Source organism: Mirounga angustirostris, unplaced genomic scaffold (assembly GCF_029215605.1).
Source record: "Mirounga angustirostris isolate CCGP_5_RB_7025 unplaced genomic scaffold, mMirAng1.0.hap1 SCAF_7, whole genome shotgun sequence".
Lineage (NCBI taxonomy): Eukaryota > Metazoa > Chordata > Mammalia > Carnivora > Phocidae > Mirounga > Mirounga angustirostris.
Window position 1 is genome coordinate 34,376,559 of NW_026991715.1, and position 106,687 is coordinate 34,483,245.

At 43.1% G+C, this 106,687-nt stretch overlaps 8 protein-coding genes and 1 long non-coding RNA gene across 16 annotated transcripts; 6 read left to right on the forward strand and 3 right to left on the reverse strand.

Annotated features, from left to right (window-relative positions):
* The first annotated feature begins 2,698 nt into the window (after positions 1-2,698).
* On the forward strand, positions 2,699-8,396 carry TMCO6 (transmembrane and coiled-coil domains 6). 6 transcript variants are annotated; one of them, XR_006793813.3, is made up of 12 exons: positions 2,699-2,867; positions 3,053-3,165; positions 5,095-5,210; positions 5,314-5,497; positions 5,750-5,854; positions 6,031-6,116; positions 6,343-6,459; positions 6,663-6,774; positions 6,889-7,075; positions 7,230-7,324; positions 7,714-8,044; positions 8,128-8,240. XR_006793813.3 is itself a non-coding variant. In XM_045893893.3 (12 exons), the coding sequence occupies exons 1-12, from the start codon at positions 2,783-2,785 to the stop codon at positions 8,239-8,241; spliced, it is 1,482 nt and encodes a 493-aa protein (XP_045749849.1). In that variant the 5' UTR covers positions 2,700-2,782; the 3' UTR covers positions 8,242-8,396. The 6 variants fall into 6 exon arrangements, 5 of the variants coding, with proteins under 5 accessions (XP_064452068.1, XP_045749849.1, XP_045749863.1 ...); XM_045893893.3 differs by having other exon boundaries at positions 2,700-2,867; positions 7,714-7,881; positions 8,128-8,396; XM_064595998.1 differs by lacking the exon at positions 7,714-8,044 and having other exon boundaries at positions 8,128-8,396.
* Positions 8,397-8,454: 58 nt separating this feature from the next.
* NDUFA2 (NADH:ubiquinone oxidoreductase subunit A2) lies at positions 8,455-10,629 on the reverse strand. Its single transcript, XM_045893927.3, has 3 exons — positions 10,472-10,629; positions 10,243-10,349; positions 8,455-8,665 (listed from the first exon to the last, which is right to left on the reverse strand). The coding sequence occupies exons 1-3, from the start codon at positions 10,570-10,572 to the stop codon at positions 8,574-8,576; spliced, it is 300 nt and encodes a 99-aa protein (XP_045749883.1). The 5' UTR covers positions 10,573-10,629; the 3' UTR covers positions 8,455-8,573.
* A 73-nt stretch (positions 10,630-10,702) lies between these two features.
* Positions 10,703-23,528, forward strand: IK (IK cytokine). Its single transcript, XM_045893880.1, has 20 exons — positions 10,703-10,903; positions 11,450-11,516; positions 13,606-13,698; positions 14,189-14,248; positions 15,527-15,694; positions 15,850-15,964; positions 16,409-16,479; positions 16,576-16,622; positions 17,452-17,615; positions 18,903-19,011; positions 19,364-19,403; positions 19,564-19,783; positions 20,037-20,055; positions 20,732-20,810; positions 21,310-21,390; positions 21,649-21,706; positions 22,652-22,740; positions 22,942-23,050; positions 23,223-23,257; positions 23,346-23,528. Exons 1-20 carry the CDS (start codon positions 10,888-10,890, stop codon positions 23,371-23,373), a joined length of 1,668 nt encoding a protein of 555 aa, XP_045749836.1. The 5' UTR covers positions 10,703-10,887; the 3' UTR covers positions 23,374-23,528.
* A 2,315-nt stretch (positions 23,529-25,843) lies between these two features.
* On the forward strand, positions 25,844-30,781 carry WDR55 (WD repeat domain 55). 2 transcript variants are annotated; one of them, XM_045893960.3, is made up of 7 exons: positions 25,853-26,134; positions 28,984-29,084; positions 29,170-29,257; positions 29,346-29,525; positions 29,622-29,721; positions 29,805-29,974; positions 30,059-30,781. In XM_045893960.3, the coding sequence occupies exons 1-7, from the start codon at positions 25,944-25,946 to the stop codon at positions 30,375-30,377; spliced, it is 1,149 nt and encodes a 382-aa protein (XP_045749916.1). In that variant the 5' UTR covers positions 25,853-25,943; the 3' UTR covers positions 30,378-30,781. The 2 variants fall into 2 exon arrangements, with proteins under 2 accessions (XP_045749926.1, XP_045749916.1); XM_045893970.3 differs by lacking the exon at positions 29,346-29,525 and having other exon boundaries at positions 25,844-26,134; positions 29,568-29,721.
* Positions 30,616-34,053, reverse strand: DND1 (DND microRNA-mediated repression inhibitor 1). Its single transcript, XM_045889439.1, has 4 exons — positions 33,999-34,053; positions 33,100-33,351; positions 32,248-32,709; positions 30,616-31,560 (listed from the first exon to the last, which is right to left on the reverse strand). The coding sequence occupies exons 1-4, from the start codon at positions 34,051-34,053 to the stop codon at positions 31,103-31,105; spliced, it is 1,227 nt and encodes a 408-aa protein (XP_045745395.1). The 3' UTR covers positions 30,616-31,102.
* On the reverse strand, positions 33,781-46,859 carry HARS1 (histidyl-tRNA synthetase 1). Its single transcript, XM_045893940.3, has 13 exons — positions 46,695-46,859; positions 46,326-46,415; positions 41,705-41,824; positions 39,381-39,476; positions 38,365-38,490; positions 37,389-37,496; positions 37,142-37,240; positions 36,803-36,896; positions 36,533-36,660; positions 36,201-36,443; positions 34,846-34,962; positions 34,521-34,667; positions 33,781-34,187 (listed from the first exon to the last, which is right to left on the reverse strand). The coding sequence occupies exons 1-13, from the start codon at positions 46,782-46,784 to the stop codon at positions 34,116-34,118; spliced, it is 1,530 nt and encodes a 509-aa protein (XP_045749896.1). The 5' UTR covers positions 46,785-46,859; the 3' UTR covers positions 33,781-34,115.
* Positions 46,860-46,922: 63 nt separating this feature from the next.
* Positions 46,923-56,827, forward strand: LOC123857270 (histidine--tRNA ligase, mitochondrial). 2 transcript variants are annotated; one of them, XM_045893982.3, is made up of 15 exons: positions 46,923-47,234; positions 48,434-48,508; positions 48,775-48,894; positions 49,020-49,115; positions 50,078-50,203; positions 50,308-50,415; positions 50,673-50,771; positions 51,061-51,154; positions 51,716-51,843; positions 51,937-52,176; positions 52,340-52,456; positions 52,662-52,808; positions 53,359-53,692; positions 55,395-55,488; positions 56,782-56,827. In XM_045893982.3, the coding sequence occupies exons 1-13, from the start codon at positions 47,127-47,129 to the stop codon at positions 53,416-53,418; spliced, it is 1,518 nt and encodes a 505-aa protein (XP_045749938.1). In that variant the 5' UTR covers positions 46,923-47,126; the 3' UTR covers positions 53,419-53,692; positions 55,395-55,488; positions 56,782-56,827. The 2 variants fall into 2 exon arrangements, with proteins under 2 accessions (XP_045749938.1, XP_064452070.1); XM_064596000.1 differs by having other exon boundaries at positions 53,359-53,619.
* Positions 54,881-62,380, forward strand: ZMAT2 (zinc finger matrin-type 2). The gene is made up of 6 exons (XM_045894002.2): positions 54,881-55,062; positions 55,395-55,488; positions 56,782-56,905; positions 58,337-58,410; positions 58,865-59,010; positions 59,729-62,380. The coding sequence occupies exons 1-6, from the start codon at positions 55,045-55,047 to the stop codon at positions 59,870-59,872; spliced, it is 600 nt and encodes a 199-aa protein (XP_045749958.1). The 5' UTR covers positions 54,881-55,044; the 3' UTR covers positions 59,873-62,380.
* A 12,400-nt stretch (positions 62,381-74,780) lies between these two features.
* On the forward strand, positions 74,781-89,953 carry LOC135365354 (uncharacterized). Its single transcript, XR_010413028.1, has 2 exons — positions 74,781-76,677; positions 87,709-89,953. It is a non-coding gene; the product is annotated as an uncharacterized LOC135365354 (long non-coding RNA).
* Positions 89,954-106,687: the final 16,734 nt, after the last annotated feature.

Below are 106,687 nucleotides of genomic sequence, written 5' to 3' on the forward strand. Positions count from 1 at the left end.
GGCTGTGCTTTTACAACCACCCTCACAGTTCTTCACCTGTAAATTCTGAGGCAAGAGCTATATTAAAGATGTTTGAATTCTCACTTCTCCTATTTTTTTTATAAATGGCTTCACATCTCATTCCAAACAAGGAGGTTTCATTAGACCTCACTGCTCCCTGTGTATCTTGTTGGGCATGCCCTGATATCCTGAGCCATGCCCCAAGGCCAGCCAAGCCAGGTCACTGGAAAATCCCCGAGGACCAAGAATGTGAGTATAGCTCAGTGTTAAATACACTGACTCTGTGGTCAGACAGCCAGGCTTGGAATCCCAGCTCTACCACTAAGGTTGTAATACTTGGGCAAGTTTCTGGGCCTCAGATTTCTGGGCTCCTGATTTGTAAAATGGATAAAATGGTAGTACTTGTCTATGACTACACAGCCACACCTATTAAGAGTAGTCCTGATTTTTATGTTCTTCATCAGTGCCTCTACATTCAGAAGACTCAGGCCACTGAAGCCTGCTCCTTAGCAAATCCCATTATTTTAAGGGAGGCACTCTGGATGACGACTGCAAGCAAAGAGGGGCAATAATGGTTCTGCAAGGATCCTCAACTCACACCTTGATTCAACAAATATCTATCATTTGTCTACCAAGTGTCAGGGCTGGTACAAAGCCCAGGGATGCAGACATGACCATCACACCATCCCTCGAGTACTCCAGGAGGTGGGGAAGGCAAACACAGATCCAGACTACAGTCCACAGGGAAGAGGACGCACAGAGGAAAGAAACTAAGCATTTGTGGGAGCAGTGGAGAAAGGAACAGCTAGCTCTGTATTAGAGAGGACATGGGGCTGTTTTTTACAGGGTTGACAGTGATGTTGGGCAGATAAATGCAAAACAAACAAACAAACAAACAAACAAAAAAAACAGGGTGAGCAGCTGTAACTGTCTGGCAGGCATTTTGCCTGGTGACTTGTCTTACCTTCCTCACCAGGGGAAACATGTAGGTGTTAGAAGCAGCCTGTCCCATGACAAAGGAGAGAAGATCCAGACTCTATTCCCAGCCAGAGCATCGTGCATAGCAGTTGCTCAGTAAATGGCTGTCCCAGAGATGGATGGATGCTAGGCCTGGAGAGATGTGGGGGCAGGATAATGGTCTGCAGATATTTAACTAGGTGGTTTGTGGAAGAGATTAAAGGCAATTGACTCCAAGAGGTGGAATTAAATTCTAGGGAAGGAAGTTGGTTTAAAAGTGCCAAATCCTAACCACTAGACTACCAGAGGAAGTTGACTTGAAGAACAGTTCCCTTTCTTGGATTTGTTCTTACTCGTACATTTCCCTAAATAATGGCTTTCTAAAAATTAGAGACCTCCAATAAAAATTATTTTTTAGATTTTATTTTATTTATTTGAGAGAGAGAGAGAGAGCACAAGCAGGGGGAGTGGGAGAGGGAGAAGCAGGCTCCCCACTGAGCAGGGAGCCCGATGTGGGGTTCGATCCCAGGATCCTGGGATCATGACCTGAGCCGAAGGGAGACGCTTAACCGACTGAGCCACACAGGCACCCCCTCCAATAAAAATTCTTAACTGCTACCAGGACTCCACTCTCTTGGAGCTGTGAAGGGGATTTAGGGAGGAGACAACATCAAACAATTACACTGTAACTTCATGACATTAAAAATGGTTATGAAGTATATGGTGCTATAGGCTCTCATGACAGGGACATAGGTCCAGTAGTTCTGAGTAGGGGACATTGGAATTGAGATCTCGATGGTGGTTTTAATTAAGGGAAGGGTGCTGGTTGGGTGGGGGGGGGGGGGGGTCAGTCAGAGACAGGGCTCTAGACAGGGCAACAGCCTGGCCAAAAGCCTGGAGGAGGAAAAAAGGAGGGCTTGTTTAGGGAACAAAGAGAAGATCCCAGGAGAGATGAATAAGGCGAGGTGCCCTTCCAGTGAAGACTGGAGAGTTATGCAGGGATTAGACCATGTAAAGCTTACTTTGCCACAATTCGGATTTCGAGGGTGAGGGACATGGTTTTTTAGTTCACCAGTGTTTCCCCAGTACGTAGTAGTTAGTGGTGCTCAAAATTTGGTTTAAGAATTACTTTATCCCCAAAATAATGCGATTCACTTTTATGCAGGACAGTGAAATAATTATATTTGTCTCATTTTCTTCATACGCGCATAATGGGGATAATTGTCGTTACGTAGAACATTCAATAAGGTAATGCAAATCCAGCGTTCATCAGTGGGAGCTGAGTTTTTGGTGAAATCTTCCTAGAACTCGGGGTAGTTTTGTTTTGTGTTTTTTTTTTTTTTAGAACTCGGGGTAGTTTTTTAATGTTCGTCTAGGGTGTGTTAGGTGTGGGGAGGTTGTATTTGTTGAACGGAAGGTGACGCACTGGCAGTCCGGATCGAGGTGGAGTTTCTTTCCTGGAATCGGGAAAGAAAAAGAATTGGAAAGGAGAAATACCAATCAGAAGCAAAGTGGGCGCTGCGACCCAGGCTCTCCGTTGCCCAGGTCCTACCCAGCCTCTAGCTTTCGCCCCGCCCCTCCCTGCCCTTGCCCGGCCCGCCAGTCCCTGCCCTTGCCCCGCCCCTCCGGCCCTTGCCCCACCCCATTCTACTCTCCCTTCGCCCCGCCCCTCCCTCGGTCCGCCCGCCTTCATTTTGCACTGTGCTCCGCCCACTCGCACCTCCTTTTCCGCCCTGCGCTGCGGCTGCGCGGTCCGTGCCGCCTTCTAGGCTCAGGGACCGGCTTCCTCGCTCTGGGCTCCTGGCGAGTTTTCTCCCGCTCCACCATGTGGAGCGGACGGCAGGGCCGCCTCAGGCCGGTGGGCTGCGTAGTGGAGGAGCTACGGTGCCGCCGGCGGGAGCGGGAGGCAGGTGCGGGAGGGCAAGGGAGACGGGAAGATGCCGGCGGGAGCACCGTAGCTCCTCCACTACCGTGGAGTGGGTGGTATGGCGGGTGGCATGGCGGTCGGGGATAGGATGAGGAGGCCCGCGGGTGGCAGACGGGATTCAAGGTGCTAGATGCCCCTCCTACGTTCAGCCGGCTCCTTTGCCCCCAGCACTGCGGAAGGCGCGGAGGGAGCAGCAGCTGGTCAGTAAGAGGCTGCTGAGAGACGACGTCCTGGAGGAAGTCGAAGGGGGATGTGTGGCCAAGATCCTCGGGGAAGCTGAGGTGAGGTGACCGGGTGCTCGGTGAGTTGTTCTACGCCGACTGGCGCCAAATTCCTTTTGAGCTCGGCGCCAAACCTGAACGCGGCCCCTTCAATACCTCCATCCATCCAGTGGGCGAAGCCAGAAACTGGGAAATCACCCTCGAGAACTCTGTCCCTCATCCCCACATCAATACATCAGGTCCTAGCCCTTTTTTCACCTCCTAAAGAGCTCTGGCGCCTTTACGATGGAGAACATCGCAGCTACCACTATCCTCTTCTCCGTGTACTCACAGTAGCCTTCTAACAGGTCATTTGCATCTTGCTTGCCGCCTTCAAGTTCATTCTCCATACATCAGTCAGATGTCTCTTAAAAATCCAAAATCTGGGGCGCCTGGGTGGCTTGGTTAAGGGTCTGATTCTTGGGTTTGGCTCAGGTCATGATCTCCGGGTGGTGAGATCCAGCCCCTCGTTGGGCTCCGTGGTCAGCATGGAGTCTCCTTGAGATTCTCTCCCTCTCCTTCTGTCCCTCTCCTCTGTGTGAACTCTCTCTCTTTCTCTCTAAAATAAATAAATCTTTGGGGCACCTGGGTGGCTCAGTCAGTTAGACGTCTGCCTTGGGCTGGGGTTGTGATCCCATGGTCCTGGGATCAGGTCCCATATCGGGCTCCCTGCTCAGCGGGGAGCCTGCTTCTCCCTATCCCTCTGCTACACCCCCTTCTTGTGCTATTTCTCTCTCTCTCAAATAAAATCTTAAAAATACATAAATCTTAAATAAAAATTCAAAATCCTTCCTTCCTAGATGAATGGTCTAACGTTTGCCTAGCTCCAACCTTGCCAGTTTACTCATCTTAGCCAAAATTCTCCCTTTTCAGTTCTTGAAAGAATATACTAGGCTCTTTCCTGTCTCAAGGCCTTTACATTTGCTACATCTAAAAGTGGGTCCCTTTTAGTATTGTCTTGACAGCCTGTTTGCAGAATATTAATCATACTGATTGTTTGCTTGTTTATCGTTTCTCCAACTAGACTTTAAATCCATGGGAATCTAGACCCTATCTTCTTTGTTGTCATTGAAAACTCAGATGCCCTATAGTATCTGACATATAGTAGATGGTCATTATTTATTGAATAAGTGAATGGCATGATTAGTTTTAGCTGATTTATTCATTCAGCAAGCATTGGGCATCCCCTTTGTTTATAATGTCTATGTTTACATATGTTGTTTACAGAAGCACTCATGCCTAGGTTATACCATTGGTTCATTGGTTCATTGTGTGCTTGCTTTATGCCAAGACACTGTGCTGGGGTCTGAGGTACACAAAGATGAGAGTCCCTTTCTGTGTGGTACTTGCAGCAGCCCAATGAAGAAGACAGGCATGCTTACCACCTGTCATGAAGGAAACATGAGGCACAATAGGAACCCCTAAGTCTGAAAGGAAGCCAGAAAGAACTTACTTCCCAAAGGCGGTAACAGGAACAGAAATCTGAAGGGAGCGGAGGACGTGGGGAGGGTATCCCAGGCAGAAGGAATAGATTGTGCAAAAGCTTGGAAGCATTAAAAGACAAGTCATGTTTTGCTGCGTGGTGTTGGGAGTATAGGTTGCATGGGGAGAATGGCTAGAGGAGTAGGTTGTGCCAGACTGAAAGATTTAAATGTTACCCTTGAAATAACTCTAAGAAGGCAGGAAATACGTTATTCCCATTTTTCAGGTGAAAAACTGAGGTTTAGGTTCCTTGTAAGTGGCAGGGCTGGTATTAAACCCAGTTCTGATTCCCTCTTCTGTCTACTCTACTGCAAGATTGATGCTTATTAGCCATATTAGCGTGAATGACAAGTTCTAGGGATGGTGGAACATTAGAGTGCTCACAGGTGAAGTGGGCAGAGTAGGACTCACACTTGCTTTCTGGCAACTTTGTGTTGCCATTGCTCCTCTCCCTGCCCTGCACTCCAGATCCAACAGTTCCTCCGGTTAGCGCAACGAGGGACAGAGGAAAAGGAGAGAGAGAGGGCTCTGGTCAGCCTTCGTCGAGGCTTGCAGCACCCTGAGACGCAGCAGACCTTCATCTGGTCAGTATGGGTGGTGAGTGGGGCCTGGGCCTCTGAGGGATGGACAGGAGTGTGGAGGGGATGGGCCAGAGGCTGAGCAGGGCTCTGGTACTCACTCATGTAGGCTGGAGGGCAGCATTCGGACCTTGGTCGGGCTTCTGACCAGCAGCCAAGCCCTGTTGCAGCTAGAGGCCGCTCGGTGCCTTCATGAGCTCTCTCATTCTGAGCAGTCTGCGGTGGCTGAGGCCTGCCTGCCAGCCACTTCATACCTTCTCACCTACCTCTCCGGTCACAGCTCAGACTTTATAGTAAGCCCTGCCCCTTCCTACCTTGTTTTTGGCTTGGATTTAAATATTGTGCTTTTGGGTCTAGTTTGAGCTGGCACATAGGGGGAAGAAGAAAATTTGTTTCCCCTGATGTCCATAGCCATACATATGCCCATCATCTTCCACTCCCTTTTGCCCAGAGCCTCAAGGGCAAGACTATTCATCCTCTGCACTCCCACCCCCACGCTAGCCTGAGACAGGCCATGCCCCGTGCTTTTGTTGTCCCACTCTCAGGAGCTCTGTCTGTATACACTGGGTAACCTGATTGTGGAGAGTGAGGCTGTGAGAAGGCAGCTCCTGCCACAGGGCATTGTTCCAGCTTTGGCTGCCTGCATCCAGGTGAGCACCCATCCATTTTCTCCCTCCTTGGGCAGCCCTCCCCTGTCTTCTCTCTACATGGCCCCCCTGCTTTGTTTAGGCAGCTCCAGCCTCTGCCCTGTGCTAAGGGGTTGAAAGTCACAGGAAATCTTATGACCCAGCTTCCAGAGTCAGATCTCTATCCTGTCTACTTCTAGTCTCCCCATCTGACTGTGCTGGAAGCCCTTGGATATGCCTTGTCCCAGCTCCTTCAGGCTAAGGAAGCTCCAGAGATGATCATCCCGTAAGTAAAACTGTCTGCAGATGTGGAGGCAGGTGTGACCTACTTGTTGATGTAGCCGCTGGACACCTGATTGAGTTTTGTTTCCAAAACTTGCACATTTTGGCTCGATGTGTCTGGCTGGGAAGAGCTTTGGATTTGGATACTTTCCCAGCTGCTGTTAGGGTTTGGGAAGAATGACTGACATCTTGCCTTCTGTGGTTCCAACTCACAACTCTCCTGTTGGCAGCTCTGTCTTGGGCTCCATTCTCCCCCAGCATATCCTGCGACTGTTGCAACCTGGCCCAAAGCTGAACCTTGGGGTCGCTGTGGAGTTTGCCTGGTGCCTGCACTACATCATCTGCAGGTAACACAGACCATTTGCAAAAGTGCCACAGACTTGCCCTGGGGCTCCCTTCTAGACATGGGTTTTTGAACTTCGGTTTCTAGAATTGCAGAGTTTTCTTCCTTCTTCTCTGCTTGGATCCCAGGAAACCCAGCAATCTAGGCCATTTGCCATCCTAAAGGTGGAGTTGACTGAGTAGTGACTACTTCCTTTTTATTGCCTAGCCAGGTCAACAATGCCCTGCTTATCCACCATGGGGGTCTGTCCACTCTGGGGCTGCTGCTGTTGGATGTGGCTGCGGCTGTCCAGAGAACTGAGGATGCAGGACTGGAGTTGGTAGGTGAAGAGGACAGGTCAAGATCTGGGCTACCTTTCTTCTTACTTTGCACCTCCTCCAGTACGTAGGTAACCCCTTCCTCCTTACACTGTACTCCCAACTTGTCTTTGCAGCTGGCATGCCCTGTGCTTCGGTGTCTAAGCAACTTGCTAACAGAAGCAGCAGTGGAGGTTGGGGGAGGGCCAAATCAGCTTGACGATGAGCGTGTTGTGGCGGCCTTATTTATCCTTCTGCAGTTCTTCCTTCAGAAACAGCCCAGCCTACTTCCTGAGGGCCTCTGGCTCCTTAACAACCTCACTGGTACGTACCATAATGTGCCTAGGCCTAGACCTTTAAATTCTGGGTATGCTTCCTCACTGCCTGGGCTGAGGTGGGTAGGATTGGGGCCGGGGTGGTGGGGGGGTGCAGGTTCAGGCCCGTTTGAGGGACTTCATCCTCACATTTTCCCTTCCAGCGAATAGTTCTAGTTTCTGTACCTCCTTGCTCTCCATGGATCTGATCGAGCCCCTCTTGCAGTTGCTGCCAGTTTCTAATGTGGTGAGCGTATTGGTAGGTATTGGGGTCACCTAAGTCCAGGATCTGATGGCCAAAGTAAAAACACTGGGAGCAGGCCTTTGCACTCAGAAGTACCCTTACCTGAGGAGTGGCAGGTGGTGTGGTATGGATGGCTTCAGGGCCAGACCAGTCTAGGTGTGAATCCCTAACTGTTTTACTAGTTACTAACCTTGGGCAGATCAGCTTATCACCTTGAACTTTAGTTTCCTCATGTATAATTTGAGAATAGCAGTGCTACCCGAGGGCAGCTGTGGAATTACAAAACATGCATTAAGTGTTTGGCACCGTACCTGACCATTTGATCAGCAGTCCATATATTTTAGCTCTATCATTAGTCTTCAGTTTTCATCCTTTGTGGGGACTGTATACATGTCTCTCTGCAGGTGCTCACAGTTCTGTGCAATGTGGCTGAGAAGGGTCCTGCTTACTGCCAACATCTGTGGCCAGGGCCCTTGCTCCCCTGCTTGATGGGCATGCTAGCCTCCTCTGATACTGAAGTAGTAGGCCAGAGTTTAGAGCTGCTGCAACTGCTGTTCCTCTATCGGCCAGAGGTGAGTTTTGGCCCTGGTACCCCTGTTCTGAGGCCTCTAGTCTCACCATGGCCCCTTTCCTTCCCATCCTATCTATAGTCACTTCTCTGGGCCTGGCAAGCCTATGTGGACTCCAGGTCAGAAATTCCTGCCTCTTGTTGGGAAGGCACTCTTCTGAATAGAGGTGGGCTAACCTGTAAGGCTGTGGGAATCAAGTGTTGGGTTACAGGGACCCAAGTGTTGAGTCCTTTTCTTTCCTGCCCTCAGGCTGTGGAGGCGTTTCTGCAGCAATCAGGGCTGCAGGTCCTAGAAAAGCATCAGGAGGCGGCACAGCTCCAGGATCGTGTGCATGCTCTCCAGAAGACAGCTCTTCACAGGTGACCTGGCTTCTCGATGCCACTCATTCAACTCATCACCTCCCCCCACCCCCTCAACTTCCTTGCTCCTGGATCCCCTTTTGAGGATTTAGAGCCATGACATTTCATGCTCTCTGCTCCTATGTTGGGGACAGAATAAAGTTTTATTTTTGTATTATACTGCTTTGCCTCAGTGGTTGCACGATGGGGTGGAGGGTAAAATGAGGACAAGAACATCCAGAGATGGCATTTTTCGGCACAAGCTTTATAAAGAACAGAAGAACACTTTTTTCACATTGTACTCAGTCCTACAGAGCCCAAGCTGTGGGGCTGTTGCTCGTAACAATAGTGGAGGCTTCAGGCTTTGCCACTTAGCACATTCTCCACAGCTCTGGTTACCTGATCAGCACTGAAGTTGTTCAAAGAGACATTCTTCTCTTGGCCAAATGCTGAGGAGAGAGAAAGGTGACTAAATATCTCGTATGTGGGGCTACCAAAATATTAATAAAAGGTCTTGTCTTCAAATTACAGTCTTGTTAGGATGAGAAAAGTAGTATAGAAATATGACCAAGGTGTATTTGGGATACCTAGAATTTATCCAGGGGTTCTCAAACACATCTAGGGAGCCCAGGTCCAACTAGAATTTTGGCTTATTCTGGGTGGTCACGATGGGAAGGAAGATGTTTCAGAGAGTTTTTAGGGGCCTGGTAAGGTATTTATTATTAGCCACTACGAACAGTGCTTTGCATGGGCCTAGCCTTGGCTGGGTGCCAATTCTGTGGCTTCTATAGTTCTAGTATAATACACTAAAGTAATTTGTGTCCATCTCCTCCTCTAGTCTACTGGCTTTTTTCCTCCTCCAAACAATTTTTAATGCATACTGCAGCTATCCACTGTTAGAACCAGTCTACCTTAGGTATGACTTTTTTTTTTTTTTTTTAAGATTTTATTTTATTTATTTATTTGAGAGAGAGCACAAGAAGGGGTAGGGTCAGAGGGAGAAGCAGACTCCCTGCCGAGCAGGGAGCCCAATGCGGGACTCGATCCTGGGATTCCGGGATCATGACCTGAGCGGAAGGCTGTGGCTTAACCAACTGAGCCACCCGGGCGCCCAGATATGACTTATTTTCTCCCTGCCCCGACATTTCTAGAGGAAGGTCTATGTGTCAAGCAACATGACCATAATTTTCAGATTGTGGTAAACTTAGAGAATATGATAAAATGGAGCTAAGCGCAATGTTACATAATTTGCCAGGGAATGCCTTATTAAGGAGGTGCTATATGATTTCAGACCTGAATAACAACAAGGTGAATTCTAACCAGCTAGCCATGAAAATCTGGTAGAAGTGCATCCTAGAAAGGGGAGACAGGTGTAAAGGCTAAACCCTGTTGTATCCTACTACATAATCTTAGGTATGTTCCATAAAAAAATTTTTTTTTGGTAAGCTCTATGCCCAACATGGGGCTTGAACTCATGACCGGGAGATCAAGAGTTGTATGCTCTACTGATTGAACTAGCCCGTGCCCCTGTTCCATAAAATTTTTGATTCACCTTTCTAACCTTTACTATGAGAAAACAAAGAATCCACCCCCTCATATAATTAATGAAGATTAAATGAGATGTAGGCAAGGAAGTACTCAACGCAGATCTTAGCATTAAGTGCTCAACAGTCATTATCATATGCTTGTATTATTGAAAATTCTCACACTACCTGAAATGGCACTACCCACATGTCATGTGTAAGGACCCACTTCGATGGGAATTGACGAGCATCTCTTTCCCATCTGAACCCTGTTCTGAATTATGAAACCGACAGCTCCTGGTCCCTACGCACATGGGTATTACTCGAGACACCAGCATTCTATAACCCCGCGAATGTAAGTTTATCCGAAACAACGTCCACAGCAAGGCCGAAGTCCGAGTTCCAGTCTCCCTACAGGTTTCTGTGTGACCCTGGATGGCCCTTTCTCTCCTCCAACCCTTGTTTTCCTACTGGGGTCCCAGACCGCCCGCTTCCCCGCTCACCGTAGCGGGCCCAGAGTTTGGGCTGCACATCAGAACACTCGCGGATTAGGATGGGCAGGCCAGGGTTCGCCTTCTTCAGCTCCACATAGTGTTTCTCGATGAATTCCCTATGGGGCGGGAGAGAAAGCCGTGCGTGCTGTCTACGCGCCGGCCTCCCCAAACACCCGGGAGGCAGAGGTCATGACCTGGGCACCCTGAAGCCTACCGGCCCTACCACCTTGCGCCTCACCTGACGCCCTGGCTGCCGGGCGAGCGCTGGCACAAGTGGACGCGAATCTCACGTAGGCCAAGTTTGGCCCCGATCCCGCGACTCACTGCGGCAGCCGCCATCTCCGCTGGTGTCTTACTCCCCGCCCCAGGACTTCCGGCCAAGTTCTCCAAGCCGACCAATCGCGGCCCCCCCTGTTCCCGCGATAGTTGGATGACGTGAAGGGGCGGGGTAAAGTTTAGCCAATGCCTTAAAAGCATTGCAGAGGGAGCGGTCCTTTTTTTTTCCTTTTCTCCGTGAGCGGGCGGTAGCCGACTGGCTACGGAGCGCAAAGCACTGTGGGCTTGTTCCTGAGGTGCATCGTGGGAAAAATCTTGTCTCGGCTGTGTTGTCTTTGGAGCGTCAGTCCCTGCGGGCGTTGAAACACCGCAGACAAAATGCCAGAGCGAGACAGTAAGGCCCGGGTCATTTGTCCTTTATTATCTGCAGGACTTGGGACACTTGGCGCGTTGTTTTTGCTTCAGAGTTTAAGCTCTGTGTGGGTGGTGTGATGCCTTAATCTGGCGAAGCCATTTGGTCTCGAATGAAGCCGGGCAGCTCCGGACCATTGTCTCTAAGCTTTGTTCTTGCCCCAAGTGACGCCGCGTGTGTTTTGTCTGTGAACTCCCCCTTACCGCCAGCACTTAATCTTGGGTTGCGCCAGTTTATCTTCCTCCCAGTATCTTGGATGTCATTTTCCGGAAGTATTTGCTGATCCTCCAGCGCCGGTTTAGGGGCCCCCTCTCTGCACCAACAGCTCCTTGTATTTTTTCACTTGGGCACTTATTACTTTGTACGGTCACTGTCGCTGTTTCTGCCTTGTCACTAGAATATGAGCAGTTTGACGTGAAAACGTCAGTATTGTTCGCTAATATAGTCCCAACTTTTGCACAGGAACTGACACGAAGAGATTGATTAAATTAATGCCAATTCTTTTTTTTCTTTTTTTTTTTTTTTAAGGCGAGCCTTTCTCCAACCCTTTGGCTCCAGATGGCCACGATGTGGATGATCCTCACTCCTTCCACCAGTGAGTATTTCAGTGTAGGACTACGGGCATGAACTGGGAGATGAATAGAGTGGTGTGGGAATGGTGAAGGAATTCTAAATGTCTTGTCAACAAGGATGGTGAAAAAAAATTGTACCCCTTGCACCTTTATCTCTAAACTTTAGCTGGATTAGGTCAACTGCATAAGAGTATTAGAGGGGAAGTTCTGGATGGGAGGGTGCTAGTTTTTTTTTTTTTTTTTTAAGATTTTTATTTATTTATTTGACAGAGAGAGAGATAGTGAGAGCAGGAACACAAGCAGGGGGAGTGGGAGAGGGAGAAGCAGGCTTCCCGCCGAGCAGGGAGCCCGATGTGGGACTCGATCCCAGGACCCTGGGATCATGACCTGAGCCGAAGGCAGACGCCCAACGACTGAGCCACCCAGGCGCCCGGGAGGGTGCTAGTTTTTAATGTTTAATTATACATGATACAGGAATTGATTCTTGTAGAAAATTAAAGTAGAAGTAAGGGTAATGTTCTTTTTTGATAACATCCCCAATTCCAGTCCCTTTCTTAGAGGTAACCACTGTTCCTTCTTTACATGTGTCTTTTTTCCCTACTTTTTAAAAAATCCATTTATATACATACACGTATGTCTGAGGAAGATATGTGATTATTTTGTAAGTTGAAGTATTAAAATTAAATGGCATTGTATTATATACTTATATCGTTTTGCCACTTGCTTATTTTCCCCACTCATTGTCTTGGAGATTATTTTCATGGTAGGGCAAGGACTCCCTCCTTTTTTTTTTTTTTTAATATTTATTTCAGAGAGAGAGAAAAGTTAAGAGTGCGTGAGCAGTGGGGAGGGGCAGAGAGAGAGGGGAAGTAGACTCCCCACTGAGAGGAGCCTGGTGCAGGCTTGATGTGCTGCACCTTGATCTCTGGACCTGGAGATCACCACCTGAGCCAAAACCAAGAGTCAGACACTCAACTGACTGAGTCACCCAGGTACCCCAAGGACCTCTTCCTTGATTAGACTTTCATCGGGCTTCTCTGGGGTCCATTTTTCACTAGGCCTGTTGGGTTCAGTTTTAGCAAAGAATGCTCCTAAGCCATTTTATGGAGAGTCCCCTTAAGTAATCAAGTAGATCAGTCAAGCTCCTTTTTCCCCACCCTTGATGGCTAACCAGGTTCCTCTTAGTAATTTTTTTATAAATCCCCAGTTGTCCCAGTTTGTTTTCAGAGTTGAGTTTCAATCCTTCTTCCCTTTTGCAGTAGTCTCTATTCCTATTACAGTAATCTTGAACAGTGTCTTCCTTGGAACACTTAGCAGGATTCTTTGCTAAAACTGGGCACAGCAGGCCAAGGAAGAGACTCAGTCAGAAGAGGGCTCAAAGGGGCCTGACTAAAGTTAGGTCAAAGAGTGAGTCTTTGTCACTGTATTGCTTAAAATTATCTCTTGTACCATCATTGCTGTCTGCCACACATTTGGGAAACACTGTCACAATCTAGTCTCTAGTTAATGGACATTTAGGTTGTTTCCAAATTTTTATTACTTTCAAAGCTGAAATTGAGGGGTGCCTGGGTGGCTCAGTCAGTTAGGCATCTGCCTTTGGCTCAGGTCATGATCCTAGGGTCCTGGGATCAAGCCCCACGTTGGGCTCTTTGCTCAGTGGAGAGCCTGCTTCTCCCTGTCCCTCTGCTGCTCTTCCTGCTTGTGCACTCTCTCTCTCTCTGTCAAATAAGTAAATAAAATCTTAAAAAAGATAAGCTGAAATTGAACTGTTTTTACATGCTTTTTATACACTTACAGTAATTAACAAAGCTAAATATAGATGAATGGAGTTGCTAGGTCATAGGATATATGCACTTAAATTTTGATATAGCCAAATTGCCTTCACATTGGCTATACTGACTTATGTTCCCTTAGGTGGAATATTCACTTTACAGATTCTCACACATACTTGATTTATCAGATTTTATAATAGTCAACACTTTGATGCATTAAAAGTGGCATGATTTGTTTTAATTTGTATTTTCCCGATTTCTGGTAAAGTTAACCATGTTTTTTACGTATTCCTTTTCCAATTCTTACTGGGTACTAATTTTTAAAATCTTTGCCTTCTAGATCAAAACTCACCAATGAAGACTTCAGGAAACTTCTCATGACCCCAAGGGCTGCACCCACCTCTGCACCGCCCTCTAAGTCACGTCACCATGAGTAAGTTCTGGGGTGTTCCGGCCTGTCTCCCATCTCCTTCAGAAAATTACTGAACTAGATGTCGTAGGAACTGGAAGGCTAGTTCTTTTTTGAAGCCTGTGATTCTGATTCTCTCTTGCTGGAGATTGAAGCTCCAGTGAAGACTAGGGCATGCTAAGATCTCAGAATATGTTCCACATACCCCTTGTACTACTAGAGTTGCTGCTAATGCTTAAATGGGCAGATTTCTTCAGGGTCCATTCCAGCTCTAGGGACTCAGATACTGAGGTAAATATTGGGGGATATAGAATTTTAATAGTGCTTTAGGTGGTTGTGGTGCTTTCTAAAGCTTAGAATCAGTCAACTACAAAGGGAGATCTGGATCTCTGCATGGTCAAAGCTTTTGCTTTGTTCCATATTCTAGGCTTTTCTTCAGTCCTCAAGGCCAGTTGTTGGGGGTTTCTGGGGCTGTGGCAGTATTTTGCTATCAGTGAATTTCTTTTTCTTCTAGGATGCCAAGGGAGTACAATGAGGATGAAGACCCAGCTGCACGAAGGAGAAAAAAGAAAAGGTGAAGGAAGGATGGAGGAGTGTTGGATTGTAAGATGGATAGTGTTCTTTTGAAAGGAGTAGGGGCCAGTAGTTATGAAGCTGGAGATTGAGGTTTTCCTTTATTATCTTGAGGTTCTCTGCTTTAGGGGAGAGGAGTGACAGGCAGAGTGGCAATTTAGGACTTCGGAGTCAGTGTGCAGTATTTTTAATCTCATCTGTACCAGTTCTTAGCTGGATAACTGTGGGCATATTGACTAACATTTCTAATCCCCAGTATTCTCATGGGTAGAACAGAGAGTGATTTCATAACTTTTATCAGGTTGTCATGAGGATCAACTGTGATAGTGCATGTAAACACTTAGCACCAGTGCCTGGCATACTGTAACCACCAAGTAAATCTTGTCTGCCGTTATCACCATCACCATCATCATGATTATTTATAAAATACTAAAATTTCGGGCGCCTGGGTGGCTCAGTCGGTTAAGCGACTGCCTTCGGCTCAGGTCATGATCCTGGAGTCCCGGGATCGAGTCCCGCGTTGGGCTCCCTGCTCAGCGGGGAGTCTGCTTCTCCCTCTGACCCTCCTCCCTCTTGTGCTCTCTGTCTCTCATTCTCTCTCTCGCAAATAAATAAATAAAATCTTAAAAAAAAAAAAATACTAAAATTTCTGGAGCTGGTATTTTGCTCTTCCTCTCTTCTGGGGGAATACCAACAGGAATGATTTTCTTTTTCTTTCTTTTTTTTTTAAAGATTTTATTTATTTTTGTGAGAGAGAGAGAGCAAGAGCGCGAGAACGTGCTCGAGCATGAGTTTGGGGGAGGGGCAGAGAGAGAAGCAGACTCCCTACCAAGCGGGGAGCCTAATTCAGGACTCGATCCCAGGATCCTGGAATCATGACCTGAGCTGAAGGCAGACTGAGCTTAACTGACTGAGCCACCCAGGGCCCCAGGAATGATTTTCAGTTGAAATATAGAAGGTGATAAAAATTTAGTTAACTTCTTGGTTGTCCTATAGAAAAGTCTCATACCTGTTAGAGACTCAGTGATACAGAGTTGGGTGGCATTAAAGAATTCTGAAGTGACAGATGGAATGTCCTGAGGTGGCACTGAAAGAGTATATCTGTGAGCTGGAAGATGCTATAATTCTGATTTTGAGGACTATCCGGAGGTGGCCAGCAGTTCTATGAGGATATATATGAGCTTTCACCAGACAGTTGGATGAAACAGGCAGGAACAATTCTGCTGACCTTGGGATAGCAGCTGGTGAGCCTTACGCATTTGTTTTTCTCTGGTCACAGTTATTATGCCAAGCTTCGTCAACAAGAAATTGAGAGAGAGAGAGAACTAGCAGAGAAGTACCGTGACCGTGCCAAGGAACGGCGAGATGGCGTCAACAAAGATTATGAGGAAACTGAGCTGATCAGTACCACAGCTAACTACAGGGCTGTGGGCCCCACTGCTGAAGCGTGAGTACCCAGGCAGCCAGGGCATGATTCCCTCAGCATCCCAGAGTCCTACAGTCACAGTGTGAATTCTTCCTAACACTTTCTCCACTTTGGAGCCCAAGCTGAACTTGGCACTCACAAAGGACTATTCCGATGTGGCTTCTTTCATTATACAGGGACAAATCAGCTGCAGAGAAGAGAAGACAATTGATCCAGGAGTCCAAATTCTTGGGTGGTGACATGGAACACACCCATTTGGTGAAAGGCTTGGATTTTGCTCTGCTTCAAAAGGTGAGCCGTGGTGGGTAGGTAGAGAGTAATCCTAGAATGCTGAATCCTCTTGTATGGGCCTTTCAAGGTGAAAGAGGGAGATTGCTGTCAGCCCAGACGACATAGAAGGGCTAATGGTAGCTCTTGTTTAGGACTAATTGCTACTCATCCTTTAAGTCTCAGCCTCAATTTTATTTTTGCGGGGAAACCTTCTCTGATGACACAGGTATGATTAAACCCCAGTAGTCACTTCCCACTTCTACCCTTGCATAGCTCTTTTATTTCACGTATCATAATTATCACATTTTGTTTGTTGTCTCTTCTGCTGTAAGCTCCATTAGGGCAAGGACTATATTGTCTTGTTCAGTATTGAGTTCTTAGTTCCTGGCACAATGTGGTGTATTGGTGTTAGGTAAACATATGTGAAACGAATAGATGTCTAAATCCTACGTGCTTTCCTGTTAGGTACGAGCTGAGATTGCCAGCAAAGAGAAAGAAGAGGAAGAACTTATGGAAAAGCCCCAGAAGGAAACCAAGTAAGTAAATACCGGGGAAAGCTTGAGAGTTCAGGAAAGTGGGACCTAAAGTAGGAACACATTTGGCAAAAAAGAAAATTTTTTTTGTCTTTTCAGGAAAGATGAGGATCCTGAGAACAAAATTGAATTTAAGACACGTTTGGGTGAGTACACAATTTCTACACTAGTGGTTGTGCATTTTAGGTGAATTGTAGGGAATTTAATGCTTTGAGCAGAATATGCTTTCCCTTTCCCTCAAACTGCTTTCCTCTCTTTCTTGCACCCAGATTAGCTAGTTCTCTTAGGATACTCTAGCAGAACTTAGATGTGAACTTAGTCACTTCCTGTATGTTATTAATGTCTCCTCAGTTAGGTTGGAAGCTGTTGCAGATTATGGCTTATGCATTAAGGAAGGTAGCTTATAGCTTATGTGTTAAAAAGAGGTAGGATGGTTGGTGATTAAAAGCTCAGAATTTGTAGTCAGAGACCTCGGTTTGAATCCTGGTGATGAAACCACACTAGGGATGTGGTATTAGGCAACTGACTTTGTCTATTTTCAAAAATAGTGTTAATTCACCTCATGGGATTATTGGAGCAACAAAAAATAGTATATGCAACATGCCTTTCATATTGAGCATGTAGCCGAGCTGGTTTTTCCATCATTGTCAATATCCCCTTAAACCTCATCCTTCTTCCCCACAGAGCCTAATTCAATGTGAGGCCCATAGCGCCCTTGAGAGGACAATGTAAAAGAGTGGATAGGAGCTCAGGCATTGGAGTCATACAGCAGTCATAGCTGTATGACTTCAGGTAATCACTTCACTCTCAGCTTTAGTATTCTGATCAGTTAAAAGGAGGTAATAATGTGCACCTTCCAGGGCTCTTGTGAAGATTGAGGCAGTAGTATTTGGTGTGGGAGTAAGCCCTTACTAAATGGAAGCCGTTACTGTAGAAGCTTCTCAGTGGCTGTGCTTGCTCCTCTTCTTTTTGTAGGCCGCAACGTTTACCGCACGCTCTTTAGGAGCAAGGCGTATGAACGGAATGAGCTGTTCCTGCCGGGCCGCATGGCCTATGTGGTAGACCTGGATGATGAGTATGCTGACACGGACATCCCCACCACACTTATCCGCAGCAAAGCGGATTGCCCCACCATGGAGGTAAGTGATCCAAGTCCCGAGAGCCTGTCATGTGGGCCTCAAACCTGGGAATCAGCCTCCATTCTGCCCTGGGCCTCATCCACCACATTTAGTCCATCACTAAGTCCTGTCCACTTTTTACTTTCTAAATTTCAGTTGAATCCACTCACTTTTCTCTTCCTCTGTCAATAACATTCCAATGGAAGCCATCATGTCTTGCTGGAACTATTAAGAGATGCTTCTGTTTTGTTTCCTCGCTTTCACTCTGGTTTCTTTCCAGTATTTTATTGTTTTATTGATTTAATTCATGTGCCATATAATCTGCCTTTTGAAAATGTACAATTCTGTGCCTTTCAGTATATTCATAGAATTATGCAGCCATCACACAATTTAAAAAAATTTTCATCCACCTCCCCCCACAAAAAACTCTGTACTCTTTAGTCATAACCCTCACAATCTTCCTGTCCTCCTTTCCATTGTGATTTTTACATATGGCCGGTGTGATCTTTTCAGCATGGGAATTTTTGTCTCACCACACCTGAGGAGCTTTCAATGATTTCTCATTATTAGGATAAAGAGTAAAATCTTTGTTGTGGCCTCTGAGCCCCTGCACCTTCTGGCCTTCTGAGCCACTTTTTCACCATGATTCCCTGTTTGTTCTCCAGTGAATCCCAGCTATCTGGAATGTGCTAGATTTACTTTCTTTCTTTTCCTCTTTTTTTTTTTTTTTTTTTTAAGAGAGAGGGAGAGAGCATGAGCAGGGGTGGGAGGGGCTGAGGGAGAGAGAGAGTCTGGAGCAGGCTCCATGCCTATTGTGGAGCCCAACGTGGGGCTCAATCTCATGATCTTTAGATCATGACCTCAGGGGCACCTGGGTGGCTCAGTCGGTTAAGCGTCTGCCTTCAGCATGGGTTGTGATCCCAGGACCCTGGGATCGAGTCCCACATTGGGCTCACTGCTCAGCAGGGAGTCTGCTTCTCCCTCTGCCCCTCCCTCTGCTCATGCTCTCTCTCTCAAATAAATAAATAAAATCTTTAAAAAAAAAAAAAGATCATGACCTGAGCTGAAATCAAGAGTCAGGTGCCCAACCGACTAAGCCACCCAGGTGCCCCTAGATTCACTTTTGATCCAGACCTTTGTATATATCATTCTGTGTGCCTGGAATGTCCTATGATACCTCCTTTCCCTGTTTTTTACCTAGTTGATTGTAATTTATCCTTCAGTTGGTTAAGTGAGTGAGTGAATGAATGAATGAATGAAGAGATTCTTGCTCTGTGGGATAATATCCTTGCTGCTTGGGGTTTTCAGGCCCAGACCACACTGACCACAAATGACATCGTAATCAGCAAGCTCACCCAGATCCTATCCTACCTGCGGCAGGGTACCCGCAATAAGAAGCTCAAGAAGAAGGATAAAGGTAACCTGGAGGATTAGGAAGAGAAACCTTAACCCTGGAGGGGCATCTGAGGGTGGAACCAAGGTTTTCTGGAGCCTTCTATGTCTAGAACATTGGGAGGCTCCTGGGGAGCAGAAAAAATGGGAGCAATGGAGCATTAATAAGGAGATGGTTACATCCAGGTTCTGTCTGCTTGACCTATCCAGGAAGCAGTGGGTCAGCTTTGAGGCTTGAGGAGGGAGAGTACGGGGAGCTTTTGTTATCCCACCTTCTAAACGGATGTTTAAATGGTCATTCAGAGCTGGAGAGCATGGTTAGGCTGAGAGGGAATCAACTCAGGAATGTTTTCTTCGCTGTTCTTTTTATATTTTAGGGAAGATGGAAGAGAAGAAACCCCCTGAGGCTGACATGAAGTATGTATCCTACCCCTGTCACCTGCTATGTGTGAGGAAAGGGCTCTGTGTTTCTTGTCTTTGGCATTTTGGGGAGGTCCTGATGTGAGAATCTGGACAAATGGCCAGGGAAAATGGAAGTGTGTATGACTTTGGCAGCTAGTGATCTCTGTTTTTCTAGTATATTTGAAGACATTGGGGATTATGTGCCATCCACAACCAAGACTCCTCGGGACAAGGAGCGGGAGAGATACCGGGAACGGGAACGTGATCGGGAGAGAGAGAGAGACCGTGACAGAGAACGGGAGCGAGAACGAGATCGGGAGAGGGAGCGGGACCGAGAGAGAGAGGAAGAGAAGAAGAGGCACAGCTACTTTGAGAAGCCGAAAGTGGATGATGAGGTAAGATACGGCCCTCGTACAAAGTGGTGAAGCTGCCCATCTCTGCCTGCTCCACCTGGTACAGGATTTGTTTGTTATATAGGTGCCTCAGGGCTCCATAGCAGCAACTGGGTCAACTAATCCAGGGTGGGAAACATCCTGGAAATGAGGCAAGAAGTGGGTAGGGAATTGATTCACAGATCAGTGAAGCAGGGGAGGGATGAGTGCAGATCCCTCATGGCCATACTCACTTCAGTTTCTGTTTTCTTTCCAGCCCATGGACGTCGACAAAGGTGGGTGATATGTGAGACATCTTGCATTCACTCTGGCAGTTTTGGGCTGAGAGGCTGTCTAGAACTCAGAGCTGGCAAAGGTTGGGATTGTGGGACTTTCTGGTCCTGAGTTCTCATTAAGATTCATGTCTTGCTCCATGGAATAGAAAGAAGATGAGTCTGGAGTTAACTGCATCTTCCTGGGCAATGGCAGGGCATTTGCTCTGCTAGATACAGTTCCTCCAGCTATGGGGTTCTGAAGACATGAGGGAGGTCAAACTGGCCGCATTCTTTGTACATAACCCCATCTCAACCAAAGTAGCTCATTATTTAAGGATTCATTTATTTTCAAGAGAGAGTGTGTGCGCACCCACATGAGTGGGGGGAGGAGCCGAGGGAGAGGGAGAGAAAATCAAGCAGATTTCCCACTGAGCTTGGAGCCTGACGCAGGGCTCGATCCTATGACCTTAAGATCATGACCTGAGTGGAAACCAAGAGCCGGCTGATCAACTGACTGAGCCACCCAGGCGCCCTGGAATAGCTCGTTATTAGTTGGAATTTAATTAAAATTTTGTTAGCTAAAAGTGTTTTCTTTTGCTTAAAAAAAGGATTTTATGAAAACAGATTGGAAGTATGTGTGGGGAGCAGAGGTAAGTTCCTTGTTTCACAGTCTGAGCAGAGTTCTCTTTTCCCTTAGGACCTGGATCTGCTAAGGAGTTGATCAAGTCGATCAATGAAAAGTTTGCTGGGTCTGCTGGATGGGAAGGCACTGAATCATATCCTTTATTTCAATATGTTGTTGGATTCTAGAAAACTGTTGTCCTGTATTCTTTCTAATTCTACCTACCTCCCTGCTTCCCCACAACCCCCAGCCCCCAGCCCGCTTCTTGCCTTTTATAGTGAATTTTGTCAGGGATGCAATCATTATGACTTTCCCATTTCTCAGTGGACCCCTTCATGTCCTTAAGAGTTTTCATTTTGGGGCTTCTAGCCCTTGGCCCTTCCTTCTTCTTTTTTTTTTTTTTTTAAAGATTTTATTTATTTGACAGAGAGAGACACAGCGAGAGAGGGAACACAAGCAGGGGGAGTGGGAGAGGGAGAAGCAGGCTTCCCGCCTAGCAGGGAGCCCGATGTGGGGCTCCATTCCAGGACCCCGGGATCATGACCTGAGCCGTAGGCAGATGCTTAACGACTGAGCCACCCAGGCGCCCCTTGGCCCTTCCTTCTTGAAGCTTTTCTGCTATAGGTAGAATTATTTTCTTTAACATAGCATATGCTGAAGAAGCCAGAGGACAAAAAGCAGCTGGGAGACTTCTTTGGAATGTCCAACAGCTATGCCGAGTGTTACCCAGCCACGTGTGTGAGACTGTTAAGGGAGGCTGGGATGATTGGAGAACAAGTTGTGGGGAGGGGGCTGAAGTGGAAATTTGATTACCTGGGACCGAGGGGTACTTCTTACTTGGATGAACTATTCTTTCAGGCTCTGAGTGGGAGGGCTTGGGTTGTGGGGGGGCGGTCATTTTTGGGCATATAGCATCTTAGTTGGGTAGGTTTCTGGATAAAGCATAGGGGTCTGGGTCTGCACCGTCTGTTTAATTTGTTGCTTCTCCTTAGGATGGATGACATGGCTGTGGATAGTGATGAGGAGGTGGATTATAGCAAAATGGACCAGGTATGGTGTTGGAAGGATGGGTGGGGAGACTTGGCAGTTGCTCTTTGGCACATACCCCCTTCCCCACTCTCAGCAGATCTGTGTCTCATTTTCTGGGACTTAACCTTCCATCAGCTGCTAAGAGCAGCAGCATTGTGGAGTCACGGGAAGCTTAACTTTTAAAGTGTCTGTACAAAATGAAATGAGATAGGCCAAAAATAGATTTATTTTTATTTCCTACAAAGTGCCAGGCTTTGATTTCCATAGTAGGCAGTAAACAAGTCTTTACTGTATAAATAGAAAGGGTAGAAGGAATTTCAGTGTTTAGAAAATAATTGAATTTTATTCTAGCCAGGACTGAAATATTCTTCTCTAGTCTTAAAACAAAAATACTCTTGAGGCACCTGGTGGCTCAGTCAGTTAAGCAAAAGACTCTTGATTTCAGCTCAGGTCTTGATCTCAGGGTTAGGAGTTCAAGTGATGCGTTGGGCCCCATACTGGGTGTGCAGCCTACTTAAAACAACAACAACAATAACAACAAAAACTCTGACACATAGCACTATTAATGGTGAAGAAATTTCATCTACTTTTTTTTTGTTTCTCTTTACTGCAATGGTTGAGCCTTGTTTAATTCCATCTTGGAGACTTGCTTAACCCTGGTTTTGCCATTTATTAGTTTTATGACCTTGCCAATTTATTTTACTGCTAATGCCCCAGTTTACTCATCAGAAGAATGGAGAGGAATACGGTTCTCTTTTAATAGAATTTGAGAGAATTAAATATGTGTTTAGTGTTCAGAACAATGCCCAGTACATACTAAGTACATAGTAAGCATTTATTATTATTTATCAGGGTGGGATTTATGAATAATGAAACAGGATTGTGAGAGAACCTGGCTTTAATAGCGCTAAAGTTCTGTTTCCATGACATTTCTTCCTTCCGTGTCCCCTTTCTGTCTTCCAACAGGGTAATAAGAAAGGACCCTTAGGCCGCTGGGACTTTGATACCCAGGAGGAATACAGCGAGTATATGAACAACAAGGAGGCTTTGCCCAAGTGAGTCAGTACTAAATATGGCCAGGGAGTGAGGAGAGGGATGATGATGGGGTGGGCTAGCCTTCACCAGGTTAGAGGGTTTAGTCTGCCTGAGACATTCCTAAACAGGTTCTTTAGTCACAGGGCCATCTGGAAACATGTTGGTACTGCTGTGCAACCTCTGTTGCCTTCTTTCTCCCAACTGTCCTTTATTTTTCTCAGAGCTGCATTCCAGTATGGCATCAAGATGTCTGAAGGGCGGAAAACCAGGCGCTTCAAGGAAACCAATGATAAGGCAGAGCTTGATCGCCAGTGGAAGAAGATTAGTGCAGTAAGTGAGATCACCTCTTGGGTGGACTTCAGCTGGGAGGAGACCCTGCACACGGATGCAGGAACAGGCAGGGGGTTGGAGAGCCAAGGAAGTAGGAGAGAGGTCAGCCTGGTGCCTCAGGTGATCTTAGACTGACAGCATAACTATTGGGTGTAACTGTTCTTTTTCGTAGATCATCGAGAAGAGGAAGAAGATGGAGGCTGATGGGTGAGCATCAGCATTCTTCTTCTGGGGCACTGTGGGAATTGCTTAGAGTATAGATCTTAATGCTGACTCACTTCTCCTTCCATTGCAGAGTTGAAGTGAAAAGACCAAAATACTAATCTCCAGTTCCAAGTCCAAAAATATTCCCCACAAGGATGGGCTCACCAGTGCTTCCTTTCTACAATTCCCCAAATAGTTGCAAGGTCTCTTTTTGTGAATGTATATAAAATGTTACTGTATAATCATTTAGTTCCATTAAATCTGGCTAACCTACCATCATGTCTTCTCTGTTTGAGCATCCTCCCTCCCGGGCCCCTGAAGCACTAAGAGGGCTACTAATTCCACTGATTGTGTAAAATGCCCAATGCAGAAAGTTAGCTTTCCTTGAGCTGTGGTTCTAGATTCCTAGACAGTAAGGATCCTAGCCAGGACGCCTAGCGGAGAAGGAAGTAATGACCCCACTGATGGGCAAGAGGTAGATAGAGGAACACAAGGATGGTTGGTCTCAAATGTTACACTCATTCAGGCCCATTTGGGGGCCCACTTTTAGCACAGAGATTCCCTGGGAATTAGGGTCCACCCAGTGGGCTGCGAGTCTGATCCCAAGGTTGTGCAGGACAGGACTAGGCTGTAGGTGAAGGCAGCTGATGAGAATCCCTTGGGGAACAAAAATGGATTTATGCCCTCCTGAGCACTTTAGTAATTCTAAGCACAAATTGCTGCTGCTTTGGCTGAAGGGATAACCTTGGGGAAGTGCCTTGGGGGGGATTCTTTTTTTTTTTTTTTTTAAGATTTTATTTATTTATTTGACAGAGAAAGACACAGCGAGAGAGGGAACACAAGCAGGGGGAGTGGGAGAGGGAGAAGCAGACTCCCCGCCGAGCAGGGAGCCCGATGCGGGACTCGATCCAGGGACTCCAGGATCATGACCTGAGCCGAAGGCAGTCGCTTTACCAACTGAGCCACCCAGGCGCCCCCTTGGGGGGGATTCTTATGCTAAGTCTGCAGGGTTTGGTGCCCTTCAACACCTGAAATATTTGCCAAAGGCTCTGGCCTCTGAATCATTCCATCCCCAACCTTTTCCTCCTCTCTGCTCATTGCCAGCACTTTGGTCTGGTGCTCATAAGGATCATCCCTTTGCCATTGCCTGCCCTGAGCCTAAGACCTCTGGGATCAGCACATACAAGGAAAGCTAGAAGACCACCTTAACCTTGCCTTGCCGTTGGTCACTTTCAGCTTGATAGGGCAAGAGCATCTGAGGAAGGCAGCTTTGCGTATGGCCTCTAGGAGGTTGAAATTAGGCTCTGACTGCAATAGCACCTAGAATGCCTAGTATCAGACAGTAAAGGACACCCTGGTTTCATAGTTGTAGGCATTGGTCCCAGTTAAGAAAGAGGTCACAGAGACCTGGCTTAGATGAAGATACTTAGAAGATCATTAAATTTAAGACCTGGGGGTTGGGGTATGTGGCTGGCTCAGTCTGTAGAACATGTGACTCTTGATGTCAGGTCCTGAGTTCAAGCCTTGGGCAACACTGGGCAAAGAGCTTACTTAGAAAACCAAAAAACCTGGGGGTTGATGGTCCATTTAAAAAATCCATTTCTGCAGGGGAGCCTGGCTGGCTGGCTCAGTTGGCAGAACATGGGACTTCTGATCTCATGGTTTGTGTTAAAGCCCCATGCTGGGTGTTGAGCTTACTTAAAGTCAGTTTCTGCGAATATCACCAAGCCTTGTGGACATGCCCAAGGTCCTCTGGTTGGCCACATGGTGAGTGACAAGGACCCCCAACACCACATGGCAACTTTTCCATTCACACAGGACATACGGCTTCTCTGAGGTCCCTCACCTCACTTTCACCTCCCATTGAGGCTGGGCATCAGTATATAAGATGTCTTAGAAGGCTTAGTACCACAGTGATGTGAGAAGCTTCTCTTCAGTCCCAGGGGCTTGTGCTCCTTATGTGCCCCATCACAGAGTGTTCCCAACTTTATGGAACCTGTGAGAACCCGAATGTTCAGAACGTCGACTGTTGTGCCCGTTTTCCTCAAGCAACTCCTTGCCAGCTCCGAGCACTGCTGGCCTGGCCCTCTGAGGGTATGCAGCCAAACTGCAGGAACCGGCAGGGCGCTGTTCCCTTTGGCCCCGAAGGTGTTGAGCATAGGCCGCAGCAGTTTAAGCGTGTGCTTGGCCGGCCTGACGTCCACGACCTCCACATACCGAATTCTCGCGGTGTGGGGCTTTCGCTGCTTCCGGACTAACCTGGAGGCTGCTCTTGGGTGTCACCAAGCCATGAAAGACTGGCGTCCCTTTCCTATCCTGAGGGCAGTAAATCATCCCTACTAGTTGCGGGAGGGAGTCCCAAACTGTCAGCATCGATCGGGATGAGGGGAAAGGACTTAAGCAGTTCCCAGCTTTACGTGACGTGATCAAGGACAGCACTGACAGTCGCGCCGTCTACCTGGCCCAGCAAAGGGCCACGGTACCACGGACAAGCTGCTCACCTTGACAAGGGCGGGGTCCTGGGATCCACTCCACCCACGCTAGCTGCGGCCGGCCCGCCTCTGCCCGTCTTAGCGCCACTTCCGGCTCCGCCCCCAAGGCGGAAGTGGAATCTGGGCCACTCCTCCAGGCCAGGGGGAGGGTTTGGGCTCACCGCTCTAGAGTTGATCTGCTCGGAGTCCTTCGGTGCATGGACCGCACGTGTGAGGAGAGGCCCGCCGAGGATGGGAGCGACGAGGAGAACCCCGACTCCACGGAAACCCCGGTCCGCATCCGAGACACCCCGGAAGACATCGTGCTGGAAGCACCGGCCACCGGGCTGGCGTTCCATCCGGCCCGCGACCTCCTGGCGGCGGGGGACGTGGACGGGGACGTGTTCGTGTAAGTGCTGGGCAGGGCTCGGGGCTGCGAGATCTGGAAGCTCCCTCGGGATGGAGGTGGGATGAGGAGAGAAAGGTGCAGAGAGACAAATCTTGAAAGACTCATCTGATCCGATTCGTTCAATAACATTTGGTTTTAAACCAGTTAACACACAAATCTCTTGAGACAACTGAAAGGAAGACAAAGTGGCTGGAATGTCCTGACAAAGCCCAGAGACAGTAGCAGGACAAGAAGGCGTTCAGGACACTGTTATTTTTCACTGGATTATTTTACTGAGCCTGAAACGGGTTGAATGGGCCCCTTCCGCTTTGCTTCTTGCCTGCTTTAATCTTTCAAAAACACAAATCTAACCACCTCTCTTGATTAAAACCCCTCAGTAGTTTACCTTTGTTTTTAGGATTAAGTCAAAACTCCTTGATCTGGCTTTTAGGGTCTTGGCCATCTGGTTCTCGCTCACTTTCCCCTTACTTTCTGTGCTCATTCATTCTTACCTTTTTAATGTATCTTAAATCCTCAGTTCTTTTGCGGGTTATTCCTTCTGCCTGCAAAACTTTCCCCTCACTTGTACCCACTATCCCTGAGTTCTCAACATCTCTACACTTGCCCTCCCGTTCCCCAGACTGAGTTAGATTACCCATTAGATGCTGCTGTGTTGGCACCAGATAACTTTCCCTCATAAACTTCGTGTGGTTTGCAATCCTACATCCATTTGTGTAATCATTTGAATGCTTGTCCCCTTCACTAAAAAAAAAGAAAGAAAAAACATGTTTTTCAAACTTTTTGACCTCGCCGCACACCAAAAATAATTTTTATGTGTGATGCACCCCGATATTTTCTGGTTTATTACGTTGTTACTGCAGGCACACAGACAGAAAATGCTGATCGCAGCTCACTAATGGGTCATGACTGGAGTCTGAAAAACGCTTTTCTGTAATCTGTAGTCTGTTTTGTTCCCCATTAGATCTCCTGCTTCTAGACCACGTTAGGCGCTCCGTAAGTGTCTGATTTTGAACAAGAGAAGTAGGCTGGAAGCAGTGAAAAGTCATTGAAGGTTTTAACCAGAAGAGTTGTGCTGTCAGATTTACTTAATGACATTAAACCTCAACCTCCTCAGTAGCTTCAGTCACCTTGGGCAAGTTAACTTCCATATTTTCCTCTTCAAAAACGAGTAGTTTTTGGCATACCTCGGAGATCCTGCAGGTTGGGCTCCAGACCATCGCAATAAAGTGAGGCACACAAATTTTTCGGTTTCCCAGTTCATATAAGTATACTCTATACTGCAGTCTATTAAATGTGCCTTAGCATTATGTCTAAAAAACAATATACATACCTTAATTAAAAAATACTTTATGGCTAAAAAATGCTAACCGTCATGAGTGAGTCATAGTCACTGGTCACAGATCACCATAACAAATATAATGAAAAAGTCTGAAATATTGTGCGGGTTACCAAAATGTGACAGAGACACAAAGGAAGCAGATGGTGTTGGAAAAATGGCACCGACAGACATGCTCCATACGGGGGTTGCCACGGACCTTCCGTTAGTAAAAAATGCAGTGTGTGTGAAGCACAATAAAAGGAGGTATGCCTGGACCTACCTTGCAGAGCAGTCAGGTGTATACTGAGTTCAACAAATGTGGGTTCCTTTCTATTACTATTCACACTTACTTCATGCCAGACACTTGGGGGTCACTCTGAACCTCCAGCTTTACTCACATCAACATTGCTTCAGTTTGTCTCCTCTTTCCTACCCTCAGCCACTGCCTTTTGGCAGGCTTCTGACTTCTTCCATGACCATTCCAAAGAGGTTCCTTTTCCCATAGGATTAAATTCATACTTCTGCTTGGCCTATATGGTCTCAAGTCCAGTCCAACCCATCTTTCCAGATTCACCCATTTCACTCTCCTGCCACTGGAACCCTCCTCATTCCTTGTCTCTGCCCTAGAAGGGACATTGATTATCTGCCTCCAGTATCTGCCAGATGAACTACTTATTCTTCGTGACCCAACTCACATCTTGACCTTAGCTTTCCAGGGCTCTTTTCTCATGCTAGGCACTGGGACAGAGCAAATAAGGAGACCCTGTTCTGCTCACCAAAACTCCCTAGCAATTAAGTACTTTGTCATCTGGCCCTTTTTGAAGATCTGCTCTGAGGTAGGCACTAGGGATACACTCTGGACAAATACTTGCCTCAAAGCTGAGCTTCCAGGCTGGCCCTTCTCTGTTCCACCTCCATTTTGATCCTACCTCCTTTTCAGCATGTGGCCACAATATTCTGTAATTAGTTTTAACTTTCTTGAGCTCATATAGGCCTGGAGTACAAGAGCCCTGTCTTTTGTTAATTTTTGTATTTCAAACTCCTGGGGCTCTTTTTTTTTTTTTTTTTAAGATTTTTCAGAATGAGAGACTCAGAGCACAAGCTGGGGGAGGGGCAGAGGGAGAGGGAGAAGCAGACTCCCTGCTGAGCAAGGAGTAGATCCTAGGACTCTGGGATTATGACCTGAGCTGAAGGCGGACGCTTAACCAACTGAGCCACCCAGGCGCCCCTGTTCTGTCTTTAGCACATAGTTCACGCCCTCCATAGTGGTCCAGATCTAGTATTTCCCCAGGCTGGGGCTTTTAAGGATGACGTGGGGTCAGTTCACAAAGAAGTCCTGAGCAAATATACTTTGAATGTATGTTGAATTAAAGACTGAACATTTGAAAATGGAAAAATGGGATGGTAAGCTCCGTGGGTTTGGTGGTATGTAAGCAGCAGTTTCTAGAGAGGTGGAAGGTTGACTAAGTTGGTCTTTATATTCCCTGCTGGCAGGATCTGGAGTCATTCACTCTCTGCCTCCTCCCCCTAGCTTTTCCTACTCTTGCCAAGAGGGAGAAACGAAGGAGCTCTGGTCCTCAGGTCACCACCTCAAATCCTGCCGAGCTGTGGCCTTCTCTGAAGATGGACAGAGTGAGTATTGGGCAGGCAGCCAGCCAGCAATCTGTTGGCAAGGGAGCAGTGAGCAGCACCATGACCTGGGCACCTCTCTCCCCAGAACTTGTCACTGTCTCCAAGGACAAAGCCATCCACGTTCTAGATGTGGAGCAGGGCCGACTGGAAAGACGCATTTCCAAGGCTCACGGGTAAGGGGAGCTAATTGTGTGTTGAGGTCAAGGTAAGGTGGTAGCTTCCTCCCGGGACAAAATGCTTCAAGCAGCTCTGTGTCTCTAGTGCCCCCATCAACAGTCTGCTGCTGGTAGATGAGAATGTCCTGGCCACTGGGGATGACATGGGTGGCATCCGGCTCTGGGACCAGCGGAAGGAGGGCCCCTTAATGGATATGCGGCAGCATGAGGAGTATATCGCTGACATGGCTCTGGACCCAGCCAAGAAGCTGCTGCTTACGGCCAGGTACAGCCTCAAAGCTGCCTCCCTTTCCCTTCCCTGTTGCAGCGCCCTCCTTCGATGGGGGCTTTGGCCAAGCCCGCTGCTCTGTTCTCTCTACAGCGGGGATGGCTGCCTGGGCGTCTTCAACATCAGGCGGCGCCGGTTTGAACTGCTCTCAGAGCCTCAGTCTGGAGACCTGACCTCTGTCACGCTCATGAAAGTACGTCTCGGTGTGGGGCTTTGGGAGCACGGCAGGGATCTGTTCGGACAGGGCCCCCGCAGACATGGTTTCATTCTCTGCAGTATGGGAAGAAGGTGGCCTGTGGCTCCGGTGAAGGCACCATCTACCTCTTCAACTGGAATGGCTTTGGGGCCACAAGTGATCGCTTTGCTCTGAGAGCGGAGTCCATTGACTGCATGGTTCCGGTCACGGAGAGCCTGCTGTGCGCTGGGTCCACTGACGGAGTCATCAGGTGAGAAGAGGCCAGGACGGCCTGAGGTCGCACGAGGGGCCGACCGAACCAGCCAAGACCAAACTCTCTCTTCTCTCTGCCCAGGGCGGTCAACATCCTGCCGAACCGTGTGGTGGGCACCGTGGGCCAGCATGCCGGGGAGCCTGTGGAGAAGCTGGCCCTCTGCCACTGCGGCCACCTCCTGGCCAGCAGTGGCCACGACCAGCGCCTCAAGTTCTGGAGCATGGCCCAGCTGCGGGCTGTGGTCGTGGAGGACTACCGCCGGCGCAAGAAAAAGGGGGGGCCGCTGCGGGCGCTGAGCAGCAAGGCTTGGAGCACAGCTGACTTCTTTGCAGGACTGAGGGAAGAGGGAGAAGACTGCGCAGCTCAGGGGGGGGAGGAGAGGGAGGATGACCGTGACTGAGGGCAGGAGCCAAGTCTCGGATAGGTCCCCCCGGGCACGTCTTGCTTCCTGGGCTGGATACGAGAGGCGCTACAGACTCCAGACTCGTACTGCTCTTGGGCTGTGCACAAAGGTGCAGAGCCAGAGGCTCGGGACTGAGGGTGCGGGGGGGAGGAGGTAAGTACTTGCTCTGGTAGCCGCTCACTCGGCCAGTGGGAGAGAAGCCCACGGCTGGGGCAAGATCGCACGGACACAGGTGTACACCAACCAGGGGTTTAATATAAATACAACCAGCAGAGAAAAACCCAAAATCACATACACCATAACCAGAATGTCATGTAGTGGGGACACAAGGCAGATTTCTGACCCTCTGGCTCAGCCAGCCTCCAAATAAAATCAACAAAGATGACAAATCAAGAAAATAAGTAGTGAGATTCATACTGGGCTGTGGGAGAAGAGGGGGTGTTTGTGTGTCTATCACACAGAGAACGGCCAAGGAATACCGTGGGGCCAGGTCAGACCCTGGGCCGGGAGGGGGAAAGCAAGGGTCCCTCACCACAACTTAGCCAAACCTGAGCTTTCCCAGGCCTCCTGGGGCCCTGCCCCAGCTGGGAGGCTGTGTCAGAGGTAGGGCGCGGCCCGGGCTCCTCCTCTCTGAGATTAGATGGCGGCTGCCCAGGCCTGCTGGGCTGGGGACGGACACAAGCTCTGCCAGCTCGTGCCGGCTGCCTGTGACGAGGACAGCGTCACTGCTTAACCACGGTACCTGCCTCGGCTCCCGCAGACCGTACAAGGCTGGCCCCCGACTCCCTCAGTGCCTCTAGCATCCTGGCAGACACGGCATCCTTAGCCACCTCATGCCCGTTCTGCCCGTCCGGGGCCAGCACCACCCAGATGAGGCCACTGAAGGGCACCGGGTGCCCAGGGATCACCACCTGGTACCAGAAGCGGTGCCAGCCGGCAGGGCCTGTGCCCAGACACTTGGTGAGGAACACGGGGCTGCCCAGCTTCATCCGCTGGCACAACAGCTGCAGGGCAGCCCGAGCCCCTTGGGACTCTAGCTTGTCCCTGGCTGGGGCCAGCCAACTGCCGTCTGGCTGCAGGCTCTGCAGTGAGGGACCCAGGAGCTGCTGGCGGAGTCGCTGCTTCAGGTCTGGCTTGAGCCACTCCACCGCCACCTGCTCTCCACAGAGGCGTGACTGCCCTGCAGGAAAAAGGCAGAGACAAGGGGGAGGTCTAAGCCCTGGATCCAAGCTCCCAGGCCCTGTGAACCCTTTGGAGTCTACGCGGCCTGTTCAATTTCTAGCCTTCCCATTTCCTGGTGGTGTGACCTTGGGCGAGTTAACTTCTCCAGGCTTCTTTGTGTCTCTTTGAAAAGGGGGCGTAGTAGCTGCTACCTTCTGAGTTCCCTTATTGGAGTGCCGGTGGATGCAGGCTTTGTCTGCCTCATAACCATCATAATAGCTAACCTTTACTGTGATTACCTGCCACGACTCAGGGAATGTGCTAAGTGCCACCTAATTCTCACAACAGCCTGAGGTAGCAAGTTCTATAGCAGATAAAAGGTAGACTCTGTAGGACTGCCTCGGGCGAATTAATTTCTCCCCAAACCCTCTCTTCGTATCTAAAGAGGGAGCTCATTCTGTGTTTCACTGGAATGTTGGAGACTAAGTTAGGAGATAATGCCTGGGAAGCGTTAACGCAGGTGGCACCTGGGAGCACCAGCGGAAACTAAAAATCTCAGGTCATATATAGTATGACATCGAAAACTCAGACTTGCTTTACCCTACGATCTTGCTTTACCCTCTGTGCTGACGTGTAAAGTGCATGGCGAAATGTGTTTGGCCCCCACCAGCAGCCCCCCACCCCCCCGCAGCCTCGCCCCCCCTACCTTCCACCAGGGCTTTTTTGGCCATGGCAGCGGCGCGGTGCGAGTTGAACTTGAGCAGCGCAATTTGCGCGGGCGCCGGCCCGGGGCTGGGCATCAGCAGCGCCTCCTGCAGGCCGGGGCCCAGGGGCTGCAGCGCGAGCAGCAGCGCGCGGCGGCTCAGCGCCGGGGGCAGCCCGTCCACACTCAGCTCGCACTTCTCCGTGCTGCGGCACACGAGCAGCGGGCAGGCCGGCCGCAGCGGGTGGTTGTGCAGCGTGGCGATGGCCGCCTGGGCGCCGCGCCGCGAACTGTAGCGCGCGTAGGCGAAGCCGCGGTTCAGGCCGCTGAAGGTCATCATCAGGCGGAACTCGTAGAGGCGGCCCACGCGCTGGAACAGTGGGATCAGCTGGTGCTCGTACACGTCCTGGGGCAGCCGCCCGATAAACACCTCGGACCCGGCCGGCGGCGGGCTGCCCACCCAGCCTGGGGGAAGGGGCGGAAAGGGGCACCGTCATCCTCCGGGACGGCTCCGGGTTTCGGGCCCGGGCACCCAGCGCGAGAGGGCCTATGAGCAAACGTCCGTGAAATGGGTGCAGCACTCGCACCCCGAGCGGCTGGCATAACCGGGTGCCTAGCTAACAACGCGGCTGGCGCAGGGTAAGTGCACCTTAAGGCTGGCTCCCTCCCTCGGGGGGCGGGGGGCAAGGTGGGTGGCTGGAGAGCCACAGACAAGTCTCAGCTGCTTGATCGGAGGGGGTGCAACGGGTCGAGATTTCTGCCTGCAGAGCACTGGGCTAGGCCCCTCCCCCAGAGGATGCACGGTCGGGACCGTCGAGGCTGGCGGGGCCCGGCAGGCGTAGGGCTGCGACGTACCTGGGGGTGGCCCGCCATACTTCCTCTGCCCGTTCACCTGCACCAGGCGGATGCCCGTCTCCCTGACCCACGCCTCCAACGCCGCCTTGTTCTCGGGATTCACCCTCTCACACCACAGCTGAAGGCGAAAGGGCAGGTTGGAATGGCGGATCGCCGCGCCCGCCCCCCACCTCGCCTGTGGAGCCGGAGCCCAAGGGGCCACTTCTCCCTGCGCAGGTGGCGCTTGTCGAGCCCCTCTTGCCAGCCACTCACCTCACACTCCCGCTTGGACTGCATGGCTCTCGGACCAGCCCGTCGGTACCCCCTTTATAACCTCCTCCGCATCTCCCTCTGGAAGTTTCCCTACCCCTCCTCCCCCCAAGCTCTCATTGGCTCTGAACACGACCCCGCCCCCCAAGGGGGTGGGGGTATCCACTGCACGTGCGCCGCGGGAACCTCGGACCCTCAGGTGAAAGCTAGAGCCCTTAACTGGTGAGCGTGGTGAGCGTGCGGGCAGCGCCGGCTCCTCGGGCGTGGCTGTGCGCGGGAGGCAGGAGCCTCAGCGGCACCCTTCACCCCGGGCAGGCGCCCAGGGAGCCCACTGTCAGTCTCTCCCCACTTTCGCACCGCTCAGGTGGTTGGAATGGCAGGCCCAGGCTCCCACAGGGAAGGCAGGACTAGACAGCAGTGACACAGGCAGGCTCCAGCGGTTGAGTCATTTTATTGGACCTGTAAGGATTAGGGGGGAGCACTCCCTCCATCTGGTTAGGGTCCTGCAGGGGCGACCATCTGAGGCTCCGTCCCTGGAGCACAGACGGACTAAGCCCCCAGGACATCCTGTGGAAAAACTGTGTAATACCTGGCCACTTTTGCCTGTGATTACCAATAAAATAATCATAATAAAAAGTCTCCGTTCTGACCACCGTTCAGGTCTTCCTGCTGGAACAGAAGTGTGCAAAGCTGTGAAGTATACATGCAGAGTTTTGTCTGAGCCTCACATGGTGCCAGTCCCACTTTCCCCTGATAGTTTGCTCAACTCAGCACATGCAAAGGGGCTGGCTTGTTCTCCTTTTGATTTCTTCCACAAGGTCTTCTCTTCGGACGTCCACCTGGCCAGGATGGGGAAAGAAGGTGGTGTGAGCATCTCTGACTCCACTGCTCCTAAGTGCCCACTGCTTCCCCTAGTCATCAGAGTTGGCTCAGCTGGGAGCAGGAACGCAAGCAAAGGCAGGCAAAAAGTAGACAGTGCTTCCTGGAGGAGCCAGAGACACAGGGTACAGATGGAGATGGGACTCCTACCCTACCAGGGCCATAGTAACAGGTTAACCTTTAGTCCTTTCCGAGTGGGCATTAACATGAGTGCCAGGCTTTTGCTCGGGTCTTGAATGGGCATGGCCTGCCAGCCATTCCCTGTCCCTCAGCCTTCCTGCCCACCTACCTACCTCTTCCCTGCTGGCCACTGAGCGGAGCTTGATGACCCCATCCTTGAGCTCCTGCTCACCGATGATGGCCACCAGTGGGATGCCTGCCTCCTCACAGTATTGCAACTGGTTCAGCAGCTTTGGGTTCTTCCTGTAGAGCAGCTCTGCCTGCAGGGGACCAGGGCAGAAGATGAGTGCTGGCTTCTACTGCCCTCAGGGACAACTTCCTTGGAAGGGGCCCAAGTGCTCTTGGCCCTCCTCCACGAAGTTGCTATGGATGAGCTTTTACTTCGTTTGTTCCTAGCACTCCCAAGTCTGCTGCCACCCTGGGGCCGGCCTCCGCTACCTTGATCCCGGCATCCCAGAGCTCCGAGACAAGCTTCAGTCTCTCCTCCAGCAGCTTCTTCTGGGCAGATGCAACAAGCACCTGTGTCTCTGTGGTCCGTACCTTCTCCTCCAAAGCCTGGGGAAGGGGCACATAAGTAAGAGTCCGAGAGCTGGGCTACCTTCAAAGAGCAAACGGAGCAGGCTGTTGTCAGGATTCTGAGAGACAAGGCCCAACTGCACGAGCTCCACAAGGACAGGGGCCCTGTCTTCTCCGCTAGCAACTGGGCATAAGGTGGCTCCTCAAAGATGTAAGAAATGAACTGACTGGCTTGTACATATGACTTGCCAGAATAGATCACGTAGGGCAAGAGTGAAGGTGGTTTACGTACAGTAACTTCAAACTTGTTTCCTTCTAGTACCTTACGGGTCCAAAAGAACATTCACACGGAAGTTCCCACTTACTGTCACCCAGTTCCCACTTACTGTCTGCCCAGTCAAGACACTGTGCCTCTTATACTTTGGCCACAGGGCCCAACCCAGGGTGTGGGTGGACAGGGGGAAAGGGAAAATGCTGCCGCCGCCCCTTGTCTTTTTCTGGAAAACTATTTTCATCGTTCTTAACAACCTAAGATACCTACTGGAACAGTGACCTCAACTGGGAAACATGGGTGGTTTCCGCTCCAGAGAAAAGGATGGGAGCACTGGGAAGATGACTGCCAGAGGATTCCCCAAGGGATGAAATGCAACCAGCCAGTTAAGAGTGCTTGAGGCCATGAGGGCCTTCCCTGGTGTTACTCCAGGGGCTAGAGAGTCAAGATAGCCACTGAAGGATCCCAAGACCTCAGATACATGCTTACCACTTAGAGACACCATCAGAGTAGGTAGGAGCAAGCCTTTGGAGTTAGACTGCCTGGATTCAAATTCTGACCCTGCTACTTAAGAGTTTCACAACCTTGAGCAAATTATGACCTATAATGCTTCAGCTCCCTTGTGTAGAAAATGTAAACAATACATTTACAGGGCTGTGTAAGACTTTTACTAGATAATGCATGAAAAGCACTAAGCATGGTGCCTAGTACAGAGTAGTAAACTATTAAGCATTCTGTATTCTGAAGAAGATCTGGGTCTTTGGTTATACCAGCTATGACTTCTGACAGTGCTGAGGGAAGCAGGGACCCAGAGGAAAGGATTCTGTGAAGAATGATCAAAGATCCATAAAGCGGTCGACAGTGGGGTGCGAGTCTGTGAAAGACAGCAACCATCTTTTCTCCATTTCTTCCAGAGATGCTCCTTGACCAACACAGTACTATTTGCCCCCTTGAAGATCAAAGAAAACAGCTCACATGCCACCAGCTGCCCACCCCCAGGACGTACCTCTAGCCTCTGCTCCACAATGGAAAAGATCCGCTCCACCCCAATGCTGAGCCCCACGCATGGCACCTTGCGTCCTTTAGGGTCGAACATGCCCACCAGTCCATCATAGCGTCCTCCAGCAGCCACACTGCCCACCCCCAGGGGCTCTTCCCCTGCTCGGACTGGGGTTTGTAGCAGCACTGCCTCATAGATCACCCCAGTATAGTAGTCTAGCCCTCGAGCAAGGCTCAGGTCAAAGGAGATCTGTGGAGACAAAATCATAGTACAAGATGAGGATCAAGGAACTGAAACCCCAGAGTTCAGCTAAGGTGTCCACCCCCAGGCTGACTCACCTTGTCAGCAATGCCAAACAGGGTCAGGTATTCAAACAGTAGTTTTAGGTCTCCCAGGCCCTCCAAGGCCTGTTTGTTTTGGGATAGATCAGGATCCTGGAGCAGCTGTTCCACCAGGGATACCCCACCTGGGAAGGTATCATTTGTGAGCCAGACTGACTGACTGGACTACACACACACACACACACACACACACACACACACAGTTGTTTTGGCCTAAGATTTGAGGCCAGTTTGATGGCTCTTGGAGAGGCAGGGTCTGTTCCTCACCATGCTGCTGGACATAGTCCCCAATGCGGTCAGCCACCTCTGGTGCGAGGCCCTTCTCTCCCACCATCTCGTTCTTTACTTCCTCCCAGGACACCTAGGCAGACAGATACCAGTAAGGGACCCCTGGGTAGTTCTCCACTGCAGAGCAAGTGTGGGCCCTCCAGAAGTTGCCTTTCACCCTATATTCTGGGGCTAATCTTCCTTTGGTGAGCACAGAGGCACGGCCCCTCTCTCCTGATCTTGTTTTACGTCTCTCAGAGCAGCAGATGATTCTCTGACATAGCTTGGAGATAAAGGAAATGTACTGAGAAAAGAAAAGTGACGTGTTTAGGTCATTACCTTGTCCAGCTTGTCCACCGAGGAGCAGATGGTCCGGAACTTGCTATCAGGCACACCACAGATGGCAAACATCCCATCTAGGATGCGCCGATCATTCACCTGCAGGGACCCAAGGCATAGTGAGGAGAGGATCTCTTTGTGTGACCATCAATAGTTCTGGTCACTTGGGCTACTGGTCTCTCTGCACAAGGATCTTCTATGAAAAGCTTCGCCCAACTTTGCCCTCCCAAACCCGTTCAGCTCTGACCTTGACCAGGAAGTCACCTATCTGAAGGGAACTCAGGATCTCACACATGATCTTCAGGCATTCTGCATCAGGGATCATGGGGTCAAATTGTCCGGCAATGTCAAAGTCCTGCAGGGAGATGGGTAGGTATAGTCCTCAGAGTTTTAACCTTCTTAAGGGCAGGGCGGGGAGCAGGGGAAGACGCAGCCCTGGGAGCTCTGCTTTTTCCCTATAAAGGCCTATCTGCACTCATGCACATACCGCCTTCTTCATTATCTGTCCTATCACCAACCCAGAGGAAACTCCCAGCATTCTTGGGTCTCTTACCCATCCTGGTTTCCCTTCTGTCTACATTCCTTCATTATCTCACTCATCTATTTTTCCCTATTTTCTCCTAGCACTGTGGGGGCAAATATATGGCCTTAATACTTAGCCATTTTCTCTACTTATTCAGAAGCTCTGCCACCACTCTGGATGATCTGATACTTCAAATCCAATTTCCCCATCCTTTGCTGTGATCCAATCACTGTGGTTTAATATAAAGAACAATGGACCAAAAGTTCTGCTCCTGACTTTGGCTTTCTTATCCCTATGATCTCTTTTTTTTTTTTTTTTTAATTTCAGAGGGAGAGACAGTGAGAGAGGGAACACAAGCAGGGGGGGTGGGAGAGGGAGAAGCAGGCTTCCTGCCGAGCAGGGAGCCTGATGTGGGGCTCGATCCCAGGACCCTGGGATCACGACCCAAGCCGAAGGCAGACGTTTAACGACTGAGCCACCCAGGCGCCTCCATCCCTATGATCTCTTAATCTTGCTGAGTCTCAAATTTACTCATATGTAAAATGGGGAGAATAATCCCTATCCTCTACATGAAAATGCTAAAGAAATCTAAGGTTAGCACTATCTGGTGCAACCAGTTTGTTCAGTGCACCATGAGTACTCAGTAGATTCTACTAAGTTGAGGGAGGGCCAAGTTCCCCATCACGCCCCACATACTCACACACTGATAGAATTCCCGATACCGGCCGCGGGTCATGGCTGGGTTATCTCGCCGATATACTTTGGCTATGTGGTAGCGTTTAATGTTGGTCAGTTTATTCATTGCCAAGTATCGAGCAAAAGGAACCTGGTAACAGTTAAGGAGAAAGACCCCTCCTCACACAGTCCGGCAGTTGATTATCACCACCAACAGAAACTCTCTATGTGTGAGTAAAACCACAACCTGTAAGATTAAGAGCATTTCTGAACATCAGAATCAACTTTGTTAGCACAGCAGAAGTCTCAAAAAAGATTAGGGTTCCTCTCTCTTTGGTTAGTGTCTCCCCTGGACTATGCTGAGCACAGGAGGGGGCCAGGCAGATCGGCCAGAGAACAGAAAAAGGTCTCCATGTAGGATTTCTGAGCAGATGATTCTCTGACATAGCTTGGCGATAAAGGAAATGTACTTTTGGTCAGTTAAGGAGAACTTTGCCCACTGGACAGGGCAGGGGAGAGATACTCTGGAGCCAAGGGATTACTGAGTTGGAACAGGTTCCCAACATAAAGCTGAGGTCTCACTCGGGATTCAGAAGACTTTTAAGGCTATGTTCTATTTAGCTAAAGTCCCATTCCTGATTTAAAGAAGTAAGTTCCAGGGATGCCTGGGTGGCTCAATCCGTTGAACGTCTGCCTTCAGTTCAGGTCATGTTCCCAGGGTCCTGGGATTGAGTCCCGCCCATCAGGCTCCTTGCTCAGTGGGAACCTGCTCCTCCCTCTGCCTGCCACTCCCCCTGCTTGTGCTCTCTCTCTGGCAAATAAATAAATAAAATCTTTAAAAAATAATAAGGAAAGAAAAAGACAGAAAGAAAAAGAAAGGAAAGGAAAGGAAAAGAAAGAAAGAAGTTCCTTGATTGCCATAAGCATCATGTTTAATCCCACCTATGTCTGGCTATCCCCAAACCTGAGGCTAGAAATAGCCCCAGCCCAGTGAGAACCGAATTGATCCAAAGTACCAAGAGCCCAAGTTTAGAAAGATACAGTAAGGTCATAACGAAGGGATAGTAGCTCTCCACCCTGGTCCTTCAGGTCATAGATAAGCTTAGAGTCTTCTCCATACTTCCCAGTCAGTGTTTCCTGGAGAAAATATAAAGAAAGGTGGTCACAATGATAAATATAACAATTTAAAAGGAATTTTTAAAACAAAAACCCACCATCTTAACATGACTGATTCCAGCTTGTCTATACTTCTTCTGCTGTCTATCCCAATGCTTATGTATTTGATGTTAACTATAATAAAAAGGAAATACCAATTTCATTTTCTGCTTATCACATTTCCATTTTGTGACACAGCTGAAGTATTATTTTTAAAAGCTGCATAATACTTCAGTGAGAAGCAGCTCTGTATTTCCTTCCTTCCTAGTGTTACATTGTTAGTTGATTAGGTTATTCCAAAAAAAAAAAAGTTCCATAACATTTCAATAAACACACTTTGGTATATAGTTTTTTCTTTGGAATATACATTTTTTGAGAATTAAACTCCTAAAAGTGGATTACTAGATCAATAAAATGTTTTTATGACGCTTAAAGTTTGAACAATGTCAAAAGGCAAAACTGAAATAGCAGTTCTTGCGATGTGATGCCTTCAATAAGGTGATAACATACTTCACTTACCAGACTGGTGGCAAAGTTTAAAAAGCCTGAAAATTCCCAGTGTGTAGAATTAGAAACACTCATACATTGGTTGGTGTTATGGGCTGAACTGTGTCCCCTTCAAAATTCATATATTGCAATCCTATCCCCCAGTAACTTCAGAATGTGACTATATTTGGAGACAGGGTCTTTGAAGAGGTAGTTAAGCTAAAATGATGTCATTAGGGTGGGCCCTAATCCAATATAAGTGATGTCCTTATAAAAAAAGGAAAACTGGACACAGACAGAGGGAAGATGATATGAAGAAACTGGGAAGACACCATCTACGGCCAAGAAGCAAGCCCTGAAACAGATCCCTCATGATCCTCCATAAGAACCAACCCTACTGACACTTTGTCTTGGACTTCTAGCCTCCTGACACTAAATTTGCTGTGTAAGCCCCCCAGTCTACAGTTCTTTGTTATGGCAGCCCTAGCAAACTAGGAGAATTGGTAAACATAAATGAGTACAATCTTTTGACCCAGCAATTTCATTTCTATGAATTCACCCTGCAGATGAATGCCCACCAGTACCAGACATTGTTCTAAGCACTGAATATAGATCAGTGAACAAGACAAAGGTAGTCCATACCGTCACGGATCTTTCCTACCAAGGAGAAGAGACAGGCAGTACACTAAGGCAAGGAAACAAATGAACAGATGATTTCAGTTAGTTACAGCTGCTCTAATGGAAATAAAACAGGTCAGTGTGATAGACAAAGGACATTTCATTTATTTATTTTTTAAGATTTTATTTATTTATTTGACAGAGAGAGACACAGCGAGAGAGGGAACACAAGCAGGGGGAGTGGGAGAGGGAGAAGCAGGCTTCCTGCGGAGCAAGGAGCCCAATGCGGGGCTCCATCCCAGGACCCTGGGATCATGACCTGAGCCGGAGGCAGACGCTTAACAACTGAGCCACCCAGGCGCCCCAACAAGGGATACTTTAGACAAGATAGTTGTAGAGGACTATTTGAAGAATGGCATTTTAGTTGAGATCTGAAATTAAAATCTTTAATCTCTATTTTAATCTGAAATTAAAGCTGAACAGAGTTAGGGGCAAGGGAGTTCAAGAAGAGGGAAAAGCAAGTACAAAGGCCCTGAGATAGAAACATATTTAGAATGGTCCAGTCACAGAAAGAAGACCAGAGTAGCACAGTGGCCAAGGGGAAGAATAGCACGAGATGAGGCGGGCAAGATAGGCAATGGCCAGATCATGCAGGGCCTTGTAAGCAAGAGTAGAATTTGGATTTTGTTATAAATGTAATGTTTTTAAACAGGGAGTGTTGTAATCTGTTTTTGTTTTTTTTAACAGTAAAGAACTGGAAACAATCTCAGGGTCCATGAACAGGAAACCAGTTATATATTGATTCTTTATATGTATGGTTTGTATGTATCTCAAAACATCTCAAGTACAGGTACCAGGGAATTCATAGTAGAGAGGACCATAACAACTTTCACTAACCAGGGCTCTCTTCTGGAAGCCACCAGCCATGGCCACGGCAAATAAAAAGCAGGGCCTCTCCTTCTAAACCAGGCCTGCTCCCCTTCTCATTGGAGAAAATACTGGCCTTTGTCCCCAACAGGAGAGAGACCTCTCAGTCTCTTGTCATCTTCCGTGTTGTTTGTGTATCCACTCTCCCACCACGCAATTTCTCCTCACCCAGCCCTCACCTTTCGTTCGAACACAGGCGTATCGATTACTTCTGCACCATGACGCTTGAAGCAGCTGACGATTACATCAAACACCTTCTCCCGAACAGCCATCTGCCGGGGACTGTAGTCTCTTGTACCCTGGGAGTCCCAATCAGCCAAAGAACCAGGGATGGGATTTAAAAACAAACAGGGAACATGCAGGTCAAAAATATAAAAGCATGACCTCAAAGATGACAAATGCAAACACTGCCCCAAACTTTTTTTCCTACAGGCTACGGAGTCGTAAAGCAAGCACAAACGATTCCCTAGTAATTACCACACCCATCTGCTATCACCCTTCTAAATTCTATCCGCTTTTTAACGTGGTTCTATTTTCTAGAATTCTTAGAATGCTATTTTCTCTTTTTCTTTTCTTTCTTTCTTCTTTCACACTATTTTCTGAGTAGTTTTCCTAAAAACTCTTTTTCTGTGATACCAGAACATTTCCCTTCCTAAGAGAAAACACCTACCTGATGAAAGGTATATAACCAACTCAAACTGGCTTAGCTAGTTGAATTCCAAATTTTATAAGTAACATTTTCCCCCAGCATAACTTAAAAAAAAATTCTAATAAATACTATTTGTTCTCTAATTTGTTTCTAATAGCCCTGTGACATAGGCTAGGCAGGTACCTTTTATGGATGAATTACAGGATATTGAGAAGTTAAATCATTACCTAAGGCCACTCAGCAGGTTCGTGGCAGTCAGGACTAGAACGCTGTTCTTCCCGATGAGAGCTTCGAATCTGGGTGTTTACACCCTACTCTCAAGTCTTTGGTCTCAGGACCTCTTTAAACTTTACTATTTATTAAGGACCCCAAAGTGGATTATACCTATCAAAGCTTATTGTATTAGAAATTAAAACTGTGAACATTTAAGAATATTTATTAATTCAGTTAACAAATAGTAAATCCATTACATGTTAACATAAATAACATTTTAGGAAAATGTAACTACTTCCCAAAACAAAAAAAATTTGGTGAGAAGGGTGGTGTTGATTTACATTTTTGCAAATCTTTAATGTCTGGCCTAACAGAAGACAAATGGGTTCTTATACATGCTTTGTGCATGTATACAATTCTGCTGTGATGTTGTTCTGGTTGCATACAGAAGATCTAGCCTTACAAAGATGTGTAATTGTAAAATAAGGAATATATATTTTTTTAAGATTTTATTTATTTATTTGACAGAGAGAGAGAAAGAGAGCAAGTATGCGCACACAAGCAGGGGGATCGGCAGGCAGAGGGAGAGGGAGAAGCAGGCTCCTCGCTGAGCAAGGAGCCTGATGTGGGGCTCAATCCCAGGACCCTGGGACACATGACCTGAGCCGAAGGCAGCCGCTTAACAACTGAGCCACCCGGGCGCTCCAAGAAGGAATATTTTAATAAACTTTTCAGCTAACTGTAGATATTCTTCTTAAACTACACCAAAATCCAACAAATGGCAGTTTCTTAAAGATTGGTTGCAGTGTGGAATCTTCACACTGCAATGAACTTTTCACAGTGTTACATTAAAATCCATTACTTATATACGGTACCCAGAATTCACAGAGACAGAAAGAACAATGGTTACCTGGGGACTGGAGGGAGGGTAGAGGGGGTAGTTACTGCTTAATGGGTGCAAAATGTCAGTTTGTTATGATAAAAAAAAAAGTTCTGGGGATGAATAGTGGTGATGGTTCCACACAATGTGAACCTACTTAATGCCACCAAACTAGACTTAAAAATGGTTTAAAAAGGGGTGACTGGGTGGCTCAGTTAGTTAAGCGTCTGCCTCTCCCTCTCTGCCCACCCCCTCCCCCCAGTGCTCTCTCACACACACTGCTCTCTCTGTCAAATAAATAAATAAAATAAAATCTTTAGAAAATGGTTAAAATGGCAAATTTCATGTTACATATATTTTACCATAATTTTCAAAATAGCGATTACTCCATCTTGTACTTTGAATGAATCTTGTACCCATGCGTGATTTTACAACATTATACATTGGTCATGTGGAAAATATTGGTTCATTGATAAATTATACAGAGCTTCCAAATATTTACGCACTTCATTGTATCAGAAAACACATTTGTTAATATCAACACAGAGCTCACCAGGAAAGTCTTTAACTACTATACTGGGAAGCTGTCTAGATCATGGGGAAAGATACAAGTTCCCTAAAATCCTAACTTTCACTTGAATGTTTGAATTTTATCACTGGCAACAAATATTGTCAGATGTTTTCCTTGAGGTGACAAAGCTCACTTCGTTTTCCTCAAGATGTCTGCCAAATACCCAAATCTTTAAAACAACAGTTTGTCTTTCGAGTAAAAAAGGTGTCCTGTGAAAAAAGTAGCTAGTTAGCTTAAATTCATGCTATGGCACAAGCATTTTTCCTACTTTGGAACGCAGCAGAAGTGCTTTATGTATACTTCCCATTTCATCACACGGAATACTAAAAAAGTGTACTCAAAATGAGTAATTTTTGAGTAATAAAATGAGTAATTTTTACTGTTTTATCAAGGACATTCCTAAGTAAAATTGATTTTTTTTTTTTTAACCGCGAGTGCATGAAAGTAAAGAACATGATGGCTATTAGAATACTGTAGGGCCACTGTCATGTTTCATGCTAAGATACCAGCAGTTCTACTCACCAGTTTTGCATCTTCATAGCAAATGTGGTCACAAAGGCAAATAACGTTTTGGTATAATCATAAAAATAATTTTGACCATAAAAACCTCTTGAAAGAGTCCTGTCCCCATGATACTGAGTTTTCTGTTAATATAAATCACACATCAAGGAATGTGTTTCAACAAATTAAAGTGGATATTAACTCTCCAGTATAATTTCACTTTCTTTTCAAATAGTAATTTTCAAACACACATTATAGAGAATAGTATCATACACCAGCATGTTATCTACTACCCAGCTTCAATAACCATCAGCATCTGTTATTTTTACTTTATCTAAGCCCCAACTTTTTTTTTTTCCTGGAGTATTTTAGAGTAAATCCAGACATTATATCAGTTTGTCCCTAAATATTTGTCTGATTCTCTAGTGCACAAGGTTTAAAAAAAGCCGAAACACTACAATACCTTTATTACAACCAACAAAACAAACAGCAACCCTTTCATATTATCTAATACCCAAGCCATGTTTAATTTTCCCCAATTGCCTCAAGAATACTTTTTTATGGTTGACTTGTTTGAATTAGATTCTAAATGAAGCCCATTCACTGTATTTGTCTCTTGTCTAATCCACAAGTTTCCTTTCCTTTAAAAAAAAAAAGTCATTTATTTGTTGAGAGAATTGAATTTTTTGTCATAAAGAACTTCTCATATTCTAGATTTCATTAACAGTATATTCAATGTATCATTTAATACATTCCTCCATCTCCCATATTTCTGGTAAACTGGTAGGTCAGAATCCCGATTAGATTCAAGTTCAATTTTTCTTGCAAGAATACTTCATAGGTGGGGCTGTGTACTTCTTATTGCATCACATCAGGAGAAACATAATGTCTGGTTGCCCTGCTTTTAGTGATGTTAAGATTGATCACTGGGTTTAAGTGAGGCCAGCCTGATCTATCACAAATTCCCCATTAATTTTTCACTAAATAGTATGAAAAACTATTGATAATCACTGCTTTGTGATTTTACATTGTCTCTTTAACATCTGAAATTAGTTATGTGTAGAAAAGACTAGCTTAATGGATTTAGGAGCCCAAAGAATGAACCTAAAAAGGCGACACCTCAACACAAGGAAGACCCTTCTCCTTTGGAATCCAGTTCCACATACAATTATTGAATTATCTGTTCAGTTCCAGACACATAGTCTCAGCCTCTCAGGGTAAATAAACCATGTGAATAATTGAAAGTCACCAAGAAATGCAATAGTAGAGATATATATATGAAGTGCCAAGGGAACCCGGATGAAATGGTAAATAATTCTGTTTATAGAACTTACAAAGACGGACATCTGAACTGAAATCCTGGAGACTGGGCTAGTAATCTCCAACGTCATTCCAATCCACTCCACTCTCCCTCTGTATTCAAGGTTCTACCCTTGAAACTACCAGGGCTCTTTTCTCCTTCAGGATTTCCATACTCTACCTGAACCTATCTTCCTCACGCTCTTTCCCTGGCTAACTCCCATTCATCTTCGGTCAGTTAGTATATCACTTCTTCAGTGAGGTTTTTTCAGACTCTCTAGTTCTTATTTGTCTCGGAGAATTCTTATTATTTCTTTATATCATTTATCACAATTTATAATTACATCTTCAAGAGTGGGATTATTTGTCCTACGTCTGTTCCCTTCAGTAGGAGGTAAGCTCCATGAGGGCAGGCTATATAGTTCACCATGGCATACTCACTGCTTCCTACGGTGCTAGGCACATAGTAAACACTCAATAAATATTTACTGAATGAAAGAAGGAGTAGCAGTAGCTGGCGTACTCCCCTAAGCACCCAGCTGGCCTAGTTTCTGCCATCACTTTGCTATCCCAGAATGACGCAGACTCCAATTCAGCCCAGCGCCCAGAGCAACTGTTCAGGGAAGCAGGGGCATCCACCCTTGGGAGTGGGGTTGGGGGCTTTCTCCTTAAAGGAATTATATTTACCTTGGGGGTTTTGAGCACAAACTTCTGTTTCCCTTCATCAGGGCCCAGCTGCGCCTTCAGTTTCAGTAGTTTTGCCACCTCCTCCTCGATCTGTGGAGGTAAAGTAGGTGCTGGGCTATCACGTCTGCCACTCCCTTCCCTCCTCAGCCATTCATTCAGTATCCCTCCCTCATCAGAATCTGGGGCCGATCTCTCGACTCAGGCCCACCTTTGCTTCTCTCGGGTCCTACCCCGGCCACCTCCCCACCCAGGCTCTGCTTCTCCCTACCGGCCCGGTCCCTTTTCCCACATCTTTCCTCTTTGCAGACCACCCAGCTCTATGTCCTCCCTGGCTCTACTTTGGCCTCTCCCCTGCCACCTGGGTCGCACCTGCTCAGCGCTGGCCTTCTGCTGCTTGAGGGCCCGCACGCGCTCTCCCTGAAATCGCACTAGCTCCTCTAGTGCCGCACGTTCAGCCATACTGCAGCCAACCGGCGATGAGCCCTGCCTAGATCGGCCCTCGGTGCCGCAGCCTCAGCTCGGACTACTTCCGGCTATCGAGTCACTGGCCCACACGCCTAGAGAGCCTCCGCCGAGCACAACAACCACTTCCGGCTACTACCGGAAGTGCTGAAGCTAAAACGGAGCTTGAGAGGTTCGGAGCCCTCCTTCAGGCTTTGGAAGGTGCGGAAGTGATCGCATTTTCGCTGGTGCTACGGCTAACCTCTACAGCGCTCTGCACCCTTACTGGGGCGGGGTCCGACCTGCCTCGTTCTCAGGTCCTTTGGCTCCTGTCTCGGAAAGGCTGCCTCCAGTTACGCGATGCCCCCGTTCGGACTCCTGCACATGAGGGCCTGGGTTTCACTGTTCAACCAGCTCCTGCGGCCGTCCGGTCTTGTGTGCATCAGGGAGGTCCATTTTCATAGCCAGGTGAGCCAGACTGAGTGGTCTGTTGGGGCAGGATATCAAGGTCTGAAAGCATGGACTGCATGCAGTCTAGTAGTACAGTCGGGGTTTTTTTTGAGTAGTCTACCGGTACTGAGCTAAGCATTTTAGATGCTTTGTCATTTAATCTTCATAGCAATCTTGAGAGATTGGGATTATTTCCATTTTACAGTTGAGGAAAGAGCTGCAAGGTTAAATGACTTATCTACGGATACATAGTAAAGGAGTCTTTTTAATAGAAGTCCACAGTCACTTATGTGAACCTCTTGGGGTCAAACACATTCTTAAGCAAAGTATATGAATATCCCCATTAAGTGAGATGACTGAAGACCACAGGTAGACTGAGTTCACATTAGAGTTACCTCAAAATGAGCTCCCCCTCCCTGAAAATAAAGAAACCCCAAAACCACTTTTCGGTTTTTAGAGATTTTTGGATTTTGGAATTGCAGAGGAAGCACTGTGGACTTGAACTGCCATCCTTTGGAGGAGAGAATCCGCCAAAATATGGAACTACCACATCCTCTGTATTTCTGGAAGGGCCGGCATACAGCCTACTGCTAATAAACAAAATTACCAATTCATTTTTACTTTGGTATAGACCCTAGCAGATGCATTGTGCTACTATGAACAGCAGGGTTCAGATCTTTTGTTATTAATTTTCGTTACAGCATCCTACCAGTCTGATTTTTTAGTTCAATTTGGATATCCATTCCTGGTCACTCCACAAGCATGTTGTGTGTTTTGGGCTTGTTCTCTTCTGTCTTTAGGTTACTTTTTCCATGTCTCTAAGCCTAATGACCATTGCTTCCTTATTAAAAATTCATGTTCATGTTTTTGCTCTTTGAGTAGGAACTAAGAATTGGAGATCATATTAATTCCTACTCCTAGATGGTTGGTGGAAGTAGTGGTGGAGATTGTTCTGTGCCTTCATTGTTCTCCGGTGCTTAAGCTTTTCCAGACATTTAAAAACTCCAAATATGATAAAAACCTGATCTCATGTGTATTAAGTACATAGAGCAAATATGATGTATGTTTTGGAGGGAGGCCGAGATTGAAGTAGATAAAACAGCGTTCAGGTTGTCTTGCTCAGGGCCAGATGTCTTTGCAGGTCGGGCCATAGGGCCAGAGATGTCCCAGGTCTGGCCAGTCTTGTGGCTCACATCTCACATTCCTTTTTCTGCCAGGTTTCAGAGGCAGTGTTAACATCCCAACTGAAACCACATCAAGAGAAATCAAATTTTATTATCAAGACACCAAAGGTAATGCCCTTTACCCCACCCTGTCCTATTAGAGTGCCTTGGAGACTGCCCTCTGCTCTGCTTGTCTCTTCCTAATCCCTTTTAATGTCTTTTGAGACTAATTTAAAAAAAAAGTTCACTATTCTTGAGATACTGATAGGGCTCAGTCAACTGAGCTCAAAGAGATTTCAACTTCCAACTTTCGATTATAGATGTTGTTTAACTCTTTGTCTTAAATGGACTTGTTTTTTGTCTGTGTTTTCACCATGGCTGCTTTTGGTTTCTAGGGCACCAGAGATCTTAGTCCCCAGCAGATGGTTGTGAGGGAGAAAATTCTTGATATGGTTGTTGGCTGCTTTAAACGTCATGGAGCAAAGAGATTAGATACTCCAGCATTTGAGCTTAAGGTAAGAGGAGAAAAGAGAGTGCTGGAACTCCAGTTCTTTATCTGCCTTCAGTTTCCCAAAGAACTTTTAGCCTGTGTTCTGGAGTCCTCCTTTGAACTGTGGTGGTTTTTGTTTGATCCCTGCAGGAAATGCTCACTGAGAAGTATGGAGAGGACTCCGGGCTAATCTATGATCTGAAGGATCAAGGTGGAGAGCTATTGTCCCTGCGCTATGACCTTACTGTATCGTTCTAAGTGTTAGAGACTGACATCTCTTTCCAAACCCAGAGGGCTTCCTTTGACAAAAGGGAACAACAGTGCCTCTGGGATCCCATAGGTCTGTTTGCAGCAGCCTTTACTTCCAGTTCCTCCCAGAAGGCAATTCTGCCAGCAGAGCCTGGCCTGGAGCACTGTCATTTAACTTTATTGTGTATCAGAAATACGGATTTCTGGCCCTTAGCCCCAGATATTAATTCTGTACCTGGACTGGGGTTCAGCAATCTGCATTTTAAACAGGCATCTGGGGTCATGAAGAGGCAGGTGGTTCTCAACCTATACTTTAAGAAACATTGACATAGGGGCTCCTGGGTGGCTCAGTCGTTAAGCGTCTGCCTTCAGCTCAGGTCATGATCCCAGGGTCCTGGGATTGAGCCCCACATCGGGCCCCCCGCTCGGTGGGAAGCCTGCTTCTCCCTCTCCCACTCCCCCTGCTTGTGTTCCCTCTCTCGTTGTGCCTCTCTCTGTCAAATAAATAAATAAAATCTTAAAAAAAAAAAAAGAAACATTGACATAAAAAAAAAAGAAGAAAAGAAGTGAAAAGACATTGACATAGAAGTTGCAGGCAAATCCAAGTTCTGAAACTTGACTATTTTGAAATGGCTGAGAATTGATCTGAATGGGAAGGAATAGCCCATACTTGGAGTTCTTGGGTCATTTCTATCTCATTCAGTGGGCAGCAGGCCAGCTTCTCCTGCTTTTTTACTGAACTTGCACTTTTGCTTGGTGGGATTCCTTCATTCCTTTATATATATTGAATGTCAAGCACTGCTAGGCATTAGGGACAGTGGGAAACAAGACAGAGAATGTTCTTGTTTTCATCCTAGTGGATGATATCCAATTGGTAATGGCCCAGTTCTCCCAGATGTCTTTACACTGGGCCTAAGCTTTGGATGCAGTATGCTTTCTCCTTAACCTGTTTATGTGAGGTCCCTTTTGCTCGTTATCTGGCCATGAATAAAGTGAAGAAGATGAAACGCTACCAAGTTGGAAAGGTATGGCGGCGAGAGAGCCCAACCATAGTCCAAGGCCGCTACAGGGAGTTCTGCCAGTGTGTAAGTGACCAGATGTGGGCAGCATGGTTTGATAGTTTGGGGAGCTACAACCTGGGAACTGGCTGCTCAGTGAAGATTTTTTTCCCCCTTTTTCTTTGCTGCAGGATTTTGACATTGCTGGTCAGTTTGACCCTATGATCCCTGATGCAGAGTGTTTGAAGATCATGTGTGAAATCCTAAGTGGGTTGCAGCTGGGGGACTTTCTCATTAAGGTGAGACCAGGACTGAAGACTGAGGGGAGAAGTCTGGATTTGGCCTGATGCTCTCCTAAAACATAGGTGACCCCAGCCTTTAAGCCTGTAGACCTGGGACTTTCTCAGTACAGCTGTTGTATTTCATCTATATCTATATAGTCGTGCTATGAAATTTTTTTTCTGTCCTTTTTACGAGATAGGCTAATAGGGACTGCCATTGTTATGAGGGAAAAAGCGTTGACAAGGCACTTGGGTTATTTCCGCTGAATTCACAGGTCAATGATCGGCGGATTTTGGATGGGTTGTTGGCTGTCTGTGGTGTTCCTGAAAGCAAGTTCCATGCCATCTGCTCCTCAATAGACAAACTAGACAAGGTAACTAAAAAGACATGCTTCAGTAGACCATATCAGGGTCCCTGCCCTGCCCTCAAATCTGTACCCCTAGAGAAAAATAAGGAGACAGTGACTAGAAGTGAGCTTTGTCTGGGGAAGGTAAGGAGATAGTCCAAAGCAAGACCTGAGCTTTGTTGTGCAGTGGGTTGACTGTGGCTGCATTTCCTAACCTGCCTCTGACTTTGTTGAGTGTAGTGTTAGCTACTCATGACATTTCCAGTTAGATGAAGAAGGATCTTGGAACTGGGCTAATGTTTGGGTGTTTGCACAGATATCTTGGAATGATGTGAGACATGAGATGGTGGCAAAGAAAGGCCTGGCTCCTGAAGTGGCTGATAGAATTGGTGACTATGTCCAATGTCATGGTAAGAACCAGAGTTTTCAGAGCTCTGTGATAGAACTGGAGTGAGGGGGATGTGTGTACAACTTCTACCTCAGAAACAGCTCCTTTCCAAAGATAAGCTAAGTGCCAGAACCTGGCCTGAATTTAATTTCCCTTTTACTTAGTGTAATAACAACTTTATGTCTTCAGATGGCAAAGGCAGAGGAGGAGAGTCTGGTCATAAGAGATCAGGATGGTTTTTTTTTTGGTTGGTTTGTTTGTTTTTTTAACTAAGAAAATGAGGAGGAGGGGCACCTGGGTGGCTCAGTCGTTAAGCGTCTGCCTCCGGCTCAGGTCATGATCCCAGGGTCCTGGGATCGAGCCCCACATCAGGCTCCCTGCTCAGTGGGAAGCCTGCTTCTCCTTCTCCCACTCCCCCTGCTTGTGTTTCTGCTCTCGCTATCTCTCTCTCTGTCAAATAAATAAAAAATCTTAAAAAAAAAAAAAAAATGAAGAGGATTAGCTGGAGCATATTAAGAATAAATTTGGGTAAAACACATCTGGGTGAAAGCACAGACTTATTTCTCCCCATATGTCTCTCCAGGTGGGGTGTCCTTGGTAGAGGAAATGTTCCAGGATTCTAGACTATCCCAGAACAAGCAGGCCCTAGAGGGCTTGGGGGACTTGAAGCTGCTGTTTGAATACCTGACTTTATTTGGAATTGCTGAGAAGGTAAGCTGAGTTGGGAGTGTGGACTTCCTGCTGAACTTTGGGGTTTTCAGTGTCCTGAGTCTTTTTTGGGACTTAATATACTTGTTCCCACAGATCTGTTTTGACCTAAGCCTAGCTCGGGGACTGGACTACTATACTGGAGTGATCTATGAAGCGGTGCTACTACAGACCCCAGCTCAGGCAGAGGAGTCCTTCAATGTGGGCAGTGTGGCTGCTGGTGGACGCTATGATGGGTTGGTGGGCATGTTTGACCCCAAGGGCCGCAAGGTGCCGTGTGTGGGGCTCAGTATTGGGGTGGAGCGAATCTTCGCCATTGTGGAACAGAGGTTGAAGGTAGGTCCTAGGTAGGAGTGGAGTGGGGCTGGAGACTAAAAACTCATGTTTGTGGATATACAGTTGGACTGTTTTCCTGATGATTCTTTTTGTTTTTTTTTTTAAATTACTGATGCACAGGAAGTTTTTTATTAGTTTTACTTTCTTCTCTCTCTTTAATCAGACTTCTGGTCAGAAGATACGGACCACAGAGACTCAAGTGTTTGTGGCCACACCACAGAAGAACTTTCTTCATGAACGGTTGAAGCTAATTTCAGAGCTTTGGGATGCTGGGATCAAGGTATGGTAGAACTGATATCCAAGTCGTCTAGGTATGTTTGGCCATTCACGTGGCCATTTCTACGTAAAGCCTAAGGTGTAACTCAAGACCTTTCTAGTCTTCACTAAAGTGTCTTCTGGTAGGAAGGCTAGCCCCTTATTTCTTTGGAAATGCTTGAGGAGTGTGGTCACTTCTAAGCCCCTTATTCTGTCTTCACCCTTTTCAGGCAGAGCTGCTGTATAAGAACAACCCTAAACTACTAACTCAACTGCACTACTGTGAGCACATGGGTATTCCACTGGCGGTCATTATTGGTGAGCAAGAACTGAAAGAAGGGGTAATCAAGCTTCGTTCAGTGGCCAGCAGGGAGGAGGTGAGTGGGGGAAATAGAAGGCACCAAGTGTTTCTACTTTTCTTAGATTCTTTAAGAAATATGTATCTTATGGCTAAGGAAATGTCTCCACGGTTAATAGTGGTAGAGATGAATGAAGACCCACGCAGGCAACCCGTTAGCCAGTGAATATTAGGTAGGTGGGCAGAAGGACAGATGAAATCTTAATGGGTATTTTGAGACCAATCCAACAAAATAGACACAGATCAGGTGTTTGAAAATCCCTCTCTCTCTGTGTCTCTCTTTTTAAAGACTTTATTTTTTAAGTAATCTCTCCCACCCTGCTTGGGGCTTGAACTCACAATGCCAAGGTCAAAAGTCACATGCTCTACCACCTGAGCCAGGCAGATGCCCCAGGTGTTTGAATCTCTAGTCTTGAGGGCATACATTCTCTAGTTCAGCTTGAAGCCCACATTTCTTTCTACTGGTTATATAAGTAGTGGGAGCAGGGTAAAATGAATCTGGAAAAGCAGTGACTAAGAAGCTAGTATCACTCTCTAGTTTGTCACATGAGGGTTCTCTTATGTTACAGGTGGCCATTAAACGAGAAAATCTTGTGGCTGAAATTCAGAAGACACTATCTGAGTCTTGATCCTTGCCTGCTTGCCATCTGCTGCTTTTTCTAGAGGATGTTTGTTCTAGGACTGAGTTCCTGATGGAATTCACAACTGCTGGCCAGGATCGGTGACAAGTTCCTTGGCCTCCTCCATCCTTTCTGGGTACAGAACTGCAGGAGGCCCTGAGGACTCCTGGGCTAGTGAGAGCAGCTATTCTGCGTGGATGCAGATGGCTGGTATGTGAAAGAGACATGCTCTAACTGCAGAGACAGATGGCAGATTTGAAGTGCCATTGAATGCTGCCAAGAGGTGCGGAGATGGTTGCTTTGAGCAAGGCTCTAGGAAAGTTGCCTCAGGCTGAGACCATTGAGATCAGACAGATACTTGACCTTCCACTATGGCTTCTGAACCAGATTCTGGGAAATTTGTCCACAACCTGCCCTTGGCTTGTCCAGGGAGTTTTGGGAGACAGCAAGGAAGGGGAAAATGGCTGCTTTCTCCTTTGTTTGAGGACAAATATGCTATCCTAAGGGCACAGCAGTGCTCATTTTGATGTGGCATCTCTCTAGTCCATCCACTGTTAATAGAGTGAGGCTGTCTGTTTAGTAATCTTGAATGTTGAATTTAATAGGTGACTGACAAAATGGTATAATCTTTTGAGATTTTGGAGACCATTTCTTGTGCCAGAATTACTGCTTGACTATATTCCATGTTCTCCTATGGAGGTGGCTGTTCTAGAAGTGATTGGATAATATATTAAATAAAATATTATATATAGTTTGGGTGATTTGTTATCAGGAGATTGGTTTGCATAGGCCGTAGAAAGCGCTGGAGTGTACACTGGAGAATTCTAAGAGCTAGGAGCAACCTCCCAAGGCTGATGCTTCTGTACTCAGTGAAGGGAGCAGTCACAGTTCCCCAGTGCTCCCCACTGCCCGCCCCCCCCCCAACTTGGAGACACAGTCATGTCTAAATCAACATATAGTGAGCCATCTGCCAGAGTTCTTCACCCTACAGTGTTGCTGATGACTGGCTTTTCCAAGTCCAATCATGTTGATTAAATTGTGCCCTATAGATTGAATGACTATAAAGTTCTTCACTGAAGAAAGATGAGTTAACTGAAGGGTGATAGCATTGCTTCAAAAATAAAGAGACTGTGCAAAAAAAAAAACGCTTTCTACGTATGCTGTGGGAAGGCTGCAACTTTTAAAAACACTGGTGTCGGGGCCATATCTTTAGTGCATACAGGTAATGGGGCAGCTAGAGGCTCCTGATAACCAATGCAGCCTCAAAGAAAATTTAGAAATTCTTGGCAAACGCACGCAAAATTGATTAGACTAGATCAGAGGGCACTGATTTGAACCGTTTCCTTGTTTGTAAAATAGACGAGTTGAACTAAATCAGCCCTTCGATGCTTGTTTAGGAAGCCAAGGCAAAAACCATTTGTAGGTGCCCTTACTTCCGTATTGCTTCACGGTCTCCATGCGCACGCGCCATTTCCTCGGGGCAGAGGAGGGGCCGACAAGCCTATTTTAGAAGCTCTCCAGTCCTTAGCTCGTTTAGAACGCGAGACTCTAAGCTTATTGGAGGGCGAGCTTGCTTTACGGCTCAGGGCCGCCTTTTACGTCATTTTCCGGCTTCCCATTCACTTCGCAGTGAAGATGGCGTCGGGTAGCGGGGTAGGTGTTGTGTGTAAGGAGGCTTTGATCGGGGGGCAGGGGGTGGCTTCTCAGCGCGGAATATCCTGCACCCGACTGGCTTCTCAACACCTCCTTGCGGTCCAGTTGCCTGGGTTCAAGAGCTTCCCTGTGGGGTCCTGGCGCAGGGTCTGTGGAATCCCGGAGGTCTTTCGGGTTGGGGTCCTGAGGCCACCTCAGCCTCCTGGTGCGGTCCGGAGAGTTTTCGCTCTCTACAGTCCTGGGGTCGCCTTGCCAGCGTGGACGCGGTTCTCTCCGTTTCTCTAGGGGTTGGATATGATTAGCCCGAATCTTGAGCGCTTTTCTCCCTACAGACAAAAAACTTGGACTTTCGCCGAAAGTGGGACAAAGATGAGTATGAGAAGCTCGCCGAGAAGAGGCTTACGGAAGAGAGAGAAAAGAAGGATGGTGGGTGCCTACTCCAACAAGGGTTATGGGTATCGTAGAGGTGAAGCCATAGCTGGAGAGCGGGTGGGGAGTTGAAATGCGATGTCCTCATACCCTGTGTATCCTCTGGCAGAGTGTTGCCTCCCTGGTTCTCGATTTTTTAATGTATAAAAATGAGAGCGAGGAAATGGACTGAAGCGGTTTTGAGGTGTTTTCTAGCTCCGTTTCCTCTGCTTTCTTGCCGTCCTTTTGCTTAGCTCATTTCCTACTTTTCTCAAGTACAAAGAAGAGAGTAGAATCCTTGGTAGAGAAATGGACTATTTTGCTGCTGTGCATTACTGCTATTGAAGATACTCTTTCCCTTAAAGTCACTTAAGGGGAAGAACATCATAATTGGCCCAATCAAGACCTTGCCCTATAGTCTGAGAAGAGCAAGGGTACTCACCAAGGAATGTGTGATTGTTTCAGCTGGTGGTTTAGTAGTACTGTTCTCTATGTTTTGTATAGTGTCAGGGAGTTGGTTCTCCTTTCCTAGATGGAGATTCCACTATACAAAAAGAACTTACTTTTTTATCTGTTTTCAAACATACGCATTCTTCTTTCACTTTACTTTCACACCACCTTGCACACACTAATCCTTTTAGTTTTGATGTAATTTGTACAATAGTGCCGAGTATGTAACAGGTATTTCCTGAATGTTGGTCCCCTATTAAAAATTTTCCCCAGCCCTCTGAAGATTGCTTTTGTGTTATGCTTGGGGTATCTGTCCGAAAGTATTACTGAATATCCTTACTTTTATTTAATTTTTTTAATCTTTTTTTTTTAAAGATTTTATTTGAGAGAGAGAGCATGAGCAGGGTGAGGGGCAGAGGGAGAAGCAGACTCCCCGCAAGCAGGGAGCCTGATGTGGGACTTGATCCCAGGACCCTGGGATTATGACCTGAGCTGAAGGCAGACGCTTAACTGACTGAACCACCCAGGCGCCCCTCCTTGCTTTTCTTTTAAAAGTTTGCTTTTTGTGAAAATTAGGAACTCCCTTCAATTCAGTTAATCAATAAATAAAAAACTTTGGTTTTAGACTTGTTGGTTTTAAAGTGTTAAAAACTCTATAGAGAGTTTAGGGATTGCTTATCATTTTTCCTGTGTTGAGATTCTCCCCTAGCTGCTGCTAGAAGTGCTCATTGTGTCCCTTGGTTCAGGCTCAAGAAAGAAATGAGAGTAGACATCTGTATTTCGGGTTTCATGCATTTTTTTTTTCCTTTCTCCTTAAGAAACTGTAATATTAAAGGGACTTCTTTCTCTATTATATTTTAGGAAAACCAGTGCAGCCAGTCAAACGGGAGCTTCTCCGGCATAGAGACTATAAGGTGGACCTGGAATCCAAGCTTGGGAAGACAATTGTCATTACCAAGACCACGCCACAATCTGAGATGGGAGGGTGAGTGACTTTTCGTCTTTCTCAGGAGCCAGAAATAGGTCAAATAAACTGTCTGTGTTGGTTTTAGCAAGTGTTGAGGAGGTTCTCTGGCCCCAGGAGAACAACTATGTTACCTATAATTCTACCTTTATATTTGTTTTTCTCTCCTCCCCACCCAAGGCCTCAACTAAACATAGTAGTGTCTCTAGGAGAGACCACTCTGTAGGCCTCTTCATATTAGTGCTATCACTACTTCTTAATATCTTGGAAGAGGAAGAAATGAATGAAAGGACTACTAAGGACATTTCTAGGGGAGAGATTAGGTGGAGCTAGAATGGAGCCTAGGAGCTGTTGATGGTGAATAAAGGGAGTTGAGGTTCCAGACTGGTTGCAGAGTATGTTGTAGTTGTTATGGATTGCTTGATCGTACACCTTCCTCCTAGACCAAGACTATAACCCATGGGAAGAAGTGTCCTGCGAGAGCTCTAGTCTGTTTTGCCCACCATTACTTCTTTGTTCACTTAGGTCTTCTAGCAGGAGGGCAAAAACAGCAGTGAGTGAGATGTCTCTGGCTTGCTTAGAAAACCCACAAACATCATTTCTCTCTGTATTAGTTATCTATTGCTGTGTAAATTAACAAATTCACCCAAAATTTAGTGGCATACAACAGCAGATAGCTCACAATTTCTGTGGGTAAGTAATCTGGGACAGACTTACTTAACCTCTGTGGTTCTGGCTTAGGGTTTCACAAAGCTTCATTGAAGATATCTGCTGGGTCTGCATTCATCTGAGGCGTAGGTGGGCCTGATTGATTTGATTGAAAGCTCTTTCATGTGACAGTGCTTTGGAGGCCTCAGTTCTTTGCCTCATGGGCCTCTCTGTAGTGCTGCTCACAATAAAGCAAGTGGCTTCGGCTTCCCCAGAATAAGACATAGACAGACTAAGACCGAAGCCACCTTTTTTTTTTTTTTTAAATGACCTAATCTTGGAAGTGCTATTGCATCACTTTAAACTTTTCTTTTAAAATTTTATTTATTTATTTGAAAGAGAGAGCATGAGCAGGCAGAGGGGCGAGAGAGAAGCAGACTCCCCGCTGAGCAGGGAGCCTAACGTAGGGCTCAATCCCAGGACCCTGAAATCATGACCTGAGCCGAAGGCAGATGATTAACTGACTGAGCCACCAGGCACCCTGAGATATTCTTTTGGTCACAGATCAACCCTAGTATGAACTGGGAGGGGACTGCCCAAGGTACAAATACCAGGAATTTGGGGATCATTGTGGGGCCATCTTGGAGGTTGGTTACCATATTCTTCCAAGAGGTAATGCTTTATGAAAATGAGAAGTACCTTCTTCTTGTAAAAAGAAAATTTACCTAAAAATACGAGTTTGTTGGTTGAAAACATTACCTTACAGCTAGATTTGACACAAGTGCTGTTTCTTCTGTTTGCTAGGTATTATTGCAATGTCTGTGACTGTGTGGTGAAGGACTCTATCAACTTCCTGGATCACATTAATGGAAAGAAACGTAAGGCTTGGAGGTAGTTTGTGACTAGGGCTGGGACTGGGTTTTGGAGGTGGGGTAGGGGAAAGAGTGGTTTCAGTTGGATTTTTTTTTAATGCCTGAGAATTTCTCCAGTAGTTTCAGTACAGGGCATGCTTTACTTCATTATCTAATGTTTCTGGAGGCCCTGAGATGAGACACTGTTCTAGGCTCTCAACAAGGTCTTCTCCAAGGCCTAGCTGTCCTGACTGGTGTGCATTTGCTCAGTAAGGGCAGTTGAAAGCCACTTGCATCTTGCTATCTGTAGCTGCTGCTTCTGGGAACAAGTAAAGCCAAGGGAGTTTCTTTTTCCAGTCATAATTATTTTTCCTGTGTATTTTATGAAAAGGTTTTTTGTTTTTTTTTTAATGTCAAAGACTTTTTGAGGGGCTGAGGATATTGTAATGCCATCACCATTTTCACTGTTGATCCCACCCAGATCAGCGAAATCTGGGCATGTCTATGCGTGTGGAACGTTCCACCTTGGATCAGGTGAAGAAACGTTTTGAAGTCAACAAGAAGAAGATGGAAGAGAAACAGAAAGATTATGATTTTGAGGAAAGAATGAAAGAGCTCAGAGAAGAGGTAAGGCTCTGGTATCTTTCCATCTTTTGTCCCCTAGCTTTGAATTTTATGTTACAAATCATGAGGAGGCTCTCTTCTTCATTCCACTCCCACCCCCAGAGGATAGTTGTATCCTGAATTTCACTATACTGGGGGAAACATTTATTGCCTTTGTTTGGGACTCTTGTGATCTGAAGGATATGGCTGTAAACCTATCCTTTTTTTTTCCTGGACTGTCTGGGCCTACTTATTTTTTTTACTACAGGAGGGATTAAATACACCTAGTCCCCAAGAGGCACATGGAACCAGGCTGACAGGGTCAGAATTCTGTTTCCTTCACTTACTGGCTATGACTTTTGGGCAAGTTATATAACCTCTCCATGCCTCAGTTTTCCCATTAGAGAGAGATTTTAGTTTATAATCTACATAAAGCGTTTAGATCAATTACTGGCATGTACTGTGTGCCCCAGGATAATAGTTGCTGTTATGTGGTTTTGCTTCCATAACCTTTTTAAGAACTAGAGATGAATTGGAATGTAGGACTGAGAAGTGCTCTTCACAGGCTAAAACTGCTCTTTGTTGTTCTTTAAATCTTTACTGTGGCTTTTCCTCTGCTCTTGAAATTTTACTTGTCTTTAACTATTTTCTCCTAAAGATAGAAAGGAATCTTGATACTCACTTGTCTCTTTCAACGTTTGGCTCAGGAGTCTGAACTGATTCTGAGTGATTTCCCCCCTAGGAGGAAAAGGCCAAAGCCTACAAGAAAGAGAAACAGAAGGAGAAGAAAAGGAGGGCTGAGGAGGACTTGACATTTGAGGAGGATGATGAGATGGCAGCTGTGATGGGCTTCTCTGGCTTTGGTTCCACCAAGAAGAGTTACTGAGGCTTTCTGTGCTTGGCTCTTTGCTAACTTTGTGTGTGTGTGTGGGGGGGTCATTTTTTGGGGGGTACTTGGGAAAGTCCTTAGGAGCCACAGTGGGGAGGGCTAGAGGTGGGTGTCTGTGGTTTCCCTCTACTTTGGGAGAGAGCACAGGATGCAGAGGTAATGCTGTGGCATATTCCTTTAGCCTCAGTATATCACTGGAGTCACAGAACCTCTGCCTGAGTTCCCAATAAAGAAAAACCTCTTCTGAGGCTGCTTTCCCAAAACTCCCCCTGTATCTTTCCCTCTTCATCTGTCCAATTTCTTCTCTGAGCATCCTACATTTATCCTGTGTTTTCCCTTTGTTTTAATTTTGACTCTTGCTTAGCCTGCAGCAGAAGGGTTCTCTGGGTCCCCAGTGTCCAGTTGATAGCACTCTTCCCCTCCCCCCCAACCTCCCTGTGATTCTCTACCACCTGCGCATGCATGTGTATTTCTGCCTGGGTCAGTGGTATGTGCGGGTGTGTGTGCATGAATTTGTCACATAGAGGGAGCCTGAGCTTGAACCTCAGAGTATTGCTGCCATGGGGCCTGATGTTCTTGGCTCTCTCAGTGCATGTAACAGGAAATTAAATGGGATGAGTGTTTGGTGTGGTTTTTGTCTGGTGAGTTTTTTAACCTTTGTTTTTCATATGTAGACTGTTCAGCTTTTCCTGTTTGTTTCATTTTATTGAGGATTACTCTTTTTCTTTTTTTCTTCCTTGTGAGCAGGCTCTTGGAAGAACCTGTTTGATGCAAAAAAGAAAAAGGAAAAAAAAAAAAAACTTCATATGGGAGCCCTTGGGTCTCAGAGACTGTTCAACATGTATAATAAATGGCATTGACTGGGCCTATTCACATTTGGTGGGAACATTCCATATTCTTCCCCGTGTATTGTTTTTGTTCTTCCTACACTGAGTATTTACATATAGAGCTTCTTCTTTCTTCTCCCTTCATTTGAGCCCTGTCACTTTTTTTTTTTCTAGGTTCCTTCAGCACGAGTTGTAATTTCCTCTGATGGGATGTGTGTCCGAAGGAGTCTGAACCCAACTTTTCCTATAATTTTAGCCTCCTTTGGTCTGTTTTTGGAACAGAGTTTAGGGTTGAGCTTAGTGTTTTCCTTACTATCTGCAGTTAGACTAGGCACAGGGTTACTAAGTTTTGGCACTGTTGACATTTTAGGCTGGTTAATTCTTTGTTGTGGAGGCTCTCTTGTGCATTTCAGGATGTTTAGCAGTATCCCTAGCCTCTACTCACTAGATGCTGGTAGCACCTCCTCTCCAAGTTTGACAAATAAGGATATGTCCCCAGGAGTTGGTGAAATCCCTGCCCGCAGTCCCATTGAGAAGCATTGATAAGCTGCCTTCCCTATATTGGTCTAACTTGAGAATTGGATGTGACAGACTGCTTAACTAAAGAAAAAGCTTTGATATTCCCTGGATTGGGTACTGTGCCAGATCCCAGGGATACAGAGGAAAAAAAATCTGTCTCTTGAACAAACCAATAATAGTTACACAAACTCCCAACTAGGTGAATTCTATAATAACCTTTGGTGGTTCTGTATCCTGAAAAGTGGGCTCTGTGTGAGTTAAAAAGGCTGCCACCATATGGCTTATTTACATTCTCTGCCTCATTTAGCCCCTTGAAGCATCTGAACCACCTGTGGGTCCTTTAAAGTAGTATACTCTTTTCCTTTGAACTTTTGTACATAACTCCCTTGCTGCCAGGTATAACTTTTGCCTAATTTATTTCTGATGCTCAGTCTTGCCATTGGGATCACTGTGAATGTGTCTGTCTACTGGCTCAGAGTTTCACATACAGTATTTGTTGGCCAATTGCAGGCAGATTAGTGGGTTATTTTCCTTGACAGGATTATGTGCTCTACAGGTCCTTCCAGTAATGCTCTACTCTAGTAGCCTGGGCCCTTTTGCTCCTCCTTTCAAGGCAGGCTGGAGAAAGTGTCAGCTGAGTTCCTTCCATTTTTTAGTACTCTTTAGGAAACCACCTAATTCAGCTTGTCTTCAAATGATTTCCCATTCTCTTTGGTACAGTGGAATCTTATCTTTGGTCACCTATAATAAAGAGCAATTCTGAATTTTAGGTTTTCTATCTAAATTCTCTTGGGACTGGCAAGTGGTTTGGGTCTCTAAGGGGTAGGTCTGGGTCATGGGTATGTGAAGGGACTCAAGCTGGTGACTTGGAAAGGGGGAAGAATGAGATGGGGTGGAAATTTAGGACCCCAGAGCAATTCCAGATAACTCAAATCTCTGAAAGAGAAATTTCTTTGATGTTTGTGGTCTTTCTAAAATCCATGGAAATTTTGCATTTAGGTTGAGGAATATGCCTGTGACTGGCCTACATGTGTTCATTTATTCAGTGATTGCTGAGATGCTGAACATGTTCTAGGCCCTGATATTCTTTTTTGGGGTAAGGCATCAGGGTTCCAGCTCTCATGGAATTTACATTCTGGTGGAATTGCCTTTAAAAGTACCTGGGGAACAAAAGATCGGATGGCTTCAGATGATTCTGTGGCTTCAGGCACCTCCAGGGACTCTCTTATCTCATAACCCCCTCTAAAAATTTAAGTGTGAAGATTCTTTAATCCAGCAATTCTACTCTAAAAACATACCTTTGTATGTGTACATATACTTACAAGGATGTTTACTGCAGCTTTGTTTATATAACAGTGAAACATTTAAAATAAAACTGGTACATTTATTCTTGAATATAATGCAACCATTACTATATATGTGAAGTAGATCTGTGTACTAACAAGAAAGATCACCAAGACATACTGTTAAGTAAAAAAAAGCACAAAAATAATACCAGACAAACTGATTTCCACACCCCTCCCAACCTCCTTCATAAAACTGTATTGTACATACAGTGAAATATATAGATTGAGAAAAAGGACTGAAAAACACACTGAAATTATAACTGGTTAACTGGAAGGAATTATGGGAAGAAAAAGGTTAGCTGTTAAACTGTACATAAAAGGAAAGGATAACCACGTGGGGTTATTTATTTATTTTTGGTGGTTTTTAAAAATTTTACTTTTGGAGCCAAAACCCAGGAATGAATATATGTGGGGGTTAAAATAATGTTTAAAATAGTAATAGAAGTAATACCATGGAACACCTATTATGACACCTCAGAGAGGAGCTGTGGGGTTTATCTGGTTTAGCTTCAAAGTTCCAAGGTAAGGCCTGGAATATAGCTTCCACTTTGTAAAGATTCCACTCTTCTGACTCAGGCACTGTGAAAATCGATTTGATCACAGAGTGACTCCCTGTGGTTGTCCGACGAGTGTAGAGGCTGGAGGTGGGTGTCCAGAGAGTTGTGGACCAGATGACTGCTGTGTGGTAATAGAGAATAAGCTTGGAAGGCAACTGCTTGGGAGAGCTTGCTAGGGGGTAGACAAGATGTGAGTCCTCACAGCAGTATGTCCTCAGATGATCACTGGGTGTCTGGATAGGGCAGTTTTTTAGACGCTAGAGTGTACTGGATCATTCCTGTTCTTGTTAACTTACTGTATCACACGTCTTTCTCGCCATTCAAGATAATATAATCTAGAGGGTGTGGCCAAATTGGCCCTAGCTGAGCGGTTCCTTCAAGGAAGGCATCTTCTAACCACCGGAGTGCTTCAGGACCTTCTAGCCCTTTTGCCACTGTGCTAGCTCTCTTCATTTTCCCAATAATCAGCCTTGGAGAGAGTGTTTAAGACTCCTCCTCTGTCCAGAGCACCAGAGCGACTGGGTTTCCAGTGGATGTTCAGCTCCCTTTACACCAGGAATCAGGCTTCTTGGGGAAATGGTTGATGCTAGGACTGGGGAAGGAAATAAAGAGGTGAACCTGGAGCATCTTGTAGTGCCAGAAAGTAAGGAAGTGCTAACAAAAAACAACCCAAAGCAAATAAATGAAAAACTTTTAAAATTACTTTTGGTGTTTAGTAATGTTTGTCCTTTTGTTCCACTGGTTATGGTTACACTTGTATCTTTTCTTGTGTCCTCAAATTTCTTTTCCTCATTCAGAATCTGTATTTTCATTTGTCAGCCATATCTTGACTCTCCTATTATATAGCCACAATTATTTTATTCTGTTTTCTCTCCTCCCATTTTTTTTAGTCGTTTTTAGGAAACAATTTGCATACTATTTTTTCCACTCTTACCACCACCTTTATTTTAAAGAACTACATCTTAATATAGTTAATGCTCCCCATCATAAGGTTTTCTGAATTTCTCCCCAGTTAGTCTTTATTTGGATGAAATTCATTCTTTAGTAAATTCTTCAAGAGAGGTTCCTGAATACTGTATTCTTGAGTTCTTGCATATTTAAAACTGATTTTTATAGCTTTGGTATTTGAAGGACAGGTGGATATAAAATCTTGGTTCACAGTTCTTTTCCTTGAGTTTTTAAAAACTTTGCTGCCTTTCTTTGTATGTTGTGAAAATACCAACCTGATTCTTTAATTCCTAAATGATTTCATCTTTTTGCCTGAGGCCTGGATGGTTTTTTTCTTTCAAATCTAATTGTTTTTTTTTTTAAGATTTTATTTATCTGACAGCACAAGCCCAGGGAGAGGCAGGCAGAGGGAGAAGTAGGCTCCCTGCTGAGCAGGGAGCCTGATGTGGGACTCGATCTTGGGACTCTGGGATCAGTTAATGATCGGTTAAGTCAGCAGGCGCTTAACCGACTGATTCACCCAGGCGCACTCTAATTGATTTTCTAAGATAAATCTCACAGTTGACCATTCCATATCAATTTTCCCTAAGTTCATGAAAGACCCTTTTGATGTGTAGATTCACATTTTATTTCAAGGAAGTTTTCTTGTATTATAATTTTGAATATTACATCTGTTCCATTATTTTGCTTTTTTTCTTTAGGGACTATATATAATATATTTTGGATTTTTTTTTTTTTTTTTTTGCCTCTGTAGCACTTTGTCTCTGATCCTTCTTATTGCTTTCTTGATTTTGTTTTTATTTCTTGACTTTTAATTCCTTTCTTTAATATCACTTATTATATTTTAAGTAAAGTCTTTCCCTTGGACATCTTATAAATTAGTCTTTTGAAAAAAAGATGATTTGTCTTTTTCTTCAGTTCCTGACTTTGACTAACTCTTGTCTTATATCTTTTTTGTTCACTTTTGTTCTTGGGTTTTTGGTGTTTTTTTTTTTTTTTTTTTGATTGACAATATATTTTCATAACACCAAATGACTGTTTAAGGCTATTCAGTTGGGGTTGGAGTGTTGTGTTTGTTTCATAGTTAGGTTTTTAAATATATTCTCATTTTTTGTTGACTTTTTATAATATAATGCCTGCCATTTTCTATTCATTTTGAAATGCCTTTATTTTCCAGTTTCAGCAATTGCAAGTGAGGCAGGCAGTGTTTCTTCAAGAATACGCTCTTCTGCTGGCAGTATGAAGTGAAATAAAGGCACTTTTTTGGGGGTGGAGCCCAGGCTGGCATTATTCTATGGGAAACTGAAGGCCATCTTATTTTTTTCCTTGAAAAAATTTTTAATTGTGGTGAAATACACAGATCATAAAATTTACCATTTTAGCCATTTTTAAGTACAGTCAGTGGTATTTACATTCACATTGTTATGCAACCATCACAACCACCTATCTCCAGAACTTTTTTCATCTTGTAAAATTGAAACTCTGTCCATTAAACACTCCAATGCTCATTCCCAGCCTCTGACAACCATCATTGTTATTATTGGTACATCAATCATCAATGAATTTGACTACTCTAGGTACTTTATATAAGTGGAATCACAGTATTTGTCTTTTTGTGACTGGCTTATTTATTTCATGTTGCATAATGTGCTCAAGGTTCATGTATGCTGTAGCATGTGATAGGATTTCCTTTTTAAGGCTGAATAATATTCTATTATATATGTTATATATATATAATTATACCACATTTTGTTTATCCATTCATTCACTGATGGACACTTGGATTGCTTCCATCTCTTGGCTATGGTGAATTCTATTATGAAGATGGCTACACAGATATCAAGGTCCTGCTTTAACCCCACTTGCCCTTTAGTGTAGAGGTTAAGGGTCTGGGCTCTAGAGGCAGAGTACATGGGTTCAAGCCCTGGTTCTAGAACCTCTATACTCTGTAACCTCAGCCAAATAACCCTACCTCTGTTACACTGCTTTTTGATTTCTAAAACATTGACATTCATAGTACCTATTTTGTATAGTTCTTGTGAAAATTCATTGGATCGGGGTGACTGGCTGTTCAGTTGATAGAGCATAGGACTCTTGATCTCAGGGTTGTGAGTTTGGGCACATGTTGGGTGTATAGATTAGTTAAAATCTTAAAAAAAAATTCCATGGTTAATACCAGTAATATGCTTAGAACAATAACTGGCTTATAACTAGTGAATTGTTATTACTGGTACATCAGATAACTTAGGCAAGAGAGTTATTTTACCATTAGCACATCACTAAGTCACTAAAAGTCACTGACATCAAGCTAGAATCGAGTACAACTATGAGGTAATAAAGAGGGCAAGATCCTGCTTTCAATTCTTTTGGATATATACTCAGAACTGGGATTGCTGGATCACGTACTCATTCCATTTTTAGTTGTTTGAGGAAACTTCATGCTATTTTCCATAGCAGAGCACTATTTTACATTCCTACCAACAGTGCAGAAGAATTCCAGTTTCTCCATATCCTTGCCAACACTTGTTATTTTGTTTCTGTTTTTTTGTTTATATGGTAGTCATCTTAATGGGAATGATGTGATTCCTCTCTATTCTTGCATGTTTATTTTTCTGTTATTATTGTCTGCATCCATAAAATGTTGGTATTTTATTGGGATCATATTAACTAATCTATTAATTTGGAGACAACTGACATCTTTATGATATTAAGTCAAAGGGAAGTTTTCCCCTTGTTCACAAGTCCATGTTTGTGCTTTTTAGAAGTGCATTAAATTTTTCCACACATGAGATTTTGTACATTTAACAAGTTTGCTTTTAAGAATTATTTTGTTTTGTTTATAGATAGGATATTCTATTCCTTAACACTTTCTGACTTGTTATTACTCATATATATGAAGATTGTTGATTTTTATGTGTAAATTTTATATGCTGACACCTTACTAAATTGTTTTATACTTCTTTTCCAGTTTATATACCTCTATTTGTTTTCCTTTCTCTGACTGCATTGGATAATTCCCCCAATGTAATGTTAAAAAGTAGTAAAAATAGAAAGCATCCTTGCCTTGTTCCTGACCTTTATTGGAATTCTTCCATTGTTTCCCCATTAAGTAAGATGTGTCCCTAACATGATTATGTATGTGTGTATATATAATATGTATATGATATAAGATGACAAAATATGTATGCATGCATGGTCAGATTAGAGATACAGCCACCAATTCCCATTTTAACTATTTTTTTAAAAAGATTTTATTTATTATTATTTATTTATCTGACCAAGACAGACACAGCGAGAGAAGGAACATAAGCAGGGGGAGTGGAAGAGGGAGAAACAGGCTTCCTGTGGAGCAGGGAGCCCAATGCGGGGCTTGATCCCAGGACCCTGAGATCATGACCTGAGCCAAAGGCAGACGCTTAATGACTGAGCCACCCAGGCGCCCCCCATTTTAACTATTTTTTAAAAATCTGGAATGTGTGTTGAATGTTATTGAAGGGTCCTTCAGCACATAGGGAAAGATGACTTTTCTTCTTAGATCCACTGATTTGGTAAATTATACTATTGTAATTCCTAATATTTCATTCTGCATATCTGGGATAAATACCACTTAGTTGTGATGTTATTTATATAATGTGTTGTTGGATTTTGTTTGCTAATATTTTATTTAATTTTTTTTGCCTCAATAAGACAGTTGTAGGTTTAGAGAAAAATTCCACAGAAAATATAGAGAGAAAAAAAAAAGAAAATATAGAGAGGACCTATGTGCCTTCTCTCTCCCTTTCCACCTTTCTATTATTAACATCTTGCATTAGTGTGGTAGATTTATTAAAATTGAACTAATATTGATATATTAATATTAACTAAAGTCCATAGTTTATTTTAGTGTTTACTCTTTGTGGTTTATATTTCTGTGGGTTTTGACAAATGCATAAGAGTATCATATAGAATAATTTCACTGCCCTGAAAAATGCCCTGTGCTCCACCTATTAATCCCACCTCCCTCATCAAACTTCTGGTAACCATTGATCTTTTTACTCTCTCCATAGTTTTGCCTTTTCCAGTGATATATAATTGGAATCTTATAGCCTTTTCAACTGGCTTCTTTGACTTAGCAATATGCATTTAAGATTCCTTCATATTTTTTCATAGATTAATAGCTCATTTTTTTAATCATTCAATAATACAAGCATACTTTTTTTCCTAAGATTTTATTTATTTATCTGATGGAGAGATAGAGCCAGAGAGCACAAGCCAGGGCTGGGGGGGCAGGGGATGGCAGAGGGAGAGGGAGAAGTAGGCTCCCATTTAGCAGGGAGCCTGATGTGGGGCTAGATCCCAGGCCCCTGGGATCATGACCTGAGCTGAAGGCAGATGCTTAACCGACTGAGCCACGCAGGTGCCCCCAGGCATACTTTGTTTTATTGTACTTTACTTTATTGCACTTCACAGATAATTTTTTTTTTCCCCTAACAAATTGAAGGATTGTGGCAAACCTGTGTTGGCACCATTTACGCAACAGCATTTGCTCCTTTTGTTTCTGTGTAATATTTTGGTAATTCTCAATATTTCAAATTTTCATTATTATTATATTCGTTATGGTGATCTGTGATCAGTGATCTTTGATGTTACTATTGTAACTTGGGGACACCATGAATTGTGCCAGTATAAGAGTAAACCAGGAGTGCCTGGGTGGCTCAGTTGGTTAAGTGTCCAACTCTTGATCTCAGCTCAGGTCTTGATCTCAGGGTCATGAATTCAAGCCCCATATTGGGCTCCATGCTGGGCATGGGACCTACTTAAAGAAAGAAAGAAAAAAAATATATATGTAAATAAATATATAATAATATATATACATTTATTTATATTAAAATATTAAATATATATATATACACACATTTATTTATTTATAAGACAGTGGACTCAATCAGTAAATGTTGTGTGTGTTCTTAACTACTCCACTGACTGGCTGTTCCCCATCTCACTCCCTCTTCTTGGGGCTCCCTATTACCTGAGACAAAACAATATTGAGATTAATAATTAATAACCCTACAATGGCCTCTAAGTGTTCAAGTAACAAAAAAGGTAAAGCTAGAAATGACTAAGCTTAGCTAGGAAGGCATGTTGATAATCAAAATAGGTTGAAAGCTAGGCCTCTTGCACCAAACAACCAAGCTGTGTGTGAATGCAAAGGAAGAGTTCTTGAAGGAAATTGAAAGTTCTATTCCAGGCTGGCCCGAAGGTTATCTCAATTGATTTGTTCACAGTCAGTTACAGAACATTCTATTCCAGTGAATGCATGAATGATAAGAAAGTGAAACAGCCTTGTTGATACTGAGAAAGTTTTAGTGTTCTAGACAGAAGATCAAAGCAGCTACAACATTCCCTTAAGCCAAAACCTAACCCAGAGGAAGGCCCAAACTTTCTTCAGTTCTGTGAAGGCTGAGAGAGGTGAGGAAGCTGCAGAAGAAAACTTTGAACCTAGCAGAAGTTGGTTTATGAGGTTTAAGGAAAGAAGCCATCTCCATGACATAAAGGTGCAAGTAGACATGAATGGACATTTTTCCACAGAAGACATACAGATGGCCAACAGACATGTGAAAAGATACTCAACATCACTCATCATCAGGGAGATACAAATCAAAACTACAATGAGATATCACCTCACACCTGTCAGAATGGCTAAAATCAACAACACAAGAAAACAACAGGTGTTGGCAAGGATGTGGAGAAAGGGGAACACTCATTGTTGATGGGAATGCAAACTGGTGCAGCCACTCTGGAAAACAGTATGGAGGTTCCTCAAAAAGTTAAAAAAAAACAACAACAACAAAAACAAAAACAGAATTACTTGAGGGGCCTGGGCTCCATCGATTAAGCCTGTGACTCTTGATTTCCGCTCAGGTCATGATCTCATGGTCTTGAGATTGAGCCCCGTGTCAGGCTCCACCCTAGGTGTCAAGCCTGCTTAGGATTTTCTCTCTCTCCCTCTCCTTCTGCCCCTCCCCTGCCTCTCTCTCTCTTGAAAAAAAAAAAATCTATATCTATATATATACACATCTATATATATCTATATATAGATATATAGATATATAGATATGAGGTGCCTGGGTGGCTCGATAAGTAAGAACATGACTCTTGGTTTCAGCTTAGTTCATGATCTCAGGATCACGAGATTGAGCCCTGTGCTGGTCTCCACACTCAGCAGGGAGTCTGCTTCTCTCTCTCTCTCTCTCTCTCTCTCTCCCTCTGCCCTTCCCCCTGCTTGCGTGCTCTCTCAAATAAGTAAATCTTAAAAAAAAAAAAGAAAAATACCTTATGATCCAGCAATTGGATCTACTAGGTATTTATCTAAAGAATACAAAAATGCTAATTCAAAGGGATACATGCACCCCAATGTTCATAGCAGCATTATCTGTAATAGTCAAACTATGGAAACAGCCCAAGTGTCCATTGACTAATGAATGGATAAAGAAGATGTGGTGTATATATATATATATATATATATATATATATACACAATGGAGTATTACTCAGCCATAAAAAAGAATGAAATCTTGCCGTTTGCAATGACATGGATGGAGCTAGAGAGTATTAGGGTAAGCTAAATAAACCAGAGAAAGACAAATGCCATATGATTTCACTCATATGTGGAATCTAAGGAACAAAATAAGCAAAGGGAAAAAGAGGCAAATCAAGAAACAGACTCTTAACTATAGAGAACAGACTAATGGCTACGAGAGGGGAAGTAGGTGGGGGGATGGGTTAAATGGGTGATGGGGATTAAGGAGTGCACTAGTGATGAGCTTTCAGTGTTTTAAGGAAATGTTGGATCACTATATTGTACACCTTAAACTTACACTGTATGTTAACTGGAATTTAAATAAAAACTTAAAAAACAGTGCAAGTTGAAGCAGTAAGTTATCTACACCTTAAACTTCCACTGTATGTTAACTGGAATTTATTTATTTACTTATTTTTTTAAGATTTATTTATTTATTTGACAGAGAGAGACACAGCGAGAGAGGGAACACAAGCAAGGGGAGTGTGAGAGGGAGAAGCAGGCTTCCCGTGGAGCAGGGAGCCTGATGTGGGGCTCGATCCCAGGAGCTGGGATCATGACCTGAGCTGAAGGCAGACGCTTAACGACTGAGCCACCCAGGCGCCCTGTTAACTGGAATTTAAATAAAAACTTAAAAAACAGTGCAAGTTGAAGCAGTAAGTTATCCAGAAGATCTTGCTAAGATAATTCATGAAGGTAGTACACCAAAGAACATATTTTCAATGTAGACAAAATAGCCTGTTGGAAAAAGATGCCACTTTCATAGCTAAAGAGAAGAAGTCAATACCTGGCTTCAAAACACAGGCTTACTCTCTCAATAGGTGTTAATGCAGCTGGTGACTTTATTTTTTTTTTCTTTTTAAAAAATTTATTTAAATTCAATTAGCCAACATATAGTACATCATTAGTTTTTTATTTAAATTGAAGCCAATGCTCATTTACAATTATTCCAAAAATCTTAGGGCCCTTAAGAATGATTGTAAATCTACTCTGCCTGTGGTCTGTAAATGGAACAACAAAGCCTGGATGACAGCACATCTGGTTACAGCATGGTTTACTGAATATTTTAGCCCACTGTTGAGATGTACTCCTTAGAAAAAAAGATCCTTTCAAAATAATACTGCTCATTGACAATGCATCTGGTCACCCAAGAACTCTTATGTTGCTCTCGTGCTTGCTGACACAACATCCATTCTGCAGCCCATGGATCAAGGAGTCATTTTGACTTTCAAGTCTTGTTATTGAAGAAATACATTTTGTAAGGTTACAGCTGCCACAGATGATGATTCCTTGGATAGATCTGGGCAAAGTAAATTGAAAGCCTTCTGGAAAGGATTCACAATTCTAGATGCCATTAAGAACATTTCGATTCATGGGAAGAGGTTCAACTATTAAAATTAATAGAGGTTTTGAAGAAGCTGATTACAACCTTCATGGCTGACTTTGAGGGGTACTTCAGTAGATGAAATAACTGCAAATGTGATGGCAATCGCAAGAGAATTAGAAGGAGAAGTGGAGCCTGAAGGTGTGACTGAATTGGCACAATCTCATGATAAAATGTTAATGGTTGAGGACTTGCTTCTTATGGATGAGCAAAGAAAGTGGTTTCTTTTTTTTTTTTTTAGGTTTTTTTAATTTTATTTTATTATGTTATGTTAGTCACCATACAATACATCATTAGTTTTTGATGTAGTGATCCACGATCCATTGTTTTCGTATAACACCCAGTGCTCCATGCAGTACGTGCCCTCCTTAATACACATCACCGGGCTAACCAATCCCCCCTCCCCCCTCCCCTCTAAAACCCTGTTTGTTTCTCAGGTCCATAATCTCTCATGGTTCATCTCTCCCTCCAATTCCCCCCCCCCCCAGCATTTTTCCCTTCCTTCTCTTAATGTCCTCCATGTTATTCCTTATGTTCCACAAATAAGTGAAACCATATGATAATTGACTTTCTCTGCTTGACTTATTTCACTTAGCATAATCTCCTCCAGTCCCAACCATGTTGAAGTAAAAGTTGGGTATTCATCTTTTCTGATGGCTAAGTAATATTCCATTGTATATATGGACCACATCTTCTTTATCCATTCATCTGTTGAAGGGTATCTCGGCTCTTTCCACAGTTTGGCTATTGCGAACATTGCTGCTATGAACATTGGGGTGCATGTGGCCCTTGTTTTCACTACATCTGTGTAAGAAAGTGGTTTCTTTTTTTTTTTTTTAAGGTTTTATTTATTTATGTGAGAGCGAGAGAAACAGCATGAGAGGGGAGAGGGTCAGAGGGAGAAGCAGGCTCCCCGCTGAGCCGGGAGCCCGATGTGGGGCTCGATCCCAGGACTCCGGGATCATGACCCGAGCTGATGGCAGTTGGGTCATGACTGAGCCACCCAGGCGCCCTAAGAAAGTGGTTTCTTAAGACGGAATCTACTCCCAGTGAAAATGCTCTGAAAATTGTTGAAATGACAACAAAGGATTTAGAATGTTACATAAACTTAGTTGACAAAGCAGTGGCAGGGTTTGAGAGGATTTACTGATTGACTCCAATTTTGAAAGAAGTTCCTGGGTAAAATGCTATCAAACAGCATCACATGTGGGGTGCCTGGGTGGCTCAGTTGGTTAAGCATCTGACTCTTAATTTGGGCTCAGGTCATGATCTAACAGTGGTGGGATTGAGTCCTGCGTCAGGCTCCATGCACAGCGGGGAGTCTGCTTGGGATTCTGTCTCTCCTCCACCTGCCTCTCCCCCCACCCCAAATAAATAAATAAATCTTAAAAAAAAAAAAAGCATCACATACTACAGAGAAATCCTTTGTGAAAGGAAGAGTCCATTGATAGAACAAACTTCATTGTTGTCTTATTTTAAGAAATTGCCACAGCGACTCCAACCTTCAGCAACCACTGTCCTAATCAGTCAGCAGCCATCATTGAGGCAAGATGTTCCACCAGCAAAAAAAAAGAGATTACAATTTGGTGAAAGCTCAGATGATGATTAGCATTTTTTTGCAATGAAGTATGTTTAAGATATATATATTGTTTTTTAGGTATAATGCCATTGCACATTTAATAGACTATAGTATAATGTAAATATAACTTTTATATGCACTGGGAAATCAGAAAATTTATTTCACTCACTTTATTGTGGTGGTCTGGAACTAAACCCACAATATTTTCAAGGTATTCTACCAATATACCACACACTGTTTGTCCATTCATTTATTGAAAGATACCTAGATTGCTTTCTATTTTGGACCATTATGAATAAAGCTATCATAAATATTTGTATGCAGGTTTTTTTGTAGACAAACTTTTCAACTTATTAGGTGTCTAGAAGCACAATTGCTGAATCATATGGTAAGCCTATGTTTAGTTTTCTAAATAACTGCCAAAATGTTTTACAAAGTGGTGTTGTTCTCACCAACAATGAATGAGAGTTCCTGTTGTTCCACATCCCTGGCAGCATTTGGTGTTGTCAGTATTTTGGATTTTGGTCATCCTGATTGGTGTATAGTGATGTCTCATTGTTTTAACTTTCAATTCCTGAATATCTTGTGATGGTGAACATCTTTTCATATGCTCTCATTGTTGTTGCTGCTATTGGCCATTTGTATATCTTTTTTTGGTGAGAGAGATGTGTGTTCTGATCTTTGGTCCATTTTTGGATTGAGTTTGTTTTATTTGAGTTTTAAGAGTTCTTTGTATATGGTCTTTGTGTGTTTGGGCTGCTATAGCAAAATGCCATAGAACGGTGACTTGTAAGCAACACATATTTATTTCTTATAGGTCTGGAGTTTAGGTTAATGGCACTGGCAGAATTGTGGTTGGTGAAGGCTCCCTGGTTCATGGATTGCCATCTATTCACATGATGGAATGGGATTAGGGAGCTTTGTGAGCTTTCCTTTATAAGGGCACTAAAGTCTCCCAAAGACCCACCTCATAATATGATCACTGTTGCGAGTTAGGAATTCAACATCTGAATCTGGGGGGACAGAAACATTCAATCTCTAGGATATTTTTGATACAAGTTGTTTTTTTTTTTTTAATTAATTTATTTATTTGACAGAGAGAGACACAGCAAGAAAGGGAACACAAGCGGGGGGGCGGGGGGAGGTGGGAGAGGGAGAAGCAGGCTTCCCGCGGAGCAGAGAGCCTGATGCAGGGCTTGATCCCAGGACCCTGGGATCATGACCTGAGCCAAAGGCAGGTGCTTAACAACTGAGCCACCCAGGTGCCCCACAAGTTTTGTTTTTTAAATCAGATATATATTTTGCAAACATTTTCTCCCAGTCTGTGGTTTATATTTCCATTCTCTTAACGGTGTCTCTCATACAGCAGAAGTCTTTAATTTTAGGGGCGCCTGGGTGGCTCAGTCGTTGGGCGTCTGTCTTCCGCTCGGGTCACCATCCCAGGGTCCTGGGATCCAACCCCGCATCCAGCTCCCTGCTCGGCGGGAAGCCTGCTTCTCCCTCTTCGGCTCCCCCTGTTTGTTTTCCTGCTCTTGCTATCTCTCTCTCTGTCAGGTGAATAAATAAAATCTTAAAAAAAAAAAAAAGAAGTCTTTAAAAAAAAAATTTATTGTTATGTTAATCACCATACATTACATCATTCGTTTTTGATGTAGTGTTCCATGATTCATTGTTTGTGTATAACACCCAGTGCTCCATGCAGAATGTGCCCTCTTTAATACCCATCACCAGGCTAACCCATCCTCCCACCCCCCTCCCCTCTAGAACCCTCAGTTTGTTTTTTTAAAAAAAGAAGTCTTTAATTTTAATGAAGTCCATCAATTTTTTTTCTTTTTAAAAAAATTTTTTAAAGTTTATTTATTTGTGGGGCGCCTGGGTGGCTCAGTCGTTAAGCGTCTGCCTTTGGCTCGGTCCTGGGATCGAGCCCTGCCTTGGGCTCCCTGCTCCGTGGGAAGCCTGCTTCTCCCTCTCCCACTCCCCCTGCTTGTGTTCCCTCTCTTGCTGTGTCTCTTTCTGTCAAATAAATAAAAATCTTTGGGGCGCCTGGGTGGCTCAGTTGGTTAAACGACGCCTTCGGCTCAGGTCATGATCCTGGAGTCCCAGGATCGAGTCCCACATCGGGCTCCCTGCTCAGCGGGGAGTCTGCTTCTCCCTCTGATGCTCCCCCCTCTCATGCTCTGTCTCTCTCTCTCTCATTCTCTCTCTCAAATAAATAAATAAAATCTTTAAAAATAAATAAATAAATAAATAAATAAATAAATAAATAAATAAATAAATAAAAATCTTTAACAATTAAAAAAAATTTATTTATTTGTGGGGCGCCTGCGTGGCTCAGTCATTAAGTGTCTGCCTTAGGCTCAGGTCATGATCCCAGTGACCTGGGATTGAGCCCCACATCGGGCTCCCTGCTCAGTAGGAAGCCTGCTTTTCCCTCTCCCACTCTCCCTGCTGTGTTCCTTCTCTCACCGTCTCTCTGTCAAATAAATAAATAAAATCTTTAAAAATATATTTATTTATTTGTCAGAGAGAGAGCACACAAGCAGGGGGAGCAGCAGGCAGAGGGAGAAGCAGGCTCCCTGCTGAGCAAGAAGACCCATGTGTGACTCCATCCCAGAATCCTGGGACTATGACGTGAGCTGAAGGCAGATGCTTAACTGACTGAGCGACCCAGGCAGCCCATCAATTGTTTTTTTTCTTAAATTGTGCTTTTGGTGTTCTATCTAAAATGTGATCACCAAACCGAGGGTTTCCTAGATTTTACTATGTTATTGTCTAGAAGTTCTATAATTTTGCATTTTACATTTAGATCTATTGATTCATTCTGAGAATTAATTTTTGTGAGAGGTGTAAGGTCTGCATCTATATTCTTTTTGTTTGTTTGTTTACATTTGGGTGTCTAGTTGCTCCAGATGGACATTGCTGCAAAGATCCTCAGCTCCATTGAATTGCCTTTGTTCCCTTATCAAAGATCAGTTGACTATATTAGTGTGGGTCTATTTCTAAGCTTTCTGTTCTGTTCCACTGATTTATTTTTCTATTCTTCAGACAATGCCATGCTGTCTTGAACACTGTAGCTTTATATGGTAAGTCTTAAAATCAGGTAGTATCAATCCTCTTTGATTTTCTTCAGTATTGTGTTGGCTACCCTGGGTCTTTTGCCTTTCCATATGAACTTTAGAATCAGTTTGTCAGTATACACAAAATAATTTGCTGGGATTTTTATTGGGATTGCATTGAATCTATAGATCATTTTGGGAAGAATTGACCTCTTAATAACATTGAATCTTCTTCTCGGGCGCCTGGGTGGCTCAGTTGGTTAAGCGGCTGCCTTCAGCTCAGGTCATGATCCTGGAGTCCTGGGATCGAGTCCCACATCAGGCTCCCTGCTCAGCGAGGAGCCTGCTTCTCCCTCTGACCCTCCCCCCTCTCATGTACTCTCTCTCATTCTCGCTCTCTCAAATAAATAAATAAATCTTTTAAAAAAAATATTGAATCTTCTTCTCAATGAATATAAAATATCTCTCCATTTATGTAGATATCCTTTGATTTCTTTCATCAGAGTTTTGTAGTTTTCCTCATATGGATCCTTTGCGTCCCACAAATTTTGCTGTGTAATATTTTTATTTTCATTTATTTGAAGTATTTAAAAATTCATTCTGTGACTCCTTATTTGACTCATATGTTATTTAGAGGTCTGTTGTTTAATCTCCATATACTTTGGGATTTTCCAGCTATCTTTTAAATGTTTTGTTAAATTTATACCTAAGTATTTCAGTTATTTTGGTGCTAATATAAATGGTATTATGTTTTAAATTTCAAATTCCAGTTATTCATTGCTGTTATATAGAAGAGCAATTAACTTTTATGTATTAACTTTGTATCCTGCAGCCACCTGGCTATAGTTTCTTATTGGTTCCAGAAGTTTTTTGTTGATTCTTTGGGATTTTCTATGTAGACAATCATATCATCTGCAAACATAGATAATATTTCTTCCTTCCCCAAAAATATACATTTTATTTCCTTCCCTTGTCTTACTGTACTAGCTAGGACTTCTAGTATCACCTTCTGGAACCACCCTTGCATCCTGGGAATAAATCCCACTTGGTCGTGGTGAATAATCCTTTTAATGTACTGTGGGATCCTGTTGGCTAGGATCTTGGTGAGTATTTTGGCATTCATGTTCATCAGGGATATTGGTTTGTAATTCTCCTTTTTGATGGGGTCTTTGTCTGGTTTTTGGATCAAGGTAATGCTGGCCTCATAGAAAGAGTTTGGAAGTTCCTTCCATTTCTATTTTTTGAAACAGCTTCAGTAGGATAGGTATTATTTCTTCTTTAAATGTTTGGTAGAATTCCTCTGGGAAGCCATCTGTCCTGGACTCTTGTTTTTGGGGGAGAGTTTTGATTACTGCATCAATTTCCTTGCTGGTCATTGGTCTGTTCAGATGTTCTACCTCTTCCTGTTTCAGTCTTGGTAGTTTATGAGTTTCCAGGAATGCATCCATTTCTCCCAGATTGCCTAATTTGTTGGCATATAGTTGCTCATAATATGTTCTAACAATTGCCTGTATTTCCTTGGTGTTGGTTGTGATCTCTCCCCTTTCATTCATGATTTAATTAATTTGGGTCCTTTCTCTTTTCTTTTAGATAAGTTTTTTTTTTTAAAGGTTTTTTTAATTTATTCATTCAAGACACAGAGATACAGAGAGAGAGAGAGAGAATATGAGCAGGGGGAGAAGCAGAGGGAGGGGGAGAAGCATGTCCCCCGCTGAGCAGGGAGCCCGATGCGAGGCTCAATCCCAGGACCCTGGGATCATGACCTGAGCCGAAGGCAGAAGCTTAACCATCTGAGCCACCCAGGTGCCCCTCTTTTGGATAAGTTTGGTCAGAGGTTTATCAATCTTATTCTTTCAAAGAACCCACTTCTATTTTCATTGATCTGTTTCACTGTTCTTCTGGTTTCTATGTTATTGATTTCTGCTCAAATCTTTATTATTTCTCTTCTCCTGCTTGGTTTAGGCTTTATTTGCTGTTCTTTCTCCAGGTCCTTTAGATATAAGGGTAGCTTGTGTATTTGGGACTTTTCTAATTTTTTGAGAGCAGCTTGGACTGCTATGTACTTCCCTCTTAGGACCACCTTTGCAGTATCCCGTAAGTTTTGAATCGATGCATTTTCATTTTCATTAGTTGGCATGAATTTTTAAGTTCTTTAATTTCCTGGTTGACCCATTCATTCTTTAGCAGATGTTCTTTAACCTCCAAGTGTTCGAGTTCCTTCCAAATTTCTTGTGTTTGAGTTCCAGTTTCAAACATTGTGGCTGAGAATATGCAGGGAATGATCTCAGTCTTTCGGTATCAGTTGAGGCCTGATTTGTGACCAGGTGTGTGATCTATTCTAGAGAAAGTTTCATGTGCACTTGAGAAGAATGAGTATTTTGTTGTTTTAGGATGGAATGTTCTGTATAATATCTGTGAAGTCCATCTGGTCCATTGTGTCATTCAAAGCCCTCATTTCTTTGTTGATCTTCTGCTTAGATGATCTCTCCATTGCTGTGAGTAGGGTGTTGAAGTCCCCTGCTATTTATGTATTATCAGTATGTTTCTTTACTTTGGATATTAATTGGTTTATATAATTGGCTGCTCCGACATTGGGGGCATAGATATTTACAATTGTTAGATCTTGTTGGATAGACCCTTTGAGTATGATATAGTACTCCTCTACATCTCTTACGACAGTCTTTGGTTTAAAATCTAGTTTGTCTAATATGAGGATTGTGACCCCAGCTTTCTTTTGAGGTCCACTAGCATGATAAATTGTTCTCCATCCCCTCACCTTCAATCTGGAGGTATCTTTAGGTTCAAAATGAGTCTCTTGTAGACAGCATATGGATGGGTCCTGCTTTTTTATCTAATTTGATACCCTGTGTCTTTTGATTGGAGCATTCATTCCATTTACATTCAGAATAACTATTGAAAGATAGGAATTTAGTGCCATTGTATTGCCTGCAAAGTCCCTGTTTCTGTAGATTGTCTCTGTTACTTTCCAGTCTATGTGACTGTTGGGTTCTCTCTTTGCTTACAGTATCCTCCTTAATATTTCTTGTAGGGCTGGCTTGGTGGTCACATATTCTTTCAGTTTCTGTCTGTCCTGGAAACTCTTTATCTCTCCTTCTTTTCTCAATGACAGCCTTGCTGGATAAAGTGTTCTTGGTTGGATGTTCTTCTCATTTAGTACCTTGCATATATCTTGCCAGCCCTTTCTGGCCTGCCATGTTTCTGTGGATAGGTCTGATGTTATTCTGATGTTCCTCCCTCCATATGTAAAGAATCTCCTCTCCCTAGCTGCTCTCAGGATAGCTTCTTTGGCTCTAAGATTTGCAAGCTTCACTATTATATGTCAGGGTGTTGATCTGTTTTTATTGATTTTGGGAGGGGTCCTCTCTGCCTCTTGGACATGAATGCTTGTTTCCTTCCCCAGATTAGGGAAGGTCTCATGATTTGCTCAAATACACCTTCTAGCCCTCTCTCTCTTTCCACCCTCTTGGATCCTGATGATTCTGACATTGGTTCTTTTCAATGCATCATTAAATTCTCGAAGCCTTTCTTCATGGGCTATTAGTTGTTTTTCTCTCTTTTCCTAAACTGCCTTCCTTTGCATTAGCTTGTCCTCTAGATCACTTATTCTCTCTTCTGCCTCATTGACCCTAGCTGTTAGAGCATCCAATTTAGACTGCATCTCATTCCTAGCATTTTTAAGTTCGGCCTGATTAGATCTCATTTCTTCCCATAGAGATTCTGTATTGTCATTTATGCTTTTTTTTTTTTTTTTTGAAGATTTTATTTATTTATTTGACAGACACATAGAGAGAGAGCACAGATACGCAGAGTGGAAGGCAGAGGGAGAGGGAGAAGCAGGCTCTCTGCTGAGCAGGAAGCCCGACTCAGGGCTCGATCCCAGGACCCTGGGATCATGACCCGAGCCGAAGGCAGGCGCTTAACCAACTGCGCCACCCAGGCGCCCCTCATTTATGCTTTTTTCAAGCCTAGCTATTAACTTTATAACTGCTATCCTGAATTCTATCTCTGACATCTTGCTTATATTCTGTGGCCGAGAACATTGCCTCTGGTTCTTTGTTGTGAGTTCCTCCTTCTAGTCATTCTGCCCATGGAAGCATGGGTGAGCAAATGAATAGAGTCTAAAATATCAACCACAACCCAGGCAAAATGCACCCTAGGAAAAAATCCAAAGTGGTTGGAAGCTACCACAGAAAAGCAAGCAAAGTTAAAATGAACACAACAATAGAAAAGGGCGGGGAGTGTAATCTCACAGGGTGGACAAAGCAGGGTGATCTACTTGTTCCTAATTGAATTTTGGTCTGTGTGTTAGAAGACACTACATCCCAAAATTGAAAAGAAAACAAAGTTTATAATATAACATTGAATAGAGTGAAAAAAGGACTAGAATGAGGCATAAATCTATAAAATGTAGATTAAAAAAAAAGGTTAAAAAGCGACTTAAAAACATAAATTGGTAAAATAAGAATCTAGTTGAGGGATGCCTGGGTGGCTCAGTTGGTTAAGCGTCTGCCTTCTGATCGGGTCATGATCCCAGGGTCCTGGGATCGAGTCCCATATTGGGCTCCTTCCTCAGAGGGGAGCCTGCTTCTCCTTATGCCTGCCACTCCCCCTGCTTGTACTCTCTCTCTCTGACAAATAAATAAATAAAATCTTTAAAAAAAAGCATCTAGTTGAAATGGGAAAAAGGTTAAAAAAAAATGTAAATTTTAGACTGAAGGAAAAACGAGTCATGAGGAAACACCTGAAGCTCAATATATTATTTTCCCCTGGCGCTGGAGTTTTATACTCCTGTGGGATCTATAAGTTTGTCATTCACCTGTTCTTCCAGTCTGTCTTCTGGGGGAGGGGCCTGCTGTTCTGTTTTCAGGCCTGGACGGAGTTACCTCACCCCTTGTCAGGGAGATGGGCTCAAGGTGAGCTGGTCATCTGTGTAGCTTTTGTTCCCTGGTGGCTTTCCACGGTTCTTCAGAGGGTCAGGGCAAAAATGGCTGTGCCATGATATCTGGCCCAGAGCCACAAGATCATGGTCCACCTTCTTCAATAAACCCTCCAGGTCAAACCATCTCCACTTCTGTGTGCACCAAACCTGAAGACTCTCGAGGTTTGCCCCCACTGCTGTTCTCCCTGGGGGGATTTCCTGGGGCCCAAAGCCACACGTAACTTTCTGTCTTTGCAGCTGCAAGTGGTTGTGGGCTCACGGGCGCAGTCTGCTCTGCTGCTCCCAGGTCATGGCGGAGTGCCCTCCTACTGTCCTTTCTGGGGCCACTGCCACCCTGAGAGTTGTTGCTCAATGTGGGTGCAGCTGTTTCCTCTCTCCCAGGGGATTTTAAACAGTCCGCACATTCCAGTCCTTTTCAGGCAAAGAGTGGTCTCCCTACCTGCCCCGTTCATGGTTTATGGCCACTGGAGCTGAGAGTCCCTTTGGGGCTCACTGACCATAGCCAGTTTCCCTGCTTCACTACTTGGGCACTCTGTTGGATCAGGCACCCCCGTTCTTTGTGTGTCTCCTGGGATCCTGAGATCACAGTGACCCACCTAGAATTCTGCTCTTTTCATCCCTCTTGCCCCTTTCAGAAAGGGATGTTTCTCACTAAAGCAGATTTCTAAGTGTTCTGATCTTGTGCTGCCATCTTACATCACTTTCCAGTAGCTGGCTTATGGAGGCTGCCTCCTCCCTCTGTTTATCTTCCGATATTTCTCCACAGATTCATGATTCTGTACCTCCTACTTGCAAAAAGCAGTTGTTTTTCTGCTTGTAGAGTTCCAGATATATTTTCTTACATCTCAGGCTGAATTCATGTATGTTCAGAATGGTTTCATAGATATACAGCTAAATTTGAGGGACCAGATAAAATGAGGTCCCCTACTGTGCTGCCATCTTGCCTCCCTTCTCTGCCTTCTCTAGTTTTGGTTGAGCATTTTATGTGATTTCAGGTTCTGTCCTCTCTTATTTTTTTAAGCTTTTTAAAAAGATTTTATTTATTTATTTGAGAGAGAGAGAATACACGAGTAGGGTGAGGGGCAGAGGGAGAAGCAGACTCCCTGCTGAGCAGTGAGCCTAATGCGGGATGCGGGGCTCGATCCATGGACTCCAGGATCATGACCTGAGCCAAAGGCGGACACTTAACCAACTGAGCCAACCAGGCACCCCTTTTTTTAAGTTTTTATTTGAATTCCAATTAGTTAACATACCATGTTATATTAGTTTTAGGTGTACAATATAGTGATTCAGCACTTCCATACAACTCCCAGTGCTCATCACAGCAAATGTACTCTTTAATTTCCATCACCCAGTTAATCTATCCCCCCACCCACCTCCCCTCTGGTAACTATCAGTTTGTTTTCTTGAGTTAAGAGTCTGTTTCATGGTTTGCCTCTCTCTTTTATTCCACTTTGCTTGTTTGTTGTGTTTCTTAAATTCCTCATAGGAGAGAAATCATGGTATTTGTTTTTCTCTGACTGGCTTATTTCCCTTAGCATTAATATTCTCTAGCTCCATCCATGTCACTGCAAATGGGAAGATTTCATTCTTTTTTATGACTTTTATGAAAAAAATCCATTCATCAGTCGATGGACACTTGCGCTGTTTCTGTAGTTTGGTTATTGTAGATAATGCTGCTATAAAAATAGGGGTGTATGTATCGTTTTGAATTAATACTTGTTAATTCTTTGGGTAAATATCTAGTGGTGCAGTGGCTAGATCATAGGATAGTTCCATTTTTAACATTTTGAGGAACCTCCGTACTGTCTTCCACAGTAACTGCACCAGTTTGTATTCCCACCAACAATGCAAGAGGGTTCCCCTTTCTCCACATTCTCACCAACACTTGTTGGTTTTTGTGTTGTTGAACCAAAGAGCTGAAAGACCTGTAATCTGAAAACTATAAAACACTGGTAAAAGAAACTGAAGAGGACACAAACAAATGGAAAGACATTCCCTGCTCATGGGTTGGAAGAATGAATATTGTTAAAATGTCCATACTACCCAAAGCAATCTACACATCTAATGCAATCCCTTTCAAAATGCTAGCAGCATTCTTCGCAGAGCTGGAACAAACAATCCTAAAATTTGTATGGAATCACAAAAGTCCTGAGATAGCCAAAGCGACCTTGAAAAAGAAAAGCAAAGCTGCTGGTGTCACAATTCCAGATTCAAGTTATATTACAAAGCTTCAGTGATCAAGACAGTAGGATCCTGGCACAAAAATAAACAGATAGATCAATAGAACAGAGTAGAAAACCCAGAAATGAACCCACAACTATATATGGTCAATTAATCTTCAACAAAGCAGGAAAGAATATCCAATGATAGAAAGACAGTCTCTTCAACAAATGGTGTGGGGAAAACTGGGCAGCAACATGCAGAAGAATGAAATTTGACCACTTTCTTACACCTTACACAAAAAATAAATTCAAAATGGATTAAGAACAAATGTGAGACCTGAAACTGTAAAAATCCTAGAGGAGAACACTGGCAGTAGCCTCTTTAACATGGCTATAACAACTTCTTTCTAGATATGTCTCTGGAGGCAAGGGAAACAAAAGCAAAAATACTATTGGGACTTCATCAAGATAAAAAGTTTCTGCACAGTGAAGGAAATAGTCAACAAAACTAAAAGGCAATCTATGAAATGGAGAATATATTTGCAAATAACATATCTGATAAAGGGTTAGTATCCAAAATATGTAAAGAACTTATCAAACTCAACACCCAAAAAATGAATGATCTAATTTAAAAATGGGCAGAAGACATGAGCAGACATTTCTCCAAAGGAGATGTACAGGTGCACCACAGATGCATGAAAAGATGTGCAACATCACTCATTGTCAGGGAAATGCAAATAAAAACCACAATGAGTTTTTACCTCACACCTGTCAGAATGGCTAAAATAAAAAACACAAAAAAGAGTAAGTGTTGGCAAGGATGTGGAGAAGAAGGAACCCTCATGCACTGTTGGTGGGAATGCAAACATGTGCAGTCACTAGGGAAAACAGTATGGAGGTTCCTCAAAAAATTAAAAATAGAGCTACCCTATGATTCAGTAATTACACGACTGGGTATTTACCCAAAGGAAAAAAACCCTCTAATTTGAAAAGATACAGGCACTCCTATGTTTATAGCAACACTATTACAATAGCCAAATTATAGAAGCTTACCAAATGTTCACTGATAAATGAATGGATAAAGAAAATGTGGTATATACATACAATGGAATATTACTAAGCCATAAAAAGAATGAAATCTTGTCATTAGCAACAACATGGATGAATCTAGAGAGTATAATGCTAGATGATATAAGTCAGGCAGAGAAAGACAAATACCATGTGATTTCACTCATACTTGAATTAAAAAAAACAAAACAAAATAAATGAACAAAGGGGGAAAAAGACAAACAAACAAAAAAGACTCTTACCTATAGAGAACACACTGATGGTTACCAGAGGGGAGGTTGGGGATGGGTGAAATAGGTGAAGGGGATTAAGAGTATGCTTACCATAATGAGCACTAAATAATGTGTAGAATTGTGAAATACCTATATTGTATACCTGAAACTAATATAACACTGTACATCAACTATACTGGATTTAAAATTTTTTAAACAGAACAACCAATGGGGAAAGAATAGTCTCTTCAATAAATAGTGCTGGGAAACGTGATATCCAAATGTAAAAGTATAAAATTTGACCCCTATCTTACACTACTCACAAATATTAACTGAAAAGTGGATTAAGGACTGAAATATGAGACATGAAACCATAAAACAACAAGAAAACATGGGGGAAAGCTCCTTGACATTGGTTTTGGCAATGATTTTTTGGATATGACACCAAAAGCACAAGCAACAAGAGCAAAAATCAACAAGAGGGACTATAACAAAATAAAATCTTTAGCACGGCAAAAGAAACATTCAAAAAGGAAACCAGTAAGGCATTCTACAGAATGGGAGAAAATACTTGTAAACTTTATGTCTGATAAGGAGTTAATATCCAAAATACATGAATAACTCATACAAGTAAAAAATGACAAAAACAGTGTAAAATGGGCAGATGAGGGGCGCCTGGGTGACTCAGTCGGTTGAGCATCTGCCTTCGGCTCAGGTCGTATCTGAGGTCCTGGGATCAAGCCACATAAGGCTCTCTTTTCAGGAGGGAGTCTGCTTCTCATTCTACCTCTGCCCTGCCCACTGCCCCTCCCCCCCGCTCATGTTCTCTCTCAAATAAATAAATAAAATCTTAAAAAAATAAAAATAAAATGGGCAGATGATTTGAAGAGATATTTCTCCAAAGAAGACATGCAAATAGCCAACATGTACATGAAAACTTGCTTGACATCACTAATAACCAGGGAAATGCAAATCAAAACCACAAATGAGGTATCATCTTAAACCTGTTAGAATAGCTATTATCCAGAAAACAAACAAAGCACGTACATACAAGATATAATAAATGCCAGCAACGATGCGGAGAAATGGGAACTCTGTCACTGTTGGTAGGAATGAAAATTTGTTCAGCCACTACTGAAACAGTATGGAGTTTGCTCAAAAAATTAAAAATAGAATTACCATATAATCCAGCAATCCCACATTGGGGTATATTTCTGAACAAGATGAAGTCACTATTTCAAAAAGATATTTTCACTCCCATGTTCATTGCAGTATTATTCACAATAGCCAAGACATGGAAACAACCTAAGTCAACCTAAGTGTCCATCAGTGGATGAGTATATATATATACACACACATTATACATATATATGTATACACATACATATATACATATATACACACATATTTAATACATATATGTATGTATGTGTGTGTATGTGTGTGTGCACCATAAAAACAGGAAATCCCACCATATGCAAAAACATGGACAGAACCTGAGAGCATTATTCTTCTGAGAGAAATAAGTCAGATAGTGAAAGACAAATGCTGTACAATCTCTTCTACGTGTGGAATCTAAAAGCATCAAACTTGTAGAAATGAGTGGACTAGTGCTTGCCAGGGGCTGAGGGGTGAAGAAAAGGAGAAATGCTGGTCAAAGAGCATAAATTCAGTTATAAGGTACATAAGTTCTGGGGATCTAAAGTATAGCATGATGACTATAGTCAAAAATACTGTATTATATATTTGAAAGTTGTTATCAGAGTACAGCTTTAATGTTCTCACCATAATAACAACAACAACCATAAAGTGGTCATTATGTAAGATAAAGGATACTTTAGCTAACCTTATTGTGGTAAACATTTTGCAATATATACATATATAAAATCATCACATTGTACACTTTAAACTTAAACAATGTTGTATGTCAACTATATCTCAATAAAACTAGAAAAAAGTGGGGGGAAAGCAGAAAAGCTCAGGTATAGGTCACAGCCCATGCACAGGCTCACTAAAGACTGAGATGTGGTCATAGGATTATAGAATACTTCCCCTCTCCCCACAACATACCACCACATCAATAGGGCTCCTGTGTAACAGAAAATTGCAACTAAAAGAAGTGCATGACTCAGACCTTATTTAAGAAGGAGTATCAAAGGAAATCCAAAGACAGCAGGGGAGACAAAACCAAGCACATTAGAGGAAATTTTAACCTCTGACACCTACAGCTAGGTGTAAAAACATAACCCCTGGCAAGAAAATAAAAATTGACACAAAAGGCCTATTTACTTCATTTCCTTTTACTTGATACAATATGTTCAGGTTTCAGAAAAATTTACAAGGTACATTAAAAGAAATAAAGATACAGACTGAAGAGACAGAGCAAACGTTAGAACCAAATTCAGATATGACAGAGATACTGGAATTACAATAGGTAGAATTTAAAATAATTAGCATTAATATATTAAGGGCCCTAATGAAAAAGGTGAAAAACACACAAGAAGAGATTGATAATGTAAGCAGAGACATAGAAAATCTAAGAAGGAATTAAATGGAAATGCTAGAGATGAAACCCATATCAATTGTATATGGTTTTATTTTCTTAAAGCAAAAACCCAAACACTAAAGCAAATGTTTTCCCCAATTCTCCCAGGAAAATTTGCTTACCACAGAGTGGCTATTGCAATTGCTGCAATACAGTCAATTGGAATTAGAATCTTCCATGAATTTGAAGATATGATGGAAAAGAAGCAACACAAGCAAAGTCTATCTTTAACAGAAATCTAAAATGAGGAACTTGAGATGCAAAAACCTCTTTCATTCCTCTTCTTCTGATAGACAAAAGTTTTTTAAAGTCATCTTTGTAAAAAGTCTTTAGATCTACAATGATTTGTTGTAAGTATATAACATGATTGGGTTCTTTATCTTCTTCTGCTATTGATATGGTAATTATTTCAGGTAATAGATGTAACCTTCAAGATTTCATGAAGTGGGGTGCCTGTGTGGCTCAGTTGAGCATCTGACTCTTGGTTTCGGCTCAGGTCTGATCTCGGGGTTGTGGGATTGGGCCCTGCTTCTGACTCCATGCTCAGTGTGGAGTCTGCTTGTCCCTCCCCTCTGCTCCTCCTGCTTGGACTCATTCTCTCTGTCTCTGCTTCTGTCTCTGTCTGTCTGTCTCTCTTAAATAAATAAATAAATAAATAAATAAATAAATAAATAAATAAATAAATAAATAAAATCTAAAAAGATATTTCATTAAGTAACGTCTGACAATTCACCCTGCCACTTGAAGAAGAAAAATCAGATACTTAAGGATGTGAGCAAGAATGACAGCAGTCTGTTATCAGGCTTGGCACTCCAAAGCTGAGTAGAATCCATGTGATTGATCACTACATACACACTGAAGGAGTTGGCCAAATAGTTTTTTGGGAAGAAAACATTCTAGGTGGGGGAAAATCTAGAGCAAAACTCATAAGGAAGATAGGTTTTTGGTTTGTTCAAGGAATAGCACAAAGATTGATGTGGTTTGAGCAGAGAAAGGATGATCAGTAGTGCAGTCGGAGATAAGGTCAGGATGGTAATGGGAGAACCAGACAATTTGGACTTTGTTACAGTAAGGCTTTGCCTTGTATTCTGAGTGAAATGGGAACCTAGGATTTCTCTTTTCAGAACTGGAGTGATATAGCTAAAGTCAGCCTGGCTGCCATGTTGAAAATATAATGCAGGGAGGAAAGGGTAAAAGCAGAAAGATAAAATAAGAGGCGATTTCAGTAATCCCAATGAGAGGTTATAATGACTTTGGACATGGTGGTAGTACTTGGGAAAATAAAATAGATTCTTAGTATTTTTTCAACTTTGAAAACTTCAAATCTATAGAAAACTTGTAAGAATCAGACAATGAACATTCATATATCCTTCACTTACATTTACTAATTGTTAACACTACATTATCTCTCTCTGTATATGGAGATATCTATATATCTATGTCTATATTTGGTTATGTGTATTTGATATGTATACATATGTGATATATAGAGATAGAAAGAGAAAGGTAGAACATTAAATGATTTTTATAATGTTACATGAATTTTACAAATGTTAAGCCATTTTACAGTCAGTTGAAGACATCATACTTCATACTGCAATACTTTATGTATCTATTTCCTAAGAACAAAGACATACTATGAAGGTTAATTTTTTGTGTCAATTTGACTAGGCCATAGAGTGCCCACATATTTGGTTAAACATTATTCTAGTATGTCTGTGAGGGGGGTTTCTGAATGAGATTAACATTTGAATTGATAGACTGAGAAAAACAGATTTCTTTTGCCATTGTGGGTGAGCTCATCCAATCTTATGATATTCCAATCTTAAAGATAATGCATATGAAATTTCTATATCAAATGTAATTTATGCTGTAGTTTCTAATATATAATTTTTCAAAGAAAATAAATTTTCCTAAGACTTATTTTTAATCAGAATTATGTATTTAACTTTACTGAATACTGTAGTGGGTTGAACATTGGCCCCTCAAAAGATATGTCCATGTCCTAATACCTGTGCCCTCTGAATGTTACCTTATTTTGAAAAAAGACTCTGCAGATGTAATTAAATTAATCACCTTAGACTATCCTAGATTACATAGGTGGACTCGAAATTCAATAGCAAATGTCCTTATAAGACAGAAGAAAAAACAGAGAAGAGGAGAGAGCCATATAAAGGTCAAGGGAGAGACTGGAGCAGATACAGCCACAAGGAATGCCAACAGCCACCAGGAGCTGGAAGAGGTAAGTATAGATTCTCCCTTAGAGCCTTCGGAGAAAGTGAAACATTGCTGACACCTTGATATCACAATCTGTCCTCTAGAACTGTGAGATAATTAATTTCTGTTGTTTAAAGCAATCAAGTTTGTGGTAATTTGTTACAGTAGCCCTGGAAAATTAATACAAATGCTTTTATGCATTATATGGTTTTATCTTTTAGTTTATTTTTAATTGGGAGCATATTCATAGGGGAAATTATGTGCTTACAATGTTATGGAAGGGTTTAACTAGTAAGCTGCACAAAAAAAGACCTTACTAGTAAAATTATTTTTTTTAAAAAGATTTTATTTATTTATTTATTTATTTATTTATTTATTTATTTATTTATTTATTTAAGAGAGCACACACATGCAAGACAGCATGTACAAGGTGGGGAGGGGCGGAGGGAGAGGGAGAAGCAAACTCCCCACTGAGCAGGGAGCCTGATACAGGGCTTGATCCCAGGACCCTGGGATCATGACCTGAGCCAAAGGCAGACACTGAATTGACTGAGCCACCCAGGCACCCAGTAAAATTATTTCTGCTGAGAATGCCATTAGAAGCATACCAATCTACTTCTGAAGCTTCTTCTATTTGCCACAACATTTGAACCCAGAATTCTGGAGAGGGTGCACAAAATATGTGATCCAGCAGTTAAGGAATCAGATTAAGAAGTAATACAGTTGGGGCGCCTGGGTGGCTCAGTTGGTTAAGCGACTGCCTTCGGCTCAGGTCATGATCCTGGAGTCCCGGGATCGAGTCCCGCATCGGGCTCCCTGCTTGGCAGGGAGTCTGCTTCTCCCTCTGACCCTCCCCCCTCTCATGTGCTCTCTCTCATTCTCTCTCAAATAAATAAATAAAATCTTTAAAAAAAAAAAAGTAATACAGTTGACCTTAAGTCCTCTATTTTCAGAAATGACTGAAAATGTGAAAGCATGCTTGAGAAGTGTCAGGTAACGCAAAAGGAATATTTTACCAAAATTATAATCTATGACAATGACAACTTACAGACATTTTAAAAGTAATTCATGGGCGCCTGGGTGGCTCGGTTGGGCGACTGCCTTCGGCTCAGGTCATGATCCTGGAGTCCCTGGATCGAGTCCCGCATTGGGCTCCCTGCTCGGCAGGGAGTCTGCTTCTCCCTCTGACCCTCCCCCCTCTCATGTGCTCTCTCTCATTCTCTCTCTCTCTCAACTAAATAAATTTAAAAAAAAGTAATTCATATGCAAAAAAAGTAATTCATATGCTTACAGTGTTATTATTAAGGGTTTAACTAGTAACATCTGCATAAGTAATATAGTAATCTAACCTTTTTCAAAACTAAGAAAATTTTCTCTAAAAATGGTATAATCATAAAGAATGTGGAATGACCTTCAGTAATGTATATCAATATACTCAACATAAGAAAACTCATAGTGGTGGAAAACACAGTGAAAGTAAGGAATGTGAGAAGACATTTAAATTTAATTCAGTCCTTACCAATATAGAGAATTCATATAGTGAGAAATTTTATAAATGTTAAGAATTTGAGAACATCATTATCTGTGTGGATAATTTAGTCACCACCAGAAAATTCATACTGGTGAGAAATTCTGTGAATATAAGGAATGTAAGAAGGTCTTTAGAGCTGAGTTCTTTTTGCAAACTAGAAATTCATATTGCAGATAAGCTTTATGAATATTAGTAATGTAGGAAAGCCTCTACTGTGTCTGGACAAGTTACTTAACATCAAGAATTTACACTGACGAGAAACCTGGTGAATGTACAAATGTGGCATGATGTTTAGACTTAATTCAGTCTTTACTAAATATTAGAGAATTCATACTGGTGAGATTTTTTTTAATGAATAGGAGAAATGAAATAAAGTCTTCACTGTGTGTGGACAATTTATCCAAGGAGAGGATTCATACAGGTGATAAATCATAGGAATATAAAGAATGTGGGAAGGTCTTTAGATCTGATTGAGTTCTTTTTTCAAACCAGAGAATTCATACTGGTGATACATTATATGAATGTAAGGAATGAGGAAAGCCTTTTACTATGTATGGATAAGTTACTCAACATCAGAGAATTTATACAGGTGAGAAATCACAGGAATATGAAGAATGTGGGAAGGTCTTTAGACCTAATTGAGTTCTTTCTTACTATCAGAGAATTCATACTGATGATAATCTTTATGAATGTAAGGAATGTGGGACAGCTTTTATTGTATGTGGACAAGTCACTCAATCCAGAGAATTCATACTGGTGAGATACCTGATTAATGTAAGAAATGTGGGAATATATTTAGACTTAAATCAGTCATTATTATAATATAGAGAATTCATACTGCTGAAAAGCTTTATGAATATAAGAAATTTAATAAAGTTTTTACTGTGTGTAGACAACTTATTCAACATCAGATTATGAATATTATTAAAGAAAACCCATGACAACCCTATGAATGTAATAAAAATGGAAAAACCATTAATATGCAAAAACAAGTTACTTGAGAATAGAGTATCAATATTGGTAAAAAGCTCTTTGAATGCAAGGAATATGGAATGGCTTTTAGATATCATTCAAACCTTAATATATGTTGGTGAATTTATACTGGTGTGAATTATTATGAATGTAGGGAATGTGAGAAAGCCTGTAGTCAAGGAAGACACCCTCATATGCAAAAGAGAATTCATATATGTGAAAAACAATATAAAATATTGTGGAAAGACCTTTAGTAATGGCTATCAAATTACTCAACCTCAGAGAATTCATATTTGAGAAAATCTGTGAATGCAAAGTATGTGAGAAGACCTTTCCAATGGCACGCTTTCTTTAATTGGTATGAGTAGTCTTCCACCTTGAAATTGGACTTTAAAATTTCTCATGAAATAATTCCTTAGCTAAAGCAAATTAAAAAACGAGAAACTTAGAACTGCCTCATTTGTAGATCCATAAAACCTTGTTATGCTCCTTTACCTATGTCCTACTCTTCTCTTACACTTCTCCACCTCCAAGACCTTGTTTAACTTTCATTGATTCCTTAAATTTACTCCTTCTCCTCCTTTATCTTAACTCACAAAACCATCTCAGTGCATCTTAAAATTCATATTCCCATTTGGGGAAGACCTCAAAATCTAGTCATGTTTAGATCTCTGTGCTATTGTTTAGACTTCCCATATCCCAACATGAAAAGAGAAGTATCTTTCAAGATGATCATGAGGTTTATGTTTTCTTTTTTAAAAAGATTTTATTTATTTATTTGACAAAGAGATAGTGAGAGCAGGAACACAAGCAGGGAGGTGGGAGAGGGGGAAGCAGGCTTCCTGCTGAGCAGGGATCCTGATGCAGGGCTCGATCCTAGGACCCTGGGATCATGACCTGAGCCAAAGGCAAATGCTTAACGACTGAGCCACCCAGGTGCCCCTATGTCTTTTATTCATATAAAGTATTACATTAATTGATTTTCAGATCACAAAACAACCTTGCATTACCAGGATAAATCACCATAAGTCATGATGCATGATCCTTTTTAAACATTGCTGAATTCAGGGGTGCCTGGGTGGCTCAGTTGGTTGAGCATCCAACTCTTGATTTCTCAGCTCATGATCTCAGGATTGTGAGACTGAGCCCCGAGTAGGGCTCCACACTGGGCATGGAGCCTGCTGAAGATTCTCTCTCTCCCTCTTCCCTCTGCCCCTCCCCCTTTCCCTCTCTAAAAAACAAAACAAAACAAAACATTGGTGGATTCAATGTGCTAGTAGTTTGTTGAGTATTTTTGTGTCTACATTGTAAGAGATATTTGTGGGCTTTTTTCTTGTGATGCCTTTGTCTGGTTTTGTTATCAGTAGCCTCATAGAATGAGTTAGGAAGTGTTCCATCCTCTATTTTTGGAAGAGTTTTGTGAATAATTAGTGTTAATTCTTCTTTAAATGACTGTCTGGGGCGCCTGGGTGGCTCAGTTGGTTAAGCGACTGCCTTCGGCTCAGGTCATGATCCTGGAGTCCCTGGATCGAGTCCCGCATCGGGCTCCCTGCTCGGCAGGGAGTCTGCTTCTCCCTCTGACCCTCCCCACTCTCATGCTCTCTATTTCATTCTCTCTCTCAAATAAATAAATAAATAAATCTTAAAAAAAAAGACTGTCTGGTCCTGGGATTTTCCTTATTGGGAGTGTTTTTAAAAAAATTATTGCTAATCCAATCTCTTCATTTGCTATAGGTTTATTCAGATTTTTTTTAAAGATTTTATTTATTTATTTGAGAGAGAGAATGAGATAGAGAGAGAGCATGAGAGGGGGGAGGGTCAGAGGGAGAAGCAGACCCCCTGCTGAGCAGGGAGCCCGATGTGGTACTCGATCCTGGCACTCCAGGATCATGACCTGAGCCGAAGGCAGTTGCTTAACCAACTGAGCCACCCAGGCGCCCGGTTTATTCAGATTTTTATATGCATTCTTGACTTAATTTTGATAGTTTGTGTCTTTCTAGAAATTTTTCCATTTCACCTGCATATTTAGTTTGTTGGACTACAGCTGTTCATAGTATAACCTATTGTTCTTTTTTTCCCCATGTTTTTATCTACATTCCAGCTAGTTAACATACAGTGTAATATTAGTTTCTAGTGTGGGATTTAGTGATTCATCACTTACATACTACAGCTGGTGCTCATCACAATAAGTGCCCTTCTTCATACCCATCACACATTTAACCCATCCCCCCACCCATCTCCCCTCCAGCAGCCCTCAGTTTGTTCTCTATAGTTAAAAGTCTATTTTATTGTTTGCTTCTCTTTTTTCCCTCTATGTTCATGTTTTGTTTCTCTTTTTTAAAGATTTTATTTATTTAAAAAAATTTTTAATTTAAATTCAATTAATGAACATATATTATTAGTTTCAGAGGTAGAGGTCATTGATTCATCAGTCTTATATAATACCCAGTGCTCATTACATTTCATCCCCTCTTTAATGTCCATAAACCAGTTACCCCATCCCCCCATTCCCCTCCCCTTCAGCACCCCTCAGTTTGTTTCCTATGATTAAGAGTCTCTTGTGGTTTATCTGTCTCTCTGATTTAGTCTTGTTTTATTTTTCCCTCCCTTCCCCTATGATCCTCAGTTTTGTTTCTTAATTCCACATATGAGTGAGATCAAATGATAATTGTCTTTTTCTGATTGACTTATTTTGCTTAGCATAATACCCTCTAGTTCTATCCATGTCATTGCATATGGCAAGATTTCATTTTTTTGATTGCTGAGTAGTATTCCATTGTATATATATATACCACATCTTCTTTGTCCATTTATCTGTCGATGGGCATCTGGGCTCTTTCCATAGTTTGGCTATTGTGGACATTGCGGCTATAAACATTGAGGTGCAGGTGCCCCTTCAGATCACTACATTTGTATCTTTGGGGTAAATACCCAGTAGTGCAATTGCTGGGTTGGAGGGTAGCTCTATTTCCAACTTTTTGAGGAGCCTCTGTACTGTCTTCCAGAGTGGCTGCACCAGCTTGCATTCCCACCAACTGTGTAAGAGGGTTCCCTTTTCTCTGCATCCTCGCCAGTATCTGTCATTTCCTGACTTGTTAATTTTAGCCATTCTGACCAGTGTGAGGTGGTATCTCATTGTGGTTTTGATTTGTATTTCCCTGATGCCAAGCGATGTGGAGCATTTTTTCATATGTCTGTGCCATTTGCATGTCTTCTTTGGAGAAGTGTCTGTTCATGTCTTCTGCCCATTTCTTTTTTTTTTTTTTAAGATTTTATTTATTTATTTATTCATGAGAGACAGAGAGAGAGAGGCAGAGGGAGAAGCAGGCTCCCAAGGAGCAGAGAGCCGGATGCGGGACTCGATCCCAGGACCCTGGGATCATGACCTGAGCCAAAGGCAGACGCTTAACCATCTGAGCCACCCAGGCGCCCTGCCCATTTCTTGATTGGATTATTCATTCTTTGGGTGTTGTGTTGAGTTTGATAAGTTCTTTATAGATTTTGGATACTAGCCCTTTATCTGATAAGACATTTGCAAATATCTTCTCCCATTCTGTTGGTTGTCTTTTGGTTTTGTTGACTGTTTCCCTTGCTGTGCAAAAGCTTTTTATCTTGATGGCCTCAATAGTTCATTTTTGCCTTTGTTTCCCTTGCCTTTGGAGATGTGTCTAGCAAGAAGTTGCTGTGGCCAAGGTCACAGAGGTTGCTGCCTGTGTTCTTCTCTAGGATTTTGATCAATTCCTGTCTAACATTTAGGTCTTTCATCCATTTTGAATCTATTTTTGTGTATGGTGCAGGAAAATGGTCCAGTTTCATTCTTCTGCATGTGGCTGTCCAATTTTCCCAACACCATTTGTTGAAGAGACTGTCTTTTTTCTATTGGATATTCTTTCCTCTTTTGTCAAAGATTAATTGACCATAGAGTTGAAGGTCCATTTCTGGGCTCTTTATTCTGTTCCATTGATCTATGTGTCTGTTTTTGTGCCAGTGCCATACTGTCTTGATTACAGCTTTGTAATAGAGCTTGAAGTCAGGCATTGTGGTGCCCCCAGCTTTGGTTTTCTTTTTCAACATTCCTTTGGCTATTTGGGGTCTTTTCTGGTTCCATACAAATTTTAGGATTATTTGTTCCAGCTCTGTGAAAAAAGTTGATGGTATTTTGATAGGAGTTGCATTGAATGTACAGATTGCTCTAGGTAGCATATACATTTAACAACATTTGTTCTTCAATCCATGAACATGGAATGTTTTTCCTTTTTTTGTGTGTGCCTTCCTCCATTTCTTTGATGAGTGTTCTATAGTTTTCTGAGTACAGATCCTTTGCATCTTTGGTTAGGTTTATTCCTGGGTATCTTATGCAGTTGTAAATGTGATCAACTCCTTAATTTCTCTTTCTTCTGTCTCATTGTTAGTGTATAGACGTGCAATTAATTTCTGTGCATTGATTTTATATCCTGCCACTTTGCTGAATTCCTGTCTAAGTTCTAGCAATTTTGGGGTGGAGTCTTTTTCGTTTTCCACATAGAATATCATGTCATCTGTGAAGAGTGAGAATTTGACTTCTTTGACAATTCAGGTACCTTTTATTTCTTTTTGTTGTCGATTGCTGAGGCTAGGACTTCTAGTACTATGTTGAACAACAGTGGTGATAGTGGACATCCCTGTTGTGTTCTTGACTTTAGGAGGAAAGCTCTCAGTTTTTCCCCATTGAGAATGATATTCTCTGTGGGCTTTTTGTATATGGGTTTTATGATATTGAGATATGTTCTCTCTATCCCTACACTGTGAAAAGTTTTAATCAAGAAAGGATGATGTATTTTGTCAAATGCTTTTTCTGCATCAATCGAGAGGATTATATGGTTCTTGTCCTTTCTTTTATTAATGTGGTGTATCACATTGATTGATTTGTGGATGTTGAACCATTCTTGCAGCCCAGGAATAAATCTCACTTGGTTGTGGTGAATAATCCTTTTAATGTACTGTTGGATCCTATTGGCTAGAATCTTGGTGAGAATTTTTGCATCCATGTTTATCAGGGATATTGACCTATAATTTTCCTTTTTGGTGGGGTCTTTGTCTGGTTTGGGGGTCAAGGTAATGCTGGCCTCATAGAAAGAGTTTGGAAGTTTTCCTTCCATTTCTATTTTTTTGAAACAGCTTCAGAAGAATAGGTATTAATTCTTCTTTAAATGCTTGGTAGAATTCCCCTGGGAAGCCATCCGGCCCCAGACTCTCGTTTGTCTGGAGATTTTTGATTACTGTATCAATTTCCTTGCTGGTTATGGATCTGTTCAGGTTTTCTCTTTCTTCCTCTTTCAGACTTGGTAGTTTATGAATTTCTGGGAATGCATCCATTTCTTCCAGATTGCCTAATTTGTTGGCATATGGTTGCTCATAATATGATTTTATAATTGTTTGTATTTCTTTGGTCTTGATTGAGCTCTCTCCTCTTTCATTCATGATTTTATTTATTTGGGTCCTTTCTCTTTTCTTTTTGATAAGTCTAGCCAGGGGTTTTTCGATCTTATTAATTCTTTCAGGGCTGCCTGGGTGGCTCAGTTGGTTAAACATCTGCCTTCGGCTTGGGTCATGATCCCAGGGTCCTGAGCTCCCTGCTCAGTGCGAAGCCTGCTTCTCCCTCTCCCTCTGTAACTCTCCCTCCTTGTGCTCTCCCTCTGTCAGATAAATAAATAAAAATCTTTTTAAAAAAATTCTTTCAAAGAACCAGCTCCTGATTTCACTGATCTATTCTACTGTTCCTTTGGTTTCTATTTCATTGATTTCTGCTCTAATCTTTATTAATTCTCTTCTCCTGCTGGGTTTAGGCTTTATTTGCTGTTCTTTCTTCAGGTCCTTTAGGTATAAGGTTAGCTTGTGTATTTGAGACCTTTCTTGTTTCTTGAGAAAGGCTTGTATTGCTATATACGTCCCTCTTAGGACCACCTTTGCTGCATCTCAAAGGTTTTGAACAGTTGAGTTTTCATTTTCATTTGTTTCCATGAATTTTTTAAATTTTCTTTAATTTCCTGGTTGACCCATGCATTCTTCAGTGGGATGAACTTTAACCTCCATGTATTTCAGTTCTTTCCAAATTTCCCCTCATGATTGAATTCCAGTTTCAAAGCATTGTGGTCTGAAAATATGCAGGGAATGATCTCAATCTTTTGCTACCAGTTGAGACCTGATTTGTGACCCAGAATGTGATCTCTTCTGGAGAATGTTCCATGTGCACTTGAGATGAATGTGTATTCTGTTGCTTTAGGATGGAATGCTTTGAATATATCTGTGAAGTCCATCTGGTCCAGTGTGTCATTCAAAGCCCTTGTTTCCTTGTTCATCTTTTGCTTAGATGATGTGTCCATTGCAGGGAGTGGGATGTTAAAGTCCCCTACTATTATTGTATTAATATTGATGTGTTTCTTTGGTTTTGTTATTAATTGGTTTATATAATTGGCTGCTTCCATGTTAGGGGCATAAATATTTACAAATGTTAGATCTTCTTTTTGGATAGACTCTTTAATTATAATGTAGTGTCCTTCCTTATCTCTTATTACAGTCTTTGGTTTAAAATCTAATTGGTCTGATGAAAGGATTGCCACCTCAGCTTTCTTTTGATGTCCATTAGCATGATAAATGGTTTTCCACCCTCTCACTTTTCCATCTGGAGGGGTCTTTGTGTCTAAAATGAGTCCCTTGAAGACAGCAGATTGATGGGTATTGCTTTTTTATCCAATCTGATACCCTGTATCTTTTGACTGGGGCATTTAGCCCATTTACATTCAGAGGAACTTTTGAAAGATATGAATTTAGTGCCATTGTATTAGCTGTACAGTCACTGTTTCTGTATATTGTCTCTGTTCCTTTCTGGTCTATGTTACTTTGGGGCTCTCTCTTCACTTAAAGGATCCCCTTTAATATTTCTGCAGGGCTGGTTTAGTGATCACAAATTCTTTTTTTGTTTGTTTGTTCTGGAAGCTTTTTATCTCTCCTATTTTGAATGACAGCCTTACTGGATAAAATATTCTTGGCTGCATATTTTTCTCATTTAACATCCTGAATATATCATGCCGGTCCTTTTTGGCTTGTCTCTGTGGATAGGTCTACTGCAAGTCTATTGTTTCCACCCTTGTGGGTTATGGACCTCTTGTCCTGAGCTGCTTTCAGGATTTTCTCTTTGTCTCTGAGATTTACAAGCTTCGCTCTTATATGTCGATGTGCTGGCCTTTTAAAATTGATTTTGAGGGGGTTTCTCTGTGCCTCCTGGACTTGAATGTCTTTTTCTTTCCCCAGATTAGGGAAGTTCTCTGGTATAATTTGCTCCAATGTACCTTCTGCTCCCCCCTTTCCTCTTCTTCTGGTATCCCAATTATTCTAATGTTGTTCTGCTTTATTTTATCACTTATCTCTAGAATTCTCCCCTTGTGATCCAGTAATTGTTTATCTTTTTCTCAGCTTCTTTATTCTCCATCATTTTGTCTTCTATATCATTCATTCTCTCTTCTGCCTCATTTACCTTAGCAGTTAGAGCCTCTATTTTTTGTTGAATCTCATTACTAGCCTTTTTTATTTCAACTTGATTAGATTTTAGTTCTTTCATTTCTCCAGAAAGGGATTCTCTAATGTCTTCTGTGTTTTTTTCAAACCCAGCTAGTATCTTTATAATCGTTATTCCAAACTCTAGTTCTGACATCTTACTTATATACATACTGATTAGGTCCCTGGCAGTCAATACTGCCTCTTGTTCTCTTTTTTTGAGGTGAGTTTTTCCATCTTGTCATTCTATCCAGAGAAGAATAGATGAATGAGAGAGCAAAATAATAAAATGTCAAGAAGGACGCCTGAGAAATACACACTAAACAAATCAGAAGAACCCCCAAACCAAAAAAAAAATTTTTTTTAAAGAGAGAATATAATCAGATAGGTGAACAGAATAGAGTGATACACTGGATCCTTTGTTAGAAAACTTGATCCCAAAATTGTAAAGAAAGAAAAACTTATATGTGTACAAAAATAAAATGAAATACAATGAAAGGATAGAATGTAACTGTAAAAATGAAAATTAAAAGAGAAAAAAGAAAAAAAAAAGGAATATAAACAGAGAGGTGAACAGAACAGAGCAATACACTATATCCTGAGTGTATTTTTGTCAGTGTGTTAGAAGAAACTACATCTCAAAATTGTAAAGAAAGAAAAACATATATATACAAAAATAAAATTAAATACATTGAAAGGATAGCATGTGATTGTAATGTTGAAAATTTAAAAAGGCTTTAACAAAACAAAACAAAAATGAAGAAACAAGAACAAATATGATCAGACGGGTGAAGAGAACAGAGCCATATACTAGATTCTGGGTTGTATTTTGGTCTGTTAGAAGAAACTACATCTTAAAATTGTAAAGAAAGAATATATATATGTATATATATACACAAAAATAAAATTAAATCCAATGAAAGTGTAGAATGTAAATATGAAAAATTTAAAAAGATTTTAAAAAGAGTTGATAAAATAAGAAATGGGTTGAGGGGCGCCTGGGTGGCTCAGTCATTAAGCATCTGCCTTCGGCTCAGGTCATGATCCCAGAGTCCTGGGATCGAGCCCCGCATCGGGCTCCCTGCTCTGTGGGAAGCCTGCTTCTCCCTGTCCCACTCCCACTGCTTGTGTTCCCTCTCTCGCTGTGTCTCTCTCTGTCAAATAAATAAATAAAATCTTAAAAAAAAAAAAAAAGAAATGGGTTGAAACAGGAAGGAGAAAACAAATTAAAATTGAAAGACTGAAGAATTGTGGGGAATAAACATGAATTCTATATACTGTTTTCCCCTAACACTGGAATTTTGTAGTTCTCTATGATCGGTAAAATTCATCTAAGCCAGATGTTCTTCCTGATCTTTTGGGGGAAGCGCCTGTTGCGTTGATTCTCAAGTGTCTTTGCCCAAGGCAGAGTTGCACTGCCCTTGCTAGGGAGCCAGGCTAAGTAATCTGCTCCAGATTGTTCTATGTGGTTTTTGTTCCCTGAAGGCTTTTTATCCCACTGTAGAGGATGAGAATGAAAATGGCAGCCTCCCAGTCTCCAGCTCTGTAGCCAAAAGCTTGGGGCCCTACTCCTCTGTCCACCCTCAGGGAAAAGCAATCAGTCACTCCTGTCTCCCTCATCTGTGTGCACTCTGTGCTCACCCAGCCTGTAACCAACACTTTCAACACAACCAACAGGCACATGACCCCATTTCAAGTCTCCAATCCCTTCAGACTCCTGTGGTGTGCACCTGTGCCACTCCTCCTGGGGGAAGGTGGAAGATGGGGGATCTCGCTGGTTCTACTGCTGCTGGGCCCGTGCCCAGAGAGCAGTCACCAACTGCACCACAGTTTGTGGTTTTTGGCAATGCCAATGTATAAGCACACTCCTGGGCTCCCTGATAGTAGCCAGCTTCCCCCCTCCGATGTCTGGGAACTCTGCCACACTCAGGCACCCCCGGTCTTCCTGTGACTCTGAGGATCCTGAGACCACACTGTCCCACCTAGGATTCCGCCCTGCTTCACCACCTGAGTGCCTTTCAGGCAGGGACATCTCTCACCGGAGCCAACTTCTAAAAGTTCTGATTTTGTCCTCCACTGCTCTATCACTTTCTGGTAGCCAGCTTATGGAGGCTCCCTCCCCCCGAGGTTTATCTTTCCATATATCACCTCAGATTCTCTTCTCCACAGCTCCTACCTTGCAGAAAGTGGTTGCTTTTCTGTTTGTAGAGTTGCAGCTGTTCTTTTCTTAGATCTGCGATTGAGCTTGTAGGTGTTCAGTATGATTTGATAGCTATCTAGCTCAATTCCTGGGACCAGACAAAACTAAGGCCTACTCCTCCACCATCTTGAACTACAAAAAACTAAGCTTTTATTTATTTATTTACTTGAGAGAGGGAGAGAACACAAGCAGGGGAGGAGCAGAGGGAGAGGCACAAGCAGACTCCACACTGAGCATGGAGCCAGACGTGGGGCCCAATCCCAGTACCCTGAGATCATGACCTGAGCTGAAATCAAGAGTCCGTCACCCAACTGTATTAGCCCCCAGGCACCCCACGTTCATCTATTTTGTTTCTTAAATTCCACATATGAGTGAAATCATATAGCATTTGTCTTTTCATTTCTCTTTTTAAATTATTTATTTTAAAGAGAGAGAACAAGTGGGGGCAGGAGCAGAGGGGGAAGGAGAGGGAGAGAATATCTCAAGCAGACTCTGTGCTAAGTTTGGAGCCCAATGCGGGGCTTGATCTCAGGACCTGAGATCATGGCCTGAGCTGAAACCAAGAGTTGGACGCTTAACCAACTGAGCCACCCAGGTACCCCTGTATTTTTATTTCTATAATGTCAGTCCTAATGTCTCTATCATTTCTAATTTTAGTAACTTCATTAGTCTCTCTTGTTTTTCTTGGTCATTCTAGCTAAAGCTTTGTCAATCTTATTGATCTTTTCAAAAAAATGTGTTTTGGTTTCATTGATATTTACTATATTCTTTTTCTGTACTCTTGTTCGTCAATGTCCACTCTAATCTTTATTATGTCTTTCCTTCTGATTGCTTCTGTTTGCTCTTCTTTTTTTTCCTCCAGAGTTGTAAGGTGGAAGTTTAGTTTATTGATTTAAGATCATTCCTCTTTTTGAATCTAAGAATTTACAGCTATACATTTCCACTTGTCTTTCATATGTTTTGGTATGTTATGCTATATATTTTTTTTATTTCAGACTATTTTCTTATTTTTTCTTGAGATTTCTTCTCTCACCCATTGATTATTTAGTAGCATGTTGTTTAATTTTAACACCAGTTTTTGCATTTCCCAAATTTCTTTCTCTTATTAATTTCCAATTTCCATTAAGGAGGAGCATCCTTTTATGAGTTCATTCCTTTTAAATTGATTGAGGCTTGCTTTATGGACCAGCATATGATCTAATCTAAAGAATGTTCCATGTGTACTAGAAAGGGGGGAATTCTGATGTTGGATGGAGTTCTTTGCAGAATTCTGTTAGATCTAGTATGTATAGCCTGCTGTTCAAGTCTTCTATTTCCCTGTTGATCTTCTGCATAGTTGTTTTATAGAGTATTGATAGTGGAGTATTTGTCTTTGTTTGTTGTTGAACTGTTTATTTCTCTCCTCAGTTCTATCAGACTTTGATTCATGTATTTGGCGCTCTCTTGTTAGATGGATATGTGATTATAATTTGTAATATAATTTTTATAATATAAAACATCACTCTTTAGTTATAGTAATATTTTTGCTTTGCAGTCTATTTTATCTGATGTAAGTTGCCACTATAATTTTTATTTGGTTACTGTTTGCTTTGTATATCTTTTCCCCAACTCTACTTTCAATCTACTTGTATCTTTGAATCTAAAGTGTATCTCTTGTAAGAAGCACAGAATTGGATCATGGTTTTAAAAATCAATTCTGTCAATCTCTGCCCTTTGAATAGAGAATTTAACCCATTTACTTTTAGAGTTATTAAACTCTACTCCTGTGCAGTTCCATCTCCCCTGCTGTATGTTTTGATGTCACATATTTCATTTTTGTATATTGTATGCCCAATAACATAGATTAAAATTATTTTTATGCATTTGTTTTTTTTTTAATTATCTAGAAAACAGTAAGTGGAGTTATTAACCAAAATAGCAATAATATTGACTTTTATATATGGCCATTATTTCCATTTGCTGCATCTTCATTCAAATTCAAGTTACTGTCTAGCATCCTTTGATTTCAACCTGAAGGACTCTATTTAGCCCTATTTCTTGTAGGGCAGGTTTAGTGGTAATGAATTCCTCTGATTTTGTTTCTCTTAGAATGTCTTAATTTTCCCCTCATTTTTGAAGGACAGTTTTGTCAGATACAGAATTCTTGGTTGGCAGATTTTTCTTTCAAAATTATAAGTATTTTATTCCACTACTTTCTGGCTTCCAAGGTTTCTGATAAAAAGTCAGTTGAGGATGGCTTATTCAATTGAGCATCTGCCTTCAGCTCGGGTCATGATCCAGGGGTCCTGGGATCGAGCCTCGCATAGGGCTCCCTGCTCAGCAGGGAGTCTGCTTCTCCCTTTCCCTCTGCCCCACCCCCACTTGGGCTCTCTTTATCTCAAAATAAATAAATACAATCTTAAAAAAAGAAGTCAGTTGATAATTTTATTGAGCATCCCTTGTACCTGCTGACTAGCTTCTTTTTGCTCATTTCAAAATTCTTTCTTTGTCTTTTAGTACTTCGGTTATAATGTACCTTAGTTTGGTATCGTTTGGTTTATCCTTCTTGGAGTTCATTGGGCTTCCTGGATTTGTAGATACATGTCTTTCATGAAATTTGGGGAATTTTTGGATATTATCTTTCCTTTTTGAACTTATTTTTTATTTTAATTCCCATATAGTTAACATACAGTGTTATATTAGTTTCAGGTGTACAGTACAGTTATTTGACAATTATATACATTACTTAGTGCTCATCAAGATTAAGTGTACTCTTAATCCCCTTCACCTATTTCACCCATCTCCCTGCCCATCTTGCCTCTGGTAACCACCTGTTTGTTCTCTATAGTTAATTAAAGAGAGCATGTGATATGATGAGCATGGGGTGTTACACTCAACTAATGAATCATTGAACTTTATATCAAAAACAAATGAGGTGGGGCGCCTGGGTGGCTCAGTTGTTAAGCATCTGCCCTCGGCTCAGGTCATGATCCTGGGGTCCTGGGATCGAGCCCCACATCGGGCTCCCTGCTCCACCAGAAGCCTGCTTCTCCCTCTCCCACTCCCTCTGCTTGTGTTCCCTCTCTCACTGTGTCTCTCTCTGTCAAATAAATAAATAAATAAATAAAATCTTAAAAAAAAACTAATAATGTACTATATCTTGGCTAATTGAATTTAAATAAAATAAATAAATAAAAGGAAACAAAACTTTAGTTGAAAAAAGAGTCTGTTTTTTTCTTTGTCTCCTTTTTCCCCTTTGTTTGGTTTCTTAAATTCCACATATGAGTAAAATCATATGGTATGTGTCTTTCTCTGACTGACTTTGCTTAGCATTATACTTTGTAGCTCCATCTATGTTGTTGCAAATGGCAAGATTTCATTCTTTTTTATGACCGAATAATATTCCATTGCATATATATACTACATCTTTGTTTTCATTTTCATTAAATTTTTTATTTCATTTTTTGAAAGTTTTTTATTTTAATTCCAGTGTGGTTAACATACAGTGTTATATTAGTTTCAAATGTACAACATAGTGATTCAATAATTCTATATATTAATCAATGCTCATCATGATAAGTGTACTCTTTGATCCCCATCACCTATGTCACCTATCTCCCCACCCACCTCCCTCTGCTAACCATTAGTTTGTTCTCTATAGTTAAGAGTCTGTTTCTTGGTTTGTCTCTCTTTTTTTCTTTGTTCATTTTGTTTGTTTGTTTCTTAAATACCACATATTCATGAAATCAAATGGTATTTGTCTTTCTCTGACTGACTGATTTCACTTAGCATTATACTCTCTAGCTCCATTCATGTTACAGATGACAAGATTTCCTTCTTTTCTTGGGTAAATAATATTTCACTATATATATATAATGAAATATATATATATCCACATCCTCACCAATACTTGTTTCTTATATTCTTACTTGTTTCTTTTTTTTTAATTTTAATTTTAATTTTTATTTTTATTTATTCATTTGAGAGAGAATGAGATAGAGAGAGCATGAGAGGGGGGAGGGTCAGAGGGAGAAGCAGACTCCCCGCCGAGCAGGGAGCCTGATGCGGGACTCGATCCCGGGACTCCAGGATCATGACCTGAGCCAAAGGCAGTCGCTCAACCAACTGAGCCACCCAGGCGCCCTCTTACTTGTTTCTTATGTTTCATATGTATATAGCACTTTTCTTATCCCTTCATCAGTCAGTGGACGCTTGGGTTGCTTTCATAATTTGGCTATTATAAATAATGCTGCAATAAACATAGGGGAGCATATATCCCTTTGCTTTAATGTTTTTATATACTTTAATTATATACCCTCTAGAATGATTACTGGATTGTAGGGTAGTTTTATTTTTAATTTTTTGAGGAACCGCCATACTGTTTTCCATAGTGTCTGCACCAGTATGCATTCCCACTAACAGTGCACGAGGGTTTCTTATTTTCCAGAGCTCACAAATACTTGTTTCTTAGGTTTTTTTATTTTCACCATTCTAACAGGTGTGAGGTGATATCTCATTGTAGTTTTGATTTGCATTTCCCTGATGATGAGTGATGTTGAGCACCTTTTCATGTGTCTGTTGACCATCTGGCTGTCTTCTTTGGAGAAATGTCTTTTCATGTCTTCTCCCCATATTTCAATTGGATTATTCATTTT

Bases quoted from the DNA above. Each gene is read 5' to 3' on its own strand.
- TMCO6 (XM_045893893.3), top strand. From the start codon at position 2,783: ATGTGGAGCGGACGGCAGGGCCGCCTCAGGCCGGTGGGCTGCGTAGTG. The intron at 2,868-3,052 runs GTGCGGGAGGGC...CTTTGCCCCCAG, and splicing joins CCGGCGGGAGCGGGAGGCAG to CACTGCGGAAGGCGCGGAGG. The intron at 7,076-7,229 runs GTACGTACCATA...TTTCCCTTCCAG, and splicing joins GCTCCTTAACAACCTCACTG to CGAATAGTTCTAGTTTCTGT.
- NDUFA2 (XM_045893927.3), bottom strand. From the start codon at position 10,572: ATGGCGGCTGCCGCAGTGAGTCGCGGGATCGGGGCCAAACTTGGCCTA. The intron at 10,350-10,471 runs GTGAGGCGCAAG...CCCGCCCCATAG, and splicing joins CCCGGCAGCCAGGGCGTCAG to GGAATTCATCGAGAAACACT. The intron at 8,666-10,242 runs GTGAGCGGGGAA...CTCTCTCCTCAG, and splicing joins CAAACTCTGGGCCCGCTACG to CATTTGGCCAAGAGAAGAAT.
- IK (XM_045893880.1), top strand. The intron at 15,965-16,408 runs GTGAGCCGTGGT...CTTTCCTGTTAG, and splicing joins ATTTTGCTCTGCTTCAAAAG to GTACGAGCTGAGATTGCCAG. The intron at 17,616-18,902 runs GTAAGTGATCCA...TGGGGTTTTCAG, and splicing joins CGGATTGCCCCACCATGGAG to GCCCAGACCACACTGACCAC.
- WDR55 (XM_045893960.3), top strand. From the start codon at position 25,944: ATGGACCGCACGTGTGAGGAGAGGCCCGCCGAGGATGGGAGCGACGAG. The intron at 29,258-29,345 runs GTAAGGGGAGCT...CTGTGTCTCTAG, and splicing joins CGCATTTCCAAGGCTCACGG to TGCCCCCATCAACAGTCTGC. The intron at 29,722-29,804 runs GTACGTCTCGGT...CATTCTCTGCAG, and splicing joins CCTCTGTCACGCTCATGAAA to TATGGGAAGAAGGTGGCCTG.
- DND1 (XM_045889439.1), bottom strand. From the start codon at position 34,053: ATGTATACTTCACAGCTTTGCACACTTCTGTTCCAGCAGGAAGACCTG. The intron at 32,710-33,099 runs GTACGTCGCAGC...CCCTTCCCCCAG, and splicing joins GTATGGCGGGCCACCCCCAG to GCTGGGTGGGCAGCCCGCCG. The intron at 31,561-32,247 runs GTAGGGGGGGCG...TTTTTCCTGCAG, and splicing joins CAAAAAAGCCCTGGTGGAAG to GGCAGTCACGCCTCTGTGGA.
- HARS1 (XM_045893940.3), bottom strand. From the start codon at position 46,784: ATGGCTGAACGTGCGGCACTAGAGGAGCTAGTGCGATTTCAGGGAGAG. The intron at 39,477-41,704 runs GTGAGGGCTGGG...TATTTTCTCCAG, and splicing joins CGCCTGTGTTCGAACGAAAG to GAAACACTGACTGGGAAGTA. The intron at 36,897-37,141 runs GTAATGACCTAA...CTGTCTGCCTAG, and splicing joins CGGTGGACAAGCTGGACAAG to GTGTCCTGGGAGGAAGTAAA.
- LOC123857270 (XM_045893982.3), top strand. From the start codon at position 47,127: ATGCCCCCGTTCGGACTCCTGCACATGAGGGCCTGGGTTTCACTGTTC. The intron at 51,155-51,715 runs GTAAGAACCAGA...ATGTCTCTCCAG, and splicing joins TGACTATGTCCAATGTCATG to GTGGGGTGTCCTTGGTAGAG. The intron at 51,844-51,936 runs GTAAGCTGAGTT...TTGTTCCCACAG, and splicing joins TATTTGGAATTGCTGAGAAG to ATCTGTTTTGACCTAAGCCT.
- ZMAT2 (XM_045894002.2), top strand. The intron at 55,489-56,781 runs GTGGGTGCCTAC...ATTATATTTTAG, and splicing joins AGAGAGAGAAAAGAAGGATG to GAAAACCAGTGCAGCCAGTC. The intron at 56,906-58,336 runs GTGAGTGACTTT...TCTGTTTGCTAG, and splicing joins CCACAATCTGAGATGGGAGG to GTATTATTGCAATGTCTGTG.